We start from the raw sequence: 144,179 nt of genomic DNA, 5'->3' as shown, positions 1-144,179 counted from the left end.
AGTGGTCAAAGTGGGAGGAGAGGAGCATGGGACCCCATCCGAGGAAACTGTAAAGGCTGGCAGCCCAGCAAGTGTACCCAGAACCTTCTAGACTGCATCCTGAGGTTTCCACCCCTACTTACGCTCGGTCAACTCCTTCCATGTCTTTTCACCCCCCTCACGCCCACCACCGGCATGTTGAGTGCAGCCACACCTCTCCTCTCTGGAGTCTGGAGGAACTGAGCAGACGCTGCCCGAAAGCAAAGTGCCAGCAAGCAGTTCCTGTGGCCATAGTACAGACATGCGCATGGAAGGCCATCGATAAAAGGTGAAGGCAAACGCGTGACCAAGAGCTCGCTGCTGAAACCCCAACGAGATGAGGACTAATGGACAAGGTAAATTATTTTCTCTTCTCCAGGAGCACAATTTTCTCTCAATATCCTCCTTTGGACGTACGTGTACAGGGGACTAAAAGACAGGAGGGAGAAAGCAAGGAGAAACCAGGGGAGACGGGGGAAAATCACTTAGACTTTTAATGGAGGCTCAGTTTGGTAAAGTACCCCAGTGTCCCCACGGGCCTGGAGAATTAAATGCTGTCACTCAGGTCTGAAAGCAGAGTCGTCCAGCTTGCAGACACCTGTCATAATTAAACTAATGGCTCTGAAAATGTGCCTTGATATTAAATCTATCTTCCACTGAGGAGCAGAGCTGATTAAAACCGCCATTTGACAGTTAATGATGAACCTCTTGCTTGCTGAGCTCTGTGCCTGGAATCGGCCAGTTTAATCTATCCTCTGCCCCTCTGCCCAGCTGCAATACAAACCCCCTGATTCTTCACCCTCTGTTCTGCTCTCATGTTACAGAGCCCCTGCTCTGCTAATAAAAGATGGCCTTGCAAATCAACACCCAGTTGTTCCTACATCACCAAGAAGCATCCAGGACCTGCAAATTGTCTGTGGCAGGAGTAGAGAAAGAGTTTCTGGCTGTCCTTCTGGGGTCTTCTCTGCAAGACTGAACTTCTAGCTTTGACTATGGGAGAAGACACAGTTGCTCCATCTTGGGAAGAGAAAGTCTCAAGTTACCAGATTGCTCAGTGGACTATTTTTGCCCACCATCAGACTCTGAAGCTAACATTCAGACAGTACATCTGTACAAACAGAACTATCCTTTGGGAAAGCAACTTATTTCTAAGCTGATTATTTGGAAATCTACCAATATCCACCCAGCTGCTCTCACCAACCAAAGGACTTTGGCCCTGACTTCTTGTAGGCAATGTTAGATGACTCCCAATCAATCAAGGCCTTTTTATCCTCAGGTTTCAGCTTCTTCTACAACAATACAAACCTAGGAAGTTCCTTTGAAGGGCTCTTCCACACCCAATAGTCCAGAATTTTGCTCCATAAGGAGGCTGTCATATTTCTTGATTAAATATCTTCCATATTTTACATATTAAATATTCCCATGATACTAGTTTATAGCTTTCTTCCTCTCAACATGAAATGGAGACTTAAGAAAGTAGAATGAGCTCAATATATCCTCTCTTCTAGTACTCTAGACTTTGCAGAGAAAAATAGAAATCATCAATATATAATGGATGGAATGAAATTATTCTTAATCACCCTGCCTTTTCCTGGGGTAACATTCAGAGTCCATTCAGAAGAGATTCTATACTGTGTCCTACCTTTCCCTGGCTTTCTTACATTTCTGTCTAAACTTACATGTCCCTCTCAATATCCTCCATTCCCAAGTGAAAGGCCTCTCAAGTGATGGCCATACCTCTAGGTTCACTGAGCTCCCAAGAGTGGCTGGGAATATCTCAAGGATGGACAGAACTTCAATCCCTCCAGGTGCCTCTGATAGGTAGAACAACCCTACAAAGTATCATCTCATGAATAACTCAACAACACTGACCTAAATAATCACAGTGAGTTGTTAGCTGCCCACCTCCCTGGCCTGCCAGCCCAAAGGGCTATATATTGTTCATGAATACTTGCTGATAACTTGCTTAGTAGTGTGATTGGCTGATTTGTAGGATTTAATTATTTTTAGAACACTCATAAACTTTTGCTGTAATTATAACACTACCTCAATCAAATTAAATATTGTCTCATCTTACAAATGATGACAGTGCTTCTTCAAAGCCCTAGAGTGAGTGGAAAGTAGAACTTGGGACTAAAGCTCACCCTGGCTGACCCCACATGCAAAGCCCCTCTCAGGTCACAGGAATATTGAATGAATGTGGAGCTGGATTCCAAGTTCCAACTTATTTCTGTATGAATTTGCTTCCTGGAGCTTATTAAATTCCCATTTTTCCTTTATTCCTTTTAAGTAGAGTATGGAAGATTGTTAAGGGGCTGTGTTCTTCCTTACCTTGTTCATGACTATTTTCTACAAAAATGCATGATTGATTGAGGTTAAACTGGTTTTCCAAATGACACACACACACACACACACACACACACACACACACACACAGAGAGAGAATAGGGGAACTAGAAAAAATTGGGCAAAATTACGAGAGGTATACAGTGAAAATGAAAATTCAGAAAGAAAGAGAAGAAAGGAAGAGAAGGAGGGATGGAGGGAGGGAAGTAGGGAAGGAATGAGGGAGGGAGGGAGGGAGGGCGGGAGAAAGGGAGGAAGGGAGGAAAGAAATAAGAATGAGGAGTCAAGAAGGAGAAATTACATGACATATAAAAAGACCCAGATGGGAAAATTAGAAAGATAGCTTTCTGTTCTCTGGCTCTCTCCACATACCCTGAGGTCATACTCCTTCCAAGCACCACAACACACACACACACACACACACACACACACACACACACACACACACCCCTAACTAAGGCTGGCACATTTTAGTACCCCATTAAGAAAGCAACACCCTGCGGAAGGAGTTCCCTGTCCAGTGACCTGGGCTGACACCCCTGTCTGACCCCTCCCTTCCAAAGGCAGAGCCTCCTCCGCATCTTGAGTGACAGACACTCCCTCTCTCTGATCAAGTGGGGCCTCTAATTGTGCTGAGCTTGATGCCACGCATGCCAGGGCAGCCTCGCGTCGCTCACTATCATTAGCTTTCTTACCAGGCTCTGAAGCCTTCCGCTGCCACAACAGTAATTACCAAGAGATTAGGCAGGCATTAAGCACTCCTTAATTTGACACATTGCAATGATCTCCATTCAGCCTTTCTGCTCGAATAACTCTCAACAAATATTTCGGAGGCTACCAAAATAAACAGAAGCACTGTGTTTGCACAGCTGAGGCCGTCTTCCTGCTTCTCTAAATGCCATCAATTCCAGGTAGGGGCGAAATGGGGGACAGAGAGGAGATGGTGGGCCAATCGGGTGGGGCAAGAACAGGGGTGCAGAGACTCTCCTGTAGGGCCCTAAAACAGACCACAAATCTAAGTCCATTCAGGGGGAAGAAACCAGCCAAACACTAACATACAATATGCTACAACTGATGGCAATTTAATGGGACCCATTTTTTAGACAAGTAGTTGCTACACAAGAACCTAGTAAAAAGATAATCAGTATTTATATAAAAACCACCACATTAGGAAAAAATAATAATTACAGAGAAAGGGAGTTACGCCGTTCTTGCTGGACTTTTTTAGTGGATTATTAGCTCAGATATTATTCATTAAGTAATGCAATAGCAAAGCCACTGTTAATACGGCAATAAATCCCAATGGGACCCATCACATGGAAGATAGGACCATTTAGTAATTGCAATGCATTAGAAGTTCAATATTCCCTTTTATGCATTTGCTTCATTTCCCCACTCCCACCCCAACACGCATGCACATGCAAGCACGCACACGTGCCTGCCTAGACTAACCTAAATCACGGGTATATGGACAGGCAGAGGGGGGTCTATCCTGTAAAGGGGATCACGCTTAGGAATTCTTCACACTGCTATTGAAAAGTACAACAGAGACAAAAGCAGATATCTCTTAAAAGTAGGGTGTTAATTAGCTTTCCATCCCTGTACCAAAATGCTTGACAAAAATAACTTGAAGAGTTTCTTCTGACATATTCTTTCAGAGGTTTCAGTTCATGGCTCCTAGGCCTCATTACTATGGGCTTATGGTACATATGGCTCATAGTACAAAGAGCAGGTATGGTGGAACAACTTGCTCACCTCATTGTGAGTAGGAGGAAGTTGATAAGGAGGAAGGGGCAGAGATAAGCTATATTCTTCAAAATCATTTCCCAAGTGACCCCTGTCCTCCAACCAGAAGCTATCTCCCAATAGCCCATGTAGCTATGAGCTCACCAATGGACCAATCCATCGATGAGGTTAGCATCCTCGTGATCCAATCACCTTTCAGCAATGCTACCAGCTGGAGACCAAGCCTTTAGCATGTAAGAATAGGGTCAGAGATCTAAATGTTTATTGAAAGTAGAGTAAGTCTATGAACAATAGTATTAGAAAAAAAAACCATCCAACAACTAAATAATGAAATAATGGGGGTTCTTCCATTACAGAAGGCTATTCTAGAGTCTGAAACAGGGATCACAGGAGTACTCAACAAGCATTTCACCATTTCCCACCCCTAACAGATATGCTTTACAGGCATATAACACTCACTCAAAGCAATGGCTTTCTACCTAGCAGGGGTGCTCTGGAATCAAACATCCAAGAGGTTGTGGTAGCCAAATGGAGTTCTCACCTTCATTGCCAGGAGTTGACTGTTACAAGGAGAAGAATTGTGACTCAAGGTGTCCTGGGGTCTTTCTTCCGTTCTGGATGCCAATAGACATTAAACTTCTTTCTGATGAAGGGGGTAAATAAGATAGATTGACCAAGAGTTTCCCATTTGCGGTTGTAATGAGTCATCTTGGCTCTTACACACCTGCCTCTTTCCCAGTACTCCCTCAACCAGGGATGAGAGCTATTGAACATTTAAGTACTTTTAAAGTGTAATGATTAATACCTTAGACCAGGGATCAACAAACTATAGCCCACAAGCCAAATCCAACTCTCAGCCTCTATCTTAAAATTAAGGGTTTTTTGGAACACAGCTGTGTATATTGATTTACATATGGTCCGTGCTATTGCCACCTAACAGTGACAGAGCATAAAACTTAGGACAGATTTTGTATGGCCCAGAAAACCCAAGATATTTATTATCTGGCCTTCTGCAGAAAATGATTGCAGTTGAGTGAGTGAATAAGTGAATGAATGAACAAACATCAGGATGGCTTCACTCATAATGATTTTACTCAATACTGCAGGGAACATCTTAACCTCTTTTTGTGGCTGGTCCTGGGGCTTGAACTCCGGGTCTGGGCACAGTCCATGAGCCTCTTTGTGTTCAAGGCTAGTGCTCTACCACTTGAGGCACAGCGCCACTTCTGGCTTTCTTGAGTAGTTTATTGGAGATAAGATCTCAGGGGACTTTTCTCCCTGGACTGGCTTTGAACTACAGCCCTCAGATCTCAGCTTCCTAAGTAGCTAGGATTACAGGTGTGAGCCACTGGTGCATGGCTATATTTTAACCTTTTTAAAGGTGTGTTTTAGGGCTCTGCCCTTAATTCTCTCCTTCTTAGTATGTTTCCAATCTCTTAGACCAAGACAAAAATGAGAAGCTTATCATATTTTCAAATAATGAAAAAACAAAATGGATAATAAGTATATTGGATGACAGATCCAATACTAAATCTAATCTTGACAGGCCAGAACAAGAGACTAAGTCTAATCAAGTAAAAACTAAGGAACAAACAAAGACGAGTCCATGGTATCAACTTCTCAAATATAAAAGAAGGAAAAAAAAGGAGAGAGAGAAAAACATTTCGCTACAGGACCATACAAGAAAACAACTTTGAAGGTTCAATGGATAAAACATGCCTCAATAGTAGATAAACACAGCCCTGAATAAAGCTTATTCTCAAGCTAAGATGTCTGTTACACAGAACAAGGAAGGCAACTATGCTCGTCATCCTTACAGCTAATATCTATCTACTCTACGTGGTCAGCTCGTGCTAGCACCATTGATCCTTATAAAATGGCAATAATGAAGTTACACAAAGTTTTGGAGGGCTTGCCGCAAGTGGAGTGTGGCATGTTCCACTTTTATTAAGTCATCATTTTGCATATTTTAACTTTAAAACACAAAGCAATAACTATTACTGACTCCGTTTTGTAACGAAGGAAATATTGAAGTCAGATGACCGGAAATCAAACCCACTTGGGTCAGTGTGGCTCTTGTGCCCTACCTCTCAACCACCAAAGGCTCCACCTACTCCCAGGACACATTTCAAGGTGGCCATTGTAAAACTCAAGTGCCTCCAGGGAGAAGATCCTAACCTGATAAAGGAAAATTAAAAGCTTCTCAGATGCCAAAAAAATGTCTGAACAAAGTGGTTGGGAGGGAAGGCTTGAGTTGTCCTTCCATTGAATGACAAGCATCGCTGACCACTGCAGACCCCGGCCCTAGTGCAGACCCATGCCCATCGCACTTTCCTTCTCACACAACCATAGAGTGGATGGCCACTTGTACAGCAGGGTTGACTTGATGCTTTCTTGTTTATTTATTTATTTTTGTTGGTTTGGGGGCTTGAACTCTGGGCCTGGGCACCATCTCTGAGCTCTTCAGATCAAGGCTAGTGCTCTACCTTTGAACTACAGCACCAGTTTTCTGGTGGTTAATTGGAGATGAGACTTTCCTGCCCGGGCTGGCTTTGTGCCGTGATCCTCAGACCTCAGCCTCCTAAGTTTACAGGCTTGAGCCACCGGCACTCAGTTGACTTTATGCTTTCTAAGCCTACACCCAACTGATGGCCAGTACAAAGTAGACATTACACTATATTTATTCCTCCCATCAGTCAAACTGCTAGGAGGTGGTGATGGAAATGCTACTACACAAGGCCCAGGAGAGGCCTGTGCTTTTCACTGTGAAGTGCCACTGTTCCACCAGCATTCTAAGTCCTGAGAGAGCCTTCGACACCCAAGACAGGAAAGAGGGATTGGTTCACATAGGAGATGTTCTCCAGCTAAAACACCCAGCACTCCGGCTCACTTCCTACTGACCACCTCATGAGCACTTAGGAAGCTACGAAAATGGTCGAGGAAGGGTCCCTGGACAAGAGGAGTATGGATATTTCCAAGCTCTCGCCTCCTTTCCTACCAGCAAAACTCTAGGATGAACTGGCTATAGTAAGTGGTCTATTAGCCCTCAGAAATACCTACCCCTCAACTCCTACGAAAGAAATGAAAACCTGAGTAAGGCATGCTGTTGGACTACCCAGAAGAGATACAATGACTGATGAGTTGTAGTCTTTATATGCTGTGAATTAGCAGAGATATGCAAAAACATTTAACCACAATGTTCAATAGGGTGAATCAAATGCTCTAGAGTTGAGCACAAAGGCAGAGTTTGTCATGATGAAAGAAAGAAGCAATTTCAGGGCGTATCTCAGTTAATGACTAGGAATGTAGCAGGCACAAAAGCAGAAAGAGGAGCTTGTCACAGAGAGAAAAGAGCAGGAAGAAATGCACAAAGGTTTGGGAGTGCTTGGCATGTTCACAGCCAGGCAAAGTAGGACTTGAGGCAGGATGCGCGCTAGACCACACTGAACGGTGAAGGTCGTGGCAAAGAACATGGACTTTGTGTTGAATGCTACGAAGAGTGGAGCAGGCTGACTTCCTCCAGTTCTGCAGCGGAAAGGTCTTATGGCAAGTTGAGGGGGCTCAAGGGCAGCGAGACAGTAGTTTGGGATTCCATGAGGCATTTGGAGGCTTACGGACAGTGAGGCAGGTGGCTTCCACCTTGTCCAGCCTCATCACGGCCTTGTACTGTGCCCTGAAGTCACCTGTGGCCAGCATCGTCTTTCACTGACTGTTACCTTAGAGAACAATCGCCAGTATTACCACCCACTCAGAACCGGTATTTAGGTGTCGGCTTACTAACTTGGGATGCACGCGGTTCTGCCACAGCCCATTCGAAGTCAGCTTCTCAGAGAACCTCACCTGGGAATAATTTAACCTCAAAAATCTGCTTCTTGGCTACTTGTGCTCATTATTTCTGGTCCCACTCTCTGCCTCTCAATTGCTCCAGCGAGGCACATAAAAAGCCATAGCTAGTGGGCCCAAAGATAGATGTGCTGGCAGCTCCTTTCAAAGTCCCCTGAGTAGCCGGGACTCTCCATGCTCCTCTTCTCCCCAGAGATCACAAATAACTTGGGGTTTTTCTACCCCACCCTCACTTTCAAAGACACCAACAGCCACAAAAGCAGCCCAAACAGCGGACCTCTATCTACTCTTAGCTCTCTCCTGCAGGCCCCACTCCTTTATGCGACCTGACTGATACCCGTGCTCACTGCTTTAGACTCCTGCGTGCCTTCCACACCGCATTGTCACCTGACCCCTCACGTGACTGCCAGCCTTCACCTCCCATGCCTTGGGAGAGACCTTGACTGAGCTCCAACACGTGTCTGCCTTTCTTTTGGTCTGTCATCCAAAGGGAAGTGGTGGGGCTTCATTCCTGTGGCTCCTCCCCAGCCGCCTCCTGCACACTGATTCCCAGCATGCTTTGCAGACTGGAGGAAGGCTGAGCAGGCCGCCCCCACCTGGTCTTGCAGCCAGGACATTGGGAGTGGCTGAGCATGGGTGGAGCCCGGTCACAGCGCAGTTGCACAGAGCTTGGTAGGGAATGGCAGTGTTGTCTGGGGAGAAGTCCCAAAAGGTTTTCTGTGGAGAGTCAAAGCACTGAGATTCAAAGGCAAGTGAAGGGGAAAACAGCACTTTTTGGCAATCAGAGCGGTTACAATACAGCACAGGAATAGTCTCTCACCAGGAGTAAGAGAAGGGTAATCAGACAGCACTGTCTTGTCAGAGAAAGGAAAGGGAATCCGGGCACAACCACTCTCAGTTCTGTATTCTTGAGCAAAGTCCTGAACTTCCTACACTGTAGCTTTCCCAGCTGCAAAATGCAGAGAGGCTCAAGTATGCCTTCTTTCCTGGCATCGTTCAGAAGCTGTGAACAGGGAACGGAGGGAAGAATGCTAGATGTCAGGCCCGTGTCTTCAGTACATGCACAGGCTACAGAAAACGGAGCTAGGAACAAGTAAAAGCCATTGGTAGATTTCAGCCCTAGAGGAGCTCTTTCCAACTATTGAAGTTACCAAATGACGAGACTGTGAGTTCTGTGTCACTGAAGGAAACTTAAGAAATGCAAGGTAGAAAGTTGTGTAGAGATTCTTACACTGAACAGAAATCAGCGATATACGAATCCTGAAATCTCTTCCTCCTGATATCCTGTGACACTTGAGATTTGTCCCCTGCTTAGTGAAAGCACAGGAGGCTGAACCCTCTGTGAGTTAATTGTCACTTAACAATGCCTAGAAAAGAAGGCCCTTCCTAGCCAAGAGCCTAAAGACCATTAATCAAAGCCCCTCATTGTCCGATTCTGTGTCTATCCCTTGCTTCCCTTCAGTTCCGCCCAGTGGTCCTTCTTTTGTAAGTAGTTAAGAAGGAAGCAGATCACTCAGACTTTGTTTTGCCAGGTTCTGTAAGTGGAAAGGCTTGAAAGAAGCAAGCCCCATGGGTTGCCAGCAGAGCCTCTGCCCTTAAATAGTAATGAGATCTATCGCTCTCCTTAACAAATGCATCTTCTCTGAGTGCTAAGTAAACCATCTCCATTTGCAGTGTCAATATCAGCCCAGGTCCTTCCCTGCCTCTCAAGCAGCCTAGACGGATTGCAATTGGCTGCCAGTCCAGGTTCCTGCGCACGGTAAGAGCTGTCAATGGGCATGTCAATAAGATACCAGAACTATTGATCAGCATAGGCATTTAGGGGTCACTGGTCGATAAGAACTCTTGCCAAGAGATGTAGAAAATGATAGCTTTCAGATAAAGGCAGCAAAGTGAGGTTCCCGAAGGAGAAATAATATAGCTCAATTTCCCCTGTCCTGCTGCTTGTCAATTTCCCTTGGTTTTCTTGAAAGGGGGCGGAGCAACTAGAGAGAGACCAGGAGAAAAAAGTGAGGAACCACAGTGAGGAACCAAGTGTTGGACTGAAAACATCTCAAGGAATAAACAAACAAACCCAAAATCAACAGCCACAATAAAAACCACACTGTATCCTTGCAGGCCTCTGCATCCAAAGAACAAAAGAAAATGGTTCAAAGATGTAGTGTTTCTCAAAGAAATGGGCTCACAGAAGCATGATGAAATGGGCTTGGATGCATAGCAAAAACCCATTCAATAGCTGTCTTCTGGCTCCAAGTATTAAGTGTTCAACCACAGTGATCCCGCTCTTCCCCAGCTCATTGTTTACTGTCCAGCTTAATCTTTGTGGAGAAGGAACTGGGGACCCTTTGATAGAGTGTGGCCTGTACCTTCCAGAAACAGGGCATGTCTATGGGCTAAATTCCATGTCCATATTCCCATGCAGTAATCCCAGCATTCAGGGAGAAGTGCTTGAAGAGAGAGTCAAGTTATAAGGAGGCTGTTAGGGTGAACTTGGACATTCTGGCTGATGTCCCTTAAAGAAGAGGCACTGTGGTCACACAAGGAGAAATGGGAAGCATGCACACGGGGGAAGGGCCACATGAGGACACAAGGAGGTTAACTGTTAACAACCAAGGAGAAAGACATCACAAGGCATTCCACGCACTGGTAGCTCACACCTATAATCCTAGATGCTAAGTAAGGAGACTGAGGTCTATGGAGAAAAGTTCAAAGCAAGCCTAGTAGGCAATCTGAGGGACTCTTATCTTCAGTTAACCAGCAAAGCAGCTGGAAACGGAGGTGTGGCTCAAGTGGTAGAATACCAACCTTGAGCAAAAATGCTAAGAGACAGCTGAAGGTCTTGAGTTCAAGCCCCAGAACCAGCACACAGACACACACAGACACACACACACACAGACACACACACACAGAAGTCATATCTACTGTCACCTTGATTGTCTGCCTAGTTTCCAGAACTATGAGATTGTCAGCCACCCAACTAGGGTATTTTTAATTTTGGCAAATTAATAAAATGTATTGAAGCAATACTCTCTATGATAGAACAAATGGTAACTAGGATGGTAATTACTTTTACCTATTCTGTGCCCTAGTATTTGTACTTCTATAGTTTAAAAGATTGTTCGTTTTAACAGTTTCAGTCATGAACTGACTCAGTGCAAACTAAATTATTCCATTTGCAGGTAATTGATTTGCATGGAAATGTCCAGTGTTCACAAGCATTTTTTGTGTGTCTGTGGTACATGGTTTGAATTCAGACCTACACATTTGCTATGCAGGTGCTCAACCACTGAGCCATGTCTCCAGTCCTTTTTGTTTTAGTAGTCTTTGAGATCAGTTCTCACTTTCTTCCACAGATGCACTACTCTCGGACCACAATCTGCCTATTTTATTCTTTCTGTAATAGCTGGGATGACAAGGGGCATGACAGGACACCCAGCTTCTTTCTATGGAAATGGAGTCTCGTGATTCTTTACCCAGGCTGGCACAAAGTCTCCATCCTCTTCATCTCAACCTCTAAGTAGCTCGTATTAGAGGTATGGATCACAAGACCCCAGAATATTGTCAACTGTTCTTTGATTCGCTTCTTAGTTCTGAGTTTGACAGATAGTTGTGGTTATAGAATAACCAGAATAGGTTATTAGTAGCCAGAATGGGTTATAGGTTAGTAGGCAGAATAGGTTATAGGTTAATAGTCTTCTCTTAGGTTATAGTCTTCTTTTAAGTAATATCTGATAAGACGACCCAAATCAGTTTAAAGTCTAGTTATCTATGAGCAAAGCTCTGCTACAAAGCCTTCTAGCCTCTTAAGTAAGGAAGAGCCACACACCCAGGAGAGTTAACATGCCACCCACTGGCATCTGATTTCATCTATCCTTTCTTTTTAAACCTCATAAACTACATCTTTAAGAATTGTCTCATTTCCTTAATTCAAAGCCACGTCTCATCTAGCCTCTGAGACAGTGAAATTTATCTCAAATCCCACCAGTCAGACCTTGTTCTTTAATTAAAGCCTGAAAGTTGCTTAAAGCGATAATTCAGCACCTATGTCTAAAGCTGTAGGAGATGTTCCAGGACTGACATGGCGGAGATGCATTTCAATGAGACAGAGCAGGATTACGCTTCACTCCTCATGACCACGATCCTCTCTACATGTCAAAGTTTATTCATTCATTGTTTCGAAGGATCTTTATTGCTAGAGGAGAGATGATGATGGCTTAAAAGTAGGGTAGAGGAAGGGCTGATTGATGATAGCTGTTTTATTTTGTTTGGTTCTGACTAAGAACGTTAAAATGATAAAAAAAAAAAAATATCAGTGAACCCTCCAGAGAACTAGAGAAGATGTTGCAGCTGATAGGAAGTATCAACAAAAATTTAGAAGCCAAGAAGTAAATGGGTAAATGATGAATGAAATAGTAGACAAGAGAAAGCTGAACTCTACACAGGCAGCAAGAGAAGCTTCCAGAACCAGCTTCTTCACAATGCAATACCAAGGATCAGAAACATCAAGAATCTCTGTAGTGGCAGGTGTGCAGTGCAGCACCTAACATAAACCAACCCCAGTGGTTCATGCCTGTAATCCTAGCTACCGAGAAGGTAGAGATAAGGAGCGAGGTTTAAGGTCTGCTAGGGTATAAAGAACACAGGATCCCATCACAAATAATAAAAACCTGAGGTTGATGACGCATACCTCTTATCCCATTTTCTTTGGGAAGCATAATTAGGTTGTGGTTTTCAGCGTGGGCATAAATACAAGACTCTATGTGAAAAGTAACAAAAGTAAAAAGAGAAAGGGATGTGGCTCAAGAGTACTGCGGGGTAAGCACAAGGCTCTGAGTTCAAACTCCAGGATTGCAAATACAATAATGATAGTAATAAAGGTAATAAAGCCAAGAAACATGTCTAAAAGAAGTGGCCAATAACTACAAATAGCATAAGAAGACATAACACAAGAAGGGGAAAAAGTCGAAGCAATAATAAAGACATAGACCAACTGAGAATTCTAAGTGCTGCACGGGCCATGGCATCACACAAAGTGAGTCTGGTCCTGGTGAGGTATAAACCTGTGCAGTTGCTGAGGAAAGCACTTCAGCCTGAGACATGCAACATCTAGTTAAATGTGCACATGATTGACCTCCCAGCAATCCCACTCTTAGGTGTGTGCACCAGGAGAGGCATAAAAGCATGCATATGGCAGCATAATCCTTCACAGGAAAAACTGGGGGAAATCCAAATGTCCATCCATGGTGCAATTAACAAAAACTGTGGCATATTCATATAATACAGTACACAGCAATAAAGAGAATTCAAGTACAGATGTAGTTATTAACATGGATAGATCTCAAAAGCATATTACTATAAGCACATATTTTAAAGGAAATAATATAGTATCATTCCATTTATATCAAGCTCAAAATCAAGCAAGACTAAATAATGTGTTGCTGGGGGATATATATTAGGCAGTAAAAGACTGTAAAAGGAAGAACTAATTCAAACCAAATTCAAGGTAGTTCTCATAGCTATGCAGAAGGCCAGAGAGAGACCAGGGAAAGCCACTCAGGGTGCTTGTGACCAGTCACTAGAATTCTATTTTGTGGCTTTAGCCATGACTATCTGGATGAGCCCTTCTATTACATTCAAGCTATATCTATGTGTTTTCTATAAATTTATATCTACTATATGCTATAATTGGTGATAAAAAATTAACAAAGACAAACTTACTAGAATTAAAGAAATCTGAAAGCTGGAATGATGAGGGGGATGAAGCAATGAAAATAGCCAATGTGCAATGAGACATGCTAAGTCTTAACAGCCATTGTTAAACATGTAAATGGGCTAAACTCTCCAATCAAAGGATAAGACATTTCAAGCTGATTTTAAAATAGATCCAGCAATAATCTCTGCAAGAAACATACTCAGAACAACAGAACAGCAAAGTTGAAAATGGCTAAGCATGTAACTTCAGCCTGTAATCCCCTCTAGTGAAAAGGCAGAAATCAATAGGAGGCTGGCAATTCAAGGCCAGAATAGGCAAAAAGTGCATGATATCCCTCATCTCAAACAAGAGCTGAACGTGACAGTAGTTACCTGTCACCCCTGCGACACATGAAATGACAGTAGGCGAAGAGCTAAATCCACAACTATCCTGGAAGGTTTCGATAATCACATCCAAACCTCCAGATAGATCAAAGGGAGAAAGACAGGAATGAAAATGTGGATTCCCAAGATAGCAATAACAATTGCACCTACAGAACAATACAGAAAACAAATAAGCAGACTGATTATGTCATTTTGAACTCTCACAGAACATCTATATATTGAAATTTTATATTGGGCCATTAAGGAACCCTAACAAATTTTTAAAGGGCCCAAATGCCATAATACAAACCAAGTTCTTAAATCATAAGGCAGTAAAACTTTATATCAATAACAAGCAATTTGTTTTCAAATTCCATATGTTAGGAAACTAAATAACATATCAGTAAATAATTGATATAAAAAGTTCAAATGACGGATAAAATAAGAAATATTGTCAGATACTGGTGGCCGTAATCCTAGCTACTCAGGAAACTTAGATCTGAAGATCGTGGTTCAAAGCTAGCCTGGGCAGAAAAGTCTTATTTCCAATTAACCAGTAAAAAAGCTGCACTGGAGGTGTGATTCAAGTGGTAAAGTGCAAGCCAAAAGTTAAAAGATCCATGAAAGAGTGTGAAACCCTTACTTCAAGCCTTGGTACGGCCCCCACCAACCAAAAGGAAAAGGAAAATAAATATTTAGAGATAAACAATAAGGAAATTACACATCAACATTTGCAGTATGAAACTATTAGTATTTAGAAGGAGATTTACAAATTTGAATAAAGCTATTTTAAAATGAGAAGAATAAGAACTAAATAGGCTAAGATTTAGCATAAGATAGAACTAAGGAGTAGATTAAATCCAAAGAAACAAGAAAGGAAATAACAAAAACAAGTTTATTAGTCATAGTCCAGTCCAGAGAAGCAAACATCCTAAGAATCTGGAAAATGATTGCTTAATTTAAGTAATTGTGAAGTATTTGCAAGAAATTAACTAGTATGGAGGAGATAAAAAGAAGGAAAATGCTGAAGAATACCCAAGGTCTAGAGGAGAATACCCAAGAAAGCCACAAAAATGGAGGGGGGGCGGCTCCTCCTCCAGAGCTGGGAATCCCAATATTGTTAGAAAAGATGGTATGTCAGCGCACGGAGCTCCAGACACCTTCTCCTTCTTTAGATTTGCCTGATCATCTCTGGTCTCCCTCTGGCAGGCCAAGGTGGCATGCATGAAGCCAACCTATAACGCCAAGGAGAACTCAGACTAGCAAGTGTGACCCTCCAGAGCTGGCTAAATCAACCCCTCGTGCCTATCTAGTCGGACTGATGTCATCAGTGAAGAGAGCCATGTGATGCTTTGTGGAATGTTAAGATGATCAAAGTCTCCAAAGACTGCGTGATGGCATAAAGGACTAGCTCTGAAGCAGCACTGTGAAGATATAGTATTGGCACTGTCAGATAAAAGCAAATTGCCAATAGTGAGTCTTTCAAATTGGTATGGAGAGAAAAAAGCACTGCTCATGTCAGTAATGACCTACCCAATGCCAGAAGTTGAGCTAATCTTCTCTAGGATTGAAACAGCTGCATTGGCCCATCCCCTGAATCCATTTATTCTCCAAAACTCATCCAACTGCTACATGGTCCAAACAGGTGAATTGTCTAGGAATGTGATAGCTATTGCTTCATTCAGTGTTTTGGTTTTTGGCATAAATCTTTTAAGATGTCCTCCAAATAGATTATTGTCTCTGATTTATTACCTTAGGAAGGGGAGAAATTCCAGAGGGCTCATTTAGCCCTTCTAACCATGATGGCATTTATCTCATGGGTTCAAAAGCCAATGTGGAGGTACTTACAGTTTGCAAGTATGTGAACTGCAATACTAAATACATCCAAGAGCTGAGGAAATTAAATATTGGGTAGGGCTATGGGTGAGTGAGGCTTTCTGGAAATCAGATGCCAACAAAGGCTCCATGAAGAGCTTAAGGCTGGTTTCCAAGGCTCCACCTGACCAGCTGAGTTAGACACACGTGTAGGTTCCGGAGGATTAGTATCAGGCCACAACCAGGGTCTAGCAGTCTCCAAACATTCTGTCTATTTCCTTTTTCCCAATTACTCTAGCCAAAAACTCTACATCCTTTTGTGTTAGGTTTGGAAGAAGATTGAAAAATGTAGCAGACTTTGCCCCAAGAGAAGCCAGTGTCTCCTTCAATTAAGTAGCTCTGGCTCTGGGCATTGACTTAAAGTCTGGAAACTGGCACCTCCTGTGATTTGCGCCGAATTTTTCTGTTGTATAAATGGAGACAAATTTTGCTTGGCTGCCCGTGGATTTCATTCTGAGAACTCACCCATTCTTTGGTTCTCATCGAGGTTCTCGCATGTGAGGTTTACATCTTGTGATGCGATTGTGGTGATGTCGTAGGAGGCTGTGGCAAAGTTTGCTGGGTGCTCGGGAGCAGTGACTGTGGTGAATGAAACTGGTGGTCAGGGAAGTGGCAGGAGAGAGCTGCTATGCAGGACGTCTATCAGTGGACCAAGCTTGGTAGGCAGGAACTTCCCCCCTGAATTCCACTTCCCATCTGGTGGCTGCCACGGAGCTCATCACTTTGAAGGCTGCTGGACCATCTATGGAAGCACAGGGAAGTGCACGGTCCTGCCGCCAAAGCTTACTGCAGAGGAGCTCCCCTGAGTGCCCTGCCTAGCAGCTGGGGGCACCCAAGCTAGCTGAGAGGAAGCCACATGAGAACCCAGAAGAGCAGCGTTTTGCTCCTGTGTGTCCTTCAGCACCCTCTACAGATGAAGCTGCCCACTAATGCAAGTTGGTAGGACAAAATTGGGCTTGGAGCTGAGAGGCAATAAAGCTAAAACTGCCACATAAGCAAAAACCGCAAGACAGAGAAAATTAACAAGCCTAAGGAGGGTTGTTTGGAAAGATCACAAGACGTGCAAGTCTTAGACAGATTTAATTAAGATAGACACAGAGAAAAGACAAATATAAAGGAATATTCCAGGAACAATAAAGAGACCTTATAATTTGGTTAAAAATAATTATATGTTAAAAATTAACTGGAATGTAGAAGTGAATGAAAAGAAGTTTCCTAGAAAGTTGAGTAACAACAAAAAAATGATACTAAAGAAAATAACTGAAGGAACAAATTATTCCTATTTCTATGGGGCTCTAGGAATTGCTCTGTCTGGTCCTTTCTGTTGTTTTCTTTCCTTGAAGCAAGTGAATTTCTCTCACATATGCCCAGAGCAGTGCTCAACAGATAATTCTGATATTTTTCAGGGTAGTCTTTTTTTTTTTTTTGTCGGTCATGGGGCTTAAACTCTGGGCCTAGTTTCTGTCCCTGAGCTCTTCAGTTCAAGGCTAGTGCTCTTCCACTTGAAGCACAGCGCCCTTCAGTTTTCTGGTGGTTAATTTGAGGTAAGAGTCTCACGGACTTTCCTGCCCAGGCTGGCTTTGAATGGAGATCCTCAGATCTCGACCTCCTGAGTAGCTATAGGGTTACAAGTATGAGTCACCATTGCCCGGCTTGTTCTGTGTATTCTCTTTGCTGCTACTACCTGAATGGTCCAAGTCTTCTGGGACCCAATTTTTCCCATGTATAGCCCGCACCTATCTAGTAGGTTTCAGTGAAACTGGATTTTTCATTTCTTCATGTATTCATTTGTTTGGTGTTTAGAACTTGAATGTCTCTGAGTTGATCATTGCATTGGGTATTCAAGTTCACAGTTGTTAAGACTGTTTTTTTTCTATTGCCATCTGACTTCTGACTTCTAAACCCTTCGCATATAACCTCTCTAACATAGGAAGTTCTTGTTCACTCCTAGTGGTTTGATATTTCAATCATTAGGAAGAGTTGAGCACTTGCTAGATCCTCACACTCAGCAAAAACACATGCTTCTATCCCGGGATTCTCTCTGTTATTATAGCTTTGACGATGTCTCTCTGTTTTCCATATTCTCTTTCTGAACTTGGACAAGTTGTCGATCCTGGTGAGAAAATAGGATGGGGTACAAAGTACATTTCAATGAGGGGCAATCACACGCTGGAAGCACGATTAAAAAATTTGGATTTATTAAGAGTTAAATCATTGTAAGATGTACCACTGAAAAATAAAGATGAGAAGATGGACCCAAATGACAAATCAAATATCTAAAACTTTTGTCTGAGGACAATGAGAACTAGTGAGCACTTGAGAGGAGGGTTAGAGTTGAGGCTGGTGCCTCACAGGGATGGAGGCCATGTATGTAACATGACTCCTGGCTCACCTCAGACCTCTGCTTCAGAGGATCTCCTGTATATTTGGTTAGAATGGCCAGTAGCCAGAGACTGATTGCACAGAAGTAAATAGTCCTGTCCTCCTGCCGTGCATAAAGCAACATTTTTGGTGCAATTTATGCTCCTGAGTTCCCTGTGCTATAGGCTAGATTCACTCTGATACTGTATCTGTGCCTAGCTTCTCCTGGGTGTCTTCCTTCCCTTATCCCCTAGCAGGTGTGTCCTGAGAGTACTCTCTGGGTAAATCACTTGTATGAAGTCCATGTCTCAGTCTGAGAATATAGGGAATTCAACCAGAGGCAAAGAAGTGACATGACAAAAGCTACACAACAGGAACAGAAATGGAAGGGTGGTGTTTTGGGTGAGTTGAAAAAGGCGGCAGTGGCTTAAAGGAGGTTAGGGAGGACAAGTTAGGAAGGATCTGAAGCTAAGAAGAAAAGAGAATGTGAAGAGTAGTCAGGCAAGGGGTCATCTTTGAACAGATTGCTTAATACTGATGTGATCTGGCTATGCGGAAAAAGAAGGCTGAAATTGAATGGCAACGTCTTAGACCAGTGTCACTAGGAAGAAAGTAGCAGAGACCTTAGGAAGGCAGGTCTGGAGATAGCAACCCATGTGGGCTTACCACACAGCACCTAACATCTGCACAACACTTCATGATTTGCAGAGCTCTCATACACATTGCTCCAGTTTTCAGAACGGCTCTATGAAATGGGGTGATGGGCGTTACCAGTTCTTTGCTCCTCCCTTTTGTGTGACCTGGAAGTCCTTGCCAGTAGAGTAGAGAAAGAATATATCCATTTGCCCATTGGCATTGCTCTTGGCCAAGGCAATGCAAAGAGCTATGACATGAGTAGAAGCTTTCTCTCTACGTGCTTCCATCTTCTACTTGCAGAGGAATAGGTAATCCAGGAAGAACAAGAAGACATGTAGACCAGACCTAAATCTCACAGCCTAAGGCTACATGCAACTCATTTTTCCAAGCGCAGCCTAACCACAGGGATCAGCAAATAAAAGACAAGCGCTTATAATGACAAGCCTCTGAATTTTAAGGGATATTCGTTGTATAGCGCTATTGCAACAAAAGCTGACTAATGTAGTTAAACAGATACAATTAAAATAGCCGCTAAACACAAAAACAATTGAGATATATGCAGGTTAAAAAATTCATTCAAAGTTCAAAGAAGAGGGTTAATTGTTGTTCTTATCCACCTATTCGACAGAAAGGCTCTGTAAATGTTGACATATTTCACAGCTTAGAAGCCCAACGTCCAAAGGAATAATTTTTAAATGCTTAAAAAAATAAAGTACTGAGCTTGCTAATCACCTACGAAGTGCATGTTTTCATATATGCTGCCTATTAAGTCTGCTCATATCGTATCAGCAAACATCATGTCGTCTTGGAGAGGTTCCTAGTTTTCCTGTGAAATGTTTTTCAACGCCTGAGTGAATCAAAATGAATGTAAATGAGGTTTATTAAGTCAACCCCACATGGTGCTGTATTGTCAGCATTTGTAGGGCTGTGACAGGTTAGTTATTGCAGTTTGAAGGAAATGTCACCAACACAGCAGTCTGCAGAATTAACTTAAAAATATATATGTATAAAACGTCTCAGGATTTTCCACCCTTTCAAGAATCATCTCCTCAAAAGGTGACAGGGGACTTGCCAGCCTAACGTTTACTCATTCTTTTTCATCAGGAGTCTCTCTCTTGCGACATGATACCTGGGGCCAAGGGCCAAGGGCTGCAGGTAAGCCTCCCAGGATTCTGATGGCTAACGTTAATGGACTATGATGAGGAAACAAAATGGGTGACACCAGTTGACAAGGAGTGACAGGAGCCAGTGGCAGCGGCATCCCGCGCCCTCTGTCCCCACAATGAGTGTCAGTCTGGCTTGGAGCTGGAACAGGAGCATGAAAAAGACCAGAGGAGCCAGAGAGGCAGAGCTGCAGAACCCAGAAGTGACCGCATTGTGATTCTTACACTGACCAAGGGTACGCCCCAGGAATGGAGTGACTGAGAAAGAAGTGCCTAGGGTGACAGCCTGAGAGGAACTAGGAAGGCTCGTTCTCTCCAACTCTTCATGCTCAGTCAGTGGGGCTGAGTACGAGGGAACTGTTCCTCCAGGTCCATGGGACTCCTATAGACACCTTTCTGAGAGCTCTCGTGCTACATGAAAACACCTGCCAGTGAGGAGGAACACGTTGAGCCTTTCTTCATCTGTCTATGGGCCTGAGTCTTCACGAAGCGCCTCTTCCCTGCGGCTTCCAGGCCTGCCTGGCAGGGATAGTATTGAGCACCTGGAACTTGAGTGGATCTACCTGGGGAAAGAAAAGCACTGAAAGGGAACAGCACACCAGCTGGAAATCCACACTTCTGACCTCTCCCAAGAAGCTGAGCCCCCTTCAGACACACAGTCCTACCTGAAGTCTCAGCTGCATAAAGGAGAGCACCCTCCCTCCTCCTCTCTATTTTTTATAAAGTGTAAGAACCTCAGAATTTGGGGATTCCCATGTTTTACTGCTTTCACAGGAGAGAAATTGACAAGATATGCAGGAGTCTTCTTTTTCACATTTGATCATATTTCTTCCATTTCACGCTGAAGTTACCACACAGACCCTGCACCACTATCTCAGTTTATCTTGACCACTACCACAGACAGAAACATTTATTCAATGGTACTGACAAGCAGCATGGACTGCCTTTTTATTTAAGACTTTCAATCTTTCATTCATTCATCCAGAAGACATTTGCTGACTGCTTATTGTCCTCTAGAAATCCCACAGACTCAGAAGTTCATATTGGGTAAAATTCTTAGAGGTTTAAATGTAAACAACATCACAGAAATAACAATTTGTTCTGCGAGGGAGAAAGCAAAAGCAAGGACGGGACCAGGACCACCTCCATACACACATGAACCCCAACCTTCCCATGTGTGCTTTGCTAAACCCTCTATGAAAGGGCAAGCCATCATCAGAAAAAGAAATCAAGTACTTGAAACTCTCCAAGGCCAGAGATCTATCAAGATTTTGATTGCTGCTCACCAGAATAGGGGAAAGAATATGAAGGAACTAAAGAGGAAGAAGAGTTTCTGGTGGGACTGAATTGTCTGAGCACCATCCTTACCAAGTTCAAGGACAGAGCTGCACTGGAGCATTTCCTCCAGGAGGGGATTCCAAACGAAAACACATGGCAAAGAAGAGCCCAGTCCTTCAGGACTTAGTCCTCACAGGAAAGAGGTGATTTCAAATCCTAAAGGCGGCCCTGAAGGTCACAATCTCTGAGAAAGAAATTTTATGAGAGAAATAAGAAAGCCAAGAACTGACAGATCAGAAGTTAGTAGCATCTAGAGGAGAGATCAGTAGAGAAGTCCAAGAGAAGTGGGTCTGTCTGCAGTACCTACCATGGAAACTATGGGAACTGTGGATGGATGGAGCCAAATGCTTCCTGGACACCATGTCATTCATCCGCTTCCTTGTCAACGATTCACCTGTTTTCCTGATGGTGTGTAAATTGATTGACCTGAATTTCATTTAGTCATGTAATAGAAAAAGTCCTGAGCCCAGGTCAGAAATCTAAGAGCTGCCTCGACTATGTGTCAAGTCCATCTGTGTGACCTTGAGGAGCTGCTTGGAGGTCAGGGTTTCCATGTTGAAACTCAAGTTGCTCGGCAATTGGATGAAGTCATGAATGTAGAAGAGTGTGTGAAGTATTATGTAAATATTATTTGGGGGGGTTGTGCGTATGCATGTGTGTATATTTGGGGGGCAGGGCTTGTGCATGTATATATGTACCCTTCCTGGGACTTAAACGCAGGGCCTGGGCACTGTTCCTGAGCTTTTTTGCTTAAGTCTTGAGCTCTACCATTTGGACCATGACTCAACTTCTGGATTTGGGTGGTTAACGGAGATGAGTCTCATAGATACTTTTGCCCAGGCTGGCTTCAAACCGTGATCGTCAGATCTTAGGTGGTGCAAGCCACCAACTTGAATATCATGAGAATTAAAACTGTAATTCTTAGAGAATTTACTGATCTGGGTATGACCAGCCTATTCCCAAAAGCAGTCCTGAGCATAAGAAGCCTCCAGAAAAAAAAAAAAAAATCCAGGACTTGTCCACCACTCACTGTCAAAACGCTGTTTTGCCGAATGCTCTAGATTTTTTTAAATTATTTAATCTGTTTTTAACACTGGAAGAGCACAATATTAAGAATGAAATGGGTTGACTTGGTGGAAAGATGGTCAGAATAGGAGAGAGTTGAGTGCTGTACATTGATGTGTTTTCATCCCCTTCCTAATTGCTCTTTATGCATGTTAGGAACATGGCGATGCATGGCCTGGCTCTGCCTGCAAGCACCTGAGGTGATTTGGGGACTGGATTTGGAGCTCCTCAAGGATTCTCATTCCCAGAAGAAAGCTCAAGCTAACAAAGAGTTGTAAGCCGACTGAAAATTTAAAGCTGGCTTTCCCCATCCCCCTCAGTATAAACTTCTCAGCAAAAGATGAGAGGAAATCTACAACCTAGCATAATCAGAGATTTTAGTGTTTTCCTACAGAAAGAAAATATACTTTATAGAATTAGACTAGGACCATTATTAAACAAATAATAATAACAAAACAAACTAGAAACAAAATGAGTTCCTGAGGAGTAAGATCTGATTTCCACAAATGCCACCATTTTTTATAGAATATCCCATTTATGAAGAAAAAAAAAAGGAGTTGTTGTGTTTCATGGACAGGCAAAAATTGCCTTCAAGAGGGTCTCAGAAGGTGATTACCCAAGAATTCAAATCTGCTTATACATCTATTCAGAAGACTAAATGAAATCATTGAAAGAATTAAAATTTGGCAACATTTCAACAAATAGGAAAATTAGAAATTGAAAGGAAAATAGAAAAGGGATAAAGAGGAAGAAAATAAAGAAGATAATGAAGAAAGAAGAAGAATATACGAGTAGGAAAAAAGGAAGAAGATCAGCAGAGTTAGAAATTCTGTGGTTGAAAGTGTGCAACATTCAACACCACAGGCTCATGCCTATTGCAGTTTGAAGCCAGACAGGGCAGACAAATCCAAGAAACTCTTATCCCCTATTAACCAACAAAAATCCAGAAGTAGAGATCAAGTGAAAGTATAAGCCTTGAGCTAAATAAAGGGATAGTGCCCTGGCCCCAAGTTGAAGCTCCAGTACTAGCATGTGCATGTGCACACCACACACACACACACACACACACACACACACACACACACACACACACACACACACAACTCAAACAAAAAAGAAGAGGAACGGAAGAAAAGGAAGAGGAAGAGGAGGGGGAAAGGAAGCATTCAACTATTCAGTAGTGAAATTTAACAGCAGATTTTAACTCTCAGAAGAGAGACACAGGAAAGTCAAAGATGGAAAAATAATATTATCCAGTCTTACAAATAGAAAGAGAGAATAAAACAAAATCAGAAAACATGAACAGAGCTAGGTTAATAAAAAGCCAAGATATCTATATGGGAGTCTCAGAAAGGATAATGACAAAAAGAAGTGAGCAAACAAATAAAAAGCTTGAAAAAATAACAGATGCAAAGTTCCAAAATTTAATGAAAAACAATGCATATAACTTGACAACTATATTAAGCTCTGAACACAACTCAATAGAGGAGATTCAAATGTACAATTATCATAGCCAAACTGTTGTTATACAAACATAAATCTTGAAATAAGAGAAAGATGGTTTATAATAAACAAGGGAACTTTAACTGCTTTAACTGTTGATTTCCAACTGTAAGAAATACTTATCTTTATTTTTTGTATGGGTTCCAGGGCTTACACTTAGGGCCTGAACCTTCTCCCTTAGCCTTTTTGCTCTACCATTTGAGCTATAGCTCCACTTCTGGCTTTATATGGTTATGATTTTGCTTGTTTGTTTGTTTGTTTAGTGGTTAACTGGAATTTACTGACTCATCAACTTTCCTGTCTGGACTGGCTTCAAACTGTGGTTCTCAGGTCTCTGCCTCCTTAGTAGCTTTGATTATAGGCACCTGACTAAGAAATCTTGAAGAATAAAAGCAATAGAGACATACTGAATGTGCAGAAACAAAGAGCAGTCAAACAAAAATTATATACTCAGAAAAAGTATCATTTAAACACATGAGAAATTAAAACATCCCCAGATAAAATATGAGAAAATTGGTCACTATCAGAAAGAGTAATACAGAGGAAAGGAATTTGATTAAAATTCACTATATACATGCATTGAATAATGCAATAAAATCCTTTTGCACAACTAGCATATGCTAATAGAAGAAGAAAAGAAATAATTTGACAACTTTTGATGTTGTTATTTGTATCACAATAATAGCACAGAAGAGGAGGGAAAGAATTGCAGTTGTACTGAAGCCAACTTTCTGTAGAATATTGAAGTTAAGTTTGTGTTAATCAAGCTAGAAGATTGTTTTAAGTGTAGATGCTAATTGTAAGTCCTAGGAAAACCATTAAAATTATACATATATAATAAACGAGAATATTAAGTAATAAAGTAATGGATGAACAAAGTCATAAAACATATAATAAACTCCAACTGCTAGATCTGAAACCTCCTTCATCAGTAAATATATATATATGTGAATAAAATGGAACCAATAAAAAAGAGTGAGTAGCAAAATGAATTTTAAAAAGACTTAATAGCTGATGTCCACGTAATCTTAACTGTAATCTTGATTACTCAGGAGGCTGAGATCTGAGGATTGTAGCTCAAAGCCAGCCCGGGCAGGAAAGTCCCTGAGACTTTTATCTCCAATTAGCCACCAGAAAAACAAAAGTGGAGGAGTGGCTCAAGTACTAGAACATAAACCTTGAGCTAAAATGAGAAGCGTATTTAGATTTCATTTCCCACTTGGAAAGCAGGAAATGTTTCTCTGTCTTTCTATCTCTGTTTTTCTGTTTCTGTCTCACGCTCTGTCTCTGTCTCTCTCCCTTTCTTATTTTTCCCTACTTCATCCTGTTAAATCATCCTTATGAAAATTTCAGGGACATCTGGGCACCAGTGGCTTATGCCTGCAACCCTAGCTACTCCAAAGGCTGAGATTTGAGGGTTGTGGTTAGAAGCCAGCCCTGGAAGGAAAGTCTGTGAGACTCTTACCTCCACTTAACTACCACAACAAAAGCCTGAAGTGGAGATGTGGCTCAAGTGGTAGAGCACTAGCCTTGAGAAAATGAAGTTCAGGGACCAAGACCAGGCCCTGAGTTCAAGCCCCAGGACACACACACACACACACACACACACACACACACACACACACACTATCCAAGAACAAATGAAAAGAAATGAAATAGAGACTAGAAAAAATAGAGGAATTCAGGAAATAAAAAGTTGATTTTTCCCCAAAAAGCTCAGCAAAATTGACAAATTTACCCAGACTAGCATCAGAAAAAAAAGACTAAAATAACAAATAAAACCAGGAATAAAAGAAAGAATATCAGTGCTGACCTTTAGAACTGCCTTAATTTATTTAAAAATATGTTGTAGCTCTCAATGCTCAATGTTGTTTAAATTCACTTGAGAGGCAAATTATTCTTTCTGATACTATTGTAGATAACTGTTTCCTCATTCATTTCCTAATTGGAGATGGTGAACACATAGAAATGGAATGTTTTTTATTGATGATTTGTGCCTTGTGATCTTGGTGAGTTTCACTTATTAGTTCCAATAGTATCTTTGGTGGTTTTTATAGGATGCTCTTCATACAAGATTATATGATCTGCAAATAGAAATGTCATTATCTTTGTTTCCAATCTGGATGGGACTTATTTCATAATTTCTCAGGCTAGGATCTCCAATTCAGGCTCGAATAGAAATGATGAGAGCTGACATACGAGTCTTGTTTCAATGCATTCAGTCTTTAGCTATTAAGGACAATGTTAGCTATGGTTTTGTATTACTGTTCCTTTTCAGTCTGAGGACAATTTTATTCCTAGTTTGCTGAGTCAGTTTATCAGGTAAATGATACTAGATTTTGTCAACTATTTTCCTGAGTCTACTGGGTTGGTTGTGATTTTTGTTTTCATCCTGTTAACATGGTACATTCAATTGGCAATTTTCAGATGTCAAATCAGCCTTATAATCCTGAAATAGTAGAACCTGTCTATAGTATATAATCCTTATAATACATTTCTGGATTCAGAAGAAAATTTTTAAATCTATTTTCATAGGATATACATGTCAAAATGCCACATTTTCACATCTGTGTAATTCTGGTCTAATAGAATAAACTGGAAAGTATTTTCTCCTCATCTATATTTTGAGTGAATTTATGAAAAATTTCATATTATTGTAAACTAATTACACTCCTACATGGGAAGCAATTTCATTTTTATGGATTGAGAGACTACTTTTGTTAAAATAGCATAATTCCATATATCGACCTATAGATTCAATGGAATGTTTCAGCCTATTTTGTGGAAATTGACAAGCTGAACATCAAATTTACATAGCATTTCAAATGGACATAAAGTAATCAAAATTATCTTGTAAAAAGGAAGAAATTGAAATGATTTATATCTTGATTTAAAAGACTAGTACACAGCTAGAGTCATCGAGATAATTGGTACTAACTAAGAATAGATATAGTAATGAACGAAATAGACTTGGGAGTCCAGAAACAAACCCTTTCATTTATGCCCCCTGAGGGAAAGCATATAGAGAAAGAGACAGAAGGATGAGGCCCACGCCAGTGGGTGTGGGAATGGAACCAACTGTGTTCCCTCATGAGTTCTAGATTTCTTGTGAGAGTGAGAAAATAGTCTAAAGCTGATTATTGCAATTGTGTAACTATGTGACTATTCTAAAGATACTATGTGTACTTTTCTTTTGGTTGGTCATGGAGCTTGAACTCAGGGCCTGGGTGCTGTCCCTGAGCTTTTTCGCTCAAGGCTAGTGCTCTACCACTTTGAGCCACAGCGTTTCCAGTTTTCTGGTGGTTAGTTGGAGATAAGAGTCTCACGGATGCTCCTGCCTGGGCTGGCTTTGAGCTGTGACCATCAGATCTCAGCCTCCTGAGTAGCCAGGATTCCAGGCTTCAGCCACTGGTGCCTGGCTATGTGCACTTTAAGTGGGTGGCTTTTAGAGAATGTAAATTGCATGTGAATAACGCTGCTATAAGGTGATTTATCTGCAAACACAACATTTAAAGAGGAGGAAAGGATACTCCTGGTACCCAGGCTATAAGAAAAGCAGACTCTCTAAGGGATTTCTCTGAGTATTTTTTTCTATGTAAAAGTTTCCACCATTTACAGTGAACTAGAACAGTGCTGTCTGTCTTTGCATGTCTCCAAACCTGACTCCTGGTGCACTGAATCTTCCCATGTCTCCTGTGAGCCCACGCCACGCCCCCCCCCCATTGGATGGCCCAGCCTCTAGATCCAGAACTTGCCTCAATACTCAGACTGAAATCTAGTGACAGCTAGGGGATGGCAGAGGAAGAAGAAATCTCAGGAAGATGCCAGGAAGGTGAGCCAGGCGCTGTGGAAAGGGCTGGCAGGAGTCAGGACAGGCAAGTGGTCCCATCCAGAGGGGCAGACACAAGACAACAAGATGGGACCCCATTGGCCACTGTGGATTGTGAGTAATGACAGAGGTGCAGCAGTCAACAATGCATTCCAAATTGCCTCCTGGTGTAATTCACTAAGGAGGATGTCTTTTTTCATTTTCAGAATGAATGGTCCATCTGTAAAGTAGGTAATCAATTCCCAGTCTGGTTTGTATTTAATCTAGCAGAGTTGCTTTAAATAGACATTACTTAGGTCAAAAGAGTGCCGCGTTTTCTGAACTGCGGGGGGAGGAGATAGATGTCCTGAGTGTTGGGTGCTCTTGGGTGCTGTAGGACATGCAGACGGCACTCGGAGAGGCCACTGCTCACCTTCAGGAGCAACTCCTGCTTCCAGAGCTCCCTAGCTATTGTACCAGCGCCGCGTGCATGCCCCCGTGGGAGCTGACATCCCAGCAAACCAAGTGAGAGACTGGCCTGGCTCTCTGGGGCACCAGCCAGAAGGAGGGCACAACTCACAGAAACCGGAAATGGGAAGGGACCTGGGAGTTGACTGGTTTCGTCTTGTTCGGCAGCCGAGGAACTCACGGAGAAGACAAGTGACTTGTGCGAGGTCGTTCAACCAGAGAGTGACATATTTGGAATAAATGCTTAGTGTCTCTCTCTCTCTCTTTCTCTCGCTCTCTCCCCACCCCCCACCCCCCTGGAGACTGGCAGGGCCTAGGCAGGCCAGGCTGCCACTAACAGGCACAGAAACATGCCTACACCTGCCCTGGCATGCCTCACACTCAAATCAGAAAACCTTCTGCTGTGACCCTAGTGAGGAAATTAAATTAGCTACTAATTGGTTAATTGGCAGCAGGCTCTGTAAAGCAGTAAGGAGCAAATTAAGTTGGAGCGAGAAGCACACATTTGTTAGGTCTCGTCATCTTCATTATCACTTCTGCGGCCCAAGGCCACCAGGCTGTGTACATCTCCCCTGAGAGCTCTCGTACAGGATCCTGCATCCTTCTGGCTGACGGAGCGTTGTTCTGTCCTCTTCCTTTGGCTCTCCTACTCCCACCATCCCCTTTGCCCCTGTCTTCCAGGATCTCCCAAGCTGTAAGCTTCCGAATTGTGCTCTGCGCTAATAAATACTTAATGACGGTCTCTCTTGGGAAAAGAAGGCTGATTTGTAGCATTCAGCCATAGTGTACATTCATGCACTGCTGTCCAATTGCTTTTTTTAACTCAGATTCCACCAAAGTAAACAATTTTACTATATTGCCCATTATTTTTTTCTTCCGTGTGTATTTTTAATTTACTTTATATTGTTTCTCACAATATTACCATTTCTGAAACATTAGAGAATGAGTTGAAAGTATAATGCTTTATGACTCCTGCTTCAAGACCATCTACAAAACCAGCATAATGAAGTCACATGAATGTCATATTTCAAGATACTAACAGGACATCTACAGGCTTGCAAAATTCCTAAAACTTTAACAATTGGCTCCACAAGCTGGCCCCAGTGCCAACCCAGCACCAAGGTTAACGGAACCATAGGAGGGGTCCCATGGACAAATAAACAAGAAAGAATTGCTGCTGAATGGTAAACTCAGAAGTTCTTCAGGAAACATGGTTAGTCTCAGTGCATGTGACCAGAAACCCTATACTTCATGGAACGTAAATGAAAACCTCCTATCAGCTAAGGCTTCGCCAACCTGGAAACACTTCCACATTCATATCATTATCATGCCATTTGGGGACGCAGACATCTTGCTAAGTAGCACAGAGAAGATATACCTAAGATATAGGCATTGCTCTCAAAATATCCAAGGTGAAGTAGCAAATCTCAAGTTCTAAATGATAGCACAAACCACAGAATGCTAAGATAACAGATAGTAATCCTCAGCCTAGGATTCCCAATAAGGGTTGGCTCTGTAGGTAAAGGGTGTTTCAGGCAAGGAGGAAGAGCATCAGCAAAGACCAAGAGATCCAGGTTCTTATGTGTTCAGAGGAAATGAAGGGACCGGTGTGACTGGAAGAGAGGAAAGCAGGAAGGACAGGCCAAAGTGGTGAGCTGGGGAGAGAGGCTGGAGTCCAAGAAGGAATTAGGGGTTGGCCACAGTTTGTGAGGCACTAAAGCAGAAGACGGAGAACTGATGTGAGACCTAGGTTCACTCCCCTTCTCCTTGCCACGTCCAGAGAAATGAACTTTCTTCACGGGACTTGATGGAAAGCAGAGAAAGCCTCCACAGTTCTGCTGTTGAGAGCGGGTGGTCCTGCCTTCTGACCTCTGCATTATGAGAGCCAACATACAGTGCTTTCCTGCCACCACGTGTATCTTCTAATGCATAATGGAGGCATTTCTCCCTCAAGAACTACATCCACCCGTGGGTAGATAGTTTAATACTGAGTGAACTTAATTGAGGCTTAAAGCAGTAGAAGTCTTTAACTTTCAAACAGATGGTGACTGGAAAAAGAAGTAGAAGCTAAGCAAGATAGCATGGTCATGATTAATATTTATGGCTCCCAAATTACCAATCGACTGCTTGGATCCCAACCCCACATCTAAAACTCCTCTAAGCATCGAGAGAGAGAGAGGCGCTGAGCAGGTACTTTCTCGTGCATCTCTTGATGTCTAACCTCAACCTTGTCTTCAAATGAATCCGGATGAAACCGGATGCAGCCTGCTTCCTCTGCACCTTTTCTATCCCTCAGTGGACAAACTGGAAGTGTATTGCTCACAGTTCCCTTGGTCCGCCCTTGTTTGTTCTCAAGAAAAAGAAAATGATACCAAAATGAATGCTAGGAAACAGATCCATATTACATACTTTGTTGGGGAGGATAGAGGCAAACATTTGAAGAGAGAAAGGATAGGCCAATACGGTCATGATAGTCAACATGCATGTGTAAATGGAACTGCATTTGAGGATATGGTCGTGGTTTGGAAAGATGATGGAGAATGATGGAAGAGGTAGCATCCATCAAGATGCATTGCCCTTTGAAATTGATTTGTTGAATTGAACCCCCTTTGTATGACTACTTAAAGACAATTTAAAAATTATTTGTCTCATTTTTCATTTTTCTCTAAGACACAACTAAATGGTTACAGGTTAAAGCAGTATCTTTCTAGGGTTATTTAATATCACTACATCTTGGGGGGAAAAGGAGCCTGAAAGTGAAAGGATCCACACTCTATTGGGGACTGAGGGTCAACCAGAGACCACAACAGCAGTACTTGTAGAGAAACTTGTGTGTCAGAGTTCTGTGCACCATGAAAGGGGCAGCCTGGTCCACCTCAGGAACAAGTCAGCTCTCATGGCCATCTTCCCATTAGCTCTGGACTCCCATCTCCCGGTGCCTTCAGGGTAAGAGTGGGAGATTCATGTCTGCATGTATTAGCATAATACAGGGAGAGGCGGAGAGGCCTAGAGAGAAAGCCAGTGTCCTCAGTTTGACCATCGTCTGGCGCTCTAATCATGACTACATCACTTTCCAGCTCCACGACCTCAGGAAGGACATCTGACTTCCATGGCAGTGTCTGATCTTTAAAATAGGATTCGTAATCCTCGTGGGCTTTGCTGACACAGGGTGATGATAGACTGCTCCTGGCAACAGGGACAGTCCCGAAGGAACTAAAAATACCAAAGCTGGACTTTCTAAACTCCAGAAGCATTCCTGCAGATGATTCTAGGTGCAAACTATTATTTCTTGCCACGATATACTCAGGTTGCCAGCCCAGATAATGTAACTCTGCAAGGCACCAAAACATAAGGTGAGGGCTCTGGAGGGAGCTGGACCAGCTTTGACTGGTGCTGACAGCAGGTGTGAGGGAAGACATCTTTGCCAGCCAGCCAGTAGCCATGGTCCTCCCTCCGGTAATTCAAGTTACTTTCCAAATGTCACTGCACCTGTCTGAGCCTGACAGCCCTTCAAACCAGGGCCCTGCTTCTCAATCTGAAGACCTGGACATACTCCGGAGGGGCTTTTGATCTTTATTTCTTTCCATGTGGGGGAGTCCCTTTGTCAGACAAAGTCCAGATTCATGAAACTGTCAGACCAAAAAACGTAGTGACAGATAGTTTGGCAGGTGAAGGCAATTGCATGCCCTATGCAGGGACCCAGCTAGTTGGATGAGACACATGACATTCCTGAAAATGAGCAGTCAGGGGAAATATTTACATGGTTCACATCACCCTCCTTGTCCCAAAGTCCAACGTCTATAACTTCTAAGATGAGTAAGCAGAGTAAAACCGAATGCTAAAACTAATGAGTGCACAGTCACACACCCAACGCATGGACTGCATTGCTCAGAAGGGCCCAGTTGTGCATTCAAGGCCTCTTCATTTTTGCTTGACATGTAAGTCCACCAACCACAGGTAGCAGGCTTTCTGGTCACTTCAGAGTGGACAATGCATAGGGCAGACCCTCGAGCAAAGGAAGAAGGAAACACTGTAGATATCTCAATAGCAGTTATGAGAAGTGACAGCAGCTAGCTGGAGAACAGATCCCGTGGACAAAGGGAAGTAGGGAAAGGTGCCTGTCTGGTGTCTGGGACAGTGGTAGACACGAGGCAGGGTCCTCCAGAAAGGGTTAAGTTTGGCTGTGTTGCTAAGAAGGTAAGGAGGTGTGTAATGCACTTTAGAAATTCTTCCATCCAGAATGGCTAAAATAAATGCAATTTTGGCCTGAGCAAGAAGAAGCTTGGGATTTCAGGAAAATTCACTTATGTGGAACAGTGCACTCCCCTGACAGTAGAAGATAAATGAGGTGGGATTGTACCTGCAAAGGCTGCCATGACAAGCAGAGGAAAGAAAATAGACCCCAGTAACCTTCCCACTAGCTCATAATGTTCTGAAATTTCCACCTGTCTTCCAACAGCCCGGTCCAGACCTTGCTCTGGGGGCTGCAAGGAGCGTGTTGCCGAGCAGGGCACAGGGCCCAACCTTGTGGGAGGCAGGTTGCCACTGCCTTGTGTCTTTCCCCATCCTCTCTTCTGCAGTCCCTTCCAACTCTTCTCAGGTTCCCCAAAGCTGTGTTCATGTGAATGACAGCCATCGACTACTGGTAGACCCTCAGCTTTGATTCATGAATCAAGTATCTTCCCAGCTCTTAGAAGCTTAAGAAAAATATTCTCTGCTCACACCAATCTCCTTTGCATGCACACACTAATAAAAGTCCTAGCCCTTGCCAGGCACTGGCAGCTCATGTCTCTATATATATAATCCCAGCTACTCAAGAGGCTGATATCTGAGAACCAAATTAGAGCCATCCCTGGGCAGACAAATCTGAGAGACACTTATTTCTAATTATAAACAGAAAAAAGCCAGAAGGAGAGGCAAATACACTGTCCAAATAGCACACTGAACAGCTGTGAGTGAAAAAGCTGAGGGAGGGCATGAGGCCCTGAATTCAAGCCCCAGTTCACACACACACACACACACATACACGCACACACGTTCACATGCGCACACACATGCACACACACTCACATGCACAAGTTTAAAAGGTTCAGCCACAACAGGAGACATTTTCAGGGCCCTGACCCAGACTTGGTTCTTTCTGGGAGTAGCTGTTCTCAACCCGAACCTGCATAGGAGATTCCCCAACCCCAGCAGCTTCCACAGACACAGATAGCCAAGACTCCTCTACCACTGGGCAGTCAGTTCCCATTGCCCTGTGGTAGCCATAGCCAGTAAAAAGTTCCCCAGGTTTCCAATGTACCACATGAAATGAGAACTTCCACCTTCTACCTTCCCACTTTTTCTATCTATTCCTTTTTATAGGACTAGATAGTCGTGGAGGGCCTCAAGGAAGACATAGCTGCCATGGAGGGCCTACGGAGGTTTTATGGTTAAAGGCTGCTTTAAAGGTCATATTGAGAAGAAGTGAGTAGAGACAAAATGTAGGCCTGGTCAGTAGTCCATGCAGTGAGGGGCATTGAGAACCGGAGGGGGGCAGGAGTCAAACGTCAAGGGAAGTACTCAGATGAACGATCCCTCAGCAATGATTTTGGTCTGAGCATGGGAATGTGCACCCATAGTCCAAGGTACAGGAAGGCATACACAGGAGGATCGTGGTTCACAACTGGACCCTGGCAAAAGCACAACGTCCTATCTGGAAAATAACTGAAGCTAAAAGGCCTGGAGGGTAGAACAAGAAGAGCACTTGCCTAGCAAATGAAAGGTCCCAAGTTCATACTCCAGAACTATTAAAAAAAATCAGCAACAACAAAGACATTGGGGGCTTGTGGGCTCCCCAAGAATCACTAAATAGACATACATACATATGTGTAGGTGTGCATGTGTATATGTATACAAACGAGTGCAACTAAGCAAGACAAGCAGAGTGCAATCTTGGAGAGAGAAGACTCAGAGTAAAGTGTGGCTCTTCGTAGTGTGCATTCCACAGCAAGTGAGCCCAAGAAAGCTCAACCTCTCCTCCTGTGGATGGGAGAGAGGTGGGGTGCCTTCCTGTCTATGTAAGCAGGCGGGGAGAACCTAGCAAGGTAAATCTGGTGCAAGTCAGATGAGACGGGAGATTCCAAGGGCTCCCTCTCCTGGGGGCTGGTGGACAGATTAGACTGGATGGGAGGCAAGTATCATAAAGGCCTGGCCTTATGTGATGAGAACCTTTTAGATTTAAAAACATGATTGTTGTAAAATCTCATCCCTTAGAAGTCTCTTTCCATGCTCACTCAGGATGCTGAAGAAGAGTCCAGAGCCCAGCCTACCTGTCTGTACCACACATTGGCATCAAAGCCCAGGACTCCTAACTTAACTTTACATAGCCACGTTCCCATCATGTACCAGCAAATGACCTCGAGTAGCATATGTAACAAGCACCTTGTTCCACAAGATAAAGTGAAAACAAGAGGAATAAACACAAAATGTACAAGATTAGTAGCCAAACACAGAACCGCCTTGGAATATAACACCCTAGCCACTGGGGAGGAGAGAGTTTGTTCTAGTGTTTTGTCACCAAATCGAAGAAGGAAATAGGATCCTTTTCACAATTCAGCGTTCAACAGCATCAAATCTAAACAGCCAGTCAAGATAAACACAGCCATTCCTGGAACTACAGCCAGGCCGCAATGCCTCCCCCAGCTCCCTGGGGTGGAAAGGGCTCGATGATTTAGTGAATAACATCCTCAAAGCAGTCCTTTTATAAACACTGCAATGAGCTTCACAGGTCTGTTTGTTAAAACATCCTTCAGTGTAGGCTGATGTCATAAGTACCCGAATTGTAAACCAGTACACATGTTCCAAGTACCAAAGTCTGGTTTAATTAAAGAGTAGCTTTCAGAGAAACTAGCCTGGGTGAATGATCTTCACTTCACACGGGGAGAGAGACTGCAATGCAAACACTGTCCAGAGGAGCCAGAACTCGGCCTTCTCCCATCCACTGCTCCAAACAGCAAGAAGTCAAACAAAGGGCTTTGTTTACTTGGCCCATTTCATTTTTTTCCGCCAAGTCTGTGTTCTAATCCAAACAATAGCCCAGCAGCTGCTGGGGTAAGAAGTCAAAGTTGGTGGTAGCTACAGGATCAGAGGAAACTCAAAAGAAGTTCACATTTGGGACAGGACCGACCTAGCGCCCCAAGTCAGAGCTTTCCATTTCCTTTCACAACGTACCCCATTCCTGACCCGCTGTCCCCCCTCTCCATAGAGTGAGATGTCCAGATGGCTGTGAGCTAACGCCCCATCTCTGCCAGCATTCTGCACGTGCCCAAGGCATCCCCCCAGCAAGGCCTCTCTGCCTCTCGTTCACCCGCTCTGCATCTTCCCACGGGCCCAGGATCTCGGGCCACATCTGGTCTCAGGTGTGGGAGGAGAGCCACAGCAGGGCAACTGTCAGGGGAAGAGGAAGAAAGAGAAGAAAAACGGCCCCTTCTGAAAGCTTTCCAATCACTCCAGCCACCACCATCTCTAATTCTTTTCTTAAAGTATAAAATCATTCTTCCACTGATCTCACTCGTGGTCAGAGCTCAGTACAGGCCCATCCGTCACGGAGCTGATTTGGTTCAGCAGGTGTTGGCTGGGCAATCGCTCATTTCAGGCTAATCTGCTAGCGGCTGTCAGGGGTTATGGAGTATTTATTGAGTTTGTGTCAGGTCCGGATGACCAATAGCCAACAGCCGGTGGATACGCACTGACATTGATGATATTGCTGAATTAAACGAAGTGATGTATACTCAACTTGCTTAGAGCCAGGAATGGACCTTGGGATCATTTTATAGCCCAGTACAGATGATCCCTGGGCTTTCCTTTTCAAAGAAAACATACACACATGGCCTTTCCATTTAAAAGGAGGGGGGCAGGTACAGCTCCCCAACAAAGACAGTCACGTCTGTATTTAAATGAACAAGAGCTTTTCCTGGAGAGACTTGAGAAAAAATAAGATCCAGACACTTGGCAAATGGCCCTCCATGCCCCGCCGAGGCAGAGTGGGTTCACAGTATTTAAGTTTTAGGCCTCATCTGAAAGAGACATGAATTGGGGACCTAGCCTTGGGACTCTGAACATAAATCTGGTTAGATCCGGCCTTTGGCGACAACAAGATGTCACAGACAAGAGCACCTGAGTTGACGCAGGCACCAGATTTAAAACCTCACCTCCACCATTTTTAGCTGTGTCTCACAGATTCTCAGAGATTAGTTTTCACATAGGTTAGAGACGGCAGGGCCCTTGTGGAGGCATGAAAGAAGCTATTTGTGTTGACCGTTGGAGAGAGTTTCTCACACTTGTCCTCTCTTCCCTTAGAATCAATCTTCTGCCCCAACTCCAAAGCAAGATGTAGCATTTTCCACCCACCAATGCCCATGTCAATGGCGGATAGCGGTATCCCTCCCCCCACCCCAGCCCCGCACACTCGGGGCACATTATATTGAATGAGCAGAACTTGTCATGCAGTGCCCCTAGTGGCCCAACCCTCCTCCAGGAGAGGCTTGAGATTAAACATGGCCATACAGAGTCCTGTAGCCTGGCCCCAAGGTCAAGTCTGCAACCCCCTCATGGGTTCAGAGCGGAGGGCATTTGCTCAGTTGCACAGCTGGGTGCTGGCCATCTGTGTTGAGTGGTTGCATCACTGCCTGAACTCACTCAGCATCTCACTAATAGGGGCACCCACACCCCAGTGATCGGTCTCCGGTGACTCCTATCCCAGCATTCTTGATTTTATGAGGGATGTGCAAGCTGCTGTTGTCTAGGGCACCACATTCTCCTTGGAGAGAGGCACTGGTCTCCAGAGATGCGGTCATGCCTGCGGCTGGGAGAGAAATCACTTAATAAGGGAAGCCTTTCCCCAGGGTGGAAGAGGGATTCAGAACTCAAAGTGGACTACAGAAAGTCTACTCTGGCCTAGGCACCAGGAGAATGCTTTGCTCCAGTTCACAAGAGAAGAGAAACGGAGACTTCAAAAGGTGACATGAACCAATCAGGCCACACATCTGGAAAGAGATGCAGCTGGGATTTGACTCTGTCCCTGCTGTCTGCTCACTGCTACTCTGCCCAAGGGACACAGGTAAGTCCCATCTCCCACAGGGAGTGGCCAGTGCCACTAAAGCAACAATTAAAGCCATCTCCCTTCGTCCTCCAGCTTTTCTGAGAACTGCTAGGAAGCATAATGGAGGGTTTTACACCTCCCCTCCCTCTCCTCACACTCCTTCCCAACCCGTCTGCCCCTCGCCACAGGAAAGGAGAGAATTAACACAGGCCATGCAAGAGGACTGGACAGGGCCCAGATAATGACCTTCCAAATAACCGATGAGAAACTCAGCAAAGACATCACGTGTGTACTAATCTACTACCGATCGCGAGGAAGACTTGGTGCTCGGTGTACAGTACCTACACACACAATCACGTGTACACTCCTAGGTGCTCCTGGCAAGCTCCACAATGCCTGCCCACGATGGAAATTGAATTTAGGTTACAGAACATCATCTGGCCCAATTGCCACTGAATTATTCCACACAAAATATCAAAGTTAATTTTTGGGGCTGTCAGCCCAGTTGATAAGTTAGGCGGCTGTCAGCCCGGCTGCTCCTGCCTTCCGTGCCAGAAAAGAGCCTGAAAGTCACGCCGTCCAAACAGCGACCTTGGTTTGGGGACAAGGGGGCGAGATTACCAGGATGATTAAATGCCAAAGCAAAGGTTCCGGAGTCAGGATTTGAATACCTGTTTACATGGAGGATAACAGATAGTCACCCACTGACAGCAAGGTTGTAACTCACTCCCCAGAGTGCGGCCGCCACTATAAAACACACAGGCCCTGCTGGGGAAGCCTGCGCCCGGGAAGCCAGGCCGCAGCCATGATTTAGGGCCTGGGATACATTCAGAGACCATCTAATCTATTGTCTTTTATTACATGCACTACTCAGTCTTGCTCTTCTCTCTCCCTCTTGCAACAATTTCCCCCTCCAAGAAGCACCAGCAATACCATCACCCTTAAGAGAAGGCTATTCAAAAGTGCTGGTTTGATTTGAGGCTAGCAAGGATATTTTTAATGCCTTAATCCAATTTTTAAAAAATCTGAGCTGCTGCCACTGTAGATATGTATATCTTCTCCCCAAGCCCTGCAGATCGGGCAGTCTGTGTCCCCTGTCTCTCCTATCCTGATGGCAAAACGATCTCAGCTTCTGCCTTAAATGCCCCCAAAGCTTCCCCTCCCCAAGCCAGCAGGGCCCCTTCCTTGCTTCCCTCTGACTAATTGTCTTGGGCCATCTGATGTTGAAATAATCCATAATTGCTTAATCTATCCGCGTCTTGTGGCAAGAAACGGAAAAGCACTTTAGAAAGATCAATCATCTAAAATCATTGAGCAGCATATTGGAAGCCGGGACGTTGGCTGCTCCCAGCTGAGAAAATGATGGTGGAGAGATAAAGACTGGAGAAGAGGCTGTCTCTGTCTCCATAGCTTTTTGATTCGGAGATAGATTACCAGTAGCACTAACTGCTCTCCGTTTGTGCTAAACAAAGATAATAGCATTGGAAGTCACAGCCACATAAATGATACGACAATCAAATGAACAACTCCCTGCCCCTGCCTCCCGCCAGCTCACTAATACATTATGCTGCATGGGGAGAGGAAACACTTTTGCATGGGGACCTGGATCACCAGGGTGCCCGTGGAAAAGAGAAACCAGAGGTCCTAAACAGCTGAACAAAATGCGAAAGGTTCTGCATGCGGTCTATAAAAGAGAGAAATGTAAATGGACAAACCTTGGGAAATCGTCTCAGAATTGTCCCATGAATCAAATCAGTGGCTGTTCAACCTGTAATTTGGCATGCTGGGCTCTAGGGACACAGAAGTGTGACCCTGCTCAAGGTCAGGCCTCTCCTCCTTCTCCCTTACTGTCCCTTCCTCGTGGTTACAGTCAAGGGGCTGCTCTTTCCACTGCTGTTGTGACAGTGGCCACTTCCCACAGCCCTGGCCTTTCTGAGAATCCATGCTCTTCTCTCAGTCACTCCCCTCCTCTACAGAGGCAAAGCATCTGGAAGGCAGTATGATGTCTACAGACGGAGATCCAGCAGGCTGGGTGTCCTCCATCTCAGTGCTGCTGGCCTGCCCAAGATGTTTAGACATGTGCTTTAGGGGTTGGAAACTGGGAGGGATTTCCAAAGGGCAAAACAGCATCCTGCAAGCAGAGCTGCAAACATGCTACTTATCAGAAGCCACTGAAATCACCGCATCTCAATGAGCACTAAATTGACCAAGCAGACATTTTGGTACCTAAAGAACCTGAGTCTGAATTCTACCATACTACTCACTAGCCCTAGGAGGAAGTTGGCATCTTTGCACTTTAGTGCTAAACAAAACTTCACCATGACCTTGGGAAGGTCAAATCTATTCCTAAGGCATTTAGAAACGGGATGTGTTTACAAAATGCATGGTTACATGCTTTTGTCATTGTGTGAACGTCATAGAATGTACCTGCACACAGTGCGAAGACTATGACGTCACCAAACTATAACATCTATGGAACCACCATGACATATGCAGCCTGCTACTAGACAAAACATAAATGTGCAGTACGTAGCTGTATTTTAAACAACTGACATGTTATAGATGCTTAACAACTATAGTATTGCCATTGCAAATACAGTATTGTGACCTGCAACAACCATACATAGCAAATATCCTCCTCCCCACTGTACAGAAGAGAGCACTGCAACATGGAGGGGCTTAAGTAGCCCAGCCTAGGACACATGAATTTGCCTCTGTATGAAGTCAGTATGGTCCTCATGAATGGATATACCAGCCTCTACCTGTCTCACCAAGCAAGAGCGGTCTGATCTTAACAGAAGTCTCACTTTTGTTCTTGCCAGTGGCCTATCAGTCATTCAAAGTATATTGCAGTAGGTTTCAGAGCTGTTCATGGGACTTGAAGCCATGAGTCGCCACATACCAGTGGTTTTGTTCAGATCACATGCTTTGATCTCTCTTTCCTTCTCTCTTTCCTCCCCCCTTTTTCTTCTTCTCCCTCTCCATCTGCTTTCTCCTTCTCTTACAACTGAAAATACAAAGTTTCACAATCAAAGCAGATGTATGCAGGGAAACAAATATGTAAAACAAGAACCCAGGTGGACAAGAAAACTGGTCAGGATGGAGCAGGAAGGTGTGCAGAGAGACTATGGCTTCCTTTTCACATGCACGGGGCTCTTGCCTCAAGATAGCAAGGTCACAGTGACAACAGCAGAGTTGTCATAAATCCCGAGAAGGTGGAGCAACTTCTCAAATCATTTGAATATGAGAAAAGCCAAAAACATGAAGAACAACATACTGAGCTATCAAGGGGGTGTGAATTTTGTGTCTTGCTTTAATATTTTACTTTATTTATCCTATTTTATCGAATCTGAAAGTTTCAACTTAGTATTGTTTTGCAGTCGAATTCAAAGCTGTGGGACAAAGAAAAGCTCTCACAGTCTGTTGCTCTAGAAATTCTCACCTGATTTGATACTGAGTCTGAAACGAATGAGAAGCATTCTCCAAGGAGAAAACCAGTTCCTGTCTTCGGAGCTTCTCAAGTCCTCCCTGACCCGCTTAGGCGGCCCATGGCATTGTTAAATTTTAAGTACACAAAGGTTGGTAACTGCCACAGAAATAACAAAACAGAGTACGTGAACAGGAATGAAATAAATATGCAAGAGCTTACAGAGAAAACCTTTGATCTCAAGAAGAAAAAGGCTTATTTTTTTTAAACAATGAAGAGGCATCCATTTTCCAGGTATAAAATGACTTATATTATCTTTATATTAATAAAGATACCAGTTTTAGCCAAATTAATCTAGAAATTAAAGAAAAAAACTCTCAGGAGTTTCAGTAGGATATTTTAAAGGAAACAAATGCATGTAAAAGGTGTAAGAGGCAGGATTATAGGTGTGGAAAGGCACACAGCCATAATCTTAGCACTGAGGAGGCTGAAACAAGAGGGCTGTGACTTCCAGGCAGCCTGAGCTACACAGCAAGTTCAAGGCCAGCCTGGAATATCTAGCAAGATCCTGTCTCAGAAAGTGAGCAGAAAAAATAGAGGAAGAAGGAAAGGGAGGGAGGGAGGGAGGGAGGGAGGGAGGGAGGGAGGGAGGGAGGGAGGGAGGGAGGGAGGGAGGGAGGGAGGGAGGAGAAGAAAGAAAGAAAGAAAGAAAGAAAGAAGAAAGAAAGAAAGAAAGAAAGAAAGAAAGAAAGAAAGAAAGAAAGAAAGAAAGAAAGAAAGAAAGAGAAAGAAAGAAGAAAAAAGGAGGTGATGAGGAGGAAAGGAACAAAGGGAGGGAGGAAGAGAGGGAGGAAGGGAGGGAGAAAGGGAAGAAGGGAGGGAGAGAGGGAGGGAGGGAGAAGGGAAGAAGGGAGGAAGAGAGGGAGGAGAGAGAGAGGGAAGGAGGGAGAGAGGAAGGGAGGGAGGAAGGAAGAAGAAAAGGAGAAAAAGAGGATGCAATGGGGAGAAGGAAGGAAGGGAGGGATAAAGGAGAAAGAAGAACGTGAGGGAGGGAGCGAGGGAGGACTCTATAGACAGCTAAATTATTTTGAAAATAAAATTTTAAAAAGTGGTACAATAGAAATTAGCAAGCAACACTCTCGAAAACAACCAGGGCCTACAAACATATGTGTATTCCCTTATGGAAACATGATAGATGATACAATGTTACCAGTGGGAAATGGGGTACTAGTAGAGAATAATGGCTTTTAACTAGATGTTACTGGGAAACTACACTACTATATGGGGGAAATGGTTAAGCACAACCACGTTTTTATGTGAATTAAACATCTAAATATGAAAAATAAAATTCTGAATGTAATTTTTAAGTGTAAGAGAATATCTTGTGGGCTCGAACACACAAATCATATTGTAAAAAGACCTTGTAAATTCAAATGAGGTATTCCCAGTCCATGAAAATATTACAGACAAAATAACATTTGGTGTGAGGAAGAATAATGTTACATTCAATGTTGAAAATTAACAAATGGATTATTTTCTAGAATGTACCAGTGACTTGTACTCAAAAATCAAAAACAAAATGGAAAATCAATAGGTAAAATGGAAAAATGGAGGCTAATAAACAATTCACAGAAGAGGAAATTCACATGGTTAAGACAGATAAAGAAATATTCCACTTTACTAATACATAGATAACTCTAAAATACTACAATGCCTCTTTTTGTTTACCACTCAAATGTCCAGAGTTTAAAAATTGAATGATAAGTGTTAGAAGAATATGGAGAGACAGAACTCTTCATGCAGTGTTTTCCAGTTCGTCAAATTGCCAGCCTTGAACCTGGAGCCTTGTGCATCTGAGCCCCAGCCCCAGCTTCCCCCGTGCATTTTTGATTGGCACTTGCATGAGTGCATCCGTGATGGGGAACAATATGGTGGCACTCAGTAAGAGTAACACCAAACACACTCCAAATTCCAGACTTCTTTCAGCATTTTAACAAGTACTTGCTGAATATTGGGGAGTGATCGACTGGGCAACAATGTAAATTTCCATTATAAGGGAAATGGATTCATACAACAAATACATATGTACTATGTTGAACTCTGAATTAGTTAGAAGCAATGAACTTTTTTGCATGTGTGTAGGACAGAGGCTTGAACTCCATACCTGGGTGCTGTCCCTGAGTTTTGTCACTCAAGGCTAGTGCTCTACCACTGCAGCTACTTCTAGTTCCATTTCTGGCTACTCAGTACTGGGCTAGCTTCAAACTGCAATTGTCAGATCTCAGCTTCCAGAATAGCTAGGATCACAGGAGTGAGCCATCAGTACCCAGCTATAAGTGGATGTTTGTTATTTATTCGTTTATTCATTCATTCATTCATTGGTGCTAGTCCTGGGCCTCTGAACTCTGAACTCTGAACTCTGGGCCTAGGCACTGTCCCTGCACTTTTTGCTCAAGGCTAGCACTCTAACACTTAAGTCACCGTGCCACTTCCAGATTTTTTCTTTTTGGTTCTTAATGAGAAATAAGAGTCTCGGGGACTTTCCTGCCTGTGCTGGTTCAAACCACGATCCTCAGATCTCAGCCTCCTGAGTAGTTGAGATTGCAGGTGTGTAGCACCAGCACCTCTCTATACGTGGATTTTTAAACCAAGGATTGACTTCAACATCTTGGGGGAATGGAGTAGTGAGGTGCAGAGAGCATTGCCATAGGGACTGGCTGGAACAACCACACTGAAGAAGAAACACTGGCCACAGCAGGTGCAGCAAGGAACCAATACTCCAGACATTTCTGGTGGTACAATGGCTTTGCAAAAGTCCTGACCATATGGGCTGTTCCTAGCTATGTCACCAATGGATGTGTGTACATACACATATATGCACATGTACACATATATTGCCAGTGTGCATATATGTGCATGTGTGTGTTCACCTCTAGAATCTACCCAGATGTCAACAGCAGCCGTTCTTATACATGTACCAATACTGCTATCAAGAAAAGACTATTCATCCAACTGAATACCATATTGCAGCAAGTGTCAATGAACAGTACGGATTTATCTCACAAACATAGCATAAGATAGGAGAAGCCAATAATGCCAGGAGATGGTAGCTCACACCTATTATCCTAGCTACTCAGGAGACTGGAACCTGGGAATTAAATGCCAAAGACACTCTGGGCTGCTAAGTGTGGGAGACTTATCTCTAAGTAACCAGCAAAAGGACAGAAGTACAGGCCTGGCTCAAGTGGTAGAGCTCCAGGCTTGAATGAAAGAGATAAGGGAGAGTGCCTTGACCCTGAATTCAAGTCCCAGACTGGCATCAAAAGTAAAGCCACTAAGCTATGCCCTATTCACATCTATTTTTGTATGAACATTATATCCCCCAAAATTTCCATAATGGAAATCTGAGTGCAAAGTGGCACACTAAGAAAACAGAATTACCTCAACCCTGTATGCCTGAAGTTACAAAAAAGGGAAGAAAACAAACTTGAAAGAGACCTTTTTATTAGGAGAAGAAAGAGAAACCAAGAGAGGGTTCTAATTGGTTTCCATCTAGAAAATGCGTAGCTCCGAGGTGGAGCTATAGGCAACAAGGTAAGTGTAGACTAACTTGGTACTGACAGGTGCATACACTTTGTAAACATGGGTCCTATGGCTGCCCTTACTGTTAATCCTTTTTCTTAATGACTCTATCTTCACAGTGCAAGTGAGAATACAATCAAAGGGGAAAAGCAGAAGTTGGGCACAGCTCACTCATGCCTCTACTCCTATTCCCAGGAAGCTGAGATCTGAGGACTCTAGTTTGAAACCAGCACAGGCAGGAAAGTCAGTGAGCCTCCTAAATGCAGTTCCCACCGGAGAATGGAATAGTGCCCAGGCCTGGGTTCAAACCCTATATCAGACACAATCAGAGAGAGAGAGAGAGAGAGAGAGAGAGAGAGAGAGAGAGAGAGAGAGAGAGAGAGAGAGAGAGAGAGGAGAGAGAGAGAGAGAGGAGAGGGAGGAGAGGGAGGGAAAAGAAGAAAAGGATTAAGAAGCCTTAGAACATTGGACACTCCATGCAGTCTGGCAGTCATGGAATTATCCCAGTGCTAGTTGATGACATGTTGAAGAGAACAGAGATAAGTCCAGATACAATGCTAATACCTGCACAAGCATGTATGCTGCAGCCCTATGCACAACAGTCACGCCATGGACTCTGCTAGGAGACCATTAACAATGAGTAGAAATGATGTACATGTGACATATGTATGTAATGAAGTATTATTCAGTCATAAAGAAGAATAAAGTTAAAAAAAGAAGAAAGTTATATAATTTGCAAGGAACTAGATGGAACTGGAGATCATCGTGCTGAGTGAGATAAACCAGACTCAAAAGTCAAATTCACAAGTTTTCATTTATATGCAGAATCTAGACCTAAAATAAGGAAGAAGAGGAGGAAGAAGAAGAGGAGGAGGGGGGAAGGGGAGGAGGAGGAACTGAAGAGGAGAGAAACGGGATCTGGTGGAGGAAAGGGAGGGAAAGGAGTGAAAGGATGATGTGTGAATATGATCAAAGTACATTATACATGAATGAAAGTAACGTAACAACACACACTAAACACTGTCTTTAAAAAGGAGAAGGGAGGGGGCTGGGGATGTAGCCTAGTGGCAAGAGTGCCTGCCTCGGATACACGAGGCCCTAGGTTCGATTCCCCAGCACCACGTATACAGAAAACGGCCAGAAGAGGCGCTGTGGCTCAAGTGGCAGAGTGCTAGCCTTGAGCGGGAAGAAGCCAGGGACAGTGCTCAGGCCCTGAGTCCAAGGCCCAGGACTGGCAAAAAAAAAAAAAAAGGAGAAGGGAGGGAGGCTTCGGAAAGTGTAACAGTACCAGGCACCAGTGGCTTATGCTTAGATTCACAGCTACTCAAGAGGTTGAGACTAAGAAAATCGAGGTTTAAAGCCAACCTGGGAAGAAAAGACTGTGAGACTCTGTCCCAAAAATAAACAGCTAAATGTTGGGCTGGAGGTACGGCTCAAGTAGTGATAGAGGAGCAACTAAGTAAGCAACCTGAGCAAGCATGAACCCTGGGTTAAAACTTCAGTCCCACCAAAAACAATTAAAAAGGAAGAGTGAAAGGGAATGAAGGAGAGAGGGAGGAAAGGAAAGAAGGAAATGATGAAAGAAGAGAGGGAGGGAGGAAGAGAAGGAATAAGGGAACATAAAAGATGAATTTGACCAAAGTACATTACAGGCATATATGGAAATATCACAAGGAAATACCTCTTTTAAAAGAGATAGCTGGGGTTAGGGAAAAGACAGGTAGGAAACATTGCTTGGTTTTTCAACAATTGCTACAGAAACCTGAGTCTCATGGACTCATTGTGTGGTGTGTGATATTATTTTTCATTGCTAACCAGATTCCTGGTAGGAATGATCTCGCTTAAGATAGAATAACCTGCCCTAGGCAAAAAAAGAAATCACTGACTCTTGGAGAGTATACTTTGTGAGACTCCATCTCCAAAATAATGAGCAAAAGGCTAGGCCGAAAGCATCACTCGAGTAAGGTGGTAACACTTTCTTCAGAGTTTTTAGCCATGGTTTCATTTTATTCTTTTTTACCCAGAAGCCTTTATTAAAATCAAAAAGTCTCCCTGCCTGACTGAAGGGTCCTTGAAGAAGGCTGTTGGGAGCTCAGCTTTTAGAAGTGAGGGCTATACTATATTTGTCTCTATATGTTTCTGTTTCCTCCATTCTGAAGTCATGGTCTACTTTCAGTCAATGCTCAATTCTTTCCAACCCCTTCAGTACAGTCACGACAGAGGAAAACGTGCTTTGAAAGCCTCCTGTGGGAAGATGAAAAACTCAAGGATCTGTCGGAAACCGTTAGCTACGACCTACCATGCATCTGAAAAGCCTCACAATTCCTCTTGTTTCTTTTCTTATAAGAGGGCTTTCATGTGTCGAGTTTATCAAATTACCTTTCACTTCAGAGTGTTCCACTACTTTCCCAATAATAATTGTTCATCTGATAAAGTCCCTGTTCTTTGTGAAAACCCTTCGAGTCACCTCCTCCTCTCTACTTTTGGGGATCTGTACCACCTCTGTGACTCATACCTCTCGTGTTTCTGAATTAACACAGCGTGTGCCGGGCTATCTCACTCACTTGACCAAACTCCATCCTACCCTCTTTCTAACACCTCCCATCCAACAATTTGGCAGAAGTACCCAGAAGTATTTCCATCCTCCTGCTGCATTGATAGTGGAAGGGTCTACCACTATGTGGTCTAACAGGGAATGGAGTACACGCGAGAAGGCAAAATCGTAAGAGGGTTTCTCCTACTGTTGTTAAAGCTGCTATCATATTCCTCCTAAGGAAATGATTTTGTAAACACAAAACAGATCTCCATCCCCAAACATATAGTAGATTTGCTCTTATTTGTGTAATTTCCAAAGGTTTTTTTTTTTGAGAAAAAGACTTGATATTGCTAAGCATCTTAGTGTCCTGAAATCCCTCCACAAATGACTTTGTACAACTTTGATTTATAGATCACATTTGCCACCTTTTGGAAGGCCTTCTTTGTTCTATTCAATTTCACGGCAACTGAGTTAGATGGCACAAGAAAGGACTATTAGCTGTCCTTATGATTTGAGTAGCTCAAAAATCTGCACACTGCTTTTATTTATTATCTCACTTTAGAACTTTATCAACTCTGTAGAATAAGTCCAAGTTGACAAATAGTGAAGTCAGGCTGAGCAAGCTGCCACAGTAGCGGTGCAACATCTTCAAGCCAGGAGGCTGCAGAGAAGGAAAAAGGCTTCCACTAGCCACCTAGGTGGTGAATCTGAAATGTCCTCCACAGGTTCATGGATTGAACACTTACTTCTCACCAGATGCCACTCTTTTCTGGAATCTTCAGGGGATGGAAGTGTGCCTTTAAAAGTTGTCCCTTCCTTTTTCTCTGCTTCTGGCCCGTCAGGAGGTGAGCAGACTCCTCCTGGGGCCACAAGTAAGTACAAGGGCCAAGCCACCATGGACAGAACTCTGAAACTGTGAGCCAAAATGAATCTTTGCTCTTTTTCGATTGGCTACATAAGCTGTTTTGTCACAGTAAGGACACATCCAACACAGAAAAATACCGCATGGTACCAAGTAACAATTCTGACAATAACTATACCTCATTTGTTTGATTCTCTGTAGTTAGCCACTACAAAGGAATTTTTATTAAGATAGCAGTATGAAGTATTAAATTCCCTGCTACAAATAGGAGTGCAAAAACTTAGCCCCTACTGGTTGGCTCCAACAATACATCCAGTTCTGAAGGGGACAGAGCTCTCCTTTCTACCCCATTGTCCATCAAGGAAAATCTGTTCCACCTCTGAGTGACCACGTAGGCCACGTGATGCAATGATACGCTGTTCTGAAGCAGCAAGATGGCAGATAAGCCTCTGTGTGAAGAGTAAGGGTTTTCTAGCTCCTGTCACTGGACTGTGCAGACAGAAATCCTACCAAAAATACAGCTTTCAGATGCCAGTCTCAACAGGCGTGGGTGTGTGTGCTCGGAGCAGATGCTGAACACCATGTGGCGGAGGGAGGGAGGGCTGGGCTCATCCTGCTTCACTGAAACTCACTTCTCCAAACCCCAACCGCTGCTATTAACTCCAACTAGAGGAACGCGGGGCTTCCAGCCTCGTCCTTCAGGGCCTCGGACTCGCTAGGCAACTGTCCTACCACATGAGCCACATTCCCAGCCCTTCTTTAGTTAGGTTTCAGATATATGCTTCCAGTTTTGCCCAGGGACAGCCTCAGTTGTGATCCTGCTACTTCTTTAGACCCTTCACACAGCTCGAGTTATATGTGTTCCTAGTTTGTCCTTTGAGATATGGTCTTGCTAACCTTCCTCCTTGGGCTGGTCTCAAATCATGAACTCCCTATCTCCTGCCAAGCAGCTAGAGTTACAGCCATGAAGCACTCAGCCCAGGCCTCAATGACACAATTCGAAAGCAGTTGGAGTTTGAAGTAACTATCAGCAGAGGAGCTAGGGGAGATGCCTAGAGTTAAGCCATGTTTCTCCCTTAAAAACATATGAACAGAACCTATAACTTTTTGAGTACACCCTATAATCAAGATCCTACCAAGGGCTGGGGATATGGCCTAGTGGCAAGAGTGCCTGCCTCATATACATGAGGCCCCAGCACCACATATACAGAAAATGGCCAGAAGTGGCGCTGTGGCTCAAGTGGCAGAGTGCTAGCCTTGAGCAAAAAGAAGCCAGGGACATTGCTCAGGCCCTGAGTCCAAGCCCCAGGACTGGCAAAAAAAAAAAAAAAAAAAAAAGATCCTACCAAGTGTGTTACAATTCTTACTTCATTTTCCCAATAATTCCCTGTTGGACATCTACATTATCCCCATTTTGCTTTTTCATTTTACATTTTGTGCCACTTTGGGCTGGAATTCAGGCCCTGGGGCCTGTCCCTGAGCTGTCAGCACTCTTGTGAAGCTTCAGACTCACTTTCAACCTTTCCCTGGTTATTTGGAGACAAGAATCTTACAGACTTTCCTGACCAAGTGAGCTTTGAACTGTGATCCTCAGATCTCAGCCTCCTGAGTAGCTAAGATGATAGGTATGAGCTACCAGTGATCAGCAGGTTTTTTTCATTACCCACATTTTAGGGATGGACAGTCTAGATAGAGTTCAGAGAGGAAATTTTCCCAAGTTAACAATGTTCATAAGTGTCAGAGATGATTCAGTCCATACCTACATGCTTCAAAACTATACTGGATTAGCCCTGGAGAGATAATATACATTATTTGCTAGAGGGCATGATAATGGGACTCTGCTGATGTGTTTATAAAACCAAGTACTCACTGGACACATAGACAAAAGAAATCCAGTTCTCACTTCGGGATCCATAAAGTAAAGACACAAATAGACAGTCCTGAAATAACAAGCAACTGAACAACTCAGCCCCTCTGATGTCGAGATTCACTGGCTGGGCTGGAGAGAGGCCTCCCTCCCCAGATTGGTAAGACACAGCTTTGAAATTTTCCTTTTAAATTCATCTTGGTCTGAGCCATCTTTATATTCCTCACAGCACCCAGCTCAAAGCTTTGCAAATATTAGGTGCTAAATAAATATTTGTGGAAGGAAGAAAAGAATGAGGGATGAAGAAAGTAACCTATTTATAGAACAGCAAGAAAGAACAGCATGAAATTTGAAGCCAATGTGGGCTCCAGGCGGGATTCGCTGCCCATTCCTGGAGAAGCCTGTGTCTGTAGCTCAGCGCCTGGCACCTGTTTTCCTCCCAAGAAATTCTTCAAAACGTGACTTCAGCAACCTCCTGCTGTCCACTCACATATGCTAGCTTATGTCTACTCACATCTTTAGGAACCACTGATTCTTTGTCTATAGAGATAGACGTCTGTTCTCCTTTCCTGCAGATCTGTGCTGCATGACATGAGAACGGGAGGAGGAAGCCTTGCTTCATTCTGCTCTGTTTTCTCCCTGCTCGCTTAGGAGCATGCCCTATTTAAAGGAAGGACTTCACATACTGGGCTTGACGAACGAGCTGCCTTCCAGCAGGTGCTCTGTAAATCTTCCTAAGGACCCATGGCTTGCTTCGGACACCATAGGCGGTAGCCTTACCTGGTGCAGATGTGGCTGAGGGTCCCCCACTAGAATACAGAGGTCCCCCTTTCAGGATCTTTTGAGTGTGGCAAGGTAACCACAGGAACCTTCCCTCTCGTCTTCACCCCGAGGACACCTCAATAGAGCAAGCTGGAGCGATTGCCTGTTTCCTTTAAGTGAGAGTGAAGTCTGGCTTTGAATGCAACAAGAGTTCCTTGAAGCTTGAAGTGTTCAATTTTACTTCGCCATGCCCCTAGTATAATCCATTGAAAGGGCACTGTCCTTCAGGCCTTTCAGCTGGGCTGACAGCTGCCTGCTGATTAATTGACAGGTTAAAAAGATTGATTCCACATGTCAGAGCTGCAACCCTGCCAGAACAATACAGCTGTCACTTGGGCTGTAAAACAGACGCTTACATTAGCAGTCCTGACAGAGCGGCGCACGGACACATGCACCTGCCTTTATGGAGAGTCTAAACACACGACCACGCTGAGATTAATCATCTTGAAAGCAACACTGGAAGATCAAATAAACATTTCTGTGATGGAAATAGTGGTAGCAATGCTGCCTTGGCATGTTCTTGGTCTGCAGATGGTGCCCCGTGGGCATGCCAAGAATGGCACAGGGGATGAGGTGGGGCTTCAACAGTTGTCTGCACTTGCCACCTGCACCTCTCAGCCCCGATCCTTCCAACATGAACCTACACGCCGCTCCTTACATCCAGAGCCGGGCCCCACGACGTGCCTGCAACTCCAGCTCTCGGCTAAGCCTCCCAGACCACGAGCACATACACTACCAAGCCACTGTCAAGGGGGTTGTGGAATAATTATCCAAACCCTCAATGGACTGCCACCATCAATACACCAAAGGACTGAAACCTGAGCCTGTGAGAAACAGGAGACCCCAGCAGCCTGGAGGCAACTACTTGTAAACCAAAAAACATCTGGGGATCTTAGGACATGTGAATCTGCATGGGTTTTTCTAAAGCATTTTATTTTACTTTATTCTATTGTTCTTAAGTAGTTGTACAAAGGAGTTTCAAGTCCACACGGCAATTTGAGAGTACGGCGCATCTAGATCAATGTCACCTTCCCATCACTCTCCTCCATCTCTCCCACTCCACCTATCTATCCCCTCAGTTTACCTCGGTCTGTTTTCACACAGGGACGTTGAATATTATGACTGCATTCACCCACCCTTCCTCTCTCCATTTGTCATCTTAATTGCCCCGTGAAGAGCTTCTAAAAGAGAGATAACCCAACATACCTCTTATATATTTAAACTCTAAGTGGCCTGAAACTGTCACTGGATAATTAGAACAGTCAAGCTAGACAATCCCCAGGAAGAATTCTTCAGGAGAATGTCGGGTATTTCCAGATTTAAATCTCACCTTCTCCCCAGAGCCTGGCCCAGAGTCACCTCCTCCCATCTCCCCCAAGGCCTGCATGGGGTTCTCCATGCACCTGATAACCAGCAGGGAGAAAAAGCAACCCATCATCTGGAGCTGACCGTTGCATATTTAATCTAGAATATTATTTATTTGCAACTTGCATGTGCTCCTAAACACCCCAGAATTTCCCATTTTGAAAATAATGCTTCCCCTAAGTGGAGAATTCTCTAAATCTTTAACGTAGTGCTTCCCGAACTTAGCTGCAAAACTACAAATATCTGGGAGTTGTTTAGAAATCTGCAGTACTAGGAGACATGGTAATGTTACTAAATCAGAATTTACAAGTATTGGGCCTAGAACTTCATATTTTAATAAGTTTCCTGGTTGAATCTCAGCATAAAAGTATTTAGTGACAACACCTCTCAAATCCACTCCAACTAAAGTCTCTCCTGATTGCTTTCTTCTGTATGAGACCAAGCTTGGTTAGCAGAATTCCCAGAGAATATTCACTCTGAAAACCACAGGGTAGAAAATCATCAGTATCATCAAACTACTGAAAGGTAAATAAACTGCATACCTACACACATGCTATAGATGCATATATATACACATGCAAGCATGTTAGTAATTTACATATGTGTGTACATATTATATATTAGTATATATGCACATATATGGTGGTAATGTAAGACACAATGAATGCTTCTACAGTTTTTGCAGAAGTTCCTAAAATCAAAACATTAAGTTGTATTATATATTTTTATAAAGTAGATTAAATGCATTACAAAGACAATGTTCATTGCAACACATCAAAAATTTCCCACATCTAGGCACTGGTGGCTCACACCTGTAGTTTTAGCTACTCAGGGGGCTGAGTTCTGAGGATCGTGGTTCAAAGCCAGCCCAGGCAGGAAAGTCTGTGAGACTCTTATCTCCAATTAACCACCAAAGGAGGAAGGAGAAGGGGGGATGGGGAGAAGGGAGGGGGTGGGGGAGGAAGAGAAGGAAGAGGAAGAAGAAAAGAAAAGGAAGAGGAGGAGGAGGAAGAGGAGTAATTCAAGTGTTAGCCTTGAGCATACTAGCTCAAGGACAGCACCTAGGCCCTGAGTTCTAACCCCATAGGCAATAATATGTGTGTGTGTGTGTGTGTTTATGTCACACACCTCCCAAAAATTATGCTTTCTATCCCCATACCCAATCTAATACATCTAGACATTCTTCCATGCCTCTGCCTTTCTGCGTGCTTATGCATACATGTACAAATACATACAGACCCGTATAGAATAAGTAATTATATAACTGAGTGTGGTTGATTTAGTGTGTAAATCTGACTATATTAAGGGGTGCCTAGATAACTGGTGAAGCACTATTCCTGGGTGTTTCCATGAGGATATTTCTAGAGGAAATAAGCCTTTGACTCAGAGGCTGAGTAAAGAACTCCCTCCTCAATTTGAGTGGGTATTATCTATATGTTGAGGACAAATTGAAAGGCAGAAGAAGGACAAACTGGCTCTGATACTCACCGGGACACCAATCGTTTGCCTTTGACATCTTGGACATCAAGGATCCTGGCAAGTACAGCAGTACTGATATGTCTGACTTCAAAGTGACATTTCCATGAGACTCCCCTGCATATCAAGCTCCAGGCTCACAATGAATCACATTATCAGCTTTCCTGCTTCTCTTCATGGAAGCATATTGTAAGAATTCTAGGCCTTCACAGCCACACAAGCCAGTTCTCTTAAGGAGACTATACCTATATGTACACACACACACACACACACACACACACACACACACACACTCATGTGTTTATACAAAATCTCTGGAAACCCTGAATTATATGTGAAGTCTAGGTTCCTCTTGACTGGTTTTTTATTATTTTTGTTTTGTATTGTGATAGTAGACACATTACCTTGGTGCTTTTTTGGAGAAGATGCATGTTAAAGTACACCACAACCTCAGACAAGCTGACTGTCGTTGTCTTCCATCCTCCAATCACTCCTCAACTTCTTATCCCACGATCTGTTAGAACACACCTGATTTCCACTAGACTCTGCAGGTAGAACACTCTATGAACATAGTTATCCCTTCTCCTTTGCATCAAGGTAGAGAGAGGATGAGAAGGAAAGAAGCAAATTAAATCGAATTGAAACTTCATTTAAGCAGATATAATATTCAAAAAGAATCATACTGTAACTAAATTGAAACCGAATTTAGTTTGTACCCAGTAGACAATGAAACTAGTTATCTGTGTTAATAAGCACAGGATACAAGTACAAGGTAATGTACAGTGGCAAAGGAAACTCTTTTCTCTATGTGCAGACCCATCACATCTGCATAACCACATCCTGTGCAGTAGAGGCACGAGACCATAGGCTGGTTTAAGTTGAGGACAACCTACTGTTTGCAGACCATATCCAAAGCAGATATTACTCCCTTCTGCTATTGATCTTGTTTAGAGATACAGAGGTAAAATGGATGATACTATCAACATATGTGGTCTATCAATGGCACCTGCATCTATACAAAAAGAAACAAGGACACCTCATTTATTCATAGATGACACTCACTGAGGATCAGTTACAGCCATGGACTCAGAAGATAACCAGAGTGGCTCTTCCAGTCCACCATGGCAATCGATGATGTGTAGGGGAGCAGAAGACAGGGATGGCAGATTCTTAGGACAAGCAGTCCCCAGAAAGGAGCAGGAGTTCAACATCAGCCCTCACTCTCATCCCTCATCCCGGCAGCCCTAATTGCTCATGAATTCCGGTGGACTCAGGTGGACATTCTGGACTTCTCCCCTTCAATTCCCCCATGTGGTATCCACTCTACCCATTCTAATGTCACAGAAATATCGGGGCTCTGCACCCAGCTCCTGCTCCCTGAGTGTCTTCTACAACAGAGATTATCCACTGCTGCTCCCAAGTCTTCAGAGAAGAGAATGTAGCTACCCCCACCAAATCAGCACAGTCTGTCTGCTCTTAACTTTTGCCTGTGGTGGGTAATAACACTTTTATACATTATCTAATGGGGCCTACATTCCCAGGAATTCCTGCTCCTCCCAGGAGTAACAAGCAAGTCTTTTAAAAACCCTTTGCCTCCAGGGAAAGAAGGATGACAGAGAGTCAAATTGTGACTGTGAAATTTCAAAAGCCATTGTCTAAGCAATGAGTTAAAGTCTTAAGAGGATATGAGATTAACTGAGTCATTTTACACTATCAAAAAACAAAGAAATAATTTCATCAGGGTAAGACTGAGAGGAAGGAATACATGAATACCAAACAAAAGAAAGGAAAGGGAGAAGCAGAAGAGTCCTTGACAAGAGACTGACATCTACCTGCCCCGGCTCGGCCTAGGGATGATGATTAGCTTCCCAGAACAAAACAAGGGCACAAAGTCCTCTGTGTGCACCCGACCCCAACTCCCTCCATCGCTATGATAGAAACAACGGGCCCAGAAAGATCCTTGAGATCTCCCCCAAATTTTCCCCCCATGAAGAACATTATTTTGGAACCAAGGGGAAAGGGTGCAAGTAGATAGTCCTGGACCATCTAACGAGGATTCCCGGACTACAAAGCAGTGGGATGCCCATTTTCCATGCAACCCCTAATAGCAGGAATATGACCCAAGGAGCCAGAAAACATGATTTGACTTTATAGGGAGGATGAGGAAGATGCTATAGCTCACTGGACTGGAGACCAAAGTCCAGAATGGGTGAAAAACACCCAAAGAAAGATAGACAGAGGACTGCAAGCAGGGCAGAAGCCCTCAGCCCCACTTGGCCCCCCTCTCTACGAAGCTTCCACGATTTATTCACTAGGCAAGGGAAAGTGCAGTGTATGAGCTCTCAAACTCAAACTTCTTCATCTCAAGAAATGTATGTTAAAACAATTAAGCATTGCTATTTTTTTAAGTGTTAGCAGTAATATGACTTGTCCATCTGAATTTGTGGATTGAAAGTAGTGCCTGCAATCACTATTAGAAAATCCTTTGTTTGGTTGGGATGTAGTTTTCCTTGTACCTCTATCCACAGTTTGAAAACAAACAAATCACATCAGTACTGCCCTAAGGGTACTAGGCAGATTAGTGCTGGTCCATAAACTGTAAACTGCCCTCCACAACTTGGAATTTGCAATAAGGGTTTACGAAATGTTGCGGCGACTGGAAACTGACATGTTATAAAGAAAAGCATGACCTGTGGGCATGTCTTATTGGACATCCTAGAGACCAGTCAGACGCAGTTACACTCATATGAAATGCAGCATGTGGTACAGCCTCGTGCTAGCTACAACAACAGGACTCTGTTAGGAAGTGTTCAGTAATAAGATCCAAACAGCAGGATTCAATGTTTTAAAAGATGACCATTTCCTATGAGAATTGAGGAATAGGTACAGTAACAGTCTGCTTTCATCCACAGCCTCTCTTCCCCACCGCCAGGGAAAGTCGAAAACTGCAAGATGGTACTGAACCTTATAAGTGGGATTATTTGCATGGCTGTGACAAATACTAGGAAGAAACAATTGAATGAGAGCAAAGGTTTGTTTTGACTCACAGTTTTAGAGAATTCAGCCTGTGGTCATCTGGCTTCGTGACTGTTGGGTGGGGGTGAGTCACAATATCATGACAGAGTAGTGAAGATCTGTTCAACTCATTGTGTCCAGGAGGCAAAGAAGGACAGACAGGAAAGGATCAAGGACAAGATACCCTGCAAAAGCATGTCCCCAATGACATGTCCCCCAACCAGCTGCAACTCCTAAGTCACCACCACTAGCCTAGAATGTCCTCACATTATGACTCCATCAATAGATTAATTCATTGATGAATCCAGAGCCCTCATGATCACCTTCAGCTGCTAACCCACCCTCTAACACATGAGCTCCTAGGAGACTACGTCATACCAAAGCCATAACATGTACGTCATGGTCTCCCAACATAGGTATTCTTGTGACAAACTTTCATTTCTAAATTAGATGTAGTCAGGAGTTCCAAGAGTAACTTAATAAAATAGAACAGTTATAACAATATATTGTAATAAATGCTGTGGAAATGACCTCTCCCCACCCCATACTTCTTGTATTTTCACTTTTCTCTTAAAGGAGGCTCTTCAGAGCTTCTCTTTGGTATATCTGAATTGCTGGCCTCACTGTTTTGCTCTTTGGGATCATTATTACTTACAATAATGGTTACATGAATACATTCACTGTAAAACTGTGACAGACAATCTGATAGCTGTGATAGCTACTAAGAGGCAAAGGGACATGTAGACCACACAGTGTGGTTATCGCCAAGAAATGGGTGGTTGACATCCTAGGCAGGACAAAGCAAGATGCTGCAAGGTTCATCATGCTAGTCAGCATAGTGTGTAAATTTAACCTAGTTCTGGAATTTTCCATTTGATATTTTGGATATGGTTGACTGCAGGTAACCAAAACTATAGGAAGTGAAATTTCAGGTAAGGATTACTAGATCTTATGTAGTATTACTGGGATTAAACCATTTCCACCTCTTTCCTAGGCTAAATCACTACATTTCCTTTCGTTATCCTGCCCACATTGGTTCAAATCCCTGCCAGCCTGGTATAGAATTCAAGCTGCTAAGCAGGAAGTTGGCTGAGGGGGAAGAGGAGGGTGGTTATAGTCAGAAGATTCCTGTTTCCTCCCCCTAGTTTTTTTTTAATTTCAGCCTCCCCCACCCCAGCCCAGGAGTTTCTCTTTGGAAAGGTTCTAACCCTGGCTGGGTGGCCCCAGAGCAATGAGATTTGGGTCTGAACAGGCTTTGCCGCAAGTCTCTTCAAAGCTTTTATGGTGAGATTCAATACAGATATACAGATCAATTATCTTAAAAGCAGCAAGGAGGCCCATCAAATATTTCTAGCTTTAAACAGGTTTATTTCCATCTGCACTTATCTCTGCTATTTAAACTCCATTGCTTGCAGTTAATCTTATGTAATGCAGCATAAGAGGGCTTATTTACTTTCTAATGACATCAATTGGCCATAAATATTAGACATCCAAGGTTCGTTGAAGCTGTGGGGACAGTTTTCCATTCTTACTTGACATTTGACTATTTGCAGAGCTTTCTCTTCTGTTTGTTCTTGTGTGACTCACTTATCGGCTGTCATAGGCCCATGTTCGATTTATTTAAATTGAATGAATAAGTGCATTAGGCAAGGCTGTCAGGAGGAGAGAGAATGGGAACTTATTGGGATGAGTGATAAGTCAACACACTGCAAGAGAGATTCTCAGCAAAACCGCACAAATCAAAATGCTAAATGGACGTGAGGAGACAGCCAGAGCTTCCAGAGTCAGGTGCGGGGCCCCGCAGGCCCCGTGGCTCTGAGGATGAGGTTATTGTAGACCTCATTAGAGTTAGTGCCAAACATTCTTCCAGCAGAGTGGACGCTGGATCTACAGATGATTGAAGCCTCCCAAACTAATTATATTAGCTGATATCTGAATCACTTAGCACAGAACATTCCTTTCATATCATCTGTTGAGTCCTTATAACAAACACTCCCTTCAGGTTTTCCCCCCATATAAGAGGCCAGGATCCTGAGGTTCAAAGAAGTCAGAGCTCACCCGAGGCCACAGAACCCTGAACCCCACACATCCTAAGCTGGATCCGGCTCCACTGTCTGCCTGGAAAGCAGAGACCTGCGATCGGCCATTCTGCCAGCAAACTCAGGGCAGTGCATCCCTTCTCGTGACAACTTTGCCCTCCTCCGATTCATTGAACATCTAATTTGGTGTTGCCTGTGGCTTCCCTTGTTATTTTCCTCCCCACTTCCTTTCAGCAACCCCAATATCTGAGGCAGATTTATCCCTCATAGACATGCAGAAAGTACTTGCTTGGGATGTTAAAAACATAGTGCAAAATAATATTCACTTCAATAACATTTGTGGATTATCTAGAAAGTATCCAGGGTTTTATCTTCTAAGAGGGCCAATTTTTTTCTGGTTGTTGAAAAGTACACCCTTTTGAGAGATCATGGTTTAGGACAGCCTGGTCAATATGTTAGCAAGATACAATTTTATAACAAGACAGGTATGGTGGTACATGCCTCTAGTCCCCGATACTTCAGAGGGAGAGAGAGGGAAGAGTATAACAATTTGAGGCCAGTCCAAGAAAAAGTAAGACTTTATCTGAAAAACCAACTGAAAGCAGAAACCATGGGGTGTGGCTCAAGAGCTAGAGCACCTGCCAGCAAGTGCAAGGCTTCAAATCCAGTCCCAGTAATGAAAGAAAATACACATAGAAAAGTACATCACTATTTTTGAGAACTATGCCAATAATGCAGCACTCCAGATTTCTCTGTTCTTTCTAGAAAGAATTAATAACAACTTCTGAAATGGAGAACAGTTGAGTCTGTCATAGGAGACAATTTATTTCCTTGCCATTCAGTGTGCTGTCAACTAGAGTTTCAATGGAAAGGAACCAGGCAAGGTCCTTACATTTAGGGAGCCCACAGCCTACTCAGGGTGCTGACATGAATCCAATGATGACATTAGTGTCATAAAACCATTCCTATGCTATTGAAATATGTGGCAGAGAGGGGAAGAGGACAGAGGGCAGAAGGAGGCCATTTTTCCCCCATTAGCTAGATAGTAATCAGCTCTATGAAGAATTAGTGCTCAGCATATGAAAGTACCCTGGATAGAGACAAGGGCTGTGTAAGCTTCCTGAGGTGTTGTGAACACAGCCCAGAGAACCAGGAAGAGTGCTCTCAAGTGTAGCTCATGAGCTGAGCGGAAGCTCAGAGGGCCTTCCAAAATAGACAGTTCCTTCGCCTTCATCCTAAGCATCAACAGGAAACTATTTTTTAAAGCAGGAATGCTGATATAGTCAGCTTTGCATTTGGGATAAAAGAAAATCACTGCTGCAGTGTGAGCAATGAATACGGGGCTGACAGAGTGGACTCACAAAAGCCAATTCACGGAGCAATACGTAGCAGCTGAGCTGAGAAGATGGCAGCTCAGGCCTGGGTGGGTGGTAGAGATGGAGGGCAATAGGCAGTTTCAGTAGTTCTTGAGTAGTGAAATGATTGGTCTTAGTGACAGGTTGGGTAAGAGAAAGGGTTGCTATGCAGAAGCCGATGAGATACCATTAGTTGGTGAGGTACCTGCACAAATAGGCACGAGGAAGTTCTCAAGACTTCCAACCAAGTCTTCAAACAATGCAGTGCTGCCAGTCTGAATGCAAGCCCCCGGAGGGAGGGGATTCCTCTGTATTTTATTTCAGTATCCAGGGGAATGCCTGGCTCAACACATACTTACTAAACCATACCTTCTCTGGTTCTCTCTTCTCTGAACAGATTTCTGCAGCTAAAGGAACTTCAGGTACAAATTGAAAATCGCTCTGTGCAATTGTCTACTAAAAATGTGTGTGCCTCCAGTTCTTTTTTCTTAAATACAAAGGGTCATAGGCACCTAAGAGTGCCCATCGAGACTGCTGTCAGACCAGAAATGGCTTCCCTTCTCTGGGGAATACCACAAACCCCAAGACATTGCTGGTTGATAAGGAGTAGCCATCACAATACAATTGGCATTCCCAAAAATTTTAAATGTGGGAGATAAAAGTAAAAGAGTTGGAGTCCCTTTATCACTATGAATTTGAAATGAAGGCAACAAGTACTCAAAAGTAGAGGTTCAAATTTTCATTCATTTATAAAATATGCTAATTTTTAAGTAATTATTTCCATAAACCAATCAGATTCTGGTGCTTCCTTTTCCAAAATCTGCATAGAAGAAAAATAATTGAAACAAAATAATGTTAGGCAGGTAGTGTCTGAACAACTTGCTTAGCAGTTCCTGATACATTTTCCTTTATTTTTTTTTACAACTAACTCTTCCCTTATCTTTTTTTTTTTTTTTTTTTTTTTTTTTGTTGGCCAGTCCTGGGCCTTGGACTCAGGGCCTGAGCACTGTCCCTGGCTTCTTCCCGCTCAAGGCTAGCACTCTGCCACTTGAGCCACAGCGCTGCTTCTGGCCATTTTCTGTATGTGGTGCTGGGGAATCGAACCTAGGGCCTCGTGTATCCGAGGCAGGCACTCTTGCCACTAGGCTATCTCCCCAGCCCCTCTTCCCTTATCTTGAGTCATCTTGTTGAACTTCTCTGTGTAATCACTTACTACCCAATAAAGGTAGGTTATAGAGAAACCGTCTGCTACAGCTGGAGACCTTGTGGACAGCTACCAGAGTGGGTAAATTTTGAGAATATCATATGATGGGAATCAACCCAATTCTGCCAAATGGTAGATGATTAGACTTGACCTTGTACCAAAAAGTCTTAATGATCCAGTAACCATCTGAGTCACACCACACTCGGCTCAGATCATGTCCCACCTCCTCCATGTGAGTCCCATCAGTTGATTTACACAAGCAATCACATGACAGCCTGGGTACCAGATGTAGACAAGGAGGCTCAAATTAGATCTCAGAGCTAGGGCTGACAACCCTCATCGTGTAGAAGGATAATTTTAGGAGGAGACACAAGCCAAATAGTTAGCAGCTAATGGCAGCCGAGGCTGGTCTTTCCCAGCATCAGGAGGAGAGCTGCCATATTGAAAGTGCAGGACAGATGTCGTCATTCTGAAGGCAAAGAGAAGCCTGTGCCTTCCCTCTTGCCACCAAGCCGCCACTGTAGCCTTAAGGTGCTAACACTGGCCAACCTAAGTCTGATACACAGAGTCCTCAAGACTGAGTCAAAAGCATTCAACCCAGCATCTCACACAATTTAGCTCAGGAAAGATCAGGATCACACAATGCCATTTGCAGAGAATGGCCACGGAAAGTTCTTGGTAGACGGGGGAAGGAGTACAGTAGAACTGAGGAGCCATGGCTGCAGAGGTGCTGACTTCCCAACCATGTGCTTGCCTGGCCCTTGCCACCTACAGCAGTGTGATAGGCATGTGGGAGATAGAAATCCAGACCCCTGTGTTGTAATAGGAGACTGGAACAAGACCCAGGTCACAGGGCTGGCCTGACGGAGGACTGAAAGCAATGAGAGATCGTCCACTGTCCTGACCTTCCCATCATCCCTTCACACCAGGGACTCACACTGCTCTCACCTTCAGTAGCTGGTGACATTAACTAACTGGGACATCCAGCAAAGCCAGGAATTCCTCCATCCTTCCTCACGGGGAGAGCTAGAGACAGGAAGCAAAGGAATCCACGTGTCGTGAGCAGCCCTCCCCACACCACCTGGAAATGCTGGCGCCTCCCCAAAGGGCTGCCTTTCCAAGAGCCGAGGAAATCCCACAAGTTGTGGCTTCAGGCCCCAAACACTGCGGGAGATCTGGCTCTCTTCCCTCTGTCACCCGGCTGAAATGCCCACCAGGGGCCTTAGGGCTGCCAAAGCCAAGAAGCAACCCTGAGCTTCCCCAAACCTTCGTGGCCCACCTTCCCAGCAGTTGCCCCCCTCCCTGCCCCCAGGGGATTCTTCCTAACTCTAACCCCTGAGGAAGCAGGTCACACAAGGACCAGTCCCCAGCAAGGGAGGCTCAGGATTGAAGCCAGTCAAGTACAGACAATCTTGGGAGACAGATGGCCAGGCGGATGGGCCAGCAGATAGAGGCTCCTGCTCCTTGTCAAGATGACACTCAAAAGTACATCCCCGTCATCGCAGGTTGTCAGTGGTGTGTCAGTGAGATGCCGTGTGTGTTTTTGGACACTCTGTGAGTTTGGAAGGCTGAGCTGGTTTCCACTTCCATAGCAACGACAAAATTCCAGCCCTAGGCACAAGTCTTTGAGTTAGTGTCAGACAACGGGGGGAGTGGCAGGCAGAGAGGGGTGTCACTGCGAGCAGAGAGCAGCGCTGCAGTGGCACGGCTGGGCAGGAGACAGGTTTCTGGAAGTCTGTGGGGAGACCATGTGTGGGCACAATGTGACAGAAGGCAGGAGCTAATGGCTGAGCTAACGGGAAATGCAATCTGTCACTTGAGCAAGCTGGGGAGTTGGGGTTTCCTGAGCCCTGGAACCTTCCAAGACCCCTGAGGGTCCCCTGGGTGTTCAAAAGAAATTCCTTGTTGGGTCAAACTTTGTGAATCACAGTGGAGTCCTTACAGAATGGCATAGACTATGGAGGGGGGAAGCATAGGACTCCTCAAGAATATAACAAGACACGAGAACATGAGATATATGTTCACACGCACACACAAACACACATGCTCTGATGGAGCTAAATTTATTCTGACTCTGAAAATGGGTTCATGCGCCCCTAAATGACTGAGGTGGTATACAGCCAGAGAAAGAACTTAGGAGTAATAACATGTCACAGTTTCTTCTTCTGTCCTTCTTTGTCCAGTCCATCACTAAGTAGCTGAATGTTGTAAGTTAGTGGATCTAGATGGAGCTCTGCCAGCTCCTAGCGATGGCATCCAATGTTATACCACTTTCTCTCTCCAGTCTTCAATTTCTACCTCTACAGAGTAAAGAGACCCTAAGTTGGGAGAAAGACTAGATACATGAACTTGGCCATGGAAATGACCAAGCAAGAGAATATCTCTGTTCCATGAAAGATCAGCCTCTCTGTTGTTCTTGTAATTATGGGATCACAGTATGCACCAGCACCACAGAAATGTTCAGTCCTAAATCCCCAGGAGGAAAAAAAACCCTAAACTAAAAGGACTTTGAAGATAGTATCAGATTCTTGAGATGAGAGTATTACCCAGCTTGATTCAGGTAAGCCCAAAGCAATCACAAGGATCTTTGTAAATGAAGGAAGGAGGAAATGGGAGAAGCAGAGACAGAGATGTGAAGCAGAGGTCAGAGTAATAGGATTACTGGGGCCATCAGCCAAGGCATTGGGCAACCAGTAGGAGCTGGAAGAATGAAAGCAGCATGGCCCAGGGTCTCCAGAGGGAACACAGTTCATACAGCACCTTTTTTATAAGCATGTACGTTGCAATTCCTTCCTCCAGAACCATAAAGTGACAAATCTATGTTGTCTTGAGCCATTATTTTTGTGGCCATGGCAGCAATGAAAAGCTATTACAGTCCTCTGCAATGGAATCTGGCCTGAAAACTCTCCTCTTTGGGCTTCATCCTAAATGCTGCCAGTGAAGTAGGGTGAAGTCAGGTGCAAGTCTTTGTATCCCTCTGGATCTCCCAGCAATGTGTTGCGTGCAGAGGAGTCAGTCAGTTCTCATTGGTTTGATCACATTTGGCAATGAGAGAAGAAAACAGTTGGGTGGTCTTTGGCATTGCCAAAGTTCTTGAATCCCACGTGAGAGGTGATGTAGTGGTGAAAACCCACTTGTTTAATGTGTTCATTGTAAAGTATGAAGGCTTGGTGTTCACCTGTCAGAAACCTCCAGCAAGTGATTTTGCTGTGCTCCCCTTAGCTCTTAAAGCACTTTTCCCACAATGTCACATGTCATTTGGAAAGAGTGACTCTCCATGCAGCAACCATGAGCAAACTTAACCCAGAGATTCTAGCGTACTGAGAAGAGAAGTCAGACAATATTCCTCCACCAATATTCTGTCAGAAAATATTTCATGAGCCTTGCTTGTACTAGATACTGGAGATAGCATCATGAATAAAACAGTCTCCATACTCAAGGAAATAGACTAGCAGAGCACTCAGCCATAAAAGCAAACAATTATGAGACAAGATTGTAAATACAGAGAGCTCATGGGAGTAAGGGGAAATGACATCTGGGTTGGGCTACAGGAAGGATTTTTTTTGTTAATACAAAGAATCAGTGCAAATATCTAAGTCAATCATTAATTAGTAATGTCAACATACACCAGGACATTCAGAAAACTGAGAATAATAAGGAAGTTCCTCAACATCATAAAGAGTATTTATGGAAAAAAAGAAAAGAAACAAAACTAACATCGTACTTGAGACAGACTGAAATCTTTTCCCTGAGATCAAGAATAAAATAAGGGAGCCTGTTTTTACCACTGTTAATAGACAGTGTACTGGAAGTTCTAATCAAAATAATTAGACAAGAAATAAAAGGCATTGAAACCAGAAATAAATAAACAAAGCTATTTATAGATAATGTGAACCTATACATGGAAAATCCATAGGAAAGCTAACAGAGCTAATAAGCAACCTTAGTGGAGTTTCAGGATACAAAATCAACACATAAAAGCCAATGAGCATGACAATGAACAATTTGAAAAGGAAAATTTTAAAGCAATTAGATTTATAAACCCATACACAAGAATAAAATATCTAAAATAATTTTTTCTACAGAAGGAAAAGACTTGTGCACTGAAAATTATAAAATATGACTAAAAGAAATGTGGAAATACATCCCATGTTCATGGAAGGGAAAGTGTAATATTATTAAAATGTAATGTAAAATTATACCCCAAATGATTTATAGGCTCAGTACAATGCCTAGAAAAACTCCAACAGTTGTCTATTAGAAATAGAAAAGATAACCCTCAAACTCATTTGATATTGCAAAAGGTTCTGGATAATGAAAACCATCTTGTGAAAATAAAGAATAAACTTGACTGACACTTCCTGATTACAAACTTTTCTACAAAACTTCAATAATAAAAACAGTATGACATTTGTATGTATGAGGATATGCATATATACAAATGGAACAGAATTGTAAATGTGGGTGTAAATTGATTTCCATCTATTGTCACTCAAAATTTTATGAGTACCACATAAATTCAATGAATAAGAGTGTTTTCTTTAAAAAAAATTTCTTTACCAACTATCAGCATAGAAATTGAACTGAAGATCAGTGGAACAGACTAGAAATAAAATCATATACTTACAGTTAGCTCATACTTGATAAGGGAGCCAAAGATATACAGTAGAAAAAAGATAGCCTCTTCAAGTGTTGGTATTGAGAAAACTGGGCATCCACATACAGAAAACTAAAAGTGGGTCCTTGTTTGTCACCAGGCACCAATGTCAACTCAAAGTGAACCCAAGACCTTAAAGCCAGACCCGAAATGTTTACATTACTGAAAGAGGGACTAGGAGAAACACTAGAACTCATAGGCACAAGTTGAAAAGAGTCCCAGTGTCACAGCAGATAGGAGAGACTTGACAAATGGGATTTTATCAAATGAAAATGTTTCTGTACAGCAAAGGGACATGGTTACTAAATCAGAAAGACAGCTAACAGATTGGGAGGAGATCTTTGCCAGCAATATTTCAGACAAAGGCCTTCTACCCAAAATATACAAGGAGCTCAAGAAACTAACCCCTCCCAAGCCAGTCATGAAATGGGCAAGAGAGCTAAGGAGAGACTTCTCAAAAGAGGTAAGAAGGGCAAAGAAACACATGAGGAAATGTCCATCATCCCTCACCAGAGAGGAAATGCAAATCAAAACAACTCTGAGAGTCCATCTCACCTTAGTTACATTGGCCAATATCATGAATTCAAACAACAAATGCAGGCAGGGATGTAGGGTAAAGGAACCAACTCTATTGCACTGTTGGTGGGAATATGGGATTGTAAACTAATACAATCACTCTGGCGATCCCTCAGAAAACTAAACATGCAACCCAGCCATACCACTCTTGGGCATCTACCCAGAACATCACATGCCAGGATACCCTAACAACACTTGCATATCCATGTTTATTGCTACGCTAGTCACAATAATCAAGTTAAGGAAACTGCCCAGATGCCTTACAATAGATGAGTCAATCCAAAAATCGTGGTACCTATACACAATGAAATTTTACACAGCCATAAGAAAAAATAATATTATTTCATTTTCAGGGAAATGGATGGACCTAGAACAAATCATGTTAAGTGAGGTAAGCCAAGTTCAGAGACACAAATGACATATTTTTTCTCATATATGGAAACTAGATCTAAAATACATTGGGACATGATAAATTGTACAGGACTCTAAGCATTCACACACAGTGACACAAAAGGAGGATACTCTCAGGTGAGTAACGCAAAGGGCACAATGACTATATGCATTTGATCATATAAAATAATATTAATTGAAATGAACTCCAGGAAATGGAAACAAGAGGTTTCTTCCTTGCTGCTGTTTTTGTTTTCATTTCTTTTTGTCTTGCTTATTCATTTATCTGTGCCTCCAATGGGTGCACAGAAATGGAGGGACAAAGGGTGAACAAATGCAGCAGTGGTACTCTCTAGATACTATGTCGAAAATGAACTATACAACTTGTGGATGAGAATTGGAGGGAAAAACTGGGAGAGAGCAAGGGAAGACGTGACATTGTGCAAAAAGAACTGTACTCTTTTCCTGTCTTATGTAACTGTAACCCCTCTATGCATCGTCTTCATAATGACAATTTAAAATTTTTAATGGTACCGGGTACAATATCTCACACCGCATGTACAAAAAAAAAATCAAATAGATGAGCTACCTCAATTTAAGGGCTCAAATTATAAAACACTTAGAGGAAAATATGAGGTATCTTCATGATTTTAGACTTAGAAATGAGCCCTTAGACATGACATCAAAAGCATAAGCAACAAAAGAAAGATGAATAAATTAGATTTTTATCCAAATTATTAAAAGTTTCTCTGAGTCAAAGGGTATTGTCCAGAAATCAAAAAAAAAACCAACCTACAGAATTATATAAAACATTTATCAATTGTATATCTAGTAAGGGTTTAATAGCTAGAATATTTAAATAACTCCTACAAATCAAAACAAAAATGATGCTTTGGTTTTAAAATGGACAAAGAACTTAAATACATTTTTCAAGTAAGACATAAAAGTGTCCAGTAAGCACAAGAAAAGATACTTTTCATTAGTAACTAAGAAAATTAAAACTAAAATTACAATGAACTAACTACCACTTCACACCTCCTAGAACATCTATAATTCTACAAGCTGACTAATGGGTGTTGTGGGGACATCCCACAATATGAATGAATTTTGGAAATGTTATTCTAAGTGAAATAAACCAGACATAAAAGAACAAATGATGTCTGATTACCCTTGTATAAAGTATCCAAAATAGGCAATTTCATAGAAAAAGAGCACATAGGCCATGACAAGTAAGGAAAGAGGAATGGAGATTTCATTGCTTTATGGGCACAGAGTTTCTATTTGTTGTGCAAAAGTATTTTGGAAATAGTGGCGGTGATTGCACAATATTGCAAATGTAATTAACACACATGTATCGCCATTATTGTATTTGAACAAAAATGACTGAAATGGAATTTTGTTTGTTTAACTGATTGGTTGATTGACTGTTTTGCCAGTACTGGGGCTTGAACTCAGGGCTCAAGATCTGCCCAGGCTTTCTTGCTCATGGCTGGCACTCCACTACATGAGCTATACCTCCAGTCATTTTTATGCTATATGACTTACCATAATAAAATAATCAATAAGAAAATGTATTGCCAAAAACCGGTGGCTCCTGCAATTCTAGCTACTGAAGACACTGAGTCCAGACAGATCATGATTTGAAGCCAGCCCAGCAGAAAAGTTCACTAAACTTCATCTCCAAAATAATCAGGGGGCAAAAAGCCAGGCTGGAGGTACAGCTCCAGTGGTGGAAGGCCAACTGAGCAAGCTTGAGGCCCTGAGTTCAAACTCTAGTACTGGCAAAAAGGAAAATGTATCAAAGTAAGAACCAAAACAAAGGAAGTGTGACTGGAAGAGCCAGGAGCATAGGGAGGTGGGAGTGATGGCTAAAATCCCTGAGCACAGGTGCAGACTGGACTATAGAGGGGACGGTGATTAATTAGAAATAGAGTCTAACAGACTTTTCTGCCCCGGCTGGCTGCAAACCACAATTCTCAGATCTCAGCTTCCTAAGTAGTTAGAATTACAGGCTTGTCACCAGGGCCCAGCTGATGTCACTGCTATTTGTAGTGGACTTGGAAAGAGGCTACATGAGCAGCTATGACAACACAAATCAGAGAAGGTAAGGCTCTCTAATACTAGGCCTGGATATTAAGTGTAGGGCAGAACAAGGGTAGGGCTTCAGGGAGGGGCAGCCAGAGGGTGGGAAGAGACTACATCCATTTGATTTTGGCCTGGAAAAAAGAGGAGGGAGAGGAAAAATTAAAGTTGGGAGAAACTCTTAAGAGTAGAATGGGCTATCATATATGCACTTAACTAGGCTGGAAGCTGAGCTTTACATGGCTTAAGCAACTGTAAGCAACCAGTAGGAAGAGAACTCAGAGCCAAACCCAGATTTCCCAACTCCTAGAACCTTTCCCTCTTGCACACCACCTATGAGCCACGTGATTTAAGTTTTAACTTTTGCCTGAAACTCCAATATGCAATCGATCCTCTAGTTTGTGGATGGTTTGGCTTTTCTAAGTCCTTTAAGCCACTGCAGTCCATGGGACTTGGCGAGGGGACTTTTTTCTAGCTCATCAGAAGCTCCGAGATCCGTTCACCTTTCCTTCTGCCTGCGAACTCTCTGAGGCCCTGTAAGAAACAGAAGAGTGAGCTCAGTCAGGTCAAGGAAAAGTATGTAGATAGCTGTAAATGAATATCCACGGTTTTGTCATTATTAATCTCATCTGGCTTCATGATTAGAGGCCAGTGACAAATTAGTCACTGTAATTAGCAAGTGTCAGAAGAGATCTGGGGCTCAATGGCCTAGACACAGGCTTTGCCTTTGACAGCAAGGCCAGTCTGCCTCCTGTCACATCAGTCTGCATCCATCTCATTACCTAACCCAAGAAACATTGCATGTGTCTCCTAGGTGAATCTCCTTCTCAATGTAAGAAAGAATATTCTTGTGTTTATAACACACACATGGAGACATCAATAATCTGATGATTGATGAATTCAATAGTAGAAAAGTAAATAAAAAGAAGACAGAGTGAAGAGGCCAGAGAGGCTGGAAAATGGAACGCATATCTCAGCCCTGCCAAGACTGTGTGTAACCTCACACAAGTTACCTCATCTGGCCTATCAAAATTCGGCCTCTGTTTTCCAGATCGAGAGGCACAACAGCAAGTTTTCTGTCATGGTGACATTTTTCTGGCATCTGAGTTGTCATGGTCTCACGGGCCAGGCAGTGAAAACTCCCTAGGCTACTCAGTGTAGGCCAAATTTAAACTAATTTTCTACCTTATAGTGAAACTAATGCATTGATCATACAAATGAATGTGATTTCATGTTTATTCCTCAGCAAAAATTTGTCTTGAGACTGGATACCTGACACCAAAAGCTAAGATTGCCACACTGTGTGAATTGGGCCCTCTTTGATAGTGGGCGGTAGGAAGGGTTTAGATAAGCTCCAGGCCGGTGGGACCATCAGCTGGGGAGTCAGGTCACACCTTCTCTCTCAGCAAGGCTGCCCTAATCAAATCCATTGAGCAGCGACTTCACTACATCACCAGATTAAGAAGAACCTAGAAAAATCTACACCGTCCAGCCGAAAGTGTCAAATTATCTGAGTCACGTCAAAATGGACTGTCTTGCTGCACCATGTCTGCCCTTCATCCTACTTAGCCACATTCCAAGGTACAAACAGGCAGAGGACGACTTCCAGCGAGCGAGAAAGCATCGTCCTTGCCCTTCACCGAGGCCTCAGCTCGCTCTGGCCTCTGGAGCCTTCTGGAGCCTTCCCTCATGCCTGCTATGCTATTCTATGAATTCTGCTCTGAGGGAAACGTATCCACAAACAGTGTCATGTCATGGTTACCTGGCCAGTGGTGATGCCTACTTCATCAGGAGGAAGCCATCCTTTCACTAAGAAATCTTCTTCTCTTGTCATCCTGCATAGGGAGATGGAGAGTTAACATTTCCATGCTGGATCTGAGCTTACAGATCCATGCTGATGGATCCTGTAACCTGACTGTAATTTGAGCCCTCAGCTATCCCATGCCTGACAGTTCCTTTTCATCCTCTCCAGTGATCTATGCCGTTATGATAATCAGGCTTACTGACCTACCCTGGTTAGATTCCTGCAAACCAAACAACAGTGGCTATGCAGCCCATTTGCGGAGTCCATGGTGATCAGTTCACCACATTAGTCAGGATTCTTGTTTTCCTTCTGTTCTATCTTCACCCTTTAAAACCAGATCCTCCCCGTCAGCCCCTAGATCCTCAAAAACATAAGGCTTCTACTGATATAATCTTCAGAATTAAACTTCAATTTCAGGCCAACATGGTCAGTTGCATTCTAAGTTCTAGCAACTTTCTCTGTTTTTCCTAGAATCCTAAGCCAGGCCAGACCTTTCCCTGCTCTCTCCTTGGTTCTATTTTACCGTGTTCTTCATACCAGTCATGAACTGAAGCTCCTTTCTGCTTCACATAACAGCTTCGCCTTGCACTCTAAGATGAGATACTAAGATTATTGCCCCAGCTTTCCTTTTGCTTATATTTGTCTGGAATATCTTTTCCCATCTAGCCCTGTATTCTCATCTTCCTGTGTCATTTGTGTGTATCTCTAGTAAACAGTACATTGTTCATCTTTTTAAATCCAATCTGTGTTGTTCTTTTTCCAAAAAAATGTGGTAGAATTCATAACATAAAATTGAGCATTTTGACCATTTTCAGTGGCATTAAATAGATTCAGTATGTACAACCCTCACCCCATCCTTCTCCAGAACACTTTGTCTTTTACAACAGAAACCCTGTATTCATTGAACAATAGCTATCTATCCTACTTTCCATGTCTAGGAACTTGACATATCTAGGTATTTTACTCTGGATAGCTCATATAAATGGAATCATACAATTTTGCCTCTATATGGCTAGATTACATATGTCCTCAAGGTTTCTTCAGGTCTTAGCATGTATCATAATTCCTTCCATTTCAGTCAGAATTAATCTTCATTTATGCTTAGCATTTCACCCATGGAGTTTGGAGCTGATTCTACTTTTTGGTACAATGAAGGATGCAGCATGAAAATGGCTATCCAAGTATCTCTTCAAGTGACTGTTTTCAACTCTTGGATATTTATTAAGAAACAGAATTGTCAAAACGTGGCATTTCCATTTTCTAATTTGAGGGGAAATTGCCATACTGTTTTCCCAAAGAGGCTGCCCCATTTAATAGTTCCACCAAGTGTAGAGTTCCAGTTTCTTGCCAACATTGTATTCTGTTTGCTTGATAGTGCTCATCTTAATGAGATTAAGGCTAGAGAAATTTGGCTTTTAAGTCATGCAAATTTTTTTTAATTCATGTAGTGGTTAGTAAAAACACTATTATGATTTCTTACTAGGAATAAGATTCATTTTTCTGAAGTTTTATATTCTTTTTTTCCCTTCCTTCCCATTTTACCATCAAGTGAATCAAGTTCTTCATTTCTGGGTCTCATGTTGAATAAATGTTGGTATTTCTAATGCTACTTTAAAAATCTCTTGGGATTTTAGAGAAAATTCCTCAGACTGTGTTCTGCTTCTTTTACTATTCTTTTCTTCTATAGGTTACATTCTTTATTTCAATGACATTTTCATACCTAATATTTACACATGGTTCTACTTACAATTTCTCCTCGTGTTGCATTTTGCCAATACTATCCTTTATGTTCTTCATTTATTTTGCTTATCTGAAATTCATTGTCACTTTGTCCTAGTGATTCCACTTTGGTTGGAATGAACCATTCAGTGCACTATCTTTCTTTTTTATTGGTTGTCTCTCAGGTATTCATTATTTTAGTGTGCAAGCTCGCTGTCCCATGGGGATTGAGATCCCTGTTGTGCCTGTGATATAATTCGGTGATGTGCTGAAGGCCAGTCCTTACTGTGTGCAGCATTCAGCTCAGGTTCCATCATCTCCCCTCCATGCGTCTGAAAATACCTAAAACTCTGTCTCTCCATTTATTGCTGTAGCAGAGGCAACCAGAGTCTGGGGCAGCATGTAAGCTAGACAAGAGTAGATATTAAAGGAAGATTCTCCATTCTTTCTTTTCTTACTTTCACTTTACTCTTTAGCTACTTCCACCAGGACACACACACACACACACACACACACACACACACACACACACTTCACTGCCAACTTTCCTATCTTGGGTTTTTTTCTCACACTTCATAAGACCGTGAGGTCCCTGGTTTATGCTTCACTGAAAAAGTGCTGGCCATCTAATTAGGAACGTCCAGTGGCTTCCTGAGTCCAAAGGCCACTTAGCATTTAGATGGGAGACCACCACACTCTTGAGCATTCTGTGTCTCTGGCGGGAAATCTTCAGAGCTCTTCCATGCCAACTTGTTTCTCCTACTTTAGGAAAGAATGTGTGCAACTTGCACACCGATCATACGCAAAGCACAGACAGTCCTGGCTGCTCATATCTGTGAGGATCCTAGTGCTGGAATGTCTTACATTTTCCATTCACCCATGCATTCCTGTATGACCTTGTGTGTCCCCACACCAACTCTGTGAGATGAGAACGATAGGAAACATTCTCTTCCAGCCTGAGATGAAACTAAAGCATGGGGAAAAAAGAGGCGAATCAAGGGGGACAGTTGGTTGGTGCTCTTGGCACGCAGCTTCTAGCGTGTGGAGAAGGCATGATGGAGGCAGGTGTTTAGCTCAGGAGGTCATTTGGGAGGAGCCTGATAAGTCCTGTACAGCACTTCTCACCTGCCCCTGGTATAGACTGAGGCTAAGACATAATGAACACTACTACACAACCCTGGGTCTTACAAATGTTTCTCTGATGATCATCTGCTTAAATATTTTTCTGGTTAGTAGGGAACAGATAACATACAATCAGGGCAGGTAAATGGTTGGAAAGAGCAGGAAGGACTGTGAAAGAAGCTGTCCTCTCCTTTTTCTCTTGTCAGTAAATCACAATTTCCTTACCCAGTTGCCAAGGCCTAAACCTTTCAGTGGTCCTTGAGTCTTGTCTTTCTGCCACACCACAGTTCAATCCACCAATGATTTCCGTTACTTCATTCTCCAGCAAAGACACAGCATCTGACCATCACTGTCACCCACAGACTTCCCTGGGATTTCAAACTAAGCACAATAGGCTCTTGTTCTTGTCATTCCTTTCCCTCTCTCCCTCTCTCTTTTTCTGTCTTCTTGTATGTATGTACACTGGTATTAGAGCTTGACTAGCAGAGCCTGCACTCTGACTTGGCTTTTTCACTCAAAGCTGCTATTCTGCCATTTGAGCCATGCATCCACCTCTAGCTTGTTGATGGTTAATTGGAGATAAGAGTCTCATAGATTTTTCTGCCAAGGCTGGCTAAAAAGTGTGATTCTCAGATCTCAGCCTTCTGAGAGAGCTAGGATTGCACCCTCCATCAACATGCTGGCTAGAGAGAACATGTCAGCAGAAGAGCATGTCACTGTTCAGCTAAAAGACTACGTCTCAATGCAGAAAAGAAGTTGAACTTCTAACCATAGACTACAAAGCCCTATTTCCTCTCATAGCGTATCATATAGCTCTCTACGCTGTCACTACCCTTTCCCATATTTATTCCGCTGCAGCCACGGGCCTCTGCTGTGTAGGTTCCCACCCTACTGCAGATCCTGAATCAGATATCTGTGTGGCTTGCTGCTCTCTTCTTGTAGGCAGGTGTCTACACAAGTAGGATCTCATTCAATGGGTTTTCCATCACCATCCTAAAACCTGGCAGGGTTCCTACATTCTCTGACCCCCTTACTCTATTTTTTCATAGATGTACCTTATGTTTTCTAATGTTTATGCCACAATGTATGCATTATTTCACATAGACTCTAAGAAGGCAAATGGTTTTAAAATTTTTTATGCATTGTTATATCTTAGAGCCTACAAGAATGCCTGTCGTATGTGAGTCATTCAGTGAATAGTTACATGATGGATGGAGGAATGAGCTAGGAAAGCTGAGAGGCAGTGTCCGGAAAGAGTGCCTAAGCACCTGGAATAGCTTTGTCTCACACCCTAAACCATATTATAATCTTAGTTATATTCATTCAGTCCATGAGGGACCCATTTACAAGCACAGAAGAATTGTTCTGAGACAGGGTTTCACTACATAGCCCAGGATGGCTTCAGTCTCATCTTCCTGCCTCTAACCCTTGAGTGCTAGGATTAAAGATATGAGTCACTAAGACCAGTTTTCTTTTATTTTCAACTGAGAATTATTTATGGAGTATAGTTTGATGTTTTGACAAAAAATGTCCTGAGTGTTGTGTTTAAGTACCTTTACCTTGGCCTCAAATGGGAGCATCCACACATTTGCCAATCAATGCAGTCCTTGCCTTATTCCCTTACACCCATTCCCAAGTTAACCTCAAAATGTCATCCTTTTTATTCTACCCTGGTTTTCTCCTTCTCAACGCTATCTCAGCGACATTGCTCCATTACAGATTACAGCCTAAACACAAAACCTTCAAAACATCCTTAGACCCTAGAGCTTCTGAGTCCCTCCACACTTTTCCACCACAGAAGCAACCCTGAGAACTGCCAGTGTACATGCAAACACACTGTAACCTATGGGATTCAGCATTTTAAGCAGACTCTATGTCCACCTCCCCAGGCAAGGAACATGCCAACTGCCAGAAATATACCCACCATTATCCATGTCTTCCCAAAAGACGGGGGAGCAAAACCTCACAGCTGTCCCAGAAAGAAATAATTGGGAAATCAATGCCAGTATTTCAGTGATTCCAATAAATGTGTGCCAAGAAAAAAAAAGTGAGATGGGCTGATACAGGTCAGCCTCAAAAGCAGATCTGTGTGTCAACCCAAAGGCAAGCTGTGTCTCCATTGCCTCCAGCACAGATTAGGCTTCCTGTAGTCACAGATACAACTTTAAAGCAGCTAACAAAGAACAGCTCTAATTCAGTCACCTCTCAGCACTCAGTAGGAATTCCTCCCCAGAGTTCACCGCCTTTGCCTTCCATGTTCGTCCACAGCACCTTAAGCTGTTAAGAGTTACATAGCTATCAGATATTAGACAGCCATCATTGTCTAAGATATCAACTCACGTTGTCAAACAGTATTCTTTCAGGTAAATATTTATCCGGAACCACTTGCAGAATTTTGAGAGGAGGAGACCACTCTAAAGAGAGATGCATATATTTCTCCCTATTTTTTGTAAATCATATTTTATTATCTTTATATCATTGTACGAAGGATTTACCACTCAACAAATCAGTTTATAAGTACAATGCATCTCAATTAATATCATTCCTTTCATCATTCTCCCCCATCCTTCCCATCCCTTCAATTTTCCTAGTTTTATAGGATATATGTACTGAATATTATAACTACATTCTCCCCTTTCCTCTTTTCATTTGTCTATCTATCCTCTCCCCTCTCTCTATTTTCCTTTAAAGAAAGACAGGAAATAGGACAAAGAAGAGCAACATAATTATCCCTAATATTGATGTAACACTTTACAAATCATGAGGAAAATCCACATGAATCATATAACTTATTATATTGAGATATATTATATTGCAATATTAGATACTATTATGTTGAATATATGACATATATAGCTATATATATATGTATACGAATGTGTATATGTATGACTATATATATGCTAAGTAACTAGAAAGATATAATTATAGCCCTCCTATAAATAAGCAAACAGTGTTAGAGAAAATAATTAATTTAACTGCCCATCTCTACCACATGTACAGCCCGAGATAACAGGAAGTGGGAACCTGGAATCAAGACCTGGCCTCTTTCCATCCATGTCACAGAACTAACTAAGTTGAACCGTCAGTGGAAACAAGGGAACAGAGGTGGCAGGACTTTGGCATTTTATTTTCCAACTTGTTCATTGGGACATCCAATCTTTAGCCCTGTGGCCAATTCACAGTGTTAGTCCTGTCCATGTTCATAGAACAAAATGTTAGGAAGATTTTCCCATATAACTGTCTGCCTGAAGCCATTCAATGTGCAAAGGTCTTTCCTTTGTACCTAATCCCACAGAGGCGGCCTGTTTCTACCACATGTACAGGCTGGGTTCGCAGGAAGTGGTAACCTGGAATCAGCAGTCAGGCCTCTCTCCATCTGTGTCACTGGATGAATTGAGCCTCAGTTTTCTCATCTTTGAAAATGGAGTAACGATCTCTTCCTCCTAAAAGATGTGTAAGGTAAAGGACCTCGGATGTACAGGACAGGAAATGTTGCTGAAAATTCCTTCAGTTTACCATTGAAATATTATCTACATGGCCCAGCCCTTGGCTAGCTCTACCCCCTTGCAAGGATTTAAGAAGTTCTGAAGTATGCCAAGAAGAGAAGAAACCAAAGCCAAAAAGCTATCCCTTCCCAAAATGTTGCTAAGAAGGTTGGTAGTGCCATAGACATGGGTTGATGGAGCATATAGGTCCAGCTGCCCCTTCCAGCTCTACATATGGCATTTGGCCTGGGGAGGGGAAAGAATTAGACGGAGCCCAAGCCATTCCCCCAGTCAGCCAGCTGAGGCTTCACCTTCTGGGCCAGCTCACCCTCTTTATTCTGCAGTGGGTGCCTGCCTAGCTCCCTCTGGCTCAATGACCTCTTTGGTTGGAAGGAGCAAAAAAGGATGGGGAGGGGGTCGCCATTCAAAATGATGCCCAGAACATGAGTTCTTCGTGTTCCTCACCCTAACCTGCTGAAGCTTCTAGCCTCTAGGGAAAACCTGCATTGGCAAGGAAGCAGCACACACAGATGCCTGGCCCCGCCAGCAAAGACTGAGCCCTGGCCCAAGGCAGGGAGAGTTAGTGCAATTGATTCTCTCTCTTTGTGGTGGAACAGGAAGCAAATGCCCGCTATCAAGAGAAATACCCTCTCTGGGAGCGTCAGGGCCCCTGCAGGCTGTAACTGAACTCTCACTGGAAGCATGCTCACAAAACAACAGTTGTACAACTTCAGAAAGAGTTAGAGGCTCTAACATACATATCATTAAAAATATCTTTCCCTCACCAAGGATTAGCCAACATCATCTAGTTTCCTTAAATGGAGACTCCCATGGTACAAGTAAAATGATATTTTGGAAAAATTCTGAGCAATCTGCAGTGAAAGCAGGTGCTCCTTTCCCCAGACAGGAGTTGTCTTGGCTACTTTCTAACCTTCTCCACCACCTTCCTCGGGCCGGGCCTGGTGTGAACCTGGTTGCAACAGCGCTGCCCAAGGGGCGTTTCTGTCTTTTATCCTAGTGCTTTAGGGGCACCGCTATTGCCTGCTCCAGAGAGCAGGGCACTCAGCCTCCTCAGAGCCAAGCCAGGGGGTGTCTTGTCCCTGCCTGCCAGTTATGAGTGTCCCAGAAAGCCACAGAACTTCCTATATTTGTCATCAGGGGGAAGGAATGCAGGCAACTTGTAAGCAGCCATTTGTTCCTTTATAGTGCATGAGGGAAATGTAGAGTAACAGTAGTAGAAAGTACAAGCCAGCAAGACTTCCTTCAAAACCTCCACAGCCTCCAACACATCAATTCTTCATAATGTCCAATTCAAGAAAAATAAAGTTTAGAGAGAATAAAAATCAGGTTTTGCTGAAGATCTAAAAATCCTGAAAGCTAACTTAAGTCAGCACATAATAGAGGCACCTAAACACCCATGTTCATCGCAGTAATATCTAACAGCCCAGGTGCCCTACAACTGATGGATGGATCATGTATGTAGTGTAGGTGCATGGTGGAGCATTATTCAGCCATAAAGAAGAATGAGATTATGTCATCTGCATGGAAATGGATGGATCTGGAGACCATCATAGTAAGCAAAGTAAGCTAGGCTCAGAAGGACAAAGGACAAGTTTTCTCTCCTATGGGCATGTTAGAAATAAAATCTAAATGTATAGGTAAGCACATATAGTTGAAATGGATCTAGATATGAGATAGCCTGGTGAGAACTCTCAACAATTAGCAAGCACGTTAACAAAAAAAAAAAAAGAATAATAAAAAGAGGAAACACGGTGCTGGAAGCATGGCTTAGTGATAGAGTTCGGTTTGATTCCTCAGCACCACATACACAGAAATAGTCAGAAGTGGCGCTGTGACTCAAGTGGTAGAGTGTTAGCCTTGAGCAAACGAATCACAGGGACAGTGCCCAGGCCCTGAGTTCAAGCCTTAGGACTGGCACAAACAATAAAGTTGAGATATGTTTTATCTGGGGTTTAGATATAGTCAGGAGTGGAAGGACAAATAGAGAATAGGAGGGCAAATTAGTCAAAATACTTTATGTATATGTGTGAAAATGGAGCAAGGAAACAAATAGGCTAGGGAATGAGGGGGGAGGAAAAGAAAGAATGGTGGAAGGGATTACTGGTTAGGATGCATTATATACATAATTGGACATGTTAAAATAAAACCCTTTTGTACAACGAATTGATGCTAATAAGAAAAACAAAAATCACAGAAGGTTATGTGGCTGTTGGCATCCCTCCTGCAATTCGGATCCTCACTCAAAGACACCTGCTCAGATTACCCCCTCATTATGCCCTGAGAGTCAGGTGGCTGGCTCCATTAATCTGGCTGATGAAACCAGCCAGGGAAGAACAGCAATCACATGGTTATCAGGACTTCCTCCCTTCCCGGCCTCTGTTCCCCAGGCCCTGTCTACCCTGCAGGATGTTTGACATTTAGCTCAATGGAACCCCGTGGAGTTGCTGAGTGCTCCCCCACTAGCCTGCTCAATTCTTCCTGCTCCATCAAGGAAATGTCCCCAAGACCTTTCCCTTCTTTGTGGTATGCACAGGAAGTGTGACCCAGCATGACTAAATAGCATGCCTGCGGCAGAGGGGCAGAATGGCCAACTACAAGCAGGGTGTGGCCACTTTAGAGTCTCTGAAACCTCACCTTATATCCCCCTCCCCCCCAACACCTCCAGATCTGACAATGACCTCACTCGTGAGATGTCCTGATAGTCCATCAGAAAAGATTCTCACTCTTTAGGGTTCAGAGCTCTGGTTGAGCTACAAATAGGTAATTCCTCCAGTCATGGAGTGTTTAAGCTTGAAAGACAAGAAGCATCAGAGAGCTTCCCCGGAGTTCAAACGTTGGGAAAGGTAAAGGAAACAAGCCTAAGGGGAAAGGCTGCTCCAAAAAAGGGGAACAAAGAGGACACTGCAGGCAGGAAACCTTCACCTGCAGGAATGAATGAGCCCTTAAGACGGGTTTCCATGCTCTGCTTTGAAGAAGAGAGACTCGACCTTGAGGCGGCTTTGAAGGTGACCTGAGGGAAGCCAGAGGAGAGAAAGGGGCCAGGGAGCCAGGGTGACAAGGAAATTGTCAGCGCCTGGTGCCTGAAGGCCCAGTGTCCCCCACCTGCAGCAGGACTCGGGGACTCCCAGCACCACCCGCTGAGCCCTGGAGAAAAACTCTCCAGCCCCCTAGGCTTTTGCTGATATATGGCCCAAGCCACATCCCGTTTCCTTTATTTCTTTTCCATACAGAATAATATGTGATTAATTGATTTTCTGTCACTCTTTGAGTACAGAAAATTAATTTCAGAGCAACCTTGTTTTCTCAGGGTATGAATCCTCCACACTCGGAGTAATTCGGCTCCTCCATTATTCATGAGGAAAAATAGTGATGGAGCGTGCAGCGGAGGCCGCCCCAAGGCCACAAAGTGATCGTCTGTGTTACTGATACAACAATATTCCACTGGCGCCTCTAAATAATTCACGTCTACAACTCAATTTGGGCCCGCGTCCTGCTCAGGATGTGGCTCGGGGAGGCGCAGCTGGGAGACGGGGGGATTCTCAATGACGAGGCGGAGGAGAAGCACGCGGGGCCTCCCAGGCCATGGGGGCTGGTGCGGACCTTGCTCCTCCCAGCCTGAGGCAACAGGCATGTGCTGTAGTGCAACCCACTCAGGAGGCTAGCCGCACACACCGGAGGGAAGAGGCAGGGGAGGGCATCTGGGAGCCGAGGCCTAGAGCTTCAAAGTCCAAAGCCAGCTCCGAAGAGGCAAAAACTCAGGAATTCAGCTGGTCAGCTTGTCTCTCTCCTCCACATTTTAAGTAATCTGTTCATTGTTGTTTGTCTGTTTTAAATCGAGCCATTCATCAAATTCAACGGGTGCATTCATTAAATAACAAATTCCTAGACCCAACTCAGTCCGATAGAAGCAGCTGTGGGTTTGTGTTTTAAACAAGTTCCCAGGTGATTCTTCCACCGGTCCCTTAGGAGCTGCGTGACAGGGTGACATTCCGTGATTCCTCCCGCACTGACATTCCCTGATGACTCTAGCAGAAGACTGGGCCTGGGCAAGGTAGGACTGCCTTGTGGGAACATTGGCAATCCAAAGCAAGAGTGGACTGGCTGGGGATGAGCAGAGGGAAAGAAACCAGGCCTGACAGATAATGATACCCCCATCATTCTCCCCCATGGGGAATGGGTAGAAGGACTTGAGTGCAACTGCCTCCAAAACAGAGACAGAGGCCCCCTGACAATACCCAGGCATCCTGACATAGATTGAGTAGGAGAAAGACGGCCCAGGGGTCTTCCCCCTAGTGGATGTATGCCATGTAATTTCCTATCCCTTAGGTGCAGGAAGTTACCAGGAATGATGAAGATGATGGCACATCATTTCCATGACTGGATCACTAATCAGTTTATTTTACATAAGATTATTCCCCTTATCCTCCGGTGATGCATTCCAAGTGCTCAAGCAGGTGCTCAAAACCAGGCATAGTACTGATCTCTGTACATGCGCAAGCACCGTGACACCAGGACCGTTGGTCTGATCACAGAGATGACTATTGAGTGACTAATGATGGGGACTAGATATAATGTGAATACAGTGGACATTCTAGGTAGTATGGATAGAGCAGGGTGGTGTAAGACTGCATCCCACCACTCCAAATGGTGTACAATTTAAAGTTTACCATTTCTTCCTAGAACTTTCTATAAAATACTTTTGGAGTACTTTTGCAGTTAGCCACAGATAACTGAAACTAAGGGAAGTGGAACTGAGGAGAAAGGAGAACTACTATAGTCAGAAGAGAAAGTATCTTGGGTAGGCCCAGAGGGAATGAATGGGCTGGAACTGGGCTCCAAGGAAACAGGAACATCATTTCTACAACCACCAGGAAACACGCTGTGAACAAGCTTGGAAAAAACCTCAGGATCTCAGTCGTGATCACAGTCTTGCTTAACCCTTTATTTAGCCTGGAAGACCTTGAGCAAATGACCTAGAGGACCCAAACCTGGTCTGCTAATTCACAGAGCCACAGGTACCCAATGGAAGCTGCTCTAAGCTGTCCAATGATGGTAATTTCTTGGGCAGCAGTAGGAAACCAATATAATAAGTAACCAAATTAAAACCAAGTCATATGAATACCCACTACAGTGTGCAAATCATTTACAAAGACACATTTGTACCCATCTTGGGCAAAGTGTTTGTCAGGGAAGCCTTCAAAAGCAGTGCTGTGATGCTGGAGTTTTGATTTCTTGGAATTTCTCCATGAAAGATGAGAAAGTGGGAGACTGACCAGCTTCTCCAGTCACATGAAGCGCCCACCACAGAACGGGGACTAAGGTTCAGCACTTCGGATTCCAAGGCCAGGGATCAGTCCTGAATGCCACTGACCCAGTTCATCGTCAGCAACCCAGGACAGCTGTTGGGACCTTCAGTCCCAAGGGTCCGCTCTTCCTTTCAGAGGAGTTCTGCTCTTGAAACCCAAGAGGAAAACCAGAGTGGTGGAAAGCAGAGGTGTTCCACCAATCACTGGCTCCTACTGCTCTTTGAATATGGATAATTCTCTCCAAAGCTCCACAGGAAAAAGACTGTTCAGAGTGGCTGTATTGGGGAGATGCTATGGACCTTTAAGAGGGGGGCCCAGAGAGAGGGGGTCCTTAAGTCATTTATGGCATGCACGCAAAAGAGGCCCTGGGGACCCCAGCCCATCCTCCAGTCTCTGTCTCTGTCTCTCTGTCTCTGTCTCTCTCTTTCTCTCTCTCTCTGTCTGTCCCTCCCCTCACAATAGTCACTCTAATATGTTCTCCTATCACTGAAATGCTCTGCTTTCATCAGAAGCCAAAATAATAGGACCACTGATCATGATTGACCCTCCAAGTTGAGCACATAAATCTTTCCTCACAGTAAGTTAATTGCTTCAAGCATGTTATGAAATAAGAGTAACATGGAGCTGACAATAGTATTCTGGACTCTTCATATACCACATCTTCTCAAGGCAGCTCTTTAGTAGCACACAGGGCATGGAATGGCAGTGAGAATTCAGCCCTGCTGCAGGCTCCAAGTCAGCTTCTGACCCTCCAGTCATAAGCCAATCTAGGAGCCCAACCAAGCTGCAGAGTAGTACAGCCCAACTTCCCTGCCCTTCCCCAACCCAGGGAGCTGGAGAGTCCAGCCAAGGCACTCCACCAACGGACATATTGTCATTTATCATTAATGATGTCAGATCAAATCCAAGCAACAATTGGAAAAACAGATTGCGACATTGTGCTCTTTATGGCTGGTGTTTCTGTGAAACATTAGCGGTAAGAAGCCTCCAGAGAGGGCTTATAAAAGAAAAAAAAAAGCCAGAAAGGTACTTTTTCACTTGCTGGAAACTTCACGACACAGCCACTTTGTTACATGCACTGTATGCAGCAGCCACGCACAATGCCCAGGAACCTCCTTCCAAACGGTAATAAATCCCCTCGGACCCCCACACACTAGTAATTTACAACTGGGCTAAAATGAACATTATTTCAAGCTAAGCGTATTCTCAAAGGTGCTGGAGAATGTGGCAGTGTTCCTGCTGACAGAGGAGTTTCTTTTTAAATGTCATGCATTCACTTTCATTACCTCCAAATAATTGCCCGAAAAGATCCACTGCTGGACAGGGCAGCCCACTTTACATCACCAGGAGTCAATTTCATCATCATCAAAGGAGCCCCCTGGGAGCTGGTTTCAGCCTAGGGCGGGCTCAGACCTCAGTTGCTGCTTCCCTATTGGTCTCCTGGGTTGTGTAGCTCAAGAGGCCTCCATCATTCTGCAGGGAAGCTCCAGGTGAGATGAAACGTTCGTAGACAGACAATAGGACCTGTCATCACTGCTGCTGTCACATATCATCCTCCCGCATCCGGTGGCTCTTCACACCACCTCATGCCCAGGCCTGCATGGAGTGCTTGTTATCCGGCGCTAAGTGCAGGGCCTGTCTTCAGGAAATTCCATCTGTGGTTAAGACCAAGGAAGAGCAGGCAGATGTAATCCACTGAGGTTCCCATTAACACACTGTAGATTTGGAAGGCCATTGCTTTGAGAGGTCTGATCTTAACCATCCATTGGTATTTAACAAACCACTCCAAATCTAACACTTGAATTCATTACTCTGTGTGTGTTTGCGCACATCTGCACACGCGCATGTGTTCATGCACACACGCGTGTACCAGTACTGGGACTTTAACTCAGGGCCTGGCCACTGTCCCTGAGCTTTTTTATTTTGCTCGAGGCTAGCACTCTATCACTTGTGCCATAGCTGCACTAGTGGCTTTTGCGATGATTGATTGGGGATAAGAATCGCACAGACTTTCCTGCCCAGACTGGCTTTGAACCGCAATCCTCAGTTCTCATCCTCCTGAGTAACGAGGATTACAAGCATGAGCCACTGGTACCCAGCTTTAATGCCCTCATATGACTCTGGGTTGATGGGGCTTGGCTGTGCAGTCGTTCTTCTCCATGTGACAGGGGCTACAGCGGCAACCTTCTGGAGACAAGACTGCAAGTTCTCTGTTGGCTCCCACGTGTGTCTGGTACTTCAGGATGGAGGGCAGGAGGACAGGACTGAGCCCAGCAGGTGGACATCAGGATCTTTCTGTCTCTCTATCTGGCAGAGTCAAGTCCATCCTCCTCTTCATCTGACTTTTCTGTGTAGTCAGCCCCTAGGGCTTCTCCCAGAACATAGCTGACTTCCCACTTTATAGATGACAACTCCTCAGAGCACCAAAGTAAAAGCTCCTAGAACTGTACAAGGTGATTCCCCTCCCCACCCCCACATTCTACTAGTTATACTCTGCCCAAGTTAGATGCAGATGAATGGAGAGGAGGCAAGGGTGTGACCACTGAGGGATATGGTTCTGGTTCTTCATCATATCTGCATATTTTTAAGGTTTCCTGTGGTTTGGGTCCCAGGTGCCCCTGCCATGTACCACAGGCTCGATTGCCCAGCTGAAGGCATTATGGAGACATGGTGGAACTCTTAGGCGTTGAGGCCGAATACATTGGTCACGCCCTTGAACAGGACATTTGGATCCCGTCCTTTACTTTCCTCTTCACAGCTGCCATGAGATGAACAGGTTTCCTCTGCCTGTGCTCCAGCCAGCTTTTCCCTTGAACGTTCTTCCTGGATCAAGGTGGTATCTGACTCCTGTGATCCCAACTATTCAGGAGGTGGAGATCAGGATGGAGATTCAAGGCCACCCCAAATAAAAAGCTAGGGTGACCCCATCCAAACCAACAAGCTGGGCATGGTAGTACTTGGAAACTACATGAGAGGTGTAGGCAGGAGGATCACGGTCTGAGGTCAGACCCTGGCATCGAGGTTCAGTAGCACCCCTTCCCCCCAAAAGAAAAGAACTTGGAAAACCATGAGCAAGGGACAAGCTTCTCATGACAATCCTCCTTCTTTCCTCTAAGCCCCACCATCTCCAATCGCCTTTCCCTTGCCCTGAGGTGGCTGTGAGAGTTTCCTTGAGAAGACAGCCAGCCAGGATAGTAAGTGCTCATCTTCCATCTTACAAGTGGCCCCTTGGCACCCCATAACATGGAAGGGGGATAGGGACACTCCCTCCTTCCTTCATGTATAACACGGCACCTTCACCATGCACTTGATCTCCATCCGCACACCCCTGAAGTTGGGAAGGCCTCACAATCTGACTAGTAGGCAAAAAGAAAAGGAAGGATACAGCTGGCATTCCTGAGCCATACTTAGGTAGCTCTGCCAGCACTGATAGGAATTGTCCAAACAGCAGATTTCGGTTGTTGGGAATCATGTCATCCTTGTAATCCTCTTTTGTTTTCTTTTTGGAAGTACTAAGGTTTGAATTTGGGTCCTCTTCCTTGCTAGACAGGTGCTCAGCCATATTAGCCATGCCTCCAGACCTTTATGCTTTGGTTATTGTTTGAGATAATACCTCATGATTTTTTCCAGGCTAGCCTGGACCATCGTACTCCTGTTTATGCTTCCTATCACTGCTGGAATGATAAATAGGTGCTTGCCACTACTCCAAGCTTTTTATTGGCTGAGGTAGATTCTAGTGAATATTTTGCCAAGGCTAACCTAGATTCACATTGTCCCAATCTTAGCCTTCTATCTCTAATCAGAGTTCCAGGTGAGAGTTTTGTCTGGAAAATGAATTCTACGCTAAAATATTTGGACACTATTCATGGAAATAACCACCTCATTTGTCTGCCACAGAAAGTCCAAGCTTCTGAGGAACAGGGGACCTAGGTGTACTGCCCCGTGGGTGAGCGTGCCACCAGATGGCTCGGATAGAACCTGAATGACAAAATCGTTCCCAGGTTGAGCACAGAGAGAAAATTCTGTTGAAATGAAAGGATGTGACCACCATCATCAACCAAGAGACTCTCTCCCTGTTCCACGTTTCCGTGAACACACAGGCCCGTGCTCCTCACCCTCTGTCTGCCTTTTGTGTGGCAGGATTAAATTTAAAACTACACAAGACATCTGAGACAGGATAATCAATCACTTCATCACTGCCACGGCAGATAAAGAGAGCGGCGAGACAGAAAGGAGGTGAAGGAGCACAGGGAGTGATAAACTCCCAGCCCCTGCCTCAGAGCTCACTCTTATACGCCTGTGTGTAGGCCCTGCATGGGGAAGGAGCCCCAACAACCTATAATAGTTCCTAATGAAGTCCAGAGCTGTCCTAAATATCTATGGTAGAAAGCCTGGTGGGGGGGGGGGGGGGAAGAGGTTGGAAGAGAATGTCATCCTGCACACAATAGAGTAACTCCAAATGTTACTGCGTGTTCACTAACACGCCAGGCGACGATAGGCTCCATACATGACAGGTCTCATAAGATTAGATTACCTAGTGTCACCCTTCCCGCCTTAGTTTGCATAAGTATCCTCTGTGATGTTCCCACACAAGCAAGACCGTGTAATAATACATGCCGAGAAAGTGTCCCCATCCCTGAGCACCCCGTGAGCGACGCTGCTCACCACACAGGCCATCCAGCTCCCCGTGTGGACTCAAGGCTGTGCCCTTGCTGCTGGAGCAGCCCTGCGCCCGGCAGGGCCTCAAGACCTCCCCTCCCCTGCTCTCCCAGAACGAGCCATGCATCAGCCTCCCCGAGAAATGTCAAGGTCTAGACTCCAGCAGGACAGACTGCAGCCTGTCAACTCTGAGTGGCATTGGTGAAGTACCACGTTCCGGCATCCCGTGTCCTCTGCATAAATGCAATTTCCCCAAATGTCAGAAGGAAAGCATTACAGATAACACATTGTGTGTGTCTTTGACCCAGTAAGTGCTGAAATCACAGATCTCATTATTCTGACATGATAGAATTTTCTCTCTGTCTCCCACTGCCGGTTGGTTGCTGTTGTTTTTGAGACGGTAGACCTAATTGGCAAAGGTGCAGAGCCACTGTAGAGAAACACAGCTCACCTCTTTCTCCACCCCAAGCAAAATGTCAAGTCTCCTTCTCTGAGAAGAAAATGATACTAGAGGCAGCTCACAATAGGGCATTAAACTGAAGATAATTTGAGCTAGAGCTTTACCAAGCAGCCAGCGAATAGACAGAATGCGTTTGACCTTGAAAGCACAATTGCCATAGAAGAGCCCACCAGCATACCTGACCACATGCCAGGCAGTCTAGCATAGGAGGAGGGGCCAAGGCACACAAGGAACAGCAGCTAGATTTGAACTCTAATTCTACTTCTTGCTATCTGTGCAGTCAGATTCAACTCATTGAATCTCCGTGGCTTTTATCCTCTCATTGATTAAAATAGAGTTTTAGCCTTATGGAAAAAAATAGATGTGAGGGTTAAAGACATGATGGTTTTACACAGGGTTCCTGGCAATAATTGGTGCTGAAAACATTTATTACAGTTAAACGTGAGCTTCCACTTCACAGATGTAGTCAATAAATCATTCATTCAGCCACCAAACAAGTATTTACTGAGTGCCCTGTTCTTAAAGACAGACGTGGGTTCACTAAATGGCCACTGAATGAACGAATTGCTTCCCATTCATCGTGAGGCAACTTTGGACCAGTCACTGAATCTTCCTCATACTCTTTCACAACCTATGAAATGCTGGTTTGGGCACGATCGCTTTGACTCAGCCTCCTGGTTTTGATACTTCAGGAGGTCCCTGTGAAGCACAAATGGTGATGAGACAGTTCCAGCTTTCCCAAATCGGAAGGTGCAACTTACGAGACGTCTAAGATGTGCCTGCAAAAGACAGTCCGTTACTAAAGATAGACCGTTAGGAGCACAGCTGAGGGGACAGTACCCCAGGTGCTCAGACGGAAAGGTGGGCAGGATGACTGGTACTGGAGGAAGTGAGACCAGGCATGTACCTCAGAGGAAATACGGAATCAGAGTGGCTCCAAGAATTGCAGTGGTGTTACAGACCAGGTGTAATGACACATACAGCTCAAGCTAGAAGGGTTCAAATCTTTGAAATTCCCATTAAATCCAAGATACGGGAGAAGAAATCGAACCATGCTCTATGAGTGCCAGGCATCTGAAAGGAACCAGGGCGGCATGCTTTCTCCACCAGCCGTGGGCATCCTAGTATCCTCTATTGCAGTTTAGATTTTCAATGTTGCCCCAAAATTCCTATGCTAAAGATTTGGTCTGCGATAGGGTAGTGTTCAGAGGTGAGATTGTGGAAAAGCCATAGGATCATGAGGTTTCTGACCTTGCCACCAGAGTTGTTCAGTGGTGAGTTTATATCTTGTCTATGGCCCCTTCCTACTTTCTCTGTGTGTTTTCTGGTCCTCACAAGATCACTGTGCCCAACCCCAGACTTCCTTCCACGATGCTTTGTCTCAGCATGACCTATTCATGGAGCCAAGAGACTATGCACTGAGACCTCTGAAATTAAGAGTCTAAAAAGTCTTTTCCTTTTAGGTTGACTTTCTCACCTGTTGTGTCACAGTGGCAAAGAAGCCAATTACCACCACCTCCTTCTATCCCCTTTCCTTACCAAGCCCACACTGAAACGTCAGCAGAACCTTGCCCCTTCTATTTCCCTTCAGTCTACATAGAAACTCTTGCAAGTGTCCCTGCGCAAGTTTAGTCTCCACTCATGCCCCGCTTCTCACTCTAGGTTTACAGGTAGAGCACCAGAAGGCTAGAAATGTTGAGAAGATTTTCTTCAGTCCTAATTTCCTGCTTGAATTACAAATTCCATCTTTTCCCCGTCCAGCTCAGTCTTGCTTCTTCCTTTCTACTACAAAACCAAGCAAAAATATAGCAACTGAATTTTTCTGATTACTAAAAGATAATCCTTTACAGTCATTACTGTTTGGGGAAATATAGGTAAGTATAAAAATGATCATTTCCAGTGTGTAATCAAAACTACATATGCAGCTTTGTATCCTGTTTATTTTAACGTAAGTTTCCTTCATGAGTTCTTTTCAATGCCCTTGAAACATTTAAAAGTATGATTTTAATGACTGTCTAATAGTCCATTGAATAAATGTAACAACAAATTATCTAAATAGTCCTGTACTGTTGGACATCAAAGTTCTTTTTTCTGATTTTTAGCTATTGTAAATAATACTGCAAAGAGCCTCCTATATGTAAATCTTTGTACTCAGATTATTTTCTCAGATTAAATTTTTAGAGATAGAATTTCTGGTTCCAAGTGTGTGCATGCCCAAGGCTGTTGGTGTACATTACTTTTCTCTCTAGCCTTAAATGCACTATAGTTCATCAAATAACTGATAAGACATTGTTAAATATTACAACATACTTCATGATGTTTCTTGTCTCTCCAACTAGATATTAAGTGCTTCTAAAGCCAAGGTTAATTATTCCCCAAGGCATCTTGACATGGTGAACAAAGGCCAGTTAGAAAGATGACTAGATTTCAGAGTTACTTTCCCACCAGAGCAGTTCTGTGTTCTCCTGGGTATCCATTCAGGAAGTGTAGTTGCTCAAGCCCACAAAGACCTCATTATCACTTGGCTGACCCTACAAAGCAATCCCACAACATAACTTGAAGGACCTGGTGATTTCATCTCAGTCTAAACAGCAGCTTTCTGACGGTCTGAGTTTTCCCAGATAAAATGAGCTTCCCTGAAAAGTGGTGAATGGAGAAAAATGTGACCGAATGCTGCTAAAGAGATTCAGCAGAAGATGAAATTCTAGTACCGTCCAATCCTGAGACCCTGGGATTCCTCTTACAGCTATCAATTCTCCTAAGTCAAGATTCCACAGTCTATATCCAAAAAAAAAAAAAAATACTGTCCACTGATGGCAGCTTTCCCAATCAATTCAACAACTGATCAAAGTGATTTGAGGGTGAAATTGATGCTGTTCACAAAGCTAAGGGCCTATTGGATCTTTGTTCAGTACTGGTTACATGACAAATGTGTAAATCTCATGTCAGTGGTGGCTCTGCTGCAGATAGGAGCATGCGTCATGCCTCTCACTTGCTCAGTCAAACCCAGGGATGCCTTGGTACACACACAAAGGCCAGAATGGAGCAGGGAGTCGGAATAACACTTCTCCTAGGTGAATCCAAATGGAAGTTGGGGAAGTACAGCATAATCACACTAATCAATCAGGTTATCTGATGCCCAATAAGGGGAGATAAATAATTTATCATGAGAAAACTCATTGCTTTCAAAGACACTCAGGGTAGCCTACTTAGAAGGACCAGTCACCAGAGCCAAGATAGTGACTTGCTTTGTGGGGGCATCCCACAGCAGTGAACCCTAAAACAGAATGCACTGTGCAATGCAAAGTCCTCCCCTTAACTGAATGCTTGCAAAGTGTGTTGAGTGTCCTTCTAGCAAACAGCTCTGTTCTCTTCATTAAAAAGGGGAGAGAGGGGGCCTCTGGTGCCAGTGACCTGTACCTGTAATCCTAGCTACTCAGGAGGCTGAATATGAGGATCACAGTTTGAAGCCAGCCGAGGTAGGGAAGTCTGTGAGATTTTGATCTCCAATTGACCACCAAAAAGCCAGAAATGAAGGGGTGGCTCAAGTGGAAGACTGCTAACCTTGAACCAAAAAGCTAAGGGATAGTGCACAGACGCTGAATTCAAAACCAGTACACACACACACACACACACACACACACACACACACACACACACACAATATTGCTGCTGGAGATCAAAATGGGACCTCACTCACACCTATAAGCACATGCTCTACCACAGAGTAATACCTTAAGCCCTTCAGAGTTTTTAAAAATCTCCCTTTCAATCTATTTTCTGGTTTTTTTTGTTGTTGTTTGTTTTTTTTTTGCCAGTCCTGGGCCTTGGACTCAGGGCCTGAGCACTGTCCCTGGCTTCTTTTTGCTCAAGGCTAGCACTCTGCCACTTGAGCCACAGCGCCACTTCTGGCCGTTTTCTGTATATGTGGTGCTGGGGAATTGAACCCAGGGCTTCATGTATTCAAGGCAAGCACTCTTGCCACTAGGCCATATCCCCAGCCCCCTTTCAGTCTATTGAAACTCAGATTTATTGGTGTCACCTGGAATCTACATGTGCTCTGCAGAGGGAAACCTGGAAATCTTTCCTTTTTGAATTGTCATAGTTAGGTTGAGGTCAGAATTGATTAGATTTTCCTAAGCTTTTGAAAGAAAAGGGCCGTATGGTTTCCCTACTTTCTGGAAGTAGCCTAGGACAAGAATCCTATGCTTGGTCTCAAAACACCCCGAAGCCTTGCAGAAGGGGACTGAGAAGCCTGCCACTGATGGGTGCTATTATTCTCAGCAAGCAGAGGATCAAGACACATGAATGCAAGAGCCGTCCTTATTCCTGTGGGCAGAGCTGGCAGGAGACCGAAGGGAACAAGCTCCGCTATGTTAATTAATAACAGTCGCAGCTGCTTACCCCCAGGAAAAACAGGCTCTCCTCGCTGGAGGATTTCAGGTGATTGGGGAGGGGCGTGTTCTTGCTTTACATCCTTTCATAGCTTTTGTTCCACTCCCACTAACTTCATACAGAAATGACTGATGTCCCCTGGGAAGCAAGTGGGCTGAGACTCCCTCCAATCCCAAGCCCCCGGGGATTTCTGATCTTCCTGCCAAACAGCCCAGCCCCATCTCGTCATCCTCAGAGTCACACACAGGGACATTCATCGAGTTGCTTCCGCCTGTTTTTCCCACCTTTCATTCCACCCAACTTCTCCCTCCCCCCAGAAGCACCCATAACATGTTCATTAATGAAGGCATTTAATCAAGTTTATGAAGTCTCTTTATTATCAATAACCCTAATCACTCTTAATTACTGCATCATTAGTTCGGCCACGCTCAGATGTAGCAGTTAGGCGGAGTGGTAACATGACAACTCCAGAAAAATGACTCGGTGCGTGAAAGCCTGGGAGAAAGAAGCTGACAGAAAAAGAAGTGAGGGAAGGAGAGAAGAGAGGGAGGATGTTCAGGCGGTGTGTGGCGGGCTGCTGCTGGGCAGAGTGAGGGGGAGAAACGCCATTAAGAGGTTTGGCCAGGTGTAAAGATGCTGGTGAGCCAGCTTTGCATATTTTGAAAACTTTGGGGAGCTCTGTGCATCAGCAGCATGAGCGAATGTTCTGCTTGACAAAAGTTGATGTTATGCTAATATCGAGCACCTGCCACCCTCGGGGATCCCCAAGCCCTCTGCAAGCTTCACCGTGTTCAAAGCCAAATGCTTGGTGGATGGGAGGTGAAGAATGCACCTTGTCATTGAGGAAACAGCAAGGGGTGGCCCTGCTGCGGGTCTTTGTCAAGACATTAACTTCGGAGCCTGGTACGTGTTCTCGAAAGCTCAGCACAGCCAAGGAGACCCACTGAGAGGCCCCAAGTCAGGCAACGAGGTGGCCAGTGGCGTGCGCTTCCTATGGAATTACCTCCCATCAGGAAGCTGGAGATCCAGCGACCTTTTCCAAATGCAAGCGTCACTCGTGGTATGGTTTGAAGTAAGCCTCTGAGCTCTCCATCTGCCTCCGTTTCCTATACAGTAAAAATGGGTTCAGGGACACAAGCGTGTCAGACAACTTCAAATGGTCACTGAGAGCCCATGAGGCTCCTGTGTGTGGGAAGGGTCAGGAGGAGCCATTAGGGAACTCCACAGCAAGCAGTGAGATGGTCTACCACCAAGAATGTCCACTTCGTGGGTCCTCTGTCCTCGCTTTTTGCTTCTGCCAGTCCATGTCTCAACCCCTCCTTAACTTGATTTGACATAGAGAAGCCTGAATCCTAGAGGTGCAAAACCTCCAAACTCTCCAACTTCTGGAAGTTTCTTCTGAGATCCCATCCCTCTAAAGTGCAAAACAAGCTCTTCTACCTCCACCCCTTACACAGTTACTGTGCCTGACTTTTGAGCATCCCCTCAAGAGGGAACTGTCAGTACCCAGTATGGGCTGGCCCAGGGAATAACATTGCGGATCAACTTGAAGCCCATTTCAAGAACTCATGGCTTGGTAATAAACCTAGGTAACTCTAAGATAACTATGTCACGACTCCATTGGATCCCTAAGTGCTAAGTATTCTACAGAGAAATGCTCTCTGTTCTAAATAAACAAGCCAAGGCTGCATACTGTCCCTTGACACTTTATCTCCCCCTGGACATCAAACAACCAGCCTCACAAATGCACAAGCTCAGGCTGTCCTCATGGGAGAGTCTGGGAAACGAGAGAATTCAGCAGAGATCTCCCTGTGCTCCTTGGCAAGACTAAGGAAGCATGAAAAACTCTGGCTACTGGCAAGGCTTGGAGACCACTAAATGATGTGCATCCAGAACCGGTGATGTAATGGGCAGAGCCTAGTGCAAAGCTGAAGCAAGGGACTCCTTGGTCAACAATTATTCTGAACTGTAAGATAGTGAGGACAGTATATGAAAGCACAGGGCCCTTTGGAATGCAATTTCTCAATTTATGTACATGAATTTGAATTCCCAAAAGTGCCTTGTAAAGCCATTCAAAGTCAGGAATCTTACTTGGCTTGCCCACTGCATTTAAAGTTTCTAGCATATGGACAGGCATATAGTAGGTTCTAAGTAAATGACAGTGGCTGTTATGTGTTTGTCTGTTGTTTTGGTTACCTAATGGAATCACTAGACACAAGAAGGCAAATTCTATTTTTCATGTCTATAAATTCTTCTTCATCTTCAAATGTACAATGCATCTGCTCCATCCAGGTGACTCTTCCTTACAGATGAATGACATGTCATGGTCCCTGCCTACCCAGTCTACACCAGACCAGCCTGTAGCTGTACCCTAGGTCGACAGAACCTGTACCCAGGCCTAACCACCCATCTGAAGAATACTGCTGAGGTTTTCTTCTTTCTCAGAGTTATCAGCCCTCCCCTGCTTCTAACAGTTGCTGATTTAAGAGACTCCATATGTTACAAAGGCATGCAAAATTTTAATTTGCTGAAGGTCATATGGAGTCATGCTTTGCTCAGAGCAGATGCTGACACCAACTGACACATCCCCTTGAGCATGTTCAAGCCCAGGGAGAGTTGTTTTATCTTTTATCCTCAAAGTACTAGAAAGTTGTACTTAAATGATAGGGAAGTACATGGGGTGTGCCTCTACCAGTCAGAAGATGACACAGGGACCAGGTGCTGGTGGCTCATGTCTGTCATCCTAGCTACTCAGGGGGCTGAAAGCAGAGGGATTGCAGTTCAAAGCCAACCTGGGCAGGAAAAGTCTGTGATACTCTTATCTCCAATTAAGTATCACAGAAGGAAAGAGAGCGAGAGGGAGGGAGAGAGAGAGGGAGAGAGAGAGAGAAGGAAGGAAGGAAGGAAGGAAGGAAGGAAGGAAGGAAGGAAGGAAGGAAGGAAGGAAGGAAAGAAAGAAAGAAAGAAAGAAAGAAAGAAAGAAAGAAAGAAAGAAAGAAAGATGAAAAGGAAGGCAGGAAGGAAGGAAGGAAGGAAGGAAGGAAGGAAGGAAGGAAGGAAGGAAGGAAGGCGAAGGCAGAGCTGTGGCTTACGTGGTATTGTGCTAGCCTTGAGCACAAAAGCTCAGAAAGAGTGCTCAGGCCCTGATTGCACCAAAAAAAAAAAAATAGCCCTGGAACACAAAGAAGGCCTGAGTGCCAACGGGCTCGGGTAGGAGCAAGGAAAAAGCATTGACCAGGCAGCCCTGGCTCCTATCATAGGAATGCCACCATCCTGTTCTCTGAGACATTACCATTGAGACCGTGTTGCTATTTCCTCCCTTCTTTTCCTGTTCTAACTCAACTTTCGCAAGGTATTCATTCATCCGGCTACAAGAGCTGCACCTAGAGGCTGAAGTCTAGTGTACATTATTAATCAATTTATATTACAGGCCCGGGGCCCTTAACAAAGGGACATGTCCTCAGAAATGCCTCATTGGATGGTTTCATCACTGTGAGAACATGCAGGTGGAGATGGAGTCACATACAAGAGCAAAGGATGCAAGCAAGACATCTGATAAGTATGAGGGGTGTCCAATCACTTATCTGGGTAACACACAGATCATAAACCTTTTTAAGTAGTTAGAACCAGGGCATGCTAAAGGAACAGTGAAAATGTATGCATCACATGTGTTTTCATTACGTTGCATCATTATCTAGCATCACGCACTATATGTAATTGTTCTATAACTTTACCTGATTAGCAATACAGTGGACTGTTTACATCATTAGGAGAGGAGAAACTTCAGTCCCATTGCAAGCTTCTTGGTCCACTACTGTACATATCACTGGCCATGATGTCATTGCACAGTGCATGGCTTTACCTCACTTGTGTGTGCATGAGTATAAATGTAAATAGTAAAACCACAATAGCAACTCCCCACTCTTTTGTCTGAATCTCAGTATTGCTTTAAGAGTGAATATCACAGAAACCCTTGTGACCAAAGTGATGCATTCTGTATTTTCTGAATAAAGAATTTGTCATAAGTGACCCATTTAATATTTGAGCAGGTTATATGAAATCCGTGTGTATTTCTGAGTTTATATGTTGCTTTCAGACTCATATTAATACTAGGTGGAATAAATCAAGCCTATAATCCTAGCTATTCAGGAGGTAGAAGTCAAAGAAGACTGTAGTTCAAGGCCAGCCTGGATATAAAAGTTCATGAAACTCCATCTCAATCAAGGGCTGGGCACAATAGTGCAGCACTGTCATTCCCAGTGATTCAAAGTAGACAGATCACTGTCGGGATCTCTGAGGACCCCTTCTCCTCACTTCCCCAGAGGAGATGCTCAAATGTTGGGGTCTCGAGGACCCCTTCCCCCCCATTTCCCAAGGGGAATGCCTGAGCCTCGATTCTATGGAAGAAACTCCGCCCTACCCCTCATACCGGCAGGAGTAAGGCGTGTCCTTTCAGGACTGCTCTAGGCTGAAGTGGGATGCCGAAATCCCTTCCTCGGCCCCCCCATAATGTGTCAGGAACCGCAGGACAAAGACAACGGGGAGACGGCTGGATGGTTGAATGAGTCTCAAAGGATTTAATTGGGAGGGGGGTTTATATAGCTGTAATGGCGGGAATGGGAAGGACTTGGGCCATTGGCTAAGCTGGGCTGCCCATCAGGTGATGTCATGAAACTTCCTTTGTGGGCTGGACAATCCCTATCATGGTGGCACGCACGTGTTCGCCCCCACCCAGGGGTGGGGGGCTTCTTTTCCGGTTGAGGCCGTTAAGTGGGAGGGGCTCCCTCCCACACTGTCCCAGGGCTGGGGAAAGGGCAGCGTGTCACTCTTGGCTCCCTTTCCCCACCAAGGCCAAAACTGAGTCCCCAACAGATCACAGCCTAGGCTATCCAGGGCATAAAGTAAAACCCTATCGTGAAAATAGCCAATGGAGAAAAGGGATGGGAGGATGGTTCAAGTGACAGAGCATCTGTTTAGTAAACACAAGAGCTCTGAGTTCAATCTCAAGTACTAAGAAAAAAATCTCAGACTTAACAAATGTCTTAGCTGAGTAAAACTTCTCCAAATTAAAGTTAATCTCAGAATCAAAAGTCCATAAGAACTCCCGTGACTTTAAGAAAATTCTTCTACTTTGATATTTGCCAAGGAAACACAAATTGCAAGAAAACACCAGTTAGAAAAATAGACATTACACCAAGACATCCAGGACAATTAAATTTGACCATTGCTAGTCATTTGCTAGTTTTCAGCCAAATGAAACACGTGCTTCTATTTGCAGACACCTTTTTATCCAGGAGAGATGGTAGAATGCTTCTGTGTTAGCAGGCCATTCGTTTTCCATGAACCTTCTATGCCCTGAGCTACGTGGCTCTCTGCACTCTTGCCTTCCTCGTTGAGCTGGTGGGTGCTGGCCAGCCAATCCTTCACCCGGATGTGTGGCCCACCGTGTGCGTCAACCACAGTGTATTAAAAGGAATTCCTAGCCGGTACGCCTTTACCTCAGTGGACATTCTTTGCTATTGTAAATTACACTGCATATGGATTTTTTTGCAAACTTGTGGGATTATTTCCAGAATCAATATATCCATGTGTACTTGCTAGGTCATAGGAAGCACACAGTTTGATGCACGTAGGTATTCCGCCCTTTCTAGACGATTATACCAAGCAGCTTACATCCTTGCTGGAGGTACATGTCTGCAGACACTCTCAGAACACGGGTTACCGGTGTTTCCAAGATGTGAAAAATGGGATTTCTCACATTTAACACGAATTGCTTTTCATTGGTAGAAGATCTTTTCTTAAATTTATTAGCAATTTGCACTTCATTTTTTCTGTGGATTGCCAATTGTTTTGCTACTGGCATTTTCCTTAATGATCTTAATTTTTTTATATATTATAATATTTAAATCTTGACTTATCATGCATAATATAGATTTTTCCAAATCATTTTTTCTTTTTTTGTATTTTCCTTTGATATGTAAAGTTACAATAGTTGCATAATCAAATCTGTTGATTTTTTTAAAATGTTTTTAGCTTTAATGTAATTCTTAGAAGCTCATTGGAAAAGTCTATTCTCAGCCTAAGGTTGAAGACCTTTCTATGTTTCACGGTAGCATTTAAAGGTAAATACTTCCGTAATTAACTGTAATAAATCAATTTATCAATTCTTATGCCAATAAAATATCGCTTAATTACTATTACTACTAATTAATTACTTTATAACAATGACTATGTAATGAGTTTGGTAGATAGACAAACAACTCCTACCCTTATTATCTCCTCCTTTCTGAAGTTTATTAACTCTTGTATATATTCACTCTTTGAGAGAAACTTCAATTTGTGAAGTTCAAAAATCTCTCAGTGACATTGATCAAGATACACTGTATTCATAAACTGCTTCAGTGAATGACAACTCTTACAGCTACTTACAGATACAAATGCAACTACTTAAAGATAATAAAAAAATTACAAAATATCTCAGGGTGTTTTGAATAGATTCCACAAAATAATCTGTGATAAAACATATTTGCAAGAATATTAGCAATAAGAATATGGTACTTTGCCAGATGCCAGTGGCTCATGCCTATAATCCTAGCTACTCAAGAGGCTAAGATATAAGGTTGCAGTTCAAAGCCAGCCTGAGCAGGAAAGTCTGTTGGACTCTTATCTTCAGTTAGCTACCAAAAAAACCAGAAGTAGAGTTGTAGGTCAAGTGGTAGAGTACTAGCCTTGAGCACAAAAGCTCAGAGACAGCACACAGGCCCTGAGTTCAAGCACCAGGACTGGGGGCAGGGGGAGATACATTTCTTAAGTCAATCCCTAAACCCTTACAGTAACACTTTACAGTGTTCTTAGATCATGAATCATGTTCCATTTCTAAAACTTAGCTACATTCTTGAATAGATCGTTGCCTTTTCTTAGCCTCCAGATGGTGATTGTCAGTTCATTGGTAAGCTACTAACTTTTGTCTGGTGTCAGCCAACTTACTGACCTCCTCCCTAGAGAGTTTTCTTTTCAGCTGACATTTTCTAGGTCTACAAAAAGTACTGTGATCAATAATGAATCTTTTGGCCCTTTCCCATATTTATCTCTTATTTTCGTTTTTCTTATCACTTCCTTGGCTAGACTTCAACAATAACACTGAATGACCCTAATTTATTAAGTTTTCCAAATGATTTTTTTCAGTATGTTGAGTTTTATAAGACGCAATTTGGGACCTAACCAGGAAAATCATGTACTTTTTCTCTCTCTTAATCTGTTAGTATAATAAATGATATCTTACTTCCCAATTACATTAATAAATTTCCTTATGTTGAATTGAGCTTTCATAATCATTCCCATAGTGAAGGCTCCTTGGTTATGAAATATTCTTTTTTTTTTAATGCAGTGCTAAATTTAATTTGTTAATTTCTCAGTGGTTTTACATTTCTTTTCTAGTGAGGTTATTCTATTTGCTTTGTTTCATTTTACTGGGATAGAGTTTCACTGTATAGCCTGGTCAGGAGGTCACTGTAGCCCAGCTGAACTTGGATTTGGAATTCTCTGTCCTTGGCCCTCCAAGTGCTGGGATTACAGGGATATCACAATGCCTAGATGTATTTTTTAATTGAGAGACTTTGTTGAGTTTTACTAGTAAAGTAAAAAAAAAAAAAGTTGAAGACATTAGATTTTTTTTAGAGTCTAGAAATTTTGATGATCTAGATATTGGAGCGTCCTTACAGAACTCCTCAGACCTGGTCCCTTTGGTGAATCTCTAGAAGAGAAGGCTTCTGCTATATCCTTTCTGTATTCATTGTAGAATCCATTCTGGACATTTGCGTTTTCCCAGGGTGGAGGATACCGTTCAAGTAGATTTGCAGATTGAGTATAACGAGGCTGCATGTGATTCTGACTCCCCATCCACTTTCGTGTTGCTTTTGCTTTTCTATTCCAGCTTTATTAAGTGTAACTCACAAGTAATTTAAAGCATTCAATGTGATGTTTACATTTATGTGTACATTGCAAAAGGATTTCCACAACCAAGATAATTACCAGATCCATCACTCCATCATTTCATATACTTTTCTGTGTTTAGAATACTTAAGATCTGCATTAAATTAACATCTTTATGGATTGTTTTTTGTATGTGTGCCGGTTCTGAGGCTTGAACTCAGGGTCTGGGCTCTGTTGATAAGCCTTTTTTGTTTTTCAAGACTAGCACTCTACTATTTCAGCCACAGCTTCACATCCAGCTTTTTGGAAGTACTTAATTGGACAGTTCATTGGAGATAGTTTCACAGACTTTCCTACGCTGGTTGGCTTTGAACTGCCATCCTCAGATCTCAGCTTCCTGAGTAGCTAGGATTCTAGGTGTGAGCTTCTGGCACCTGGCAACATCTCTACTGTTTAACTTGAACATCTTTCTGGACATGAAACCATAGGAGGCTGAATAACATTCTTCCGCAAAATACCTATGTCCTAATTCCCAGGAACTGTAAGGTTTGGGTTTTTTTTTTCTTATATGGCAAAATGAATTTGCAGGTATGCTGGAATTAAGGGGTGAAGTAGATACCTTGGATTATTTATGTGAATCCTATCGAGTCCTAAGAAGAAAGCAAAAGGAATATGAAACAACTGAAGACAGAGCCTAGAAAGGCTGGCCACAGAGTCTTCCTCTGCCTACTGAAGTGTGTGCTAGCATCTTCACATTTGCCCAATAAAGCTGATTTCAGAGTCACTGTATTTTTTTTTTTTTTTGGCCAGTCCTGGGGGTTGGACTCAGGGCCTGAGTACTGTCCCTGGCTTCTTTTTGCTCAAGGCTAGCACTCTGCCACTTGAGCCAAAGCACCACTTCGGGCTGTTTTCTGTATATGAGGAATTGAACCCAGGGCTTCTTGTATTCAAGGCAAGCACTCTTGCCACTAGGCCATATCCCCAGCCCTTAAAGCTGATTTCAGATTCCTGACCTCTACCAAGTTTGTGACAATTTGTTACACTAGCCACAGGAAACTAAGGTGTGCATTTTTTCATGTAAGATACTTTTATACATGTTTCTTATTCATATTTTTCTTTCCAGAAAAAGAGAAGACTTTCTTATTTTTTTCTTTTCTTCCTTCCTTCCGTTCTTTACTGCTTTTTTTCAGTAATGGATCACCAAAGTTTAATCTGACTTTTGATTGATTGATTGATTGATTTTGTGTTTTTCAGGAATCTACTCTTTAAAATTATGTCTAATGTTTTCTTTTGTTTCTGTTTTTATCTTGGCAGGAACCAAGATAAAATTCTTACTTTCAGGGTAGACAAATGAAGAGACAAAAGGTGGAGGTGCTTATCCTACAAAATTAAGAAAAGAGAGGGAAGGGGTGAGTGGGAAAGATGGGTGAGAATGTTGAAATGGGTGACATTGATCAAGATGCATTGTATTCCTAAACTACAATGTTGAATGGAAACTCTTTTGTGCAAATAGTTAAAGATAACAAAAGTACGTTTAGAAATTCTTACTCTAGCTTTTCTTGATTTTCTTTACTTTTATTTCTCTCACTTATTTAATTTGACTTTTTGTTGGCTGTGGGAATTGAACTCAGGACCTAGACATTGTCTCTGAGTTCCTTTGCTCAAGGCTGGCGCTCTACCACTTGAGCTACAGCACTACTACCAGTTTTTGAGTGGTAATTGGAAATAAGAGTCTCATGGGGACTTTTCTGCCTGAATAGCCTTGAACCATGATTCTTAGATCTCAGCCTCCTAAGTAGCTAGGATTATAGATGTGAGCCATTGGTGCCCAGCTTTTAATACAATTTTTACATTATTAACTTTTCCATTTTTATTAAGAGATGAATTGTCTTTTAGAAATAAGTTTTGATACACACCACATCTATTTGGTGGTGTTGGGCTTGTTAGGCGGGCAGTCTATCATCTGAGTCATGTTCTTAGTCTCTTGCCCAATCATTTTTATAGGGAGACCTTTAGATTTTTACTAATTTTAAGTATATAATTTCAATTTGACTTATTTTCTAACCTGATAGTCATTTTTCTTAATAATTGTTTTTGTTTTGTTGTGCTTTTAATTTTGGAATACATTTGTTTGTTTGTTGGGGTATTAGCTCAGGGCTTATACTTAACTCAGCTTGCTTGGCTGTTGCTCTAAACCATCTCTCCTAACCTATTGATTAATTGAAAATGCAACCTCATGAATGTCTCTGCCTGAACTAGCTTTGAAACTTGATCCTCCCGGTCTCAGCCTCTTGAGTAGCTAGCTACAATCATGAACCACTGGTGTTGGGTAAGAGGGTTTTTTTTTTCTTTTGATATTTTAATTGTCTAAATTTCTGAAGTGTTTGGCAAGTGTTAGTCTACTAGTAAAGTCTCACAATAGTGCACTGTGGTCAGTGAATGTAGGCAATGACTGTTCTACTTAAACAAGTACAGATTTCTGTAGCTATGTTCCTGGTCTTTGGGAATCCCTCAGTTCTGTGGGAAGCATACATAGATAGTTCAGAGCTATCAGGTAAATCACACTTCCTCCTTTAGTTCCTACACCTTCTGAGATCTTACTTCTTTTTTTTTTCTGTGGCAAGGCATTCCGTATTTACCCTGCCAGTGTGAAAGGGTCTTAGGGGAAAGAATGACATGGCAGAATTTAAATATTTTAAAAGACCACTTTGTGGTGCATGGGCCAGAATAGGATAGTCAAGAAACCCTCACTCATGGGTAGCAAAAGAGGACCACCTGATTGAAGCAGCACAGCAGAGAGATGAAGTGCAAATGCAGGAAAGGCCTGTAGAGCCCAACCCTCTAATTTTATAGGAAAGAAACCCAAGGCTGGAGCTTTCCCCAAATCCTATAGGCATTCAGCCACGGAACAAGGGCCTCGCCTACAAGCTGCCTACCTGCCCACCAGGGTCGTACATAGTGCCGCACTGCCTGATCGTCCCATGTCATGGTGACTGAGTCCTTGGGAACAGTTACATGTCCTCTCCATTTTCCCTTCTCCATTCTGGAAGGACACCCAAACATTTCTGTTTCTATTCTTGCCATTGAGGCTGAATGCCATTTGGGATTCTAGGGCATTGCTTCCAGACTGCTGTTGACACACCCTAGCCAAAACAGCAGCAAGCATCATGAGAGCCCACAGTGTCAGTGTTAGCGTCCCAAGGCACTGTGGCAAGTGTCCTACAAACCAGAGTTATGGTCTAGTACCCGTGTTAGTGTCCTATAGCGTCCATTTCAAAATTAAATGCATTTTTAGACCCATGAAAAATATGCGTTTTGAGCATTGGGGATACTGAGAAGTGTTATTTTTAATAGAATAAAGACCTTTTTTCACTCTTATTATGCCATGCAAGCAATCTTTCTACTGGACTCCCTTTCCCTCCCGTTTCCTTTTCATCCTGCTGGATGGAGTGGAGAGGGTAGAAGAAAGTAGAAGAAAGGAGAGGTCTTAAGACGTTTCCCAACAGTGGATCTATCTTAGAAATATAAGCTTTCACTAACAGGTTATTACCACTGCCCCTATTAAATGACTGTTCACTTATACCTTCTGGGCCTCAGCTTTCTCATCCAGAAAATGGAGAATGATTTGGACAGGAATCTTATAAGGCTTAATAGATTGGTATATGTGCATTGCTTTCAACAAGGTTGGTAAGAACTCAGTGTGTGTTCATTTCTACTAGTGGGATAGTAACAATCATCAGAGTCATTTAGTGGTATTAGTATTTAATCATTCTATAGAGGTAGAGTGCCTGGGATATACAGCCAGGTTCTAAAACCTGAGCTAGTAACAACTTGTCTGCAAGGGGCAAGTTAATGGAGTGGAAAGAGCTCTAGAATCAGACACCTGTAGGATGGAATCCTACCTCTGTCCTAGGCTTCGATCTGCTATCTTGGACCAGTTATTCATGGTCTCATTTTTATCATCTATAAATTAGGACAGTAACCCTGGCCCCTGGAGCAAATAGCCACAGAGAACACAAGCTACAGAGATCTCTAATGTTACTATTAGAGACCCCAACCAAATAAGCACAGATGGGCTGGTGTAAAGATGGAATGAATAGAGGTAAGAGTGCATAGCTACAGTACATCCTTTCACCAAACTATAAGGGAACCAGAGGGCCCTTGCCTTGCATAGGGTTCAGGGATTCAGGTTAAGCTACCTGCAACTAGAGAACAGAAAGTATGGTAGGCGAGAGGAAGAGTGGGTGGGTATAGTCATAATATTCAATGTACCTTTGTAAAATGGATCCAGGTAACTGGAGAGGAAAGCTAGGGTTGGAAATGAGATGGAAGAGAATGATGGAAGGTATGGCATTGGTCAAGATGTGTTGTATTCATAAACTGGCATGTTGAAATGAAACCTTTGAACAACTAATGGTAGTTTATAAAAATCAAAGTGGTGCTGTGGCTCAAAGTGGTAGAGCACTAGCCTTGAGCAAAAGAGCTCAGGGGCAGAGACCAGGCCCCAAGTTCAAGCCCCACAACCAACAAAACAAAATTATAAACAAGTATGAAGGTAATATGTAATGGTCTGTAAGATGAAGTCATCTTCAACTACTCTCTGGCAATGGCCAGATGTCCTTGGAGATGAAACCCTGGTTCCAAGATCACATAGGCAACAGCAGGTAACCTAAAGGAAAGGGGACCCCAATGAGTTCACCTCTTCCTTGACCAGTTTGCAGGGGATGTAGTGCCCAGAGGTGCTTCTATATACTTAGTCCTACTTTAATTTGTAGTATCTCAAAATGATAGCCCCTTTGCTCTTCTCCCAAGGCCTGGTCACCTTGGAAAGATTTGACAACCTCAAGGCCATAGCACAGTGGCAGATGATCCTGAAAGTGACCAAAAGACTTACAAATGACCAGTAGTCACCTACCACATGCACGTCACAGAGCACGCAGACATGGCTGACTACCTGGGACCTCTGCTATTGGCATGCATTGCCAGAATCCCCTCTACAGAAGGCATGCAATGAGAAGCATTTGCATGGATATAAACAAAAGGGACAACGTGAGGGCTTCACTCCTGAGACAGACTGAACCACTGTACCCGGACACAGAGGGAATATGGCAAATACAAAGACAATTGTGCCATCCTGCCATCTCCCCCGTAAGTCCCATCTCTCTCCTCTCCTGAGGGTTTTAGGAAGAGGAATGGCACGACTAAGAGTAATAGAAAATACATCACAGGTAACTATTTCAAAGAAGAAAGGGGACCTTTTCCATTACAGCCCAGTATGTGGGTGCTAACATTCCTCTCTCAGCCCAGTATGTGGGTGCTAACATTCCTCTCTCCTTAACCACAGGCTCACCACCACCACCCCACCTTCAGCCTCTCTACTTCACTTCTAATGGGTCCCACAGAAGAGCTTGCGGGAGAGTTTTTGTCTTGCTGACAGATTTTATTTCCACTGATGTTGGCACAGAGAAGGCTACTTTGTTTGTGTCTATGTCCAACTGAGCCACAATAGGATGATAGGAAATAGCAAGACATTCGCCCCATGTTGGAGTCACTGTGCAACAGCCCCATGCTATCCATCCTACCCACCCACGCCCACCCTGTGACCCTTCCAATCCCCAAACCTGGGAGGGACACTGGCTGAGTATGGTTTGTACATTAAAAGGTCATCATAACCCTGCCCTCGCCCAGTCTCTTTACTGGATAAGGAAAGTGAGTCTCTCATGGAAACACTTTCTAGGCCACCAGCACACAAGAGGAGCCAGTGACACGCAGCGGGAAAGGGCCATGTGTTGAACCCCAAGAAATCGGTGTTTCATTCACTCAGTCCACGAGACATTAGCCAGTAACCACTGGTCACTCTTAAAGAAGCCAGAAACACATCAAAATGGCAACTCGGCATTGCCATGGGAGCGCCTGTCGACTGGGTTGAGAACCAGTGAGAAAACTCCTAACATTGGGAAAACCCATCTCCTCCCTGAGCCACTGTTTCCTAATTTATCATATGGGACTTTGACGGAGAGCAGCTTTATTGGGGCTCCTGTGCCCTTTAGTGAAGTGTTACACAGATGTTAGTTATTATCATTTATATTTTTACAGTCTAGGTGCATGGATCAGTACTCCTATGAGCAGAAGAAAGAATCCAATTAGCCTAATTCTCTCTGGTCTGGACCTCAGACTCAGAACGGTCCCCCATCGGCCTTGAGGTCTCCATCATCATTTCCTCAATGTCCTTTATTCTGCATGTACTTTGCTAACAACGGAGTATTTATTTGACATGCTGTAGGAGTGCTGACATATCCATCCATAGCCTTTAGACCTCACTTCATCTTTTGCTTTGTTTTCTTCTTGTGCCAGTACTGGGACTTGAACTCAAGACCTGGGCACTGTCCCTTAGCTTTTCTATTCAAGGCTAATACTCCAGCTACTTACGCCACAGCTCTATTTACTATTTACAGCCTTTTGATGGTTCACTGGAGAGTCTCATGGACTTATCTATCCAGGCTGGCTATGAACCACAATCCCTAGATCTCCGCCTCTTGGGTAGCTAGGATTACAAGTGTGAGCCACTAGTGTCCAGCTCACATTGTCTTTTCTTTAATTATTGATCCTCAGGGCCTGGAAGAGTAAGGCTATTTCACAGCTATTTAAGAATTGATAAATTCGCAAGAATAAATCAGAGTGAGCAGGAACAGATCTATTTGCTGCATACTGTCCTCTACATATCTTCCCATCTCACAGGAGTAGGGTCTGCTGTCTTCTGAAAATGCTCCCATCATAAGTCACTTGCTAGCCAGGCTGCTCGAAGGCATTCTACTCACCACACAGTGCCCGAGGATCTGGGCCAAGGCAGGATGGGCAGGATGGACAGTCTGTCACAAGGCAGCACACCAGATGGCCTGGATCCTACCATACCCAAGGCAACCGGGAGCTGACGCTGCTGCTGCAGCCGAGAGTTGAGTTTGACGCCTGTGAAGGAGCACCATGCTCTGCAAGGTAGATGAGAGGGACAGGGACAGAGTTGTCTTCCCAGTCCCCAAATGACTGCCTTGGGCTTAGGTCTGCCGAGGTCCCTGAAAGTATCTTAACCATGGACTGTGGGAACCACACCAATCTGGCTTTGAACTACAGTGTTGGTGCTGACTAGCTATTTCTAAGTGGGTTTTCCTTCTGGAGTCTTATTCAGCTTCTTCATTTATGGAATGGGGCTAATATTAGTCACCTGGATGCTTCTGAAAGATAACCTATGTTAAGAACTGAGATCCTAATTACATAGTAAGTGATCAGTGAACAGCAGCTAATATTAACCCACCACACAAATCTAAGTAGCTAATTTAAATAGGATAATATAAAATAATAATATGTACAAATAATAATATAAAATAACATAGAAATAGAGATCTTAAGCACAAAGTTGTTGAGCAACCTGCCCAAGCCACTGAGTTGGCAAGTCTTGAATTGGGGTTTCCGCCCAGTTCCTCTAACCAAGGGTCCTTTTTTTTTTTTTTTTTTGGTGTTGACACTGAGGCTTGAACTCAAAGCCCAGGTATTGTTCCTAAGCTTTTTCACTTAAGGAAAATTCTTTACCACTTAAGCCACAGCTCCATTTCTGGCTTTTTGGTGGCTAATTGGAGAGTCTCACAGACTTTTCCTGCCTAGACTGGCTTTGAACCTCAATCCTCAGACCTCAGCCTCCTGAGTCGCTATGATGACAGGTGTGATTCACTGAGCGCTGAGCCCGGGGGCCTCTCTTTTCACTGCAGGTAGCTGGTTATCTAAGTTCCTTGAAATGTGTGATTCTACTTCTGCCACTGGGTGGAATGGGGTTCACACCCACTTTAGCTTAGCTGGATAGAGTCAGGGCTTCTAAGTGCTGTCTTGTGGCCCACACTTGCTAACCCAAACTTTCACTGAAGAATCCACAGAGTGCTTCTGGGAGGCTGCCCACCTCTGTGGTGAGGACTCTAAGATCAAAGGAACCGCACAAAGGACCTCAGCCCCAGGGTGAAGGAAGGACAAAGAAATTCAGACACAGAGCAACTCCGGACATTCCGTTCCAGAACCTCCAGGCCCTGTCATGGGGCCTTATCCGGGCAGCCTTTCATCAGCTGGGGACTCAGCGGCCTAAGCTGCAGGTGACATTCTCTCACTGTTGAAGGTATGGACCAGTGATCCAGACAAGAAATGTTGAGTCTTTGGGTGACAGACTGGGGACTTCAAAGAAATCTCAGCTGACTGAAGTGCAGGGAGGCAGAGAGAACAGAAAGACAATGCCAACTTCCTCTCCCCCTGTGCAATGCCTTGGCCAGCCCTTAGTATGAAATTGCCTCATGGTCTTTGCGCTTGCACATCCCTCCGCTCTTCTGCCATTAAGATTCATCCAGTGCGTGGAGCCGAGGGCTCCACGGGACACTGAGAAGACTCTGTCGGGATTGAAATAGAGGGTCAGGGAATATTGTATCAAGACCTACTTGTGTGGGACACAAATAGGGTCCTTTTCGGCCCAACTTTATGTCCCTGGCATTTATCATCCAATGTCTAAGGTCCTTAAGCCCTGAATGGGGGTAGCTTCTTTCTGCTCTTCCCTGGAGGAAATATCCCAGGAAGTGAGGACCAAGTCTGACCCTGGACTGGGGTCCTGCTTCACCTCCCTCTGCCAGAGAGAACAGAAGCCCAACTCAGGCAGAGTGCAGCTGTGGCTGTTGCTTAAGAGCCTTCCTGCGTGCAATAACCTCTCATTATATTTTAATGTTGTTGTAACTTTATGGCTTAATCAGTATTTGCAATTTGTTAGTAGCCTGGGCGGCCATAAAATTGTTTTTCAGGTACTGAAACATCCCATCAAGGTTTGTAAAGCAGTGGTTCTTAGTTTATCACGCCTATAAAATGCCCTGGCAATTTGACAGATATAATAACTTTTTTTATCAAGTGTCTAATTTGAGAGGAAATTAAGCCATACGTTACACGCAGCTCTCATCCTGGGCTTGGGAGCTCTTCAGCCTCCCAGTCTCGCGGGAATGCTTTCTCCTCACCCCATCTGTCCTCTTCAGCCAAGCGCTAGATTTCATTCTTGCCCAAGTGCCTGTGTGGGCATCTCTGGTGGGCGTCTTCCACCCTGGTACCCTAGCAGTGGTTGAGAAATTGGACCCAATGATAGAGTTACCACCTACTAATGTCTCCTTCTGTGTAGCCCTAGAGGTCGACAATCCCTAAGCCTAAACCCATCCTAGGTCTGTATATAAAAGGAGCCAAGTTGATTCACTGCCCTTTACTCATCTACAGATCTCCCCACCTCCATTCTCCCCATTCCATCGAACCTCTCCTGCTTGTTTCCACATCACAAGGGGAAAGCAGTTGTATCAAAAAGACATGTTTCCCTCACAGTGACATAGTTGTGCTCCTCTCTGGAATTCTTTTCTCTTCTTTTCTTTTCTTTCATATGTCCTAGGTCAGGACTCAAACTTTTTATCCGATGGTTGCACTCATTGGCTAGTGCTCTCTACAACCTGAGTCACACCTCCAATTCCACCATATCCCAGAACCCCCCATATCCCACCTTTTTCTTCCCTTTGGCCAGTCATGGAGCTTCAAGTATGGTCCCTGAGCTTTTTTTGCTCAAGGCTAGAGCTCTACCACTTTAAGCCACAGTTCCACATCCAGTCTTCTGGTGGATAATTGGAGATAAGACTTTCCTGAATTTGAACCACAATCCTCAAGTCTCAGCCTCCTGAGTAGCTAGGATTACAGGTGTGAGCTAGTGGCATCTGATATCCCTCCAGAAGTTTCTACCACTTATTTTGGTAAAAAATGTTGAACCAAAGAACAGTTTCAGTTAAGACTTGTGTCATGAACATCTGTATTTGCCTATTCCATCCAGGCCCCAATTATGACTAGCCATAGAAGCCCAGAAACCCCGTAGACTAGAAATCCTTGTCAAGCTTGTTCCCTCCAGCTCAACTCAGGTCCACTGGAGGAGGGCAGATCCTGGCTGCTTTTCTCATAGCTCTCTGTGAAGATTTCCTCCAGCCATGATTCCAGCCGGCATTGGGGTCACCTTACAACATCTCATGTCAATAAGGGAAATAAAGAGAAACTGTTAGGGAAATTGGGATAAAAGGTGGCAGATTTCAACATGTGACAGATAACATCATGGAACTTTGTCTTCCCGTAGTGCCTTGGGCTCCTGATCACATGCTTCTGCCTATAAGTCTATGAGTTTCTACTCAAATTGTTTCTTCTTCCCATAATGCAGTGGGTACTTACTCATCCAATAACAACAAACTGTTCAGGAAGCTGAGATGTGAGGATCGTGGTTCAAAACCAGCCCCGGCAGGAAAGTCCTTGTGAGATTCTTATCTCCAATTAACCATCTTAAAAACGGAAGTAGCACTGTGACTCAAGTGATAGAGTGCTAGCCTGGAACCAGATTGATTGGAAGACCAAGACTGAAGTTGTGTGAAGTTTCCTGGGAGCTGGGAGTCACATGACCACAATGACATCAACATATAGTAAAGACCTCCACAGAGGTGGGAAGTTGGACTGAGGGAAGCGTTGGTTGTCTAGCATTCAATGGTGCCCGCCCCTATGTCACTGCCCATCTTTCTCATAGAACCCTGATACTGCTTTGGAGGAAACTCCCCATTTTGTGTAGTCATGGAGGAGAAAATTGCCATGGTCTTTCACTCACTGGGGGATATTGTTAGTCTTACCACCCTGGGTCAGCCAGGAGCGAAATCAGTGGATCCTGTGCTCCCTTCTATAAACACTGAACTTCGAGATGGTCACTATAATAAAAGTTTGTGTTTCCAATATGGCCACAGCAGTATTTCCAACTCTAGAGCCTTGCTGTCTCCCATAAAGAGACAGGGTCTCTTTCCCTTCTTGAATAGAACCCACATCAAAAGACCTTTCTAGAATAGATGGGGCAGAAATGACATCTCGGGACTTCAGTACTGACTGCATCAGAAAATGTGAACTTACTTCCATTTGGCTATGATTTATCAGGGACTTCATCCTTGGAAACTAACCCCCATGTTGCTGGGGCACCTGCACCACACCGAAGGATCAGATGCCGCTTGATGTCCCGGCAGCCCCAGCTCAGATTCCAGCTTACGACTGGCTTTAGTCACCAGACACAGGATTCCAACCCCCAGCCCGGGAGCCACCCAGGTAGAGCAGACACAGGCTGTACCCAACAAGCCATGCCAAGTTGCAGAATCATGAGCTAATCAAATGGTGTCATTTTAAGCCACTAAATTTGGGGTTGTTACATAGAAATAGATGACCAGAACAAGGACCTTGGCTGGGGATCCAACTATTTTATAGCCCCAGCGTTCTTCTGTCTCCTAGTTTCATATAAGACCCTGTTCTAGTCTTGATCCTCCAGGAATTCCCACGTTCTGGAAGAACCAATGTCTATGTAACAGTAAGAGTGGGGTTTCTGTTGCTTAGGACCAATGAAGGAGATGTGTATTGCTATCTGTCCAGGAGAGGAATGGTGAAATGTGAGACAGCTAGAATAATGGAAAGGGGCTAGAGCCCATACATATACAGGGCTCAGAACTGATCATTATTGAGAAAGGAAAGAAATAAGAATGTTTCCCCTATGTCTAACTGGGCCACTGGGCAGATGCTCACATCATCTCACGAGGAGTATACTGAAGTAGAAAAGGAAGCTTTCATGAAACAGAAACATGCAGACTGATTACAAGTTCAACCTGTGGGAAACACAAGTGAATCGGAAATACACAGGAGTACAGTTGCAGCCTGTCTGCCTCATCCTATCACTCAAGAGAGACTAAGGCAGGGACCCGGGAAGAATTCTACCAGAGATACATGGATCTGAGGAAAAAGAAGTGCTGTCACTGCTAGGCTGATTTTGAACTACCAAGGGCTGTTCACCCGGGTATGTGAGAACATGGGTGTCTGTGTAAGAGAATATATAGGGACAGAGTGTATCTTTTCTAGCCTCAACAGGAGCATCCTATCTTCTATTTGGCCTATGGATTGGCTCAAAATGCTGATGACTGACTTAAAAGCACAGGATAACCCTGCATTTATGTAACATCTTAATCAAAGGCGCTCTCAGCACTCTGCAGATAATAGACCTATTTATCCTCAGGACACCTCTGTGAGGCACTTACAGGACAGGGCTGACCAGATTTCAATGTCAAGAACAGCATGAAGCCAACTAGCCTCTAACACCAAGGCCCAGACTGGGAGGGGCTGGATCCAAGGTCACCAAGTGAGTCAGGAATAGGAGAGGCCTTCTTGATGCCGTGGCATGACTCATTCCCTGCGAATGTCTTCCAGGCTTGCTTAGACCTGTCACCTGTGTGGTCGTAGGGCGTGGAGGAGTAAATCCACCCAGCTGACAGGTTAGGACAGATCCCTTTTCCAGCTAGGCATTTCCTTGCATGCCACCAGGCATCAATGGCCATGAAAAGAATCTCATAGACTGGATGGATAACTGGCCTGTCCACCTCAGCCTTAAGACATCTTCCCAACACAAGCAATGACAAATCAATACAGAGGAGGTCACCGCCGCCCCCAGCCTCCCACTGAAGCCCTGGCCCCGGCCCAGAGAGAACACAGCAACATTGGTCATCAAATGCCCCCTCTTGGCCAGGATGGGTTTGCTCCAAAGACTCCAAGTGAAAACAGAAGTTGAATAAGAGCTATATACTGTATTTGTTTAAATTTCATGCCAGTGAATGTCTGTGACGCAGGAGACAGGTTTATGGAGAGAGAAATAAAATGTTGACAAATGGCCCTGTAATCAAGTGGAACATGCAATAAATCATTAGAATGCCGATAACACTCCAGGACAAGCTTAGAAAGGTCATTACTGTGTCACAATACATCTTCCAACACCAAACAAAGCAAACAGAACATGTTGGGAATGGGATTATGGGGGAAGCATCTGTCAGTCCTAATTAAGAATTAACTACAGATCGTATCTGGGGAGATGTATAATTTATTTTCCCTCTTCTTCCTCCCTACACGCTCACAAAAAGAAAAATAAATCAATAAAAAAATTAACCCATGCTAGGTCAGAGACGTGGAAGCAGTATGCACAGAGAGGAGGCCAGGGGTGGGCCCAGGGCGGGGGCGGGGGCGGGGGGGGGGGACGGCGAGGATGAAGAGTGGGAGAAAGGCCAGGAATGGAGCACGAGGTTCCAGCCGGGGCCCAGGAAGTTCACCTCTCCCCAGAAACCCAAGATGCTTAGTTTTACACCACCAAGAATGCTGGTGTTACTCAATAAGCAATCTTGTAGGTGAGAAAGCTAGAACAGGAAGGTTAGAAGTTAACAAAACAACCAAGTGCCAAATCCTTTCGTACCTGAATGTTCCAGTTAAGATTCTGTTCAGCTGCCAGTACAGAAACCTCAACTCATGGTGACTTAAACAAAGAGTGTTTGTTTTTCTCATCTAACAGAACTCCAGGGACAGGAGGTACGGATCATGGTTGAAGTTGGGTGGGGGTTCGCTACAATGAAACGGGGTCCCCCCAAGGGAGGGGATTCCTGGTTCCCCCAAGAGTCCACCACACAGTCTCCAGCTACAAGATGGCAAAAAGACAGATTTACTGGGGAAGTAAAAAGTGAACAAAAAGTGAACCGACCAGCCTTGGTCGCAGCCCAGACTCGGGAGCCGAAACTGCCAACCACGTGTGCAGGGTCAGGGCCCAGAGTCGGGAGCTGGGACCGCCCACACGTGTGCAGCCCAGACTCGGGAGCTGGAGCCGCCCGCACGTGTGCAGCCCAGACTCGGGAGCTGGAGCCGCCTGCCCTTGTGGCCTTCCAGCCTGGTTATAAGGCAAACATCACAGCCAAACTTACCACACGCAGGTAGCCAATGAGGATACAGCACTTACAGAGCATGCTAGGCCGCACGCAGGTGGCCAATAGAGTTACAGTCTGTCTCATAGTATCTATTTGAACCAACCTATCATTCCAGTTAGAATTGGCGCATGGATTTGGCGGGGTTCACATGATGCAGGTGGATACGCCTACTCATAGCAGGTTCCCTTGAAGCTCCCAGGCCTCAGGTGGTCAATCTACATAACTTATAATAAAGGGGAGCTTCCCTGGATAGGGTGGGGGAGAGCTGAGTGGAGATGGAGTTGGCTTCTGCTCTAATCTGAGCTGGAGTCAACCTGAAGTCCCTCCACAGTTAATGATGGCACTGGCCAGACCTGACCTCCCTATTACAATGGTGTTTTCAAGCTACTCGCCTTATCATATTTTGGGTGTGGGCCTTTGCCCTCTTGTGCTCCGTGATCACAAGGTGGCTACTGCACCTCCAGACATCACGCCCGTGTTCGGGAGAAGAACAGAATTAGAAGGAAGCCTTCTACTTTCATTGTTCCTATTATGAGAAAAGGCAATTTGCCCACAGGGCCCCCCCCCAACAATTCTTAGACTTTTTTTTTTCATTGACCAGAATTGTCTCAAATTCTTCCCCCAAAAGCCTTGGCGATAAACAACAACAAAAAGAGACACACTTTATCACCTCCAACACAACTAGGATTATGATTAAAGCAAGGAGAGAGGCATGGCTTTTTATGTTATCCAGTAACAGGGCTTAGGGCTGAGGGTCTGGCTCCGTGGTAGAGCAGCATAAGGACCTGAGTTCAAGCCCCAGTGCTTGCTGTGCTGGCGACGTGGGGTTGGAGACGGACCGGGCGAGCTGCGTGTGGACATGCTCTTTGCCCCAGCGGGAGGTTGCACTGGTCCTCCAGCTCTGCTCCCAGTTCTGCTCTGCCGGGGTTGGTGCTGCTCAGTACGCAGGCGCGTGGAGCCTGGAGGTTCTCACTCGCGTCCTTGGTCATTGTTCAGCCTTCAAAGTCAACTGAGTATTAGGATGAAAGTCAGTGCAGCCATGGAAGTTGCGCCAAAGGACAGATGAGGGCCTATCTCCTTTCTCACCAAGCCGTTGCTCCACACGCCGCCTTCCGTGCCGGCTACAGAGAAGGCCCCGGAGTCTCATAGAGTTTACCTGGGTTTTGCTTTCTTCTGAGAAGCCTCTTATTGGCACCTTGGGGTGTGTGTGTGTGTGTGTGTGTGTGTGTGTGTGTGTGTGTGTGTGTGTGTGTGTGTGTCCAACTCTTATTGTCCTTTTCCTGTCCACCCAGGAGCCAAGCTCCATCCTATTATACAGAGGACGTCCAAGTCCTTTTCAGGGAGGTTTCAACACACCACCTAGTTTATTATGTTCCAACAATAACTATTAGCCTCATTAATAGCACTGTTGGTGTGTGTGTGTGTGTGTTGCTCTTTTTTCTCTCTCTTTACACACACACACTCCCCCCACCACCACCTCATTCTTCCTGACTTCCTTCCTCAAGTCTGTTTTTCTGCTGGAGTTTGCATTTCTGTCTTTATTTTATTTTATTTTTTTCTGCTGACAGAGACAAGAGCTCGTCCTAGTTCACCATTTCAGGATTTGTTGCAAACTTCAAGGTACAGGTTTATGGCTGCCGGTGTCCTGGTTATAGTACCGTTCTTATGGGCCCTAATAAACTCAGCTGCTCTGGGGTCCTCTTAAATTCCAGTGTGAAAGATAGAGAAAGGCATTATTCAGCCCTGTTGCATGCGGGAATCCTCACCCTTCAAGGCTGAAGATAATGTTTCTTTCTTGGGGGAGCGAACAGCCTATAACTTCTGAATGCTGCCCACGAGTGAGAGGGTGAAAAATAATAAATAAGTCCTCTTCTCCTTCCCGGTTGCCTAGACGGATGGCAGATGGGAGACACTGCTGTAGTGGGAAAGACGAGAGCCATGCAAGGATTGAAGTGTAGTTGTATTTTTTGCCCAAAAGCCCATGCTTGGGTGCTGAGCATGCAGTTGGCTTGAGACAGCTGGGGCTGGCTGGAAGCGCTACATGGTTTCAGCGCGGGCTGTGTTCTGCCTTAGAGAGGGCTACACAGTGTTGGGCACATTCTTCACCAGGTCATCTCCTAATGCTCCCACTACTTATACAATGAGATTCTTACCGCCAATCCGATTGCACATGAGAAAGCCATTGCTTACTTGCATGTGGTCACTTGCTCATCAGGAAGCAACTGGGACTCAACCCTCACGTGTCCCATTCAAGCCAATTCAAGGGCAACGTGTTAGAGGTCAAGGGCTGTTGGATGACCTGGAAGTGTTTATGACACCTCTAGAAATTGCTGATTACTGAGCCAGGCACCAATGTTTCATACCTGTAATCCTAGTTACTCATGACCTGAAGGGTCGTTGTTTGAGGCTAGCCTTGATAGAAATGTCTATGAGATTTATTTTCAGGATTACCATCAAAAGCCAAAGTAGAGGCATAGCTCAAGTGGTAGTGCACTAGCCATGAGCAGAAAAGATAAGTGATAATACAAGACCCTGAGTTCAAGTCCCTGTATCCGCACAAAAAAGAAACAAAGAGAAAGGGAGAGAGAGGGAGGGAAATCAAAGAAGGTAGGGATGAAGAAGGAAAGAAGAAAGAAAGACAGACAGAAAGAAAAGAAGGGAGGGAGGGGGAGGGGGAGGGAGGGAGGGAGGAAGGAAAGAAGGAAGGAAGGAAGGAAGGAAGGAAGGAAGGAAGGAAGGAAGGAAGGAAGGAAGGAAGGAAGGAAGGAAGGAAGGAAAACTGCTGATAATAGCCTTTCAGACCAAAATGAGGACTGACCTAGGAAGTTATTACCTCTATCCAGTCATTTAAACTCAAGATTCAGCTTCAGAATTTTTAAGATGAAGGCTCATATTCATGATAGAAAACCCTAGAATCCCTATTTAGGAGTCCTATCCCTCTTTTATGTCCTATATACTGAAGTTCCATATAAAATGTGATGATGTGCACGAAAGCCTATGAATAAAAGGGTTTAATGCTTAAGAGCACTTATCTAATATTCTCCCGATGGGGCCATGGATTATATGGTTTATCCTCTGAAGGTTTGTTTGCTAGAAGGTTCACCCCTCATGCAATGGTATTGAGAAACAATGCACCCCATAATAGACGGGATCCAGGGGGAGTGACTGGTCACGGGAGGCCTACCTTCACACATGGATCCATACTTTTTCCTGAGAGACAGGGTCTGTTCTCTTGAGACTGGAAGAGCAAGTCAGGTGTCCCGGGACTTGAGTAGTTGCCACCAGAGTGGATTGCGGTAATAGAGATAGTTATGATATAGATCAGCAAATCTCACACATCTCTGTTGTGTGATACATCCACCACAAGGAGCCCACCCAAAGCCAAGCAGATGTCAGGATTAGGCTCTTGGATTCAGACCTATGAAATAAATAAAGCTCTTTTCTTTGTAATTCAGCTAGCCACAGATATTCTGTTATAGTAATAGGAATCAGACTAATACACACTTAGATCCTTTGTGTATGCCATCATCGGTATCAACAAAGCATCTGGGATTCTGCTCTTGCAGAGGCTTTAGCCAAGGGTCTGGTAGATAGGTAGTGTTCAATTTATCAGCCATGCGCTATGGTCCACATGTCCCCTTCTGATGAAACAGTTGCTTTCTGTAAGAGATTTCTGCAAGCAGGGCGGGGGGCTGTCTGGCGGGGTTGGGGGGGGGGGGTCTCAGAATGGCCCTTTTGCTCTTCCTCGAGATTTTGACCTTTCAAACCACACCACTGATCCTGCAAGATTTGTGTTCAGACCGTCTCCAGCTTCTTCCGTGTTCCCCTGTCTCCAACCTAGATGGGGAAATAAAGCTAAAATAACTAAGCCCATAGAGTGATCTTTTATTTATAACACTGTACAATTTACTGTGGTCATTCAGGTGACCTTAAGCTCTCTTATACAGCTTGGATTTTGCATTAAATGAAAACAATTAGTATTCAGGAATGCCTTAGCATGAAGGTGGCTCTGTGGCGACGACCTCTGCTTCTACGTAAATGCGTTTCTATTACCACCGTGCCAGGGACGGGACGAGGGAGCAGGAAGAGAGAAAGTGTCTACTTATTAACACTGTCCTTGCAAACGGTCTTTACTAACAGTGGCTCCAGTCCACAGGGCCACGCACTGTGTGTCGGTTCTGAATCGTTCCCTTCACAGCTTGTACGCTTGGCAGGCCCTGGGTCAGGAAGGTTCTGTGCAGCCTGCATGGTCCTCCACCTGGAGTTTTCCCCAAATCATCCTGGATCCATTCTGTCTTGCTCTTAGTGCACTCCTCCCCATGCATTAACAAGCCCACTGATCAGCAAACTATAGTCCACAGCCAGGAGCTGGCCCCCTGCCTGTTTTGATTCATCATTCATGCTATGAACACGTTTTATGTTTTTAAATGATTGCAAAAAAGCCAAAAGAATGATATTTTGTGACACATGAAAAATCTATAGAACTCATGCCATGCATCAGTGGTTTACACCCATCATTCCAGCTACTCAGGAGCCTGAGATCGAGAAGATGGTAGCTCAAAGCCATCCCAGGCAGAAAAGGCCATGAGACTCCATCTCCAAAAATAACCAGCAAAAAGCCATGCTAGAAGCATGGTTCAAGTGGAAGAACAAAAGCCAAACAAACAAGGCAAGTAAGCACAAGGCCCCAAGTTCAAACATGCAAGCTGAGCAGTACAAGGCCCTGAGTTCAAACCTGAGTACCGAGAAGAAAAAGGAAAGAGAGGAAGAAACAAGTGAGGGGAGGAGATTCTAAATGTAAATGTCAGTGTAATGAATAAAGTTTTATTAGAAGAATCCAGACTCGTTCATTTGCCTGTTGCGATGATGGCTTTCATGCTGCAATGACAGTGGAGTGCTGTGACAGGAGCCTTTAAAGAGCAGCGTGCTGACCTTGGAGGTAACTCATCCCTACCTTTTCTCAGTCCCTTGGCCACCAGTCACAGCCACCAAGACCTGACAAATTTCTCCCTCACTCCTCCCACTGCTGGCTAAGACCCCGTATCTCTTACCCGGACTCCCACCATGTTAGGAGCATCTCCTAGATTCCAGCCCTGCTACTGGGACCCCCATTGGTGCCCACAGAGCATGCTACACTGACTGAGCGCAAGCTCGTGAGCCAGATCTCTCCTACTCTCTGTTACCAATGGGGCCCTGGGTAAGTTATTAAACTCTGAGCCTCCATTTCCCTCATGGGTATAGTAACCAGGTCTATCTTAGATGTCTATTGTGAAGATTGCTGCAAAGCATGTACAACAAGTGCCCCCAAATAACTGTAATTTCTATAAACAGCCATGAAGAATCCACATGGGACCCCATCACCCCTCCGCTAAGAGTCACTAACTAGTGAATCTTCATTGCCAACAGAGGAAGAGCCACTCCTCCCCCCAGCCCGCGGTAGTGGTGCTTGTGTCCTGACCTCCACCACCGCTGTCCTGCATCTCAAGCTGCTCCCAGTGGGGGCTCTGCTGGGATGTCTCCTCCTTGCTCACCTCGTGTGGCTGCTACTCTTCTGCACTCACTGCTTTAGGCCCTGCTCAGACCCACTCCCAACAAGAAGCCATCACTGACAGCCTGGGTACATCGCCCATTGCTCAGTGTCGACACCATTTGCCACGTGAATCCCAAGCGGTTGGTGGCTCCCTGCGGCTTGTAGGCAGTGAACTGCCTGCGAATGTAGAGGGGATGTGGGGAGACAGGGAGAGGGAAAGAAGAAGCTTTTCAGTGGACGTATCCCAAAGGCTTCTCCACCAAGAAGAAGGTCAACAATGGAAGCTGGGGACAAGGACAAGAATTCCTCTGTGATCCCTAGCACCTAGCCCATTAAAGTCTTTCCTAGAGGTCTGTTGAGTGGATGTTTAAAATACTTGATTAATTTTTCTTTTCTTTATTTATTTTGGGCTGGTACTCGGGCTTGAACTTGGGGCTTCTCACTTGATCTTTTTCCCCTCAAGGCAGGAGCTCTGCTACTTGAGCCATACCTCCGCTGTTGGCTTTTTGCTGGTTAATTCAAGATAAGAGTCTCTAGGAGTTTCCTTTCTAGGCTGACTGCAAGCCACAATGCTCAGACCTCAATCTCTTGAGTCGCTAAGATGATAGGCCTGTGCTACCAGCCTGATTCATTATTTTAAAAATCCACCCCACTAGAAAACTATAGTTCTGTATGAGGTTGGGTTCCAGTTTTTGCTCCCATGCCCTGCACCTTTCCATTAGTGATTGCAGACTGAAGGAGGTTTCTGGACACCCCCAGAAAGCAGGAGCAAAGCCTAGACAGGATCCCCACTGGGACGAATGCCTTGCTTGGCCTGACTCACCCCTATACATAGGTACTGCTGTAAGTCTTGTCCATGTCCTTCTCCAAGGCCACTCTGTCTAGTGAATGAAGGTGACATTTCTATGAATGACTTCCACACCCTGCTGGGCAGAGTGGAAGCCTCTTCATTAGGGAAGCATTTGCTGAGAAGTGGGGCTCAGTCAGATAGTCCATGTGAAAATATTGTATTCCCCTCTTTCGAGAAAGGTGTTCCTTCAGGGTCACCACAAACATCAGTTCTTCTGGAACTCTCCCACATCCCATCGATCCTCTGCTCCAACTCTCCCTCTTACACCTCCTCCTCCTCCTCCTCCCCCTCCTTCTTCTCCCCCTCCCCCCTCCTCCTCCTCCTCTTCCTCCTCCTCCTCCTCCTCTTCTTCTTCTTTGTCTTCTTCTTCTTCTTCTTCTTCTTCTTCTTCTTCTTCTTCTTCTTCTTCTTCTTCTTCTTCTTCTTCGTCTTCGTCTTCATCTTCGTCTTCTCTCCTCCTCCTCCTCCTCCTCCTCCTCCTCCTCCTCCTCCTCCTCCTCCTCCTCCTCCCCCTCCTCCTCCTCCTCCTTCTTCTATACTAGGGTTGAACTCAGGCTTCATACTTAACCAGTTGAGCCCTTTTAGCATTAGGTTGCTTGTCAAACACAATCTCTTGCTTTTGCTTGGGTTGGCAGTGGATTGGAATCCTTCTACTCATGCCTCCTGAGCAACTGAGCTTATGGATTTGTCTCACCATCCCCAAGCCCTACTTAAACCACTCCCCATTGCTACCTTGCCCATTTTATCTCTTTTACAGAAGACGGAATCACTGCCTTTGGAGGACAGCCCACCATGAGCCCCAGTCCCATAGGACTCCTACTTTGCTAGCTAAGTGTGTGGCTGGGCCTCCATCTCTGCCACCCTGGACCCTCATGAAGAGGATAACTTACTGGTTCCAATTACCAAGATGTGACTTCCCCAGAGCATCCAAGCACCTGTCCCCCACCCCCACCCCCAGTCATCCTCCTTGGAAATGCATTTTAGAGATGGAGAAAGGCAGCTGTGGAAGGGGTGACCCGCTCAAGTTCTCCCAGCCCTCCTTTGTCTCCACTCACACACTTGGTAAGGCTACTGTCCTGCAAGGTCACAGGCTAAGGACAAATGCTCCACTGGGAACCCCTGGATTCCACAGAACCACCCATCAGCAGACCCACCCCCATCAGGAGACCCACCCCCATCAGGAGAACCAACCCCATCAGGAGACCCAACCCCATCAGGAGACCCACCCCCATCAGCAGACCCACCCCCATCAGGAGACCCACCCCCATCAGCAGACCCACCCCCATCAGGAGAACCAACCCCATCAGGAGACCCACCCCCATCAGGAGAACCAACCCCATCAGGAGAACCAACCCCATCAGCAGACCCATCCCCACCAGCGGACTCACCCCCATCAGCAGACCCATCCCCATCAGGAAGACCCACCCCCATCAGCAGACCCACCCCCATCAGGAAGACCCACCCCCATCAGCGGACTCACCCCCATCAGGAGACCCACCCCCATCAGGAGACAGGAGAACAACTGGGAGTCAGAACCCCAGTCAATAGAATGGAAGACCTTAACCATCTGCATACTTTCTTCTTTCGTGTGCCTTCCCATCTCTATTTCTACCCCCAGAAGCACTTCAAACCTGCTTAAGGTGAATTATGTTTATATGTGGCTGTCATTATTGTTAAGGATGTTTACAATAGGGTCTCTGTACCCGCTCTGCAATCACCGTCTGCCAGACTTTCTCTGTCTACCTGTGTTTACATAGCACCTATCACCAGTGCATCAGCGGGCTTTGACAAACAAGCTGCATGCAGCAGGTAAGAGATGTTTGTGAATGATTCTGTTAATTATTGCTTCCTTACACCCAGGCACTCCTTAAAGTGGCACACGTGGCCCTCACTCTCTTTGCATGTGTGCATGTATTGGAAAACAGCCCGTCACCACATGGTCTACGCTGTAATCATTGTATAACTTGACGTGAAAGTCAGCAGCTCTCACCCCAGGCAGGATAGCATACAATCACAACAGCTGGAACCCAAATAGGAAACCTTATTTATTACTCAATGAGGATTTTAGTGGACCATAAGTTTAATGGAGGCCAAGAATACACATGATGGCTAAATGCAAACAATGCTGGGTCAAATTTAGCTCTTCTTGGTAGAAGAAGACTGGTCCCCAGAGGTAAAGCCCCTACTCTGGTTGATAGGCAGGAACTGCACTTGCTGAATCACTGAACCATATAAAATGCTCAGAGGCATATGGAAAGAAGGTGTCTGGAGAGGGTGGCCGGGATGGTGACAAGTGTAACTAGTTAATAAGACATGTGGGAGAAATTAGGTATGCTCGATCTGGAAACCAGGCTGCTAACAGAAATGGAGGCGTGTCTTAGAAGGTGTGTTCTCCAGATGCTTGGGCTGCTGTGGTGCCAGTGGAGATAGTAATGGTGGGTCCAGGATGACACATCAGTGCACAGCGATAGAAACCCACTGATGCCAGGCACTGGGAGGGAGGGAGGGAGGGAGGGAGGGAGGGAGGGAGGGAGGGAGGAAGGAAGGAAGGAAGGAAGGAAGGAAGGAAGGAAGGAAGGAAGGAAGGAAGGAAGGAAGGAAGGAAGGGAAGGAAACCTATTAACCTACACTATGGCCATCTGAGTAGAACTCAGTCACTTGAGCAGCTATCTAGTCCTATTGTACAGACTTTGTGTCACTGTGACAAAAATACCTAAGAAAACAAAAGTTTCTTTTGCTTTTGGATTCAGAAATTGTAATCCATCATGGCAGGGAAAACACATCAGAGCAGAGAACTCATATCACTGTGGCCAGGAAGCAGAGAGGAAAACTGATGGTGCCATTTTGCTTCCTTTGATTCCAGCCTATAGGACAGTTGACACCTATATTCAGAGCAGATCTTTCCTCATCATTGATCTTCTCTGGAAACAGCCTCATGGACACATGCTAAGCGTTGTCCAGACAGACAGACAAAACAATTGTCCCCATGCTCCCTCTTGTTCTAAGACTTCCAGCTTCTTCAATGGAGTAGCTACTGGGTTCTTTGTCTCTCTACCTTGCTGACCGCCATTTCGGACTACCCAGCATTTTCAACTGTGTAAGTCAATCCAATAAGGCCTATGTTATAATTATGTGTGTATATATGCTATATATAGTCTGTTCCTTTTACATAAATTTTATTTATATTCTGTTTCTCTACACCCTGACCATTACATCTAGTTCAGCCATGACAAGAAGTTAAGCTGTGATGGGACCACTGGTTAACTAGTTACCACAGTCAGTGTTTCTATCACGTGTCCCCTCAGAAGGTGCGAACTGTCCCAAGGCCCAGGACAGACAATAACAACAACAACAACAAAGAACTGCTTCCCAAATTGAAATATCCTCCTCTCCATTTTGGTCAGTTTTATGCAGCCCAGATTTCTCAAACCTGAGACCTCCATTTTACCCAAAGAGAGACACATGTGTACCTAACTCCTGATCTAGTGCTACCATAGGTTCTTGATGTAAAGCCTTCCTTGGTCTGAACTGCAGGTTCCCAAAAGGCATAGTGGGGCTGGAGAGACAACCTAGGCAGCTAGTCTGCTCTGAGAGAGCTGACAGAGAAGGGGTAAGAGCAAACAAGAGAAGAAAAACCAACAGAGCTTTAATTAAACCCAGTGTATCTAAATCAGAAAGGTATGCTCAGAAAGCAAGGAAGGGTGAAATGGAATTCTTGGAAGAAAACAACTTTCTCTACTTTCTTACTCTCATTAGTATCAAAACGAACCTCTGAGGGGGAGGAGCCAGGCTCTGCTGCAGGCAGAGGGGAGAGTTCCCTGAGCCCAGCAGGCTTTGTGCCCTGGTAGGCTTGTCCAGCCCACAGCGCGAGCCTCTTCCTTAGCTTACCCTTACAGGGCATTGCCCCTGCCTTGTCATCTCAGTGGTAATTACGTTCTTGCATTAGAATAGAGAGGGAGACAAAAGAAAACTGCTAGGTAGATAGGGATAAAAAGTGGTAGATGTCATAACATGTGGTAGATAACCTATGTTCCATTATGGCACTTCTTGCTCCTACAGTGCCTTGGGCTCCTGCTCAAAGGCTTCTTCTTCCCATAATGCTCTGGGTGTCCACTCAACCAATGAAAACTGTCATGGCAGTGCATGTGCAAGCCATCAAGCACTCATTGGAAAGCACAGGTGAGGAAATATGAAAGGACCTGTACTATAAAACTACCCTCTGAGTGGCCTCCATTGGACTCCTCTTTGGGGCACCCCTCTCAAATAAAGTTTTACTACTTTTCTTCCACTTTCAAATACACTTGCTCTGTCTGCTTTAAACACTTCTGTCTTGGAATTCTTTAACGGAAGCAGAAAAGGAATCCATACTCATAGACGGCATCTGGATCTATGAGAGCGATATCCTTGGATTGCCAGCGATCCTTGCTGGACTCCTTCCTGGTTTTCCTCGTGCATCCAGCCTTCCTCCTTGCTGCTTCTTTGCAGGGCATTCCCCACAGCTGGAAGCTGCAGGAGGATTCAGATCCAGCCAAGCTGCCAGTCTCTGTGGCTCTTCCCTCCCTGAGAAAATGGATGCTCACCAAGAGCCCTTGCTTTCTGAAGCCCAGTGCAGTCAGAGTTTCTACCAGATCTCCAAGGACCTCAGGTCTGGTCACTGAATAGCTCTCATTTCCAACTCCTGGACCTAACATGCACCCATTTTTATACCTGAGGTTCTGTGTCCTCTTGGCGCCAGAGCCTTAATAATGTGCCATGGGTCCCTGTCCTATTGTCCCCGCCCTTTCTTGTCCTTTGAACACAGGTCCAATGGCTGGCTTTTTGCCAGGAGAAACACCCTATTCTCCAGCTCCTCATTTCAGTTCATTTCTTCCCCTACTGGCTTAGAAATTCGTTTTCCATCTCCCACGTTGGCATAATGCCTGACACACAGCTCAGGGTTAATGACTCTGTGCCAAGGGAATGGCGGAATGGAAGAGAGCTGAGTGAGGACTTGAGAAGTCTTCGCAGAGAGACAGCTTCATGCCCTTGCACGCCACCTGTGCGCCGGGGCCTGCACGGTCTGCCTGGATGACCGTTGGGTTTTGATGGCTTGCCATGGAATCATCTCTGCTAAGCAGCCAAACCAGATCCATAGTCAGCCAGTGAAAGAGCACTCCATGCACCGGTGCTCAGTGAAGCACGGGCCTACTCCCCAGAGTGGAAGGTTGGCATCCGTGCCACCAAGCCTGTCATCCTGGGTTTACCTCCAGGGGCTACAGAAGCCAAGAAGAGGGTAGAGGCTCTGCTGCCACTGCACCTCCTCCATTGTGTGCTACGCAAAATCTTCCATCGTGCAACCTCGCTGAGCATGCGGCTTCCTAAACAGTTCCCAAATAAAGGACTATGAATCTGAATGTATTTAAAAGGTCCTTGGGGAAATAAAGAAAAATACCTGCGAAGACAGTCAACAAAGTACCGGTGTGCCTTATACACTAGAGACCTTAAAGAAGAACAAGAGAAAATATTCAAAACAAAGCTTTTATATTACTTGGTTTTGCATACGAAATGTCTCTAAAAGCATTCGTTTGTATTTTATGTCCTTACTCAATTTCAACATCAACTGTCAGTAATTTTATGGTAATTCCAAAGATGGAAATTAAGGCCCAACGTTGATTTTTGTATGAATTATTAGGAATAGAAACAATAAGACATGGAAGGTTTAAAATATCTCCACAAGGCATGGCTCAAGAGGTAGAAAGCCAGCAGTGAGCTAAAAGTGAAGTGGGACTCCAGGAAATGGAAACAGGAGGCTTTTTGTTATTCTACCATATTTTTTCTTCTCCTCTTTGTGGCTGTTTTTGATTTCTGTACTTCTCATTGTAAGTTTATCTATTTGGTGGAGGGTAAGGCCAAACCCTGAAACACTGGGAAAAGGGTGGACTAGTGCAGCAATGATACTCACAAACACTGTTGAAAATGAACTATACTACTTGTAGCAGAACTGAGAGAAAGTGAGGGGAAAGATGACACTGTTCCAAAAGGAACGTACTCATTACCTGACTTATGTAACTGTGACCACTCTGTACATCACCTTTGCAATAAAAATACATTTAAAAAATGGGAGTGGGAACATAGGATCTGAGTTCAAGCCCAGGACTGGCACATAGAAACAAATATATGAAATATATTATATACCATGTGTATAATACATATATATATAATAAATTTTTCACACGTTTCTCTTTGGGAGGTTAAGCTTAGCTCTCCCCACCTTTCAAATTGTTGTCATTGTTTTGGTGGTACTGTGGCTTGAACTCAGGGCCTCATCCTTGCTACTACTTCAGCCCAGTTCTTTCTTGAGAGTGAGGTGGATATAGTGATTCATTTCTAACTAAAAGGATGTGTGGGGAATGATAGCAAGCAACTTCTAGAACTAGGTTATAAAAGGCCTCCTGGCTCCCCCTCTCATTCCCCCTTGTTTTGAGAGAAGCCAGTTGTCAAGTGGTGAGGAAACTTAAATTCTTATGGACAGGTTCCTGAAGCATCCATCAAAGCCTCCCACAAATAAACCGAAGAGGAGCTGCAATGCCTTCACAGAAGCCTCATGGGAAGTCCTGAGCCAGATTCACCCATCTAAGCGGTTCCAAAAAATCCTGTGGCAAAGAAACGGCACACTTTGGGCATTTAACAATGTATACTATACACAGGATGGGATGGTGGCCCTTACGTTCCACACAAGGTCAGAACTAAAGACCAAGGGCTACAGTGAGTTTTAACACACCAACCCGTCATTCCATCTCCTGTCCTACTGAACAGAAAAGTTTGCTTCTTTCCCTCAGGCTTGTTGGACTGGCCTTTCTATTTTACACGGCTACTGCTACTGTTTGGATAAGTGTTCCCTAAGCACTCATGTGTTAAATGCTTGGTTCTCACCTCATTGAGCTACTAGGACGAATGTCTTAAAATAGGAACCTATAAGACATGGGCTCCAACTGGAGGTCTTCCAACCATCTGGAATCATGACCTTGGAGGGGATATTGGACCCCTGGCATGGCTCCACCCCCTTTCTCTCTGCTTCCTGGCTACTCTGAGGTGAGCAGCTCTGTTCACTACAGTTGCCACCATGATATCCTGCCTCCCACAGACACAAAAGTGACAGGGCCAACGCACTAAGGCCTGAAGCTTCCAAAATTGTGTGCCATACTAAGCTTTTCCTGTTTTTATGAGCATTACCTCCAGTAATTTGTTAAGGTAACAGGAAGCAGACTACCCACATACTAAGAGCATAATGAATTATCCATAGGCATTGAATGTATGCTAAGATCCTGGGTGTGGAAGTGAAAGGTGTGTCTGAGGCACCTATGCAAGAGAACTTTCTTTTCTATGGCCCAACAGAATCTTAACAAACACCCAGCCTCCTGATTAGTTAACTCATGCTGGGTGATCCTCATCAGAAAGCCCCTCCACACAAATTCCTCCATCTTTGGAAATTGGGAATGATAGCCATTGTCTACCAGCTGTAAAACAGCACACTTCAATGCTATCTTCTGCCTTCCCGAATTCTCCAGGAAGTTGATACTGTCGATTGAATTGAGCATGAATTATGAAGCATGCTCACTTAGAAATCTGGTTACTTCTAGGGATCAATAAAAGAAAAGAAACTCTTCTTCTGCTCTATGAAAATTTTGTTTTAATTTTATGTGTATTGGAGGGAAGGGATCCAGTTAGAGGTGAGAAAGGGGGGCTATAACACAGACTGGACTCCTGTAACATGAAACCCAACCACTGTGTTCCTAACTCCTCTCTCCACTGCCCCCTTCTGAGGATAGCCCCTAGGGACATGGCATGAGCAACTGTGTGACTAGGTGCCTTTTCTTTTTCCCAGCAGGTGAAAGAATGCCTGTCCAAGTGAAAATTAACTAGCGGGGCGAAAGGATTATAAATCACCATAGGACCAAAGTAGACGCACTTTTCTGCTTTTTATGTAGTATCAGTAAGATCAACGATCTTGGTTCTACTTCCTGGCAGGTATTAAATTCATCTCATCAGGCTTACTTTGTTTGTCCAATGCACACGCCTAACAATAACAGAGCTCCAAGGAAATCGGAGTGTGTATCACAGTCCGTCTATCGTGGTTAAGGATGCTCCACAACTGCTCCCTCGCACTAAGTATCGCCAGCCCTGGGGTTTCTGAAGCCCCACACTTTGAATGTAACCAAATGGAAGAATACATTTGCCACAGAGCAAGAGAGCAAAAGGAATTCATGTGGACTGAGGGTCAGACATAGCAGTCATTACCAGTAAGCCTCACAAAGACGTCATTGAGTGTATTCTTATAGTGCCCATTTTACAGGTGAGAAAACTGAGCTCCAGAAAAGCTATCTTGCCTTGGATAGCATAGCTAATAAAATGATAGAATTAGGATTTGAACTTTGGTCTGAAGACAAAGCCTATGTACCTTCTCTGGTGCCCCCTTAGACTGCAGTAGAAAAGACTAAAGAAGGTAACGGCTCAGAGGATGCTCGCTTTCAAATAATGTACCAATTCTTGGCACTAATGGTACAAACAGTTGGTGGATTTTCCCTTAGTGGTTTCCTCTATCTGTGAGCCAACTCACAATCCAACAATGAGCATAAAGGAGGAAACCCTATTTTTCTTCCCAACTATGAATGAGAATCCTAGAGGTTGAGAGGTTGGTAGCAGAAGGGGGGCACTTCAGCCAGTATCTCGATATCTCTGGCCTGAAACAAGATGTTCCTCCCTTCAGCCTTCCAAGCAGCTGTGATGACAGGTATAGGCCATAATGCCCAGTTTATTTGTGCAGATGAGGCCACACCAATTTGTTTTGCCAGGCATCACCTTGAACTTCTGTCCTCTGTATTTCTGATTCCAGCTGGGACTACAGACATGAGCCTTGTACCTAGCTGAAACCAATATGTTTTTAACAGAAAGATCACTAAAGGAATAATGAATAAAATCTGGGAATAAATGAAATGACAAAAGAAAGAGAGAGGTGTATGTCACATTCATGTCTAAAGCTGGGCTTTTTGACTATATTTATATGTACATAGTTGTAGTTACATATAGTTATATAACGATGTATAGTTATAGTGTGTAATGTATGCATGTACATGTATGTATATATACTGATTTGTCAATATCACTGTATTGTAAGCTTATCAATTAAACAATAATCATTTTGAGAGCATATGCCTCATAAAACCTAATGTAGTGTTGGACATACAGTGGGTATTTAAAAATATTTTATTATAATATTACAGCATTTGTAATGGCATTCTAGCGTGTGTGTGTGTGTGTGTGTGTGTGTGTGTGTGTGTGTGTGTGTTAATATGTAGACTGGAAGATGGAGTTACTATCTTTCTAAAAAAAATGAGATTTGGGAAACCAAACTGACATCTCCAGGTCTAAGTGTCAATTAACCAGGCCAGTGTTGGCACAGGTGTCTGTGCCAATTATCCAGGCTGGGCCTGGAATACCCAGTTCAGCAGTTCATGGTCAAATTTTCAGTGGTTGCTGCAGGGCTGTGCTGGTCAAAGCATCTACAGAGACAAACTCAAACTAGCTCTTTGTGTCTCAAAAATTTGGATCTGAGCTGGGCACCAGTGACTTACAACTGTCATCCTAGCTACTCAGGAGGATGAGATCTGAGGATCACTGTTTGAAGCCAGCCCAGACAAGAAAGTCCATGAGACTCTTATCTTCAATAAACTACTCAGAAAAAGCTGGAAGTGGTGCTGTGGCTCAAGAGGTAGAGTGCTAGCCTTGAGCAAAAGAAGCTCAGGGACAGTGCCCAAGCCTAGAGTTCAAGCCCCAGGACCAGCAAAAAACAAAAAACAGATGTGAAAAAACTATGGGAGAAAAGTGATTACAGTAATTAACAAAGTTTTCCATTCAGCTGGGCATTGGTGGCTTGTGCCTGTAATGCTAGCTATTTAGGATGAGCTGAGATGGGGCAGATCATGATTTGAGGCCAGTCTGGGCAGAAAAATTCACGAGACCCCTTCTCCTTCCTGTAACATCCCAAGCTCCATGGGGGTCTGGGCACAGAAGAATCACAATTTTAGGCCAACTGGGCAAGAAAAGGAAATGTCCGGGAAAGCTGGACCTTGATATGCAGCTGTGATCCTGGCAAAAAGAAAGCAGGGGGTCGTGGCTCAGACGCTGGTGTGATAGGAAGCAAGGCCCTATCCTGCCAATACAGGCAGGGATCAGCACTATCAAGCCAGCTTAGCAGCCCCAAGGCCCTGAGTTCAAATCCTCAGAGCCCATCCCCCCACCAAAACTTCATTCATTAATTAGTTTTAAAAACGTTCACTCCTGGAACCCCAAAGTCAGGAAACTCATTGACCTGAGACATTCTGGAACATCCCCAGAGCTGTGTCCCCAGACCTTCGAGGTGGTCCCCTATGAGACTACAGTAAGTATCACGGTCAGCAAGAAGCGTGGCCTCCCATCTCCGGTGAAGTGCCTAGAAGATGTCTAGCAGCTTCAAGGTCTGATACAGTGAGTTCCAAGATGTCCCAGCCTATATCAGGGTTTGAAAGCAAAGCCTTGAGCTTGCTCAGATGGCACTCTACCACCTAAGTCATGCCTCCAACCCAGCTTTTAGCTGATTGTTTTAGAGATGGAATTTCGAGAACTGTCTTCCTTTTTGGCTTTGAACTATGATCCTGCAGCTCACAGTCTCTTAGGCAGTTAGGATTAAAGGCATGAGCCATCACAGCCTGGTCCTAATAGTGCTTTAAAAATAAGCCACACTTTGTTTGTGGCAGAGTTTGCCAAACAGCTAGTAGGGAAGAAAAATAGGAAGCAGAAAAGGGGAAGAAAAAAACCAACAACAAAGCATCATGATCAGCTAGCTTTGATCTCAAGACTGTTTCATTGCTGTGCTCTGGGTTAAAAGGGAGAGAAAAAGAAAGCAACACTTCAAGCAGGAAATGTCTATTATTCCAAAATGTAATATAATTATGTGTCTGGATGGCCCAGTTAATCAGCCGCTGTTTTCTGGAAAGGATGTAGAGAAGGTAGACATATCATCGCCTCACCAGCAACCCCTTCCCACCCACCCCTCCCATCCCTTTCTCCCCCTCTACCCTTTCGTCTTCGTTTTCCTTTCTTTTTCTTCTTTCTCTTCCTCCAGGACACTTCCAATTTCCCAGGTTTCGTGACCACTTACATGTCTTTCCTGAGTGTTTTTATATAGCGTAGGAAATTGGGTAATGAAAGCCGAGTCATACATTTCTGCTTTATGTTTCCAAAGAAGCAAGTGTGACTGTCAGGTTTACAAAAGATTGTTTATGTTCACTGGCGTGAAATGGGGAGCGAGCGTTCAGAGCAGGGAGAGAGAAAGGCCGGCCAGGCTGGGATGACAGCAATGCATTCATCCTCCACGCTACAGCAGACAAAGCTCGGTCCCCGCCTGACAGGGACCATAAATCATGGGCAGGAGATGCTGTACCTACAGCTTATACCATTCCAGATGACAAACACACAATAATCCACACAGCACAGCACTTTTGCTCCCTCCCTTCGCCCCCACCCAGGCTGCCCGCCCCCTCTCCCTCCCCTTCTTCCCTCCTTCCCTTCCCTCTCTTCCCTCCCTCTTTTCTTTTTCAGCATCTCTGGATTTCCTCCCTCCCCCTGAGCCCCCCCCCCGCATCTCCTCTCCTGCTTTCTGCTCTCTCCTCTGCCCAGCTTTCCTCAATGACGTGTTGTCTACTCTTTCTCCTTATTGCTTTTCTGTCTGTGGGCTAGTGTGCCCATTTTCTTTCTTCACTTTTTTCTGGGAATTTCTTCTTCCTCTCTCCTCTCCGTTCTTTCCTCTTCCTTCTCCCTCCTCGGTCTCTTGCTATAATCTTTATTTGAGATCATTATTTCCTGGTCTTACGATGTTCTTAGGTTTTCTTCTTTTTGATGTGTTTTACGTACTTGCTTGTTTGTGTGTTCATTTATTGGTACTGAGAATTGAATCCCGAGCTGCCTCTCTTCTCCACGTCTCTCCTCCTTTCTCCCCTCTCCACCTGTTCTTCCTGGCTCATTCACAGCCTCCCAATCTGCTGTGAAGAATTGGACATGAACCCTGCAGACCCCTTGGCATAACAACAAAGAGAACCAAAAGGGCATATGCCCCAGGAGTGAGCGTTTCAATGCTGTGGCCACTCTGGACCTATGATGGAAGGACAGAGGGCTCTGGCCTATGACGACAGGATCCAGGCCGGCTCCTCCTCACAGTTACACCCTCCCAGACCCTCAGTCTGTGCTTCTGCTGGATCTTGGGGTTTCCCATTGCCCTAACTCTTCACACAGACACGATCCTGTTTAGAATTTAATTCCCTGTCTACAAACCAAGGATCTTGTTGCTATTCTGTCAAGAGTTTGCTTCGTCACAACTCCAGAAAGGTATTGTCTACACTGGTACGTGTTGTTATTGCCTGTGTGGTGATGGAGCAACGAAGGATCAGGGAAGGCTGTGTGGACATCAATCTTGGTTGCACTGGGGTTGTTGGCAAGAATCTGGACCTGAAAAACTAAACGTAAGCAACTTCTCTTCGAGGCCTCATTCCACCTCCCTATAACTCAACACACTCTCTCGTGCTCACTCTGAAAGTTGAGTTACCAGGAAACACAATGAGAATCCCACCTCCCCAGGACTCTGGGGCAAACATTTCCTTTCCCTAAGTAACAAGACTCTTGCAAGCTAATGAGGGAATACTTTGCCCATTTTCATTCAAGGCTCAAATTTAGGATCCTCCCATAAGAGATAATAACTGATTTTTTTTATGCAACATCACAAGAAGCACTGGAGTGGTCGCCTACTCAGCAATGCAAGCTTATCTGCACTGGCAAAACAACACCACGACATAGCCTTACAGCCTCCACACCTCCAAATGATCCTCCGTGGTCAATCAAGTATTCTTAAATGCCAAACTGCTAGTCCTCAAGGAATAAATTGTCTAGATTCAGACTGCCCAGGGCCTTGTAAGTAACATATCTTCATCTTTTAAGAGCTAAAGTTCTGACCAAGCAACTGGGGCCTCTGGCTCCTAGAAACAAAGGTGGCTGGGCCCAAGGTTCAACCAGGGGTTTACCAAAGATGGAAGCCAGCAGGCCAGCCCAGATGGCAACTCATGACTAGGGCTGCTAGAGAGGGAACTGTCCACACAGAAAGTGGCCCCCATTCTGTTCTCTTGCTTTAACGGGCTGTCAGTACAACAGGAGAAGTCCACTTGCTGTGTGTGACAGGCTGGAAGAAGGGATATTTTAGGAAGTCAGGGCAGTCAACTGTCTTTTACAGTCCTTTATCCAGAGAACGCCCTGGTCATCCACGGCTCGGATCCAGCAGAAAGGTGGATGGATGTTCTGGGATCATCAGAAAACTGGTAATGCTAGCAGTATGGCAAGATGAAGGGGAAATAGCCCTCATCTGCCTCCTCCCTCGGCTAGAACTTTCTGGGAAGGAAAAAAGGATGCTCTGCTTGGACAACCCTTAATCGATGCCTCCTAATTAACAGAGGATTTAATTCATCAATATGACAGCAACTCTATTTATATCACTTCCTTCAACAGGGCTTAGGGGTGGGCTATAAGGTTCGTTACCCTTCCTTTTTCCGTTGGTTTTTTGTTTTTTTTCGCTCTTCTTTCTCTTTAGCTTTTCTAATGGAGCTCAAGCAAGATCTAAGGGGGAGGGCAATTTCAAGCAGAGACCGGCTGGCCACCACCTCAGGTCCTTTTCATAGGCCTTCCTGTTTGGCCTGGAGAATGGAGCGGGCCTGCTCCAGAGGCAAAGATGACAGCAAGGGCTGCCCAGAGGCCAGCAGAGGACGGGAGACGGCAGCCACACAGCAAGCAACGCGGCCTAGTGCCATCGTGCTCAGACAGACCCACCCTAGGGAGCGCCACAAGTTACAGATGAGAACAGAAAGATAAGGAAGGAGTTCCATACTACAGAGGATCCGGTCAGGCAATCGCTGAGGACCCGGATCTCCCTGGGGTCAGGGGGACACATGCCACTCCAGCTGCCACTTGCACACTTGCACACTTGCACACTATGAGGACAGAATCCTCACAAAGCCAACCAGCTCTTTCCTCTCAGCTGAGACACTGTCTTCTCTGTTCACTTTCCATTGTGCTCAGTTCTTTTCACCAGCATGGTTAAAAATGCTTAACTTAGCCAGATGCTAACTCAATCCTGTCATACCGATAACCCTAGCTACTCGGGCAGCTGAGATCTGAGAATCATGGTTCAAGCCAACCCAGGCAGGAAAGTCTGTGAGACTCTTATCACCAACGAACTAGCAAAAAGCCAGAAGTGGAGCTGTGGGCCAAGTGGTAGAGTGCTAGCCTTGAGCTCAGGGATATTGATGAAGGCCCTGAGTTTAAGTCCCAGGACCAGCACACACACACACACACACACACACACACACACACACACACACTCTCTCTCTCTCTCTCTCTCTCTCTCTCTCTCTTTTATTAAATGCTTTCCTTACATGAAGCAACACTCTGCTTCATGTCTTATCTAAGTAAATATTTTCGACATTGTCAGCAGGGCACTGATTTTTAATTCTATTTCCAGATAGAAAGCCAAGACACCCAGAGATTAAGTTAGCTTCCCAAACAGAAGGTGATGAATGGCTAAGCCCATTCTTTGAGCCACTGGCTATCATGCCACTTTTAAATTGAAATTACTCCCAATGGGCATTAAATGAAGCTCTTTACATTTTAGTGCGAATGAATTTAGCTGGAACTTGGTGTTCAAAGAGACATTTCCTCCACCTCAAATGTTTAGAAGCCTCAGGGAAACCAGAGAGGTCCTTTCTTCCCTGGTCTGCCCAGGGCTGCAGCCCGGCTCCCAAGCCCAGAGTCCAGGGGAAAAGGGAATGTGTCTTTGTAAGATCAGCATTGGTAACAGAAACCTCCGCCATCCACAGAACTTCCAGAAAGCACCCACTTCCATCTATTTCCCTTCCCCGGCTACAGAATTCCACTCAGGTTTCTCCCTGTCTTAAAAAAGCCTTATGCTATAACTGTAATTAATTAGGCCTATTAGAATTCCAAAGGGAGGAAAAGAAGAAGAGAAAAATGAGCCCTGGCTCTTCCTACTCCAGCCATTAGTGGCTCACTGCAGAATGTAGACCCCGAGATGAGCCTCCTTCCCTGGAAGGAAGGACTCCATAGCCAGGAGACGGTGCCTTCCTCCCAGTCAGACTGCCTCACACCCATCAGTCAGCACCAGGAAGAAAGGGCTATAAAATCAACCCAGCGCCTGTGACTGTATGAAAATATACATCCTGATGTGTCAGGAATACCTGCGCGCCTTTAACCTCAACTTCAGATGAACCAGCACGCCTCGGAGCACATTTATATGCAAAGGCATATAATATGTCCCCTGTATCTAATTATCTGTCAACCTGAGGCAGTTTGTTTTCCAAATCGGCCTCTCGGCTGTGACTTTACGAGGTCATAAAGAAAACGATGCCACTCTGCACTGAAACGCAAGGAGAGCCTGGATCAACAAATTATCCTCCTTAATGGTGTCTCTCGGCCTGCAAAGCCAGGCCCAGCAGGAAGAAAGCAACCCAGCCCTGGTCCTTTCCTCCCTGCCTCCAGCTCAAGAACGGTGAAAGGGGCGTGAAGAGCAGGTTGTGAACCTAAGAGGCTCAAGAGCGGCCGGGCCCAGGGCAGGGAATAGAAATCCTTCCCTTCCCTGGCCAGCAGCCACCAGCCACCAGCCTTGCCGCTTTGCCACGCCACGTTTGCCTGCGGCGTTGTCAGCCAGGCCCTTCTAGAAGCACAGTAGAGTCACTGCGGCTGACATCTTCCACAGTGTTCCCGGATAGCCCTGTCCCCCCAAGGGCATCTGCAACTTCTTTGTTCCAGAGGAGGAGACGTCCATGCAGTCTACCCGAGCCTCCCCCACGAACGGCAACCTCCTGTAGCTCAGAGGAAAGCTGGGTAAGACATATTTTATTCTACCTTTGCATCTGGGCTATGAAGCTATGGCGACTCTAAAAAACTTCTAAGGCCGAGGAGAAAATTCCTTCTCCCAAAATAGGGAAGATAGGTGGCAGCAGCTGCAACAGGAATTGCCAGCTGAGGCCATTCTTCTTCTTCTGCCAAGCTCAGCACGCGCACGCATGTGCACACACACACACACACACACACACACACACACACACACACACGGGGCGGGGGGGGGGGGGAACGGGGCGGAGGGAGGGAGGGTCCCAGCACAGAGTCTTCAGCTCCTATTAGTCCTCCTCTGATCTTTAGCAGATTAATTAGGAAGTTTGTCAGGAACCAGCCGTGAACTCCAGCCGCTCCTCTCTGGGAGTGGTAATGGTGCCAGTGAAATCCAGGCTGCAGGAATTCCTCTACCCACGCTGCTGCTTCTATGATTAATGATAGAAAGGAATAAAAAAAAAAAAGAAGAAGAAGAAGAAGAGGGGTCAACAGCTGAGTGCAAGGCAAGTTGCTAGACAGGGAGTAATTAAGATACTTGGGTAAATATGATTAATAAGCTCAAACTGGCACGGTGTGCAGTAAACAAGGACTAAGCAGATGGCCCCTCTCTGCTGAGAAGACTGGGAGCTTTGAAACTGGGGGCTGAAGGGGGGGCTGGAGGGGAGACCAAAGGAGGAAGCAAAGGAGGGCAATTAGAAAGGCATGACTACCACTTTCTTCAGCTGATCGGATCCCTAGCAGCAAGGGTGGATCGCCAGGGAAAGTCTAGGACAGGGAGGTAGCACTGGCAACGGCCCCCACTGATGCCTTTATCCAGGGACCAGTAAAGATTGCTGTTCCAACTGCAAGCTGCACTTCTAAATCTGCTCTTCTCTCTCCCTCCCTCCGTCCCTCCTTCCTTCCCTCCCTCCCTCCATTGCAGACAAGGCATATAATATATAGGGTGTTATCACCAGAGTTGTCATATTCATCGTTTGGGCTGCTGTTGTCACAACATGCAATGGGCCCAAGAGCCTATGTGGCTCACGCAACAACGTTGTATTGTCTCTCCGTTCTGCAGGCCGCAAGTCTACCGTCATGGTGTTGGTTTCTCCTGTGAATGAGAATCCGTTCTTGGTCTCTCCTCTAGCTTCTGGCCCAAAGCTGGCCATCTTTGCCTTTCCTTGACCTATGGGTGCAGCACCACTGTCTCTGCCTTCATTTTCGCACATCGCTTTGTCCAAGTTTTGCCTTTTCACAAGAACAAAATCACACTAGATCAGGCTTCATCTTAACAAATTGCATCTGTAATTGATTTCCAGATAGGATTACAGTGTAAGATCTGTGGGTTAGGACTTCAACATATAAATGTGGAGGGGACATTATAACAGTTCCTTGTGAGGTCAGAAAGCAAACCAGGAAACAAACCCTTCTCAGAAGAGAGTTGAGTACACACCCAGATGTGCTTCATTTTGCTTTGCTTTTGCTTTCCCCAGTACCATTTAGGAGAGGGACAGGACATCAACTCCCATTTCTCAGCTCATTGCTTTAAAAAGAATGCTTTCTCTATCTCCAAGTACTGACCCCGTTCTCTCTGTGTGACAGCAAGAGGTAGGCCATTGCTCTGGAAGTTGAGCTTTTAGTTGCTCCCCAGAACTTGACTAACAGGGAATATCTGCAGGCCCGAGAAGAGAAGCCTCAGAAGAATTACTTTCCACAGAACAAAGGAACCTAGGCATCACCACCTATGTTACTTCTAAGCAAAGGACAAAACATCCTGGGAATGCAAATTAGCTCCTGCTGTCAGAGTTTGTCCCCTAGTCTCCAGTATAAGCTCCCTGTGGTTGCTGTAACAAATGACCACAGAGGTGGTGACTTGAGACAGCAGAAACTTCTGTGCTCATAGTTCTAAATCCAGGTCACAAATCCAGAATCAGTGTCACTGGCCTGAGATAAAGGCATTGGCAGGGCAGTGCTTCCTTTGGAGGCACAAGGGAACAATCTGGTAGCCCCCGCCATTCCTTGGCTTGTGGCTCCTTCTATCCAGGCTTCAAGGCTAGTGTCTTCAAATATCTGCCTATTATTTCACGTTACTTTGACTCCACACACAAACTCTCCTTCTGCCTTGCTTTTACATGGGTATGTATGATTTCCTTTAGGATCCACCTGGATAGGACCAGACAGTCTACCCATTGTAGATACTCAGCTGGTCTGGCTACCTCACTCATGAATGCACGAAGAATGCCCAGAAGATGAGTTCAGGAGAAGCAAGGCAGTTAAAGTGTGTGCACCCCAGATGTGTGGCACACACAGGCTCTGCCCTCAAAGGGCAGTTGGGGAGACACAATGACCACATAAAAGCATGATAAGAGCTGTGATAAATTCGTAGCCAGGACACACAGACAGAAAGGACTTACCACCTCTATGGTCTCCCTAAATCAGATCCTCACAGCAAAGATTCCAGGACAAGCCAGGCACAGGAGGCTCACACTTGTAGCGAGCAGAGAAAGGAAGATCACAGTTCAGTCCAGTCCAGGCAGGAAAGCCTGAGAGATTCTGTCTCCACAGAGGAAAGCCAGACACAGTGGCACACACTTGTTATCCCAGCCACAACAGGAAGCCTAGAATCAAGTCTGGGGAAGCTGTCTGAAAAGGAGGCACGATCGATCATATCCTAAAGACAACGAGTAAAAGATAGGGCACGAAGCATGGCTCCACAGTAGAGAGCCAGCCTGGTAAGGAGGAGACGTTGATTTCAATTCCCTAATACCAACAAACCTAAGTTTCAAGGACAAATAAGTCATTTGAGAGGCGAGCATGAATAGGAATGGGGCAATGAGGCAAGGAGGGGAAGGATGCATTACCTGGAAAAGGGACAGGGGGCTAAGTCTTGCTGGAGGCCTCCAGGAATCACAATGGAACACAGGCTTCAGAACAGACACTAAGGGACCTCGGTGATTGGCAGAAGGCTGCTCTAGAACTTCCAACCCACCCTGTGCATGGGCAGTGTGTTCAACAGTTCTCAAACCAAGAGTCTGAGGTGCTGGAGGTGGGATTCGTGCTTCCACGTACCAACATGGTAACTGACCGGGGCGGGTAGGTTTGTTGGCAGATGTAGACCACAGACCTCTAACCTGAAGTGCAAAGGGAAGCCAGGGAGTTACAGAATGGGCTTTAGTTCCAGGATGGGCTTTAGAGATGGGTTTTGGCAGGGGTATAGGAGATCGCTGGGAAGAAATGGGCAAAACACACATTCTAACACGAACAAAGACAGGACTGAGAAAGTATGCAGCTGCTTCCGGTGGCTTCGTTGGGTTCCAGTCACTAGCTCTTGTGGGGACAGGAGGTGGCTTTATTTACATAAGGAAGCCACCCAGGATCCAGCCCAAAGAATCCGCCATTCCACACAGGGCTATGCATGCCATGAGAGCCTCGTGTGCTCACTGCAGCGTGCGACACGCCGAGGAGAGAAAGCAGACACCGGCCCAAGGCTCCAGTGCACTGGGCTAGTTCGTGTTACACTAATGAAACTAACTCCTCATAAAACAAACAGCTGACAGAAGCAATTAAACAGAGGAAAATAAAATCAACTTGCCAAACTGCTGGTGTAGCTCTGGGCAGGTAGAAGCCAAGCCTCCGACTTCAAGGCGGCCTGGAGCTTGCACAGGATGAACTGCGGGGCCGGGCTGACCAGGCCACACCTTGGCTGCGCACTTCACATTACAAAGAGCACTCAACAGTGAGCAATAGGAGCCCCGCTCCTGGATTTGACCCTACCAACCTTTGCAGTTGGAGGCTGGGGTGGCACAAGGATGAGAGACACCCCACTACTTTTTTTAAAGGGTTTCTCCTGTACTTTCCTATATAGCCTCAGACCACTTGAGAAAAGGAACAGAGAAACGTTTGAAGCTTTGTACAAACTAGAACCTGTGCTCACTTGGTTGCTTGTTTGCTCATTTGGCACTTTCCCACTTGGACCATACCTCCAGCCCTGCTTTTTGCTAATTAATTGAAGATGGGGAGTCTCGGGCTGACTTCAAGGCTGGATCCTCCAAATTTCAGCCTCCGCGTATAGGTGGGAGTATAGATGTGAACCCTCGGCCCCTGGCGTTCTCCCCCTCTCTTTGAGGAAGCAAACCATATTGTGAGCTGGGCTGTGAAGGAAGTCCCACAACAAGGAGCTGAGGACAAGCCCCAGCCAGCAGCCACTAGGAAACTGAAGTCAGGAAACCGAAGCCCTACCAGCAACCCCTTGGTGAGCTTGGAAATTGACCTGGCCCACTGGAGCTTTAAGATGACAGCAGATGCAGCCGCCATCTAGCTTTCTTTTGTAAAAGAAGTTATTGATTTGATAAAGGTGATATACAGAGTAGCTACAGTTACACAGTCAGGTAAACAGTAATTTCTTCTTAGACAAAGTCACCCCCCTTGCCTCACTTTCTCCCAGTTTTCCCTCCCATCCCTACCCACAAGTTATACAGTTCATTTTCAACAGTGTTTAGTGAGTACCACTGCTGCATTTGTTCACCCTTTCTCCTTCCATTTCTGTGCCTCCCTTTCCACTCCCAAAGACATATAAATGAAAAAACAGAACAAAAAGAAAAGAAAAATAGCAAAACATAGAAAAGCTCTTGTTTTTACTTTCTTTCATTTCTTTGGGTTTTTTTTTTTTTGTTGTTGTTGTTGTTGTTTTTCCAAGTCCTGGGCCTTGGTCTCAGGGCCTGAGCACTGTCCCTGGCTTCTTTTTGCTCAAGGCTAGCACTCTGCCACTTGAGCCACAGCACCACTTCCAGCTTTTTCTGTTTATGTGGTGCTGAGGAATTGAACCCAGGGCTTCATGCATACAAGGCCAGCACTCTACCACTCAACCACATTCCCAGCACTTTCTTTCATTTCAATAAGTATCATTTCATATGATCAGATGCATATAGGCATTGTGCCTTTCTGTTCCTCTCCTAAGAGTGTCCATCATCTATCTTGACTACAGCCTATGACAAAACCAGAAGCAGAGGCCCAGCTAAGTATCAGCAAGGCTCCTGACCCACAGAAACATACGAGATGAGTGCTCGTTTGAAGTGACTAAGTTTGGGTGCAAGTTGTTACAAAGCCATAACAAATGAATGCAGCCATCTTAGTGGAAAAGATAGTGACAAAGTGTATCAAGTGTGTAGACATAACCAGGAAGTTTAAGAGCAAAAGAAGGTTCAATATTTGCTATTGGTGGGCTGGGAATATGGCCTAGTGGCAAGAGTGCTTGCCGCGTATACATGAGGCCCTGGGTTCGATTCCTCAGCACCACATATACAGAAAATGGCCAGAAGTGGCACTGTGGCTCAAGTGGCAGAGTGCTAGCCTTGAGCAAAAAAGAAGCCAGGGACAGTGCTCAGGCCCTGAGTTCACGGCCCGGGACTGGCCACAAAGAAAAAATAAATATTTGCTATTGGTATGGTAAGTCATGGCAGGAACAAGCCTTCACCAGAGCCAGCCAGGTTGCTGTAGAACGCTGAAGCAGAAACACTGGAAATGGACCCCACTCTGATAGGTTGACTTGTGCTGAATTCCAAAGCTCGTCTTTTTTAGGTGATTCAAAGTCCTTTCCTCCTCCTCCTTCTCCTCCTACTCCTCCTTCATTTTTTCCTGCCTGGCTTCAAATCTTGATCCTTCATGCCTCAGTTTCCTGAGCAGCGAATATTATAGGTGTGAACCACCAGTGCCCAGTCCCACTTTTTTCTCCTTATTAAAATACATTATGCTTGGAGTCAGAAAGCACAAAAACCAGGTTTCAAATCCCTTCTTTATTAATTATGTGACTTTTGAAGAATCACTAACATGCCTCAAGCTATACTTACAAAGTAAGTGTATGAACTTAGAAAAGTTACATAACTTTTCTATCATATTTAATTTTAAAATGATAATAAACAACACCTGCCTTCTAGAACACAGAATTAAGAAGGTTAGATGAAGTAAAGTGGGTGAAAGTACACTTTAAACTGTGAAAGGGTTCTCCACATGTAAGGAACATTTAAGTCTTCTTTTGTGCACACATCCATACAGGACAAATTCTCAACTACCATTTCACTGTGCTGCTTAAGGACTTTTCCTACGATAGCTTTTAGGGCTGCCTGTGGCATCGAACAAAACAAAGGCACCTGCGGGAGGTTGGCGGCAAACTTCTGGAGCCCACACATCTTTTAAGAACTTGGCCCCAAAAGGAAGTACCATGGGAGTCGATGACTGGGGCTGGTCACGGAAATGTACTTCTATAATCTGGGCTGCTTGGGAGGCAGAAACAGGAGGGTTGCAAACTAGACACAGACAAAAAGTTAGCCCTATATGAAAACCGAACTAAATACAAAAGAACCAGGGACATGGCTCAGTGTTACAAAAACCAAACCCGGTGGCTGATGGGCTTGCTTTCATTGGTTTGCAACAGTCCCGATGCGCTGTGTAACAGTACCCATGTGCTGTCTTTAGATGCTACTCTTGATGGGGAATGCAGCAGGCTTTCACTGTGCTCAGAACTCCACATGCACTGATTATATCTTCGTAGCCTCTAAGGAAGGGGCTATAGCTATGCCCCTTTTGCAGATGTTGAAACTGAGGTATGAAAGTCCTCAAGCCACCTGCCAGGGCCACATAGAGAAAATGTGGCCAAGATCCACAGCAAGGCCACTGGAAGGCCAAACACTGCTCTGGAAGATGCGTGCTACGCTCTCTGTTCTGTCTTCCAGAAGACTGATTTCTCCTCCTCCTCCTTCTTTGTCTCTATCTTCCTATGAAACATGTGACACTTTCCACAAAGAGCCACACATACAAATCAATTGCAATCAACTGCATTTCTCTCCTGATGTTAAAAGACTCATAAAGGAAAACACACTCGTTTCAAATACCCTTTTCTGACACTAAATCAACTCTCTGCTGTTGGTGGAATTTCTGCACAAATTGAGCTGGACCTCTCAGGAGACCCAGATTTACCTGTATAAATCCCCAGGTTGCAGCTGCTGTCTAGCTGGGTTAAGAAAAAGAGCTGATATGGTGGCTGAGTTTTCAGAAGTTGGTGGTACCATCTTGCTTCCGGTTCAAGGCAGAGAAAACTGGCACACTCACTTTTCTAGGGAGTGATGTGGGGACTGACCAGGGACATTATGACAGAGGTAGATGTTGTCGGAAGGAAGAGCTGCCTCACCCTGTCGGGCCTCACCCTAGTACCCCCAAAGAAATCTCAGCCAGAATCACTGCCATCAGCTAAAACATCTAGGATTCCTGGTAAGGAGCTCTGTCGGGCTAATGGTTCACGTAGGATTCTCACCAGATCCGTTTGGCCCAAAGCCATTTTGCTTCTTTGATACTTGTTAGACATTGCCCCCACTCTGTGGGACTTTATGAGTTTCAGGGATATGGTTACATAACTTAACTTCCTGACTGGGCTTCTCATTTGGACTGGCCCGCTGCCTTCGTTTTTTTACCTATACAGTGCAGATGCCAATGCCTTCTCTGTTTCATAGAGGATAATATCAGAAGAAGCTTTCATGAACACCAGCCCTGCCCTGTTAATCATCTCTACAAAGTCATAGACAATTTCTTTTGGCCCTTTTGTGCCAATCCTCAGCAACCTTCCTAGCTTCAAGTCACCAGGTTTTGTGGCAGAGGCTCCTCAGGAACATGATCAGATTTGCATTCAGAACACATCTTCCAACTAACTGTATTTTCACGTGAAGATGATGGAAGTGACAGTAGCTATAATGAAATAAAAAAGAAGATACTTGATGTGGCTTCCATTTTGCTATATACAGCAGTTTTATGCACTATTTTAAGATGAAGATGGATGATGTCAGTGAAAGAGGAAAACAGGGAATTTAAAAGTTGACATGCATTCATGTTTATTTATTTTAGCACTTCTGTTTGCCAGAGAGACATGGCAACTTCCAAGAAGGCTCCACTTGTTTGACTGCAGAGCTCAACAGTAGATCTGCTCCTGGCACCAGGCATTCAGGAATGGGCCCAAGTAATACAGAGGTGGGTAGTGAGGTGAGGTCAGGAAGGCAGGATGTCTAGGAACAAAATAACCAGGCACTTCATTTAGACTGTGTGGTAGTCAACGTTCTGTTGTTATAACAAATACCCATGATAAATCAACTTAAAAAGTGGAAAAGTTCGTTTGGCTCATGGTTTCAGAGGCTGCTTCGCTCGGTTGCAAGCCTGTAGGGCACTGTGTATCATGGCAGGACCATGTGGCAAACAAAGATACTCACTCCAGGGCAGCCTGAAAGCAAAGAGAGTCAGGAAGGAGCCCTTCCCAGCATTCCCTTCAAAGGCACAACCCTAATGACTTAACTTCCTCTCACTAGGCACCCCCCCCCAAAGGTTCTGTCACCTCCTGAAAGCAATACTTCTACCCTCCAAGTCCTTAACACATGATCCCTTGGGGACATCCAAGATTCAAAAGATGGCAGCCTACGGGGGTTGGGAAGGTTTTAACCAGAAGTAAATGTCTGAGAAAAACCTTGAAGGTAAGCAGGTCTGCTAAG

This window comes from Perognathus longimembris, chromosome 21 (genome assembly GCF_023159225.1).
Source record: "Perognathus longimembris pacificus isolate PPM17 chromosome 21, ASM2315922v1, whole genome shotgun sequence".
Taxonomy (NCBI): domain Eukaryota; kingdom Metazoa; phylum Chordata; class Mammalia; order Rodentia; family Heteromyidae; genus Perognathus; species Perognathus longimembris.
The sequence above is the reverse complement of the archived record's forward strand: the minus strand, read 5'-3'. Positions refer to the sequence as shown.